The sequence below is a fragment of the Atractosteus spatula genome, chromosome 7 (assembly GCF_055471065.1).
Source record: "Atractosteus spatula isolate fAtrSpa1 chromosome 7, fAtrSpa1.hap1, whole genome shotgun sequence".
NCBI lineage: Eukaryota > Metazoa > Chordata > Actinopteri > Semionotiformes > Lepisosteidae > Atractosteus > Atractosteus spatula.
The window spans coordinates 35,500,118-35,644,296 of record NC_142712.1 but is presented as its reverse complement, the minus strand read 5'-3'; the positions used below and the strand labels follow the sequence as shown (position 1 = coordinate 35,644,296).

General features: G+C 37.8%; 6 protein-coding genes across 7 annotated transcripts; 3 read left to right on the top strand and 3 right to left on the bottom strand.

Moving 5' to 3' along the window:
* Window positions 1-42,885: 42,885 nt before the first annotated feature.
* On the top strand, window positions 42,886-44,577 carry LOC148830860 (potassium voltage-gated channel subfamily A member 10-like). Its single transcript, XM_088921376.1, has one exon. The coding sequence runs from the start codon at window positions 42,886-42,888 to the stop codon at window positions 44,575-44,577; it is 1,692 nt and encodes a 563-aa protein (XP_088777502.1).
* Window positions 44,578-72,554: 27,977 nt separating this feature from the next.
* LOC148830859 (uncharacterized) lies at window positions 72,555-81,810 on the top strand. The gene is made up of 7 exons (XM_088921078.1): window positions 72,555-73,092; window positions 74,029-74,080; window positions 74,499-75,178; window positions 75,599-75,706; window positions 77,319-77,383; window positions 78,861-79,127; window positions 80,227-81,810. Exons 1-7 carry the CDS (start codon window positions 73,050-73,052, stop codon window positions 80,263-80,265), a joined length of 1,254 nt encoding a protein of 417 aa, XP_088777204.1. The 5' UTR covers window positions 72,555-73,049; the 3' UTR covers window positions 80,266-81,810.
* Window positions 81,811-83,047: 1,237 nt separating this feature from the next.
* pnpla1 (patatin-like phospholipase domain containing 1) lies at window positions 83,048-96,340 on the bottom strand. The gene is made up of 9 exons (XM_088921077.1): window positions 96,124-96,340; window positions 94,719-94,951; window positions 92,805-92,870; window positions 91,681-91,890; window positions 89,174-89,234; window positions 86,400-86,645; window positions 85,118-85,232; window positions 84,671-84,793; window positions 83,048-83,833 (listed from the first exon to the last, which is right to left on the bottom strand). The coding sequence occupies exons 1-9, from the start codon at window positions 96,338-96,340 to the stop codon at window positions 83,431-83,433; spliced, it is 1,674 nt and encodes a 557-aa protein (XP_088777203.1). The 3' UTR covers window positions 83,048-83,430.
* A 4,391-nt stretch (window positions 96,341-100,731) lies between these two features.
* rplp2a (ribosomal protein, large P2a) lies at window positions 100,732-103,525 on the bottom strand. The gene is made up of 5 exons (XM_088921076.1): window positions 103,442-103,525; window positions 102,358-102,481; window positions 101,800-101,848; window positions 101,373-101,468; window positions 100,732-100,864 (listed from the first exon to the last, which is right to left on the bottom strand). Exons 2-5 carry the CDS (start codon window positions 102,478-102,480, stop codon window positions 100,788-100,790), a joined length of 345 nt encoding a protein of 114 aa, XP_088777202.1. The 5' UTR covers window position 102,481; window positions 103,442-103,525; the 3' UTR covers window positions 100,732-100,787.
* Window positions 103,526-109,060: 5,535 nt separating this feature from the next.
* On the bottom strand, window positions 109,061-125,605 carry etv7 (ETS variant transcription factor 7). The gene is made up of 9 exons (XM_088921074.1): window positions 125,343-125,605; window positions 123,837-123,957; window positions 122,210-122,374; window positions 120,782-120,913; window positions 116,599-116,766; window positions 113,965-114,078; window positions 113,362-113,504; window positions 112,900-113,000; window positions 109,061-110,505 (listed from the first exon to the last, which is right to left on the bottom strand). The coding sequence occupies exons 1-9, from the start codon at window positions 125,373-125,375 to the stop codon at window positions 110,343-110,345; spliced, it is 1,140 nt and encodes a 379-aa protein (XP_088777200.1). The 5' UTR covers window positions 125,376-125,605; the 3' UTR covers window positions 109,061-110,342.
* Window positions 125,606-129,005: 3,400 nt separating this feature from the next.
* On the top strand, window positions 129,006-133,085 carry LOC148830855 (uncharacterized). 2 transcript variants are annotated; one of them, XM_088921988.1, is made up of 4 exons: window positions 129,006-129,110; window positions 131,677-131,894; window positions 132,001-132,438; window positions 132,697-133,085. In XM_088921988.1, the coding sequence occupies exons 3-4, from the start codon at window positions 132,003-132,005 to the stop codon at window positions 132,891-132,893; spliced, it is 633 nt and encodes a 210-aa protein (XP_088778114.1). In that variant the 5' UTR covers window positions 129,006-129,110; window positions 131,677-131,894; window positions 132,001-132,002; the 3' UTR covers window positions 132,894-133,085. The 2 variants fall into 2 exon arrangements, with proteins under 2 accessions (XP_088778114.1, XP_088778115.1); XM_088921989.1 differs by lacking the exon at window positions 131,677-131,894 and having other exon boundaries at window positions 129,045-129,110.
* The last annotated feature ends 11,094 nt before the right edge of the window (window positions 133,086-144,179 follow it).

The window sequence follows — 144,179 nt, the reverse complement described above, 5'->3', positions numbered from 1 at the left end:
GCCTAGCACCAGGTCGCCCCACGTCCGCTACCTGAGGGCATAGGTTTCTATACGGCATTTCCTGAACAGCTGAGCCCGGGCTAATCCCCGTCTCGCCGCTACGCATAGGGTCTTTTCGCTCTCCTGTCATTCCACTGTTCGTCCTTTTCCGACATCCGTGACAGAATGTAAAGCATACAGTATACTGATAGACTACATTTCCATAAATGTTGTTCATGTCATTTTTGAGTTTTTTCTGTCTCTGTCACAGCTTGTTTTTATCTGTTTCTAAAGCTATTAGGAAACAAGATGTGCGCATTCATAACTAGCTTTAGGCAGATATTATTGAACTATTAAGAAATGATGAGAACTCAAAAGTAATAAGAATGACAATTGAATAACAACATTAAATTAAAATAAAACAGCAAAGATATTAGTGTGAGTTGTGTTGATCACTGTACAATGGATGAGTGCTGATGACATCCCATCACCTTCATCCAAACTCACCCACACACAAAGTGCAAGAAAATGGAGAATACTGTCTGTAGTCACTACATTAAAACTGACCTTTGGTGGACACCCCTCATTTGATGTTTAAATACATTGCTGACTAATGTGAATTTCATATTTCATTTACAGTACTTTTTACTGCCGTTAACCACCAATTTACACAAGTGTTCATTAAAACAGGCAATATGAATAAACATACTTGTTAATCTTTCCTTTATAGACTAACTAAAACATTTTTGTTGTTTGTTCACAGGTGCAAACAGGAGGCTAAAAGGCATAAGATAAGTGTTTTGTTGCTTAAACTACGGTAGTTCTGTTAACAGTTGTAACCCAGAGACTGTCTGTATACCTGTCTTTTAATGCTTTATGACTAATTCAATTACAATACATACTTGACTACAATAATCCCAAACTCTCTTGGCTCTGTGCCACATTTCTCAATTCATTTCAGGACTCCGTCTCTGTGTTGTTATTTATTGAATTAATTAGTAGGATGTTCCCCAAACAGTAAGTTTTATTTGGAGCTTTACATTGGAGCTCATGTTAACATGTGCATTGGGACAGAAAAGAATATTGGAAAAAGGCCATTCCATAAAAGCCAAGATGGAGCCTTGTAGGCAAAAGCACTACAGCTTGTAAAGCTGCCCAGAACTATTATTGTTGCTGAAAGGATCCCCAAAGACTTAAATAACCATTAAATTGAGTCAAGGCTTTTTTTTCTGGACTGATGGTTAATGGTGCTGGCTGACTCATGTTTTAGTGAAAGCTGGCAGCATGTAGAGATTAATATGATCTTAGAAAGGTAGTTTTCAACATCACTTACAGAGACAGGATGTTAGCATCTTAAAATATCCTGCATTTCTAAATATTTTATATCAATCAGCTCAGAGCAGGGATCTTTCTGTTGCTTTTTCTCTTTCCTTTTCTGCTTCTTCTTTGTTACCTCTCCTTTCTCCTCTCATCTCAGATCATGGGACTAATCTGGGATTCTATGAACCACATTCTTCAACCACTTTGAAAATGATAGAGTAAAATTGTGGAAATTGTATGGGGAAAACCCGATTACACATAAGCACCTGGGTCAAAAATAAAAGTTCAACTCTCTACATCACTGTACACCATGCTTTTGTAGGCACAAAGAAATGAAAACAATAAATCCCCATATTGGCCCTCAAGCAGGTGATTAGCAGCTCCTGCAACATCTGTGAAAACTGACAAAAATGTCAGTTCTAGTTGAAAATTACATGCAGTAGGTAAGGTGCTACAGGGACCCAAGGAGCACTTCATAATAAAAAGAAACTGTCAAATTCCACTTTCCCTAACTGTTAGAACACCAACAAACAGAAGGACAGAGAAGTTGTTCGTTTTGTCAATGGAGGCAAGATTCAGCAGTTTGTCATTATAATGCCTCCAAATATCATATCAAAAACAAGTTTGCTCTATTTAAAGACCTTGTAGTGCAGGGCAAGTCACTAGTCACAACATCCTTAATAAGTAATAATGCCACCAAAAATGTGAGAAAAGGGGAAAGTGGAGGTTATTTGATTCTTTGTTCTCAGGATCACCACAAGTGAAATAGACTTCAAGGACTGTGAGTCCACAGCAGCATGCTGTCTCCTAGGGCTGAGCTGACAGCCACTTTCCAGAGCAGTTCAGGTGGGGAGCTGCGTCAGCATGCGTAGGCTGCAAAGGAACAAGTAATAGGTTTATTCCATGCTGAAAAAAAGAAGAAAGAAAACACAACATTTCGGCCGTGGAGCCTTCTGTCACGCCCTCTGCAGCCAGAGGGCGCTCCATCTCTGTCCTGTCTCTCATTTCCGGTTCTTTGCTGTCCTTCCGGTGTTTCTCTCACTGGGGCTATATATTTCTGGGTCTTTCATTTGCCTTCGCTCAGCATTGACGTTCGGATGTCCTGAAACCCGCCTAGCACCAGGTCGCCCCATGTCCGCTACCTGATGGCATAGGTTTCTATACGGCATTTCCTGAACAGCTGAGCCCGAGCTAACCCCCGTCTCGCTGCTACGCATAGGGTCTTTTCGCTCTCCTGTCATTCCATGGTTCGTCCTTTCCGACATCCTTGACACCTTTTTCGGGTGTGAGAAAGACAAAGCAATAAGCAAAGGTAATGTATCTGGAGAACAAAGGCTGGGAGAGAGGAGGAGCGAGAGGCGGGAGCAGGGGACAGAAAGAGAGGCCAGTCAAGAGGTGTGGAGTCAGAATAGGTGTAGAGAGGTGTGAAATGAAACTTTCAATGAATGGAGAAAATTTAAAAGAAAAGTAGTCTGTCGTTAAGAGAAGGGGGGAGGTGTGATCCTAGCTGCAGGATAATTTTCGTTTCTGTAGTCTTTCTGATGTATGAGTTCGGAAAACCGTCTTTGAGAACACAGACAGAGCGATTAGAGTGGTCATGGCCGTCAGAGGTGAAATGAGAAACAATGGGCTTGGATACGATGGGGCGTCCAGGGGTGTCCAGTTTGTGGATTTTGGGGAGGAGGTAAAATTGAGATACCTGCAGATTTTCTCCTTGGGTGAGGATGGACCTGTGTTTACTGGGTATAGAGGGTACCTTGGGTGCTTGATTGGTGCATTGGTTAATGAAATAATCGACTGGTGGAAAACGGCCAGAGGGGGGAGTCCAACAGCTCTGTATGGGATTAATGTTGTTAATGACATCAATAACCGGGTTGTTATCAGCTGCCTGTGAAGAGGAGTCGTCAGCAAAATGTGCTCTGAGACAGATCCTGCGGTAAAAGCGGTTAAGGTCAACATTGGTCTGGGGGATGTCCAGCTTCCTGGGAACTGGTACAAAACCGTGGCCTTTTCTGAGGAGGGATCGCTCATCCTGTGAAAGGGAATGTCAGAAGGGATAGTGACAACAAGGTTAGGATTGGTGATCATTGGGGCCCTCTTTTCTGACCGCCCCATCATCTCATATTGCTGATCACCTAATCTGCGCAACCTTCTTGTTCACAGCTCCCTTGACCGCCCTCAGCAACCATCCACACCAGGCACTTTCCCTTGCAACAGAGCTCGCTGTATCACCTGCAAGTACACATCTAACACCACACTCATTCAAGGCCCCACAGGACAATTCCGGATCACCCAGATGGCTTGTACCTCCAGCAACCTTATTTACTGTATCTCTTGCAGAAAATGCCCAGCCATCTACATTGGAGAAACAGGAAGGAGACTCGGAGACCGCTTCAGAGAACATGTCAGGACTGTGAAGATTAAAGATCTCTCCAAGCCCATTGTTTCTCATTTCACCTCTGATGGCCATGACCACTCTAATCTCTCCGTCTGTGTTCTCAAAGACAGTTTTCCGATCTCATACATCAGAAAGACTACAGAAACGAAAATTATCCTGCAGCTAGGATCACACCTTCCCCCTTCTCTTAACAACAGACTACTTTTTTTCTAAATTTTCTCCATTCATTGGAAGTTTCATTTCACACGTCTCTACACCTATTCTGACTTCACACCTCTTGATTGGCCTCTCTTTCTGTCCCCTGCTCCCGCCTCTTGCTCCTCCTCTCTCCCAGCCTTTGTTCACCCACTACATTACCTTTGCTTACTGCCTTGTCTTTCTCACAACTGAAGAAGGCTCCACGGCCGAAACATTGTGTTTTCTTTCTTCTTTTTTTCAGGATGGAATAAACCTATTTCTTGTTACTTTCCAGAGTAGACAGGTTCCTGGCAAAAAGGACAGTTGAAGACCCAGTTGTACTTGTTCTTGTTCGGACACATGACAATTGTTTAAACAACTTACTTTCCATAAGAAACACATTAAAACACTCTTGTTAGACTAGATAAAAAACATTAAATGACTTGGTCTTGATGGGAATTTCTCAGTGATACCGAAGATAATAAGAAATTATTCAAAGACCCCAGCTAGGACATTGCATCTTACACTTAGAATCGGATCTGCACCCATAGATTAAGAACAGCACGTTTAACACAAGTTTATGAAAAGGAAGACAAAATTGAACCAGGAAATTACAGGCCAAATAGTCTTCTGTTAGAGGTAAAGTTTAAGACACAATAAATTAATCTACATTAGAAATTAGATTAAATTAGAAATTTGAAAACAACATTTTAAGAGTCAAACAACATGGATTTAGAAAAAGTTCCTGTCTAACTCACTGAAGTCTTAGAACAGGCATCGGCGATAAAATTAAAGCAAATAATGAATATATTGTACAGTGCTGGAAAGCTTTTGATAGAGCTCTCAAAAAAGTCTGATTCTTTAATCAATCTAAAGTAATTTATGCATGTGGATCTTACGACTTAAGAAATAATTCAAAGAAGTGAAATAAGACTGGTGGCTGATTTCAAGGGATTGTCATATCCAGACAGGTTAAGGGAATTTAATCTCTTTGGTCTAGGACAAAGGAGATTTAGAGGAGATTTGATCTAACCATATAAAACTATAAAGATTATAGATAGGGTTAACCCAGGGGGCTATTTCACACTCAATAATGAAACAGAGACAAAGGAGCACAATTGGAATCTAAAAGGAATTTCATTTAGAATGATTAAAGAAGATTAAGAAAATAGAGATTAAGGAAACTATTCCTTGTAGAAAGAATTGTGTGCATCTGCACCATGTTTCACAGCCAGGAGGCTGAGGCTCAAACTATGAGCACTTTTAAGAAACCGCTAAATGAAATTTCAGTTTAATTTTCAGTTTCACAAAGCTACTAAACTATCAAACATGCAAGGGGCTCTGGAAGCACCTTGTACCCTTGAGCAAGGCCACAAACTGGATTGTTCCAGTCAAATGACCTACTGTACAAAAGTGTGCAAATTATTTTAGTGTACCAAATAAATTAATAATGATCGCACAGGTTGTGCTTAAAACACTAGGGAGATCAGAAAATTAACTTATAGACATGCCTAATGATTCCTTTCGTACTCAATTTGTCAGAGCACCTGTAAGAGAGAATGAGTCTATTGAGCTAGTCTTTTCAAATTATCAACACAGAATAAATACAACAGGCCAGAGAACCATTAGGGAACTGTGATTATGATGTGGCATGCTTCAGAAAGCAGACTATGAAGGAATGAGACAGATTAAGATACATTATGTGAAATAGAACAGATATATCCCGCATAGAATAGATAGAATAGAATGGAATCAGCAGAGATACTTCCCTAGTGTAAGTAAATCAAAGGCTAGAACACCAGAGGCCCAAATAGGTTAGGGCCTTTGTTAGCAAGGTTATAAGGAGAAGGAAAGCACTGTATAAAATGACTAAAAAAGAAGAGCATCCAGTTAAAGAAATTAACTGCAGTAAATTGAAGGCATATTTTAAAATGCCAAGAGAGAAAGAATAGAATATGGCAGTGAAGACTGAAAAAAATAATAAAAGGTTTCTGTATTATACACAGCTAAAGAACAATAATGGATGAGGTGACTCAGAGGAAACAGTAGGAATGTTTTAGATGAAAGGAAAATAAAGGAAAATATCTAAAATATTAAATGAATATTTCACTTTGATATTTACCAATAAAGATGTTGAAAGCTTGTCAGAAACAGAAAGATAATTAATGTAGCATGCATCCATAACAAAGGACATAGAATTGTACTGTATTTACAGACTTTGACAGATCATTAGTTCAGAACAGTAACAATCTATTTGCTGACTTGCATTTCATAGCCTGCATCATAAGGTCTCATATATGCTGTATCATGACAACATCTATTTGTGAACCTGAAATTTTGCAGCATTTCAACTGAATTGACCTGCCATTGCCAGTCAGTGCCTGAAACCAACATTCTCTTTCTCTTAAATTTCACTGTTTCTGGTTTGTGTATAATGTAAGCATACTGTTCTGACAACTGATTGTATTTCACAACTTCGATGCCCACTCGTCCTGTGCAGCACTAACAAGGCTCTTCACCCCACTATAACTCTCAGATTCCATAGGAAAATACCATTTTTAACAGCTTTTTGTAAATGTCCAAACATGCTGGAGGAGAGGCTTAAAATAGAATAATATCTTCCAGGACAACTATAAAAATATCCATTCATCCATTTTCTTTTTTCCAATTCAAGGTTGTGGGGGAACTGCTGTCAGTGATATTCTCCATGTTGCATCTCTGCTGAAGTCTTGCTGTAATTTAAGTAGAATATAGCATAGATCTCTATGTTGAGTGAAGACCAATGAACCTTTTTCAAAAAAAGAATCTACCTGTGTACCAAAAAAATTAAAAATAAACACCTAAAGCTACATTTGGAAACCAGAAATCCTGTAAATCTCTCAATAAGTTTCATTGTGCCAAATATGGGAAGTGCTTGTTGTTCAAGGTTCAGACTGGATAGTCCTGCTCAGATCCCTTCAGTAAACTTACAGTTTTTCAACTTCATTGGTTTGTGCTCCTCATTTTCACTTTTCAGTTTTGGTGCATGTATGTGGTACCATCTTTTGTGCCTATTGGTCACCTTGCCTAAAGAGCTCTTCCACAATTGTTGTTGAGTGTTTAAATCCAATTCTTAAAGATTCTTACATCGTATTTGTTTGCTTTAAGATTAATCCATTGGCAAATTATATAAATCTGCTGGCCCAAATTTAATTGCGTTAATAGCCTGTAAATTCCAGGAAAACAAATGAACGTCTAATCATGTAAGCAAACATTGAGTGGAATGTGTTTGCTCGACACCCTTATCAAAAAGTATGTATTTTCTGAAGACTCCCGAGTGGCTCCAGTCTGTAGAGGTGTTAATGGATTAAGTACAGACATTGCCCATCTGAGATTGACCTGTTAGTCATAATCCTCGAACCTAGACTAAACACCTTGATTTATGATACAAAAAGGACCATTGCAACTTACTAGATGTCTGTGAGCTTGTACAGATATCAATGGGAGCCACTTCACTCCTCACAGCACAGCTAAAGACATGAAAACTGGAAAGTTGCTCAGAGGAGTTTGCACAGGTAGCATCTTTCCAGTGCTTGAGATTTGAGACAGTTAAACAAAAATGGTGTGGAAATATAAACAGGGAGTGACAAGTTGAACTAGATTTCTCTATCAAAAGATGGGAAGGATAGATTATAGCATTCTCAGCCACACTTTGTCCTAGAATATACAGCTGAGTATGGAGCACTAAAAACTTGTTTCAAATGTTACCAGAACATCTTTGGAAGAGGCTCATATTATTGCATTTCTTCAATCGGGATCAATTAAATCTCTGCTCCAGAAGTAAGCAACAGCAGCCTTATTGTACTTTCTAAATCAAATCAGTCTGAGCACTATAGCTTGCCCTTTCAGATATAATGACTGTGGTGGGATAATGCCTCCCATATGCTTTTAACACATTATGGCATGTCTATCCTCAGATAGGATTACCACCTCTGTCTAGCACTTAAAGGCATTTGAAGGGAGCAAGAGTTACAGGTGGAGACATGTAAACTGATTACCAGAATAATATTTAATAAGTTAGTATCTGAAGTGTTTTTTGTAACATAAGGCTCAGTCTACAGTCTTCCAAGTGCTTATTGTTATACTGTATATCAGCATGTGGGGGATGAGATAAAGTAGTCAGATCAAAAAAGAAATGCATAGTAATAGCCAGTGTGATGCAAAAAGTGGATTATTATAAGGTAGTGCAGAGAAATCAAATGGATTTCTATCTTTATCCAATACTTTATCCAATGCAGGGTCATAAGTGAGCCAGAACCTTTCCAGTAAGCAACAAAAAAGTACAAGGCATGATGCGCCCTGGATGGGCCTCCAGTCCATCGCAGGGCATAAACAAACACACACATTAGGGCCAGTTTTCCCAGAAGCCAATTAAGTATTAAATGTCTTGGGAATGAGGGTAGAAACTGGAGCACCTGGAGGAAACTCAGGAGAGAACATACAAACTCAACAGCCATGCAGATAACACCCCAGGAAGCCCAGGGCCCCAAAACTGCAAAGCAGCAGTGCAAACCGCTGAGCCACCATGCCACCTGAAAAAAGGTCTAATCAATCACCCTGTCTTTTTCTCTCTTTTCATCTCTGATGGTCCATCTCTTAACTCAGTGGATCTGCTTACTGTCCCTAGACAGCAGATAAACATTAATTACCACACCAAGAAGTCTTCAATTCCTGCTTTTATGTATAATACTTAGCTGAGCTTTTGTTTCCCTCCAACGACTTCAGTGAGAGCAGGTGACAGATCATCCCCATGGATTTAGGGAATACATGAGATTGTAAAGGAAGAGGTAAAGAAAAAGAAGGCTCCACAGCCGAAACATTGTGTCTCTTTTCTTTTCCTTTCAGCGTGGAATAAACCTTTATCTGTTCCTTTGTTGCCTACACATGCTGACACAGCTACTGTACTCACTTGAACAGGGGATTGTAGCTGAGGCAAGGACTTCCAACTTGCCTTGTCACTTTAACCTTCTACATATCCCCCATGTTGCTGAGAGAGACCATTTATTGTCTCCCTCAGCAATTAAACTCTCTCCAACAAGCTCCCCACTCCAGAATGAATGCATTAAAACAGAGGGGATTGGGCAGGAGCACCTCCATTCCCTCTGGGTAGTGAGCCCACCTTATCAGCTGGTCTATTCTCCATTAGTCTGGCTGTAGGATCATAAGCTTCTGACATCAAACTTTCTCAGGCAGCCTCAACAAGATAATCCATCCTTTCAGGTTTCAAGGACAGCAGCACGATCCCCATGTTTTACTGATGAAGATACTCTTTCTGTGTAGTTGGGGAGTAGCATCCCATTAGCTAGGTGTGGTAGCAACTCTGTGTTGACCTCAGGCCTTTCCTCCAGTTAAGGCCCAGTCAGCAGTGCCCTCTCATTCCTCCCCGCCTCTCATTGCAATTCTGCAATTCTCATTGCAATAGTGGTGATGACTCCATCTTCTCTCTTATGTGGGACTCTTTGTAAAACTTTATTTACATTTTCTACCCCAGAATCCCCTGTTGTCTTCTTTTACTGTTGTCTTCTTTTTCAAAGGGACCTCTGGAGGTTGTGCTTTGTTTGTGCTTGATCCTGCCAAGGTTTGTTTAATAGCTAGTGGCATACTGTACCTCCTTAAAAAACACATAATTACAACTGACTTGTGAAGAATGACTTAACTTTCAAGCAAGCATCATATAATTGACTTGAATAGCATACTGTATGTTGTATTTCATCTAATGGTCATTCACAAATCTCAACAGCTCTAAATAAATCTATGGGCATGTGTCACAGATTTTGCTAAGAAATCATATATAAACCATATATATTCATATATTTAAAAACATGAAATTGTGTATGAATTGGCTTCATCACTCTGTTCTCCTCCCCACTGATGATGTGTGGTGAGTGCACTGTCGCACTATGGCTGCCGTTGCATCATCCAGGTGGGTGCTGCACATCTTTGGTGGTGAAGGTGAGTCACCATTACCTGTTGTAATGGAGGCGTTATTTTCGGACCCTATGCAGACGACACAATCCAGCGTAGAGCGAGGAAAACACGGGGGGGGGAAGCATGCAGGAGTCGGGAATGAAAACAGGGGGCATGTCCAAGGTGCGCAGGTGTTCTGGGGGGTGAATCCAAGGCAAACTGTCCAAAAGAGAGTCCAAAGGGAAATCCAAGACGTAGCAAATGTCCAGAGCCGGGCGATCCATCAGAGACAAAGACAAACGGAATTAAAAACCCGAGCGGGATACGGTGGAGGGTCGGGGGGGAACGGAACCAGACGCTACAGGTCCCGGACTCGCCTGGTACAGGAACCAATGCAGAGCCCGGAACAGAGTGAGCATCTGGCTTTTAAGGTGGGCTGGATAGGAGGCTGGAACAGGGGGCAGGTACACAAAATCAAAACTGAAGTAAAAGAGCCGGAGCGCCCTTAAGGGGGAGGGACTACAATCGTTACACCTGTAAAGAGCTTTGAGTGGAGTGTTCAGAAAAGCACTATATAAGTATAAGAAATTAATAATTATTATTTAAAAAAACAGAAAACATAATGTTACATTCATATTTACAGGACATGTACAGTATTCAGTTCCAGAAGATATACACAATATCAACAAACTACTACAGTACATGAAGTTCATTTAAAAAGAAATGCACCATATTTCAGACTGAAATACAATCAATAGCATAAGCTTTAGTTGTGCTTCCTATTAACAATGATCAAAATAATTTGTTTTATTAACTATATTGACTGTGGTAAGGTAATTTGAATTTAAAGGTAATTTGTACTTTTAGTCATCACTGACTAACAAAGACAGACTCCTTAATTATTTGGATTTGCATGAGCTGATTCAGGTAGCTACAGCTTTTCAACTTTTCACCAAGCCTTCATTTCACAGGAGCCTCATAAATAAACAAGGAATAAAAGCATTTAGCTCAGATTCAAACTTTCAATCCGATTTATCCTAATTTATGAACTACATAACTTTTTACTGTTTCATTGTGGTTAATGTGTTGATAAATCATGCTGAAATAAAAAGAAGAATGTTCATCAAGCAATATACAGTTATTTCAATGACCAACTAGGAAGCAAGTGAGAAATGTAGGATGATTTTCATATACGTGCTTATTGTATGTGTTTCTTTTGACAAATGTCTAAATATGTTTTTTTTATTTGCTGTTATGCTGAGAAACCATTGGTGACAATGTAGATTGTGGGTACAGGGGTACAAGTAAAGGTTACTGTCATGAATCCTACTCCCGCGTGCACACCTGCGCCACTTTTAGCAAATTAGTCCATCACTCCCCGCTCTCTCATATATACCCCTTCACTCCGTTTACTCCTCGCTCACTCTTGAGATAGCCTTCACTTTCTCTTGTGCACGTTATTTTCGTCTCTGTTTACTGGATACCGACCCAGCTTGCCTTTGACCATGATTCCGTCTCTACTCGTGTTATTTGGATTTGGACACCTCGCTGCCTTGATCTCTGGATACCTGACCTTACTCTGCCTCCGACCCCGACAACGTCTCTGCCTCACATCTTCCGGATTTGGATACCCCGCTGCCTGACCTCTAGTTTACCGACCTCGCCTGGCTACCCCGACCTCGTACCTCGTACCTCGTACCACTACCTTTGGAAGTCTGACATTACTCCTATTAGCTCCGCATAGGGTTCGTTATTTTCCTCTGGTTCATACACTTGATTGTGACAGTTACTTTTACCCTGAAAGCAGAAAGCCTTCTTCAGGTGTGAGTCCAGAAGCCTTGACAGCTGAAATGCTGTGTTTCTTCTTTCTACTTTTCACTGTGACATTAAGATGTACTTGTTTCTCTACAGTCAATGCACACTGATGACACTCCCCACCCAAGCCACCAAAGTCTGTATTCCTTAGATGATAACTTAAGGCCTGATCTCTCTCTGCAGCAAACTCAAGGTCAAATCTTATATTTTTGCTTTGCCTTTCCAGCCCTTTTATTTCTAAATTATCTCTGGCACATGCTGTATTCTAACATTGTTCTTTATGCATGGCCTATTTTTGCTGCTCTATGGGGAAATGTGTTCTCTGTTCTCCGAGCTGCATAAGACCATATCTGGACAAACAGTTCTAAAATTTTCAAAAGCTTCTTTCCATTTGCTAATTTCAGGCTTCTATTAATTCATTTTTTATGCAAAGGGTAACAGACCATACCTGAAAATTAAGTAGCTCAGTTCTCCTTCTCTAGGTGAAACACACCTGATATTGCATGCAATGAGATATGACTTGCTAGTGCCAATTGTAGTTCAGAATAAATAAAAATGCATTTCTTTCAGAGTGCTGAAACTCTCCACCTACTGTATGTGCTTTCTACTTTTCCCCAATGGTTTATTTTTACTTCCTGCAAAGTGTCTTCCAATTTAATGGCTACTGTGGCTTGCAATAAACAGTTGCACACTAGAGCTTTACTATTCAGGAGCAGTCTTGTTCTCTTTTTCCTCAGATTGTAGCAACCCAAGTTCATTCATTTTGTGTTGTTAAAGTCATCTCTACTATATTCTTTGCATTAAGGGAAATTCCTTATTTTCCTTGTGAATAATATATGCCGCTCATTGCTTTTTGCACAGACCAGAGAAAACTTCTGTGCTTGATGTGCAGATGTAGTTGATGTGCTTTGGGGACAACAAATAGTGAAAGGCTGATTTCATAATTTCTGCAATAGAAGTAAATTTAGGTGCTGTGCACTGGTACACATGCCATGCAATAGAGCTGTAGTAGTAGACAAGCAATTGTTTAATATTGGAAGGATTTATTTAATCAATATGCTGCTTGTTCCGTGCCACACATGGTTAGTCCTATCATCCTTGACATATACAAACACCACATACAATTAGTCACCTGTTTTCAGCAGGGAAAGATTTTAGTTGAGGTTCATACATAATCCTGAATAATAATAATAATACAATTATGGATAATTATTATCTTTACACTTATATAGCAGTTTTCCACAAAACTATCACTATACAGGTAATGGGGACTCCCTACCACCACCAATGTGTAGCCCCACCTGGATGATGCAACAGCAGCCAAAATGCACCAGTACTCACCACATATCAGCTATCTGTATGTATCTGTTGTTGAGATGAGAACAAAGTAATGAAGCCAATTCATTTATGGGGATTATTAGGAGACCATGATTTGTCAAAGCCAGGGCAAAATATAGCCAGGATGTCAGTGTTATACCCCCACTCCTTTCAAGAAATGCCCAGGAATTTTTCATGACCACTGAGAGTCAGGACCATGGTTTTACGTCTCATCTGAAAGATGGCACCTTTTTTACAGTATAGTGTCCCTGTCACCATACTGGGAAATTAGGACTCACACAGACTGCAGGGTGACTCCTCCTCCAGCAGCAACCTTGGTTTTCCTAGGTCCCCCATCCAGGTATGCAGGCCAGGCTCACACCTGCTGAGCTTCAGTGGCTGCTGGCAGCTATCCTTAAGGTTGTGGTATTTCTGTCCAGGGTTTAAAGAAAGTGTTGCAGGGTCATGAAAAAAGTCACTTTAAAAAGTGCAGACATAATTTATGAATCAACAAAATGGACATTGCTTGAAAGAGAAGAATACTTAGGAGAAGGTAATTCTGTTACCTGAAGGTAATGCTTTGTGTTTAAATTCAATTTGTCAAGTGTCTGTTTATTTGTATCTGTATGTTTATTTACTTTGTTTAGAACACTATTTTTATTTCACATTCAACAGGTTTGCTATGCCATTTTTTATTCAGTTATTACAGTTATTCGGTTATTGCATTACTCACCAGGGCTCATCAACCAGGAGCAGTGGCTCTGTGGCTAAGGGTCTGTGCCTGTAGTGGAAAGGTTGCTGGTTTAAATCCCATGGTTGGCTGAGGATCCCTACTCAGGTGGACTCCTGAGCAGGGCCTTTAACCCCAACTGGTCCAGGGGTGCTGTATAATGGCTGACCCAGTGTTCTTACCCCAAGCTTCTCTCTGTCTGTGTGTGTATCATAGAGAGCAAAGAATTCCTAATGCAAGGAATTGTATATGGCTAATAAAGTTATCTTATCTTTACTCAGGAATTCTATTTTTCAGTTATTAATTAAGGAATTAATCTTCTTTTTAGAAGTCAATGAAAGACCTGCTTGTTGAAAAGAAAACTAAGATGTTGGACATCCTTTCCTACTGTACAACCTTGCTTATTCCTAAAATACCATAAATGTATAGGCACGTGTCTAGTTTAGTTCCTATTTTTTCATAGTTTACTATATATTTACTAAAAGTGAAATTTGTTAGTTATTGTTTAGTTTGTATCACCATTTTTATAGTTTTGTGTTATATTGCCATTTTTGTTATCTATTTGTTGTAATGAAGTGCCAACTGAAACATCCTAATTTAATACAAGCCCTCTTTTCATTGAGGACAATTGGGAAAATCAGGCCAAAATAATTTGTTGTTAAGTATTCCTATATCTTGGTTATTCCTACCTCCTTTTCAATTATTATGACATTGATCAGGATGGAGTAAAATCTTTTTTAGCCTGAGACATTAAGTTTCTTCTTTATTAAACACTCATGAAAACTCTTTTATTGGTCTGCCATTTCTTTGCATCCCTTACAAATTGCATTCACTCATAACTCCTTGACATAATACTATGTGTTACTTCTTTGTCATTGGCTAATGTAGCTGGTTTTAAAAACAGAAGATTAATAACAATGGATCATCTCAACTGGAGACGTTGTTACTAAAGTGCGTTCTGTAAAAATAATATTTAAAAGTGTTTTAAATAATAATAAAAGTGTTTATGAGTTGTGAAACCTTTTACCTCCAGTCTTTTGGGCAGCAATATGATTGATCTCTAGGGGGCGTAAGAAGGCTACAGCAATTTGCTACAGAAAAGACAAGCACTGGAACTTTGATGCACATTGAAAGTAAACAGCAGATCGTGATTTACAGGTCCTACTGAATTGCAGTACATAATCACATATGTGACAGGAAACTAATGAGGAAGCTGTTGTTTGCTTACACGATTAGATGTTCATTTGTTTTCCTGGAATTTACAGGCTATTAACACAATTAAATTTGGGCCAGCAGATTTATATAATTTGCCAATGGATTAATATTAAAGAAAACAAATATGATATAGTTATAGTTTCCCCCTTATAATTCAAATGGAATCAAAAGAAAAACAACAAATTTAGCATTGTAATTAAAATAACAGATAATAAAACACAACAGCCATATACTGTACAGTACAGTATGTGCAAAAAGTCATTCTGCATTCTGGTCATGTAATAGCTTTTGGTTTGGTTTCAGTTTTAAATCAGAATATATGAAAACTGTATATTATTCTCTTCATTGTGTTTTTAAATGTCTTGTGAAATTGCAGTATTTTTTATCTCAAAAATATTTTTTTGGTCCTTGTTTTCCTAGTTTTAAAAGCAAAACCATTTTCTTGTAACTGTTTTATTTCAAACTGTATAAAAGCAAAGTTGATAAGGCAAACAGGTGGCACAGTGGCTAGCGCTTGCTGCTTCTTAGTGTTGGTGCCCTAGGGTTTAGTTCTGGATCTGGGGTGCTATGTGCATGGAGTTTGTACAGTATGTTCTCCCCAGGTATGTGTGGGTTTCCTCCAGATGCTCTGGTTTTCTCCCACAGTCCCAAAACATACTGGTAGGTTAATTAGCTTCAGGGAAAAGTGGTCCTGGGTTTCTGTGTTTGTATGTCTGTGTACAGTATGTATTTATATGACTCCCTTGTGATGGATAGGCCCCCATCCAGGGCATATCCTGCCTTGTGCCCATTGATTACCAGGCTCTGGCTCCTCCGCAAATTGCGATAAGTGGTTAGAAAATGGATGGATGGTTATAGCAAATATTAGTTAAAGCAATATAAATTAAATAATGTATTTCTGGAATCTTGGGCTTGGTTAAAAAGGGTATTTTAGCAGTATGGGTCCATTGCAATGGGTGCTTTGCAAGATTACTTACTGTATCTTGCAATGGGCTTACTGAGTTTCCTGTGAAAATCCATAGGCTTGAGATTCAGGTTGCCTTATCTTTTCTGCAGCACAAATTCAGAACAACTAAAGGAGCATTCTTTAGAAATATTTTTTTGCTGGGGTTCTTGCTTGAGTCCTGAGAGAGGGAGATATTGTAACTAGTTGACCATAGAGTAGTTCACTAAGTGAAGAGTTTGCATCCCGCAGAAGGACAATACCTTGGAGATCTCTTAAAGGGAAGTAACAATAAGTGTTGTCTGTAAGGTATCCAGGGTGTAGAAATCCCTAAAAGAGAGGACAGGCTCCCTGCCAGGAGCCAGATGCCTTGGTCTACATTGAAACAAATGAAATACAGTAGGTAAGGGTAGGATTATTCCATTAGAATATTTACTGTAGCTTGCAAGTGCAGAAGCAGTTGTCCTCTCACACTTTCTAGCAGTTTGGTGGTAGAAAGTCTGGGGCAGAGAAGAAGGATTTAGGTTCAGGGGATATTTGCAGTCCTCCTGGACTAAATGGGCCTGTGCAAGCAGGACACTTGTTTTTGATGGGTAACTGCGGTAGTAGGAAAGTGTTTGCACAGAATGCTTGACAAATATTTCAACTAGGGAACAGAGAGGCAGTGGTTACAATAGGACAATTCAGCTGGGATCAGGAAAGCCCAGGGCAACACTAAGACCATTCTTAAACCAAATAATATACTGTACCCATACTTTAAAACTTATACAGTATATTGATGTGGGAAGCATAACTAGGAAACTTTGACATTATGTGAGTAACTGAAAAAAAACTAGGGGAAGATGACCATAAAATGGTGTCTGGTACAGGCTTTTCTGCCAGGTGTTCTGGGCTCAAACTCTGGACTCATTAAAGGAACTCAGCTGAACAAAAGTTTAAATTACAGTATTTGCTAAACTACCAAATGAGCAAGATTAGCAAAATGGACTTATCTTGTTTATAACGATTCTAGTGGTCATAATTTCGAAGCTTAAGAGAAATATGGACAATTTGTTGTATCTGATTTCTTAGTTAAATTAAAATTCTACATTTATTTGGGCCATTTAACACTTGTCAAAGATCGTCAGCTGCAAACTACTGTATTTAAAAGACTTAAGTTGTCTGCACCACAGATTTTGGATATGAATATTACATTTTCACAGATTTATTGTGCCTGTTGGTATAGAAAAATGATTCTGAACAATTTAGTAGTGTTCTGCAGAGATCTCATTTTATATAATTTGTGTGGGGGGAGGTTTCATGTAATTTTGTTTTATTTTTCACCGTTCTCATTAATCCTGGAAAGCATGATGCATATCAAAGCAAGTTAAAAAGCGCATTTGTAGATATAAACGCCATGGTGAAGTTAAGAAACGTATTTTTCTTCAGTGCTTTCAATCATTTTTAGTCAATCATTGATTAACAACTTGTTTGCATTACATTTATTCCTATTTCTGATAACCATGACCTGCAATACATTTAAATCACCTGCTGTATTGTGGCTCATCTCGTACAATACTGTTGATAAAAAAATACCTTAAATTAACAGATGTAAGAGTAAAATAGTGATTTACGCAGTATCTGATGGCACACATTGTTGTAAACTGCACGCAACACTATTGGCTGCCGGCGAAGCAATGGCGGTATTTAAGCCAAAAGAGGGAATTGGCTAAATTAAACGTAACAATATTGGTACTGTTATATCATAAACACGTGCCTGCTCCGTTGATTGAGCGGACAGTTGGTGGCCTCATTCTTTTGCGTTTGTACGCTTGGGGTTTACACCCCGGCGTCAACTTTTATTCTGCACAATTCAAAATGAAAGAAAGCTGAAGTACCGTTGATGGACATATTCGTGGGACTTAAAAAGGAAATGCTAAAGTTCAGCTCTTAAGGTACACTATTGTACTAATTTACTAATTTAATCCCTGGCTATGACCTTATCCCCTACGTGGTGAACCTTTGTGTTGTACTATGAATAATTTTGTCGAAAGACTCTCTCCTCTTCTCGTTTTCCTAACCTGCTGTTATACAGTAGTTGCTGGCTAGGATAATGAACAGCCCTCAGTGTTACCACGCGTACAATTGTATACACAATTGTAATACATTATAACTATAAATTGTAGTCTGATTCACTCTTATATACTCATTCTTTATTCTGAGAAGGTCCCGGAAATGATTTCAGCAACAAATGTATTGGACATTCTTGGTTACCACAATAAATCCTTGAGCGGTTTCTGTTTTGCACTAGGACTGCAGTAAGAGTACATATTTTTTTTTCTCAGTGGAATAAAATGTGAATTTCTTTTTTTAACACCGTTTAAAAATGTTAAGTGTTCGTGTGAGATTTACATGTATGTGTTTTGAAACCTCAATACATTCAGGAGAGTTGGTTTTATTTAGGTGATTGGAGCGCGACGTCCTAAATGCTTGGTGAAGTCCAAGAACGCATTTAGCCAAGATCTCCGTCTTAACTTTTGCAACACAAAGTAGAACTATTAGGTTCACGTATGCTGAATGGTACAGAAACACTCTTTTCCATTACACACTTAGTCCTAATTAAATTGATAATTAGCAGTCCAAACGGTCGGTAATAAGGCAATCGGTTTTATTTTAGAAGAAAAATGTTATCGCGAGTAATCTTTAGCAAATCAGTCTAAAGGTAGAGCTGGCCTACAGTAAGGTAGTGAAACCAAGCAGTCATAAATTGTGGGGGAAAAAATGAATACTCCTGTTTTCATGATTAAATGAAGCAATAGCAGTAGACATCATGTGTCAAATAACATTTATAAAACAATCTGAGAAATTTTAAATTTACACAGAAATATTCTGTTAAGTTTACAATATGAAAATAGAGGGAGTCCAATAAACAGGGAAATCAGGATTGACATAGTGGTGTTCGGACAGGAATCTGTAATGATGTGGCACTCACATTTTGTTTATTCATTAATTTAAAAAGCAATTGGGAGCCGGAAAGGACTCGATTTTCTATTGAAACATGGCTTCTGATTCTATTACTTTTACTCTTGCTGTTAATAAACATAAAAAGGGTTTGTTGTACTGATTTTTTAACTTCCATCAGATTTTGTGATATCACCATAGAAAGTAGTTTTTTCTTTTGTTATTACAGAACATCTTATTAAATAGAATTTGCAAAACCCGAAACGGACTGACCTTTAGTCTGATTTTGTTTCAAAGCAACACATCGATGCCTTACTCATTTGTTCGTAATTTTGTAAAGCATCAGTGACAGAGCTGGTAATCTCCTACCCACTGGGATGTTAAATGACATTTTGCAAATTGCTTTTTACATGGGGAATATTAAAAAAAAGAGCTTGATTTAAAAATATAAATAGGTTGTTGATTCTTTAAAATTAAAAATATTTTTGCTACAGTACATTACTTAAAGTTGTGACACTTTAGTTGTCAAGGTATGAGACTTGATTAATGATACTGCTAAATAGATGTCAAAGCATAATCTTTTATGTTGATGTAGATGTAAAACATTATTGGTTTGGCTTTTTTCTTTTTTGTACAGTAGATCTGCTTTGCAAATGTTGCCCTTTACATTAGTTTGGAGCTCAGGTTTTACTTTGATCACAATGTTCTTACTTGCTTCTTACATTATTTACCATAACATTGTGATGATGCACAATTCTGGAAGGCAAAACTGACTGCTAAGGTTTGCTGTTTTGTGAAACCCACATTCCACTGAGGCTTACTCATTCAATACAGTACTGTCAGGTATCATACCTCTGTATCTGGACATGCAGTGCTTTGTTTTTCACTGATTTTACCTAACTATTTTCCACAAAAATAGCATATCCTCTAAAAACGGATGTGGAGAATTGTGAAGATGAATGGTTGAAATTCATGATACATTCATGTTGTATGTATTACCTTACAGACTAGTTAAGGACTACATACTGTATGCCATCCATATAAATGCATTGTGATTTTTGAAATTATTAGCCTTTTACAAAATATAATTTATCAATGTATCTACAGTATAAACAGTATGTATATATTATTTATCATTATTATTATATATTTATATATTAATTTCATTCATTATTTATGTATAGTCGTCTTTTACTTTCACAGGTGCTAGCAAGAAATTGCTTATCAAGTAGCACAGTACAAAGCATGGTCTCAGTTTAAATGCCCTGCCTGAGTTTTAGATTATCCCAGTGAATGGACAGCAACTAGAATAATTGGTGGTCAGAGCAAACTCACTGTCACTGAAAATGAATGAAACAAAAGTGTTTAAAATATTCATTTGAATATTCTTATAATTCTACTTACCAATACGTATACTGTTTATAAATATTAGTTTGTATTAAATATTGGATATTGTGCATGTCGGAGCTTTGAAACAGATGGCCATTTTTTTTAAAACCGCATGATGTAAAAAAGCTTCTAAAAATGAAATGTAATATTCCTGTAAATGAGAATGAGTTTTAATCTGGTGTGAAGGGGGGTTTCTCTGTGCTGCCTGCTGTGCCCGGTGTGTTGTGCCCTTGTAGCAGCCTGGCAGTGAATCATGGTGCATTAGCAGGCTAGCGCAGCCCTACTCTGTCCCGCTACTGTACCTTGTGTTGTGCAGCCGCTGAGACATAGCATACGGGAGCGCGACTGGACGAGCGCTAAAAATAGCTCGGAGTGAAAACATTCGCAGCAGCTCTGACTAATGAAGTTGCTCGTCTCGCCGGCGCTTCACGGGAAACATTAATTAAGCAAAGGAAGAAAACACTCTGAAGGAAGCCACCTTCCTGCAGTGAAGGAGAGACTCCTCGCAGTCTGCGTGAGTCAGCTGGGCATTAGATTTCAGCTCCATCCCGGAGAGTTAAAGGATCGCCTGAGAACAAGAAGATAATAAGCTCTGGCACGTTTTTGTTATTAAGTACTGGAAATGGTCAACACGATTCCAATACTGTATGTCGAAAGAGCAGAGTTTTTTCATCTAAAAAGCATTGCTAATGTAAAGCAGGATCTTAAAGTGGTTTATGATAATTTAGTTGCTCACCACATTAGAGAAATTGACAATTGTGATGTGTTTTTTTCTGAAAATATTTTTTTCAAGACATGCAGTTTATAATTATTAGTATCTTCTTTCATCTTGCATTTCACAACATGCTGGGTAATTGCACAAAGTGGATTTGGCAGGGATGGCAGAAATTAGTAAAAAAAAAATAGTTAAAATATGTTTGCCCCTAGTAGAAATGGTTAAACTGTGATTTCTGGACCTGAATGATTCAGGGGACATAGGTGGTCAAAACAGATCCATTTAGGACCCCCTATCCTACCATTAAATATCCTTCTCCTCATCACTGATAAATATAGATGGGTGATTTATATTGTTTAAAAGATTATAAACACAGTTGTCAAACAACCTTCCAATTTCTAATGATTTAGGGTGGCACTGCTGCCTCACAGCACTGAGGCCCTGGGTTCAATCCCTGACCTGGGTGCTATTTCTGGGGAGTTTTTACTGTTTGTTCTCTTTGTGTTCATGTGGGTTTCCTCCCACAGTCCACAGACATACTGGTAGGCTAATCAGGGTCCAGGAAAATGGGCCCTGGTGTGAGTGGTTGTGTGATTGTGTTTGTGTGTGCCCTGTGATGGACTGGCATCCCATCCAGAGTTTATTCTGCCTTGTGCCTGTTGCTTCAGCTACCCCATGACCCCGTATTGGATGACGAGGCTAGAAAACGTATGGATAAGAAATGATTTGTTTTTACCTCCATTATCTCAAAATGTCTAAACTCAGATAATCATTTTTACATAGTCATAGTTTCAGTCCTTGTTTCCTTCCCCAGAAGTTGAATGTGTCACCATTGTTTGAGACACTGCAGATGCTTGAGTATAGAGTGTGGGATCAGGTGTATGTTCAGGTCAGATGAAGTTATGTGACTGTATGGCTAACTCTTTAACCCATCCCTTTGCTTTGGACCCACTGTTCCAGAGATTTTAATGCTCTGCTCAACTCTTTTGGAGTCACGCTGTATGACCTGCCTAATGCTGTGTCTTGTTCCACTGATTTTAGACATTTCCCAAATTTATAATGATTTCATTAGGACAAGTGGGGAAAGTCAATTATTTTGAAGGTTCCTTTGGCTATAGGAAGTCCACCTCTATTGCATGTTACCTTAGATTATTAGCAATCAACCCAAGCCACCAATCCAATCCAAGTCTTTGGGATACATTTACAGTCCTGTCCGGATATATTTGGAGGGCACTATAGTTCTAATTTACACCTTATGAGAATATGAAAGGTTCATATAGGGCTTCTGTTCAATTCTTAGCAAAGACAAAAGTCAAAAGATCTTGAAAGATCTCAAATATTTGGGCAGCACTGAAAACCATTTAACACTTGATGATGTAATGGTTTGATTTTAATTACTGTTTGTCTTTTTAATTCTATCTTCTCAAAATTAGGTCTTATATTTTAGAAAGAACTAGCTTGTGTTATTTTGTTTTGTAGCTTCAGCATGGTATTACCATCAAACCGTGGGTGTTGGGGAAATGATAGAAGCTCCTCTATAATGGTGAAGGAGCCTACAACCGCAGGTAACACAGACCAACAGACCAACAAACATCTCTTTCTAGCAAGCAGACTTGGAACTTCACAGTTGTCATTTTTTATGATGTGTATTTTTTGTGGCATTCAATCGTGAGTATCTGCTCCTGTTTGAATCGTAAACGTCAGCCTTGTGCCTAGACTAACTGGATCAGCTCCATCTTGAGCAGCTTGAAGAGAACTGGACTGGAAGAGTTACGAGCTTACTTTTCAAATGGTAAAAAAAAAATAAGACAACCTAGTCTTGACAACATGACAAATATGCAAGGTATTGTGTGAGGGCAAATTCTGTCCACTTGTAATGGACAAGTCAAAAACAAAAGTACATTTGTGTTGTATATACTGTAGCTCATACCCAGTTGGTGCTGCTCACTGTGTGAAGCACCCACCCAGATCTGATTAGGATCCCGTGTGCAGCTGCCTTCTCTCCTGTCTCCTTCCCTGCTCTGCTCTGCCAGGCTCTGTCCTTCACATGGCCTTGAGTGCCAGAAAGCACAGATGTCAGTTGCATGTGGCTCAGCAGGAGAAGGGCACGTTTGTCATCAGGCATCGAGAACCAGCTGAAAGGCGATGGCATTGATTTGCTGCCCAGGCACCGGGAACCTTTTCAATTCCCATGCTTGTGAATGACAGCACTTAAAAAAGGTTTTTAGAAATTATGAAGGCCCTGCTTAGCTGTGTCTACACTGAGTGGCACCCACAACTTTCCATCTCAATAGTGTAGACACAATCTCACCAAAATCTCAAGTAGGCAACAAACTGACAAATAATAATGAAAAACACAACCCCTCCCTCTCTTTGAGCTGTGCCCATTTAATTTTCAGGCAGGTTGTGAAATTCCAGCAGAATAAAGTGAGCAAAGTGAACATAACAGAGATCAACAGCAGAGTCACCTCCCTGCTCTGACAGTTCTCTCCATTAAGAAAGCTATTAGCCATCTAGCTACTTCTGCAATCCCCCTACAGCCAACTTCTGTTAGCACAAATTGTCCATTAGACACATTATGCAAGGTCCCACCTTGTTGCATCCATACATAATTAATAATTAAAAAAACTGACAGGAAACAGCCGTGGAGTAATTGTTAAGGGAGTTAGATGTTTATGTGGGAAAACAAACAATATGCCAGAAATCCTTATACAGTAGATGTTTTTAATATAGTTACAGTATGTGGTTGTAAGGTTTGGTCTACCAATCCTGCTCATTGTTTTATTTCAAGGAATCAGTTTAGTTAAGATCTTCAATGAGGAGAATTTCAGGTTTTATTGTAGCATTTTTGGAATAAGGATATATTAGGTGCTTTAGCAAATTGCAAGACATTTTTGTTATAAAATAGCAAATACTGTACATTTGGGATTTTATAAGATGTAAAAAATAAAACAAAATTTGAGAATACAATCTTTTGCTACAGGATGTAAGATTTTAAGTGATTTAAATACCTTGTAAATGAATTATTTTAATAGAATCACATCTTTTCCTTGCCTTAATTAAGCCACTTCCATGCATCTCAAACAATACTTAGAAGATCTTCCTTTACAGGTGAGCAGTTCATTTTACTGTCAATCTGAGTCATCTTGTTGGGTGTGAAATTTCAGCTCAGCAGTCTCAGGTGCAGAAAAGAGGCTGATAGAGGTCCCAGTGTAGGCTCCTTCCACATCAAGAATGACTTTCACTACTGTTGTCACGATAAAGTACTTTTCCATAATAAATACGTTTACCTTAAATTTCAGAATAACATTTCAAACTCTCACCTAACGTTATATTTCAGTTCCTGTTTGTGAAAAGCTGGGTTGCATGTTCAAAGCACTGAACTCCTCGTTGTTTTCTAAAGGGATTAAAACAAGTCATAAGTGTTTTAAATATAGACCCCATCATGTTCAATTAATATCTCAACTAGTCCCTGTAGACTGCTGAAAGTAAATACTTTTTGTATCAAATGTGAAATTTTTTGGTGCTATAAAGTCCATCAATCTTTTACCATATTTATTTACCATATTGTCCTATCATAGGAACATAAGACATTAACATTAACATTAACATAAGGCATTAACTTTCATCGTCTCCACTTGTTTCATTGTTGATTCCCACTGTTGTGTCCACTGGGTTGTCTTTTTTAGTGCCATGTGGATAAGGTGCTGACATAGTCTTTGTTCAAGACAGAGAGTTTGGTTCTTTTAGCTTGTGAGTGTAGGACATTCCTTTAAACCCAGTAATGAATCTGGTAGCTCTTCTCTGGACTTATTCTAGAGCAACTAATTTTGTAAAGTGGTGGTGAAGATGAAGATTTAATGGTGCTTTATACAATTTTAACATAATATCAATTGATTTAATTTCTACACTTTTAAGTATATTGTATATCAATGTAATTTTTTTTAGAAGTAGATTCTTTGTGCTCAGTTTCCTGTTTGTTTTTGCTACCAGCGTGTAATCTTCTGCACTTGTCAAGCCGTTTATAGAATAAAGGTAAATACAGATTGAGAGACTGAATAAATGATTTCCCATAGGCTGAAAACAAGGCATTTGCCCATGATAACAGTCGATTAGTCAATTCTATGTCAAATAGTTCTCATGGATTTTTTTCTTTTAATGGTGATCTGGGCATTTTTATACATGCTGTGCTTCAGCATAAATTGCAATCTAAATTAATATGCATTTATATCTTGGGGATGCTTACAGTATATTATTTTGAATGCCCTTAGTAACCCCCTAGCATAGTTTTATTTCTTTATGAATCCCAATCTTTGTGATTTAATTTTTTGTATAGCATAAAGCATCGTGTTGGAGATCTTGTTGAAGAGCTACATTGTACCTGAAGATGAGAATTGCATTAATGGCACAATCACCTAAATGTTCTTAATAAAACCATATACAATTAGTAGTTATACATTTATTTAAAAATGGATATTGACAAACACATGCTCATCTTTCCTACCAAGCTGTTTAATTTTAGCATTCAGCAGTCTTTCACTTCTAATCAGACTTGTATAGTCAGACTTCTTTATGGGACCACTCTTGACGGTTCTTGTTCAGATTTGAAGCTGGTCTTACTTGATGTGTTGGACTGGTCCCAGCTATATTAATTGCACCTGTGATCTATTGCTTATCACATTCAGCTGCTAGTAGTAATCCTCTGGGTTTATATCACTGAGCTGCTACCAGCAGATTAATCTTCCTAATAGGGTCATCCATGCCTGCCACACTAAAACACCTGCTCCTGAGCATCACGACTATTGGCTGCTTCCTGCGCAGGGTGACAGTGTCAAAAGTCAAGGGCATCCACGGCTAAAACCCTCCACTCAGACCCACGAGTCCCATCGGAGAGGCCTTGTGTACAAGTAAGCTGGGGAACCTCTGACAAGGGATTCCAAGAATGATACATTCTGGAGCCTTAGTGGCCACTTAAAAGCTGCAGGAATCCAAGGTAATTTGGTTTAAAAGCAGATAACAGAAGGAATATAATAATATATATAATATAAGGAGAATTACCTCTGGAACCAGGAAATTAGTGGGGTCCCACAGGGGTCAGTTCTAGACACTCTGCTCTTCTTCATACAGTATACATCCATGGTCTAAACCCTGGTATAGACATTAAATTGTCATTCACAGATATACAGATGGTACGAACATCGGTAGAGATGCACACAATTTAACAATTACAGTATACATACAAGGGGACCTGCGCCACATTTGACATAAGTAAATTCAAGATACTACATGCAAGATGCAAAACTGTGTGTTTTGAATATCACATGGATTAAATTAAACTAGAAGAGCCCACAGATGACTGAAGGAAATGAATCCTTTTAGTCTAGAACAGAGGAGATTATGTGGGGAGTTGATACAGGCATTCAAACCTGGAATTCTTCTAAAATGAGCAGAGCTATAAGCACCCAGGAATACAAGTGGAAATGAATTTTAGGGGCATTCAAGATCCCAAACAGGAAATATTGTTTCAGACAAAATTGTGGGAGTCATTGATTGAAGCTGACTTAGGGGAATCCTTTATAAAAGGGACAGATAGAACATTAAGCTACTAGCAGCCAAATGAGCTAGATGGGCTATATCAAACATTGAGTAGAAAATTCTGACACCTTCAGAAAGAGCAGGAAACAACTTCTAAATCCTCACACAGCATCAATGACACACCATGTATTTAGGAGGCACCATTCTGCAGATGAGACACTAAAAAGGTTCTGAAAGATCCCCCCATGTTACAGTTCATAAGAATAGGTACAGTAGGTTATCCTCTGTGTCTTGGCTAAATTCCAGTCTAAACTTTACCCCAGAATCCTCCATAATTCAGGTGGTCATTTAGTTTCTCCATTCAGATTGCAACCAACAAACATTTGAATGAATCTGGCCTTCAGGAGCCTACGTCTGAACACAGAACACACAGGACACTCACAGTGTCAGTAAGTCATTTACTATATACTGTATGTCCAGAATAACTGAAACCAGGAAACTTCAATAAGAAGTTTCTTTAATAAGAACAGATTCATAATATTCATAATACTGGATCAAGTCTAACGGTCTGTTAATATTAGCAACAACCAACCTGTAATTTTAAGTAGGTATACTTCCATCACATGCTTTTTGGGTTTTTTAGCTGGTTACATTGGACTTGCATCCTACTGGATATTTTCTAATCTGTTCTGGATTGACTATTAAAGATGACACAAGTGCTTATTAAGCAAGTAAATCCTGACATGGCTTAATTACCCCTCATTTTATGGATAATTGGTAAATCAGTATACAGGTAAATGTATAATTAAATATTCTTCATGGATATCTGAAGACAGTTTTAAAGTCAACATATTGAAGTTTATTTCTTCTGTTCATGTTTTTCCCCATTGTGTCAAGCTTGGCAGTAGGTACCTGATATTAGAAGGACTTTGTATCATTGTGAAAGATTTTGCATCAGTGTGAGGGTTTTGTAGTTTTAACACTTACAGCAACCACTGTATCTGATATGCTACAGAGTTGGTTTGATCAAGTAACGTGGCCCAATGTTGAAAAGAAAAATAATGTTTTCTAGAATATCAAATTTGAAATCAATAGTTAGTGAGAGGCATTGTTTATACTTAACTGTTTTTTCCATTTTTGCTCATTGCAGTGTAATGCCATTGCAATTAGTAATTGTGTGAACAAAAAATAAATCTAATCAACAAATTCAACTGCTTCTATTCCGATGTGGACCATGACAGTTTTTGTGGGCTCACAAACAGTTTGCATATTTGAGTGGTGTTTCTAGGACAGCAGATAGTGTGCCCTGGTTATGTTTCTTTACTGATCAGAGATAGTGTCTCGTAGTTTCTCCTCTTTGATTCCATGGCTGTGCACAGGGAAAGAAAATACCTCTGCATCTTGACATAGAACACAAGAGGTGCTTTTCCAGAGGCGAGTATTACTTACCGTCTTCTTTCATTGTGGTGTCATCTTCATCTTCATTCCTGTTAAGTGGGGACTGCCCTGATTCCTCTGTTTTGATGAGCTTTGTTTTTTTCTTCTCTAAAAATGTCAACATCAGGACGACTGACAGCTCATGTTTCATATTAATTTAGGATAGTCCCATCCTCCTCCTATCGTATATTTTTTTAAGGACCGTCCTGTGCTTATATTAATCACCTCCATGTTTAGTTATCTGGTTAATCTCCTGAAAAATTGAGCAACAAGTATCTTTTTTTCCAGCACAATACTAACTCTTTTACATCTGTGCTACTAAATCTTATAGCTTTTAACCTCAGGGTTTAAAGTCTGTAGTTTTGTGCCCTTTAATCTAGTGTGAAAGAGTGAAATGGTTAAACACATTATTTTTCAGATTTCATGTCATTTGTGTTACTGTTTTGTAAAGGGACCACTAAACCCTCATGAGGTTTCATGCTTCAGTTATTCTTGTGTCTTAGATACATACATAGATAAATCAGAATTTGTTTTAGAATAGATTGTGAAAAGGACTAATTAGTAGTTTTTTAATAGTAAATTAATATTTTGATTTTCAAAAATAGTGTAAATGCAACATACAATTGCAACATGGGTTCATTTATTTCATATAATGTGACCAGTTATAAAGAAAGAAGGTCTAGAACTGTTGGATAAGGAATACAGCCAATTTAATAAATTTATAAATAAATACAGTTAAATAAATGTTACAATATAGCATTTAAAAGCTTTATACTTGTTATACGTTTCATAATGTTAACAAATATATCAACAACTTGTATTATAGAAGGTAAAAGATAGAAGGATAGTGTGTTCTTATTAAGTATAACACATTGTGTGTTAATGACATTCTCACAATTCTTGTGAAATATTTTTAATAGTTTGAGCTTAAATATTGGAATATCTGTGGGGTCTTTTAAGAGCTTTATGTCTGACAGAATGTTCTAGTGTTCATCATTAAGGGAGCAAAGAATGGTCTGAGTGCTAATTATAAAGGTGGCAGTGTTCTACTTCCTATTAAGTAGCAGTATTAAAGATCTGAGTGGATTTTATTAGGGCTTAGAAAATAGAGAAAGGAATTTAGAATGGATGTTTTAGTATTCACAATTAAGACAACAGTGATTAGTAATTGGTAATGGAGACCCTTAATTTTTACTGCTCAGGCTGTTTAAGCAGTGCCAAATGACTGAGAAAGTAGTGTTTAAGTGGTTATCCATTCATAGGTGTTAGGTGAGATGACAGATCTTTAACAAATTGTATATAATACTGCCAATACTTCAAACATGAAATGAGAGAGTAGGGTGCATTTTGTGTTCATTATACAGTTGAGATGATAGTGCTTGAATTGTAAAGGCTGATTTTGTTTTATTGATGAATAATTGATGTATGTGAATGCCTGTACACAAGCGTTTGGATCTGGCTGAAATGTTTTTCATATTTCATACTTGATTTCAACTGAGAAAAAAAGGGACTCAGCTGGCCTCCTGTGGACATCCTAGGAAATACAGCATCAAAGTAGATTAGGACACTGCAGTGCTGCAGGTCTTAAAGACACAGTATTACACAGCACTGCCCTGTGTAATTTTCCATTTGTCACTCAAACAGGGGTTTCTGGATAGGGGCACCCCTTTCTAAAAGATGTTTTTTTTATTTAAAAAAGCCCCAAGTACAAATACAGCATCAAACTGTAATAGGTGAGGGTGGAACGGTGGTGCAGTGGTTGCCATTACTATCTCACAGAGTTGTGGCCCCGGGTTCAATTCTGCAGTTAGGGTGTTACCTGCATACAGTATGTTCTCCCTGTGTTTGCATGGGTTTTCTCCAGGTGCACCAGTTTCCTCCCAGAGTCCAAAGACATACTTGTAGGTTCTGAAAAAGTAGGCTCTGGTGTGTCATTGTCCATGTTCATGCCTGCGATTGGACTGGAGTCCCATCCAGGGTGTACCCTGCCTTGTACCTGTTGCTTGCCGGCATGAGCTCTGGCTCCCCTATCTCCCCTGAAATGGAAGAAGCTGTTAGTAAATGGATGCAAGGATGAAATATGTGATTAATCCTTCAATGTTAGTATTAAACTTAAAAATGCTGAAAGTAAAACTGCACATGAATATTCATCACAACTAAACAGAATATCCTAACCTAACAAATGCATTATATCTTTACGCTTAACAGCATATAATACATCAAAATACTGTACATCAAAGTATTTTATAAGCTTATTGTATCTGTACAATTTCTAGTTGAAGAAAGGATCAAGTCTAATTAAGCTTCAAGATCATTCTTATTTACCACTTCTAGCTCTATGAATTTTGTTTTCTATTTGAAAGATACATTATTGTTTCCTGCATGTATTGTTATGTATGTTACAGTATGTATGTACTGTTAATATGTATTGTTTCCTGCAGGACCTTGCACTTTTAATTTAAATTGCCAAGTGTTTGTCTAGTTCTGAAATTTGTATTTTTTGTATTTTGAAATTTGAAATTTGTATTTGTATTTCTGTTTGAAGACAAAGATCACAAGCTATTAGGTTTTTATAAATCAGCACAATAGCCTAACCAAATCTACTATCCTATTCAAAAAGCACAAGATTAAGAATTTTCTTATAAAAAGAGAACTATGCAGAAATCCAGTAAACTGAACTAACAACAAAGCAAATTATATATCACAATGTCTGGCTTGTCTGGCGCCTTCAGTTAGTAAACATGTCTGCTTAGTCAATACTGACTGGAAATTTATCTCTTTTAGTTGTCTTAGATTAAATTGAATAAAACAATGTACACATTTAGGATATGCAGGTACCTTCAGGTTGAATCTTTTAATGTTTATTTCAAAATATGTATTGGAAAATATTTGCTCTGCAGGCATACTGCCTAAATCATTAAAACTTTATTTTTAATGTTTTGGTATAATAACATTAAACAGGTATAATAATGCTAGTAAGTTAACATAACCAGTGCAACCATGTTAGACTGAGCAATCATGTTTTCACTTCTGTATTCTTTATCATGTACGTACTTTCCAGTCCAGAGACATTACTGAATATAGTTTATTGATTTGTGGGTGGAATCCTATCCTATCTAATCCAATTTTTTAGGCTTAGAGTTCAAGTCATTGGTGACATTTGGAAATCTAACACAGTGCGAATGCTTTGGTGAAAAAAAAAAACAGGTATAGAACTGAATGCTGGTCCTTCATTATTTATGGTGACTTACCCGTAGCCTCTTCAGCATAATATACAGTATTCCTTTTCAAATGAAAAAAAAAAACTCCTCCATAATTGTGAAGTAAAAATAAGCTGTATGATCTTTTTCCTAATCTTTCATGGACAGTGATACAACTGAACTCAGAATGATGGAAAAACAAGGGTGCATTTGAAAATAGAGAATAGAAACCACACATTATGCGAGCCAAATGAAATGCTGAAATCTGCCTCCTAAAATGAAGAACCCAAGTCTGACAGATTGTCTACAGAGGTAGAATGTCAAGACCAAAGGACAAATACATTTTTACTGAAATAGCAGAATGTCTTTCATTTTCTATTTGAATAAAGATTTCCCAAAGTTACACATTGCCATTTAGCCATTTGCAATGCTAACATGTCATAGCATATTGTGTAATATCTCTTGCACTGACTCTACTGTTAAGTCAAAGTATGGGTAATACTTTTTAAACATAATCAAAAACATTGTTTTCTTCAAATGATTCAAGACATGTTAAAAGAGCTGTATCTCATTAGAAATGCCCATCTTAAGATTTCCTTGTTTTTGACATTAAGCAATAAACCATAAAAACAGTCAAACATTTTCCAGTCAGTAAGGTTTCAACGACAATGTAGCTGATCTGCAAGGTGTAAGTGTAGTTAACTAGATAGTGTACATATTTTTGGTTTTACAGGGCAAAAAAAAAAACCTTTGAAAAGGTGCAGAAAGGTTTTGAAATGTGAAACATTCAAAAATAACGATGTTAGACGCAGTAGATCAGGCCTTTAAAGATAAGATGTATCATGACTAAGTTAAACTAAACACACTTTATGCTAACTTGATCTAAAAAAATAAACTAAAGTAGCAGCTTAAAACCATCAGAGAGGTGCTCATTTGCTCAATTTTGTGTGCCAAATATGAAAAAGTATTTACAAATACTGTGTTGCAATATGAATTTACTATTATAAACTATTATTTGCTTGTATAGTAAATGTATACGTTCAGGTGGGTAGCTGCGTCAGCAATTTAATAGTAAATTGTCAGGTAAAATAGTAAAAATCAGGCACACCTGAAGAAGGCTCCACGGCCGAAACGTTGTGCTCTCTTTCTTCTTTTTTTCAGCATGGAATAAACCTATTACTTGTTCCTTAGTAAATATATACTATTACAGTAAGCATAAAAGTTTAATAACTTGCATATAGTTAATGAACAATAAATGTATAGAGCAATAAGATTCATTTTTAAGGTGATGAACTCTAACATATGCTACTCTCTGTTCAGTCTGAAGAAGATGGATGAAGATAAGGTTCACCTGTTCAGTCCCTGTGCAAATTGAGGAGCCCACATACAATACATCTCCAATCAGCATAATCAGGGTCAACTCAGGCAACAGGCAAGCCAGCCTTCACTCCTATCTTGCTTTTAAACACTGCCACGGGTATGAGGTGTGTGTCTCCCTGCGTAAGAGTGTGGCTCTGGTTACGCTCCAGCATAGGGTTACCAAATCGAAGCTTTAATAGAGCCTTAGCCATTCTGATCTACTGATTATCGTCCTGAATCACAAGGGAGCAGTAAGGTCTGTGCTACAGTTGTCTCAGGATTGTTAGGATTGTTTGTCAAGGTGCTCATTTCAGGAGTTTTCCCAAAGACTCAGGTAAGGCCAGGAGAAGTGTAGACATAACAGACTTTGCATGGATGATCATTGGATTATTACAAGTGCTTTGTAGTAATTATTGGCTTCATCTTGTATGCAAAGTTTTCTACAACCAAAACTGCAGCATAGCTATCTTATGCTGTTTTATGCTGTCACTGTAAATGAGTTTTTGCCCTTCCCATTGATGTATTAGATAAATAGCAAAGCATTTGTTACCAATATATGGCTTTACAGATGTCAGCTATCTTTTTACACATGATATCCATTAAGCATGCAGAAGAAAGATACAGCATAACTTCAATATATGGTATGTTTTACAAATTATATGTTCCAAAGATAATGCAATGATTATGTCTTGTTTATTTATTAAAGATAGCTGTTTTTAATTTATATTCCAAATTAATTATTTAACTCTGCAGAAATCCTATCTTTGCTTATTGCAAACAACAACACAAACTTTGGTTGTTGATAGATGATGTCATGCTGTTCATTACAAATAACTGCTAAAATATGTATGCTTAAACATTACAAGCTTAATCGGCATTGCAGACATAATTAACTGCAAATTAAGGGAAATGCATTGTGTACTGATGATTCCAGATCATAGGTTAGAATGTGATACCTTTGAGTTCATAATAAAGAGAGAGTATACCAGTCTGTCACTTTCACTGATTAATTCTTCTCTTTGCAATAATTGCCTGTAATATGCCATACAAATTTGTCAAGTTGTTTTTCAAGATTATGTATAAAATGTAATTATTCACAACCATAAATCAAATACTGTACATGGTTATAGGGTATACAACCTACCAGTGTGAAATAATTTTTGCTTTACAATAAAATACCATTTAAATATTCAGAGATATGTGTAAAAGGCAAAACAAACAAAAATGTAAGTTATATAAAATGTATGACCGAAGTAAGCACACAGTGAAACTACAAATGTTGAACCTTTATAGTTATGATTATGACAGTCCATGGTATGTGGATAATGTTTAGAGCAGGTCCTAAACACATGCTTGAGAACATAAAATTATCTGAAATCTGGCCTTTTATTATTGCATGGTCAAACATATTTTTCTCAATACATCACTGAGATATTTTATATCAAAAATGTAAATTGAGGGCAGCATGGTGAAGCAGTGCTTAACATTGCTGCCTCACAGCCCTGGGGCCTTGGGTTCAATCACTATCTGTGGAGTTTGTATGTTCTTCCCCTGTTTGCTGGAGTTTCCACCCAGGTGCTCCGGTCTTTAGGTCTGAGTGTGTGTGTGCCCTGTGATGGACTGGCATTGTGCCTTGCGCCCATTGCTTGCCAATAGGCAGATACGAAGTGACTGGATGGATGAAATATAAATTGATCACTCACTTCACAAATATATTTCCAAAATTCACAAGCATGCATTTGAAAGGAAATGACATTTAAACAAATAAATAAATTTCATTTTTCAGGTCTTATTTTGATACTTGAAACATGATTTTTTTGTCATGATTTTAAATTTGTTTTTATTTCTGATCGTTTTTCTTAATATCTATGCATTATGCTAAGATTTTGCACACACAGTATATGATTAGTTGTAATGCCTCAGTGCCTACTGTATGTTCACGTGCATGTTTTCTGAGTGCTTTGATTTCATCCCAACTTCAAGAAACTAGTGTCTGTATATGTGTGTATGGGGGTGTGTATCTTTATATGTATGTTCGAGGTGTAGCTCTGCATAGCCTTGTCTGAAGACAGATCCAGGCTTCACTGTTACCTATCATGACTAAGCAGCTTTCTGATAACAGATGGTTGGTAAGATGGGTCTGTATATTCATGTTTCCAGAATGACATCAACATGAAAGTACAGTATGAGATTTGCCTTGAAGCAACAGGAAGGTGTCCTACAAAGTGAGCAAACTACCAAGATGAATGCAAATTAAGTATTATTGTAGGTGACACTGTTTTATATAGAAGTAGGAGGTCACAGTTTTCAATTATTGCAGTGTCTCTAGTTATGTTGAGTTAAATTTACCTCAGGCTTTCTGAACAGGACTGATTGGAGTGAGTGTATGACAGTGTGTTTCACCCACATGTACTGTATAGTATATGTCTTTTGTTTCCACTAAGTGGCCTTCCTATGTGTTAATGACATATGGAGAGAAATAAGTCACTCTGCACAACTCATATGGACAAAATCGCACAGTCACGAGCTGCACAATGAGCAGAGGCCTAGGGCCCTGGGTTTACACTGAGTTGGCTTGATAGCTCCTACAATCCAGGCCGAAAGCTTCTGCTGTCAAGTTAACACTTGTTTTTTTTTCCAAGAGTAAACATTAAAAAAAATGGGAAGTGGCAAGTCTTTCCTTTCCTATTTGTAAAGTCAGTAGTTTTCAGTTTCTGTTGAAATGAATGGGTGGAAGAAGTTGCAAGAATTCAGAATTCCTGTGAGGCCCATCAGTCTGTGTAAGTTTCAGTCCAGACTGAGCATAAGTTATATTCTCACTCGTCTTCCTCTGTCACATTACTTCCTCTCTTTCTCTGTGCTGGAAGTCCCACACCACTTGACTGCATCTGAATGATGGATGGTGTTTCTTTAATTAAACACCTGCACGCATCTCCTTACAGCTTTCATAGTGTGAGGTATGGTTACTGCCTTCAGCCAACCTTGAAATGTACCTTTTTTCTGCTCTATCACACATGTCACACATAAAATACAATGCTTATTATAACCCAAATTGCCTCAGAATGCAGAAGAGAAATTAAATAATCATTTTAAATATGAAAAGGGATACAAAAATAACAGCACATCCCCAAACTGTAAACTTGGCACAGTTCTGAAAGAACTGCAAAATAAAGACTATATGTAAAAAAAGAAAATAAGCTAATCAGCCATATACTGTACCAACAATGTATGGGAATCAATACAGCCGTTCTAAAGACAGCCCTCAAAATGCAATTCTAATCTTAAAGAGAAATAGAAGAAGCCTCTTGCATCATCTTATCAATACTGGGGTTTACATTAAAGTTGTAGCAGCAAAATTCTGTGCAAATTGTTATCAGGAATAATATGACCTAAAGTATAGGAACTAGAAAGAAATACTGTACATCACAACATGATTAATTCTGAATTTCACTAGGAGCCAGGACAACTTATAGACAGGTTACGTAAGGTGTAAGTTATGCAGTATGTTATATGTTGTTATATATCTTAATATAAGTTACAAGTAATAGGTTTATTCCATGCTGAAAAGAGAAGAAAGAAAACACAACGTTTCGGCTGTGGAGCCTTCATCGGGTGCGAGAAAGACTCCACAGCCGAAACGTTGTGTTTTCTTTCTTCTCTTTTCAGCATGGAATAAACCTATACTTGTTCCTATGCATGCTGACGCAGCTACCCACCTGAACTACTTAATATAAGTTATATGTTAAATTAGAGAATGTTCCTGTAGAATTCTAGAAGCTTATTTTTAACTTAACTATAAAATTAATATATTTTTATAGTAGTCTAGCTAAAATGTATTGCTATTTCAGAATTATGGTTAGAACAAGGATCAATAATACCTGAGTGACAATGCAAATAAAGGTAACAGATTTTTAGCTCTTGGGTACTTAGATTAATTGCAGACTGTGTTGCCTTCTGCTTGGATTTTTCATGTTCTCTCCCTGTCTGCATTTTTGTTCGTTAATGGTTTCCTATATGTGTACTCTTTGATGGACTGACATCCCAATACAGAGTGTAACTCAACCAGTAATAAGCAGATTGCTTATAATGGATGGATGGAGGACTAGAGATCACTTTCTCTATAACTCTAAATAGAATTGAGAAATTGGAAACTGGACTGAAATATTTATTAGAATGGAATCTCAGATAACATTTTATTAAATTTTATTAATAGCAACCTTAAGAGAGTTGGGCATTTTACATTGACATCTATGGACAACCACCGATAACTGTACTGTATACAAATGAAGTAATCTCTGTTGTAAATGGAATAGATGCTGAAATAGAGTCTCAAACAGGGGCACTCAAATTGAAGCACTTCTGATCCATTCCCCTTTAATACTTTGAAACAACCTGTTCCTTCGTTTTTAATTATCTAATAATCGAGGAGTTGATGCAACACTGTGTAAAGGGAGTAAATTAGAGAATTGAAGCAGATTAAGTTTGCCACATGATTTGATCATGATTCACATCACCATGTTTATTAAAATCCCCTTCTAGTACATTTTAAAATGAGCTCTGTTGTCTTGCCTTCTCCTTACCCTGTTGAATGTGCCTTCAGGTATAAGACAAAACGTGAAAGACAGGCCTCTAGCAGAGATATATTCTCATTCATTCAGCCCTGTTTCTACCAACATCCACTGATATCAACAGTAGATTGAATTCTAAAACAGTCGATGAAGAAAGCTTGGTTTGATGCAGATTATATATTAAAAATATAATCACAAAAAAAGATTGTTCCTGATTCAGGAAGTTCTCAATATAGAAGTGATTTTAATACATTTTCACACAGATTATAGCCCTATAGTATGTAATATAGACTTGCAGATTCATGTTTTATCTTCCTCAGATTTCCTCAGTATTCATTCTTTATATTTATGGAAGGCATGTACTGTATGCTAACTCTACAAATTCAGGTGAGAGGCTACTAATTTGAGTATTTTTTACTGCCTAATGATTTTGTGAATAAATCCACCCGTCAACAGATTATCTCACAGAGGACCAGCGGATCTTTTTTTTTCCCTTTGCATTAAAAACACTACATAAATCAATTATTTAAAGTTATATACTGCTTGTGCATAAAATCTCTAGGATTTGAATACACACAGCTGATTTTCAAACATTTCATGGGAAAGACCACCATTTCCTTTACACCATCCTCCACACTGCTGTGCCTTACTTTCTCAAACATGCAGTACATATTTTTCCTCTTAAAACGCTGTCATGTATAGTAGGTTGAAGGAGTTAGCAATAGTGTTTTTATCATACGTCTTCCTATTGGGCCATCACAAAAGTACAAACAAAGCATGTTCGTTCTTGACATCTAGAATGTGCGGGATTCTACATTTATACCTGCCACTATGCTTTTAAGCGTTCCATCATAAATCTCTTGGGAATTTTGTCGGCCACTTCCCAAAATTATGAGACACCAGGGTCTCTTTAATGCTTCACATTTATCATTTTAAACACATTTTAAACAAAATCCATAGGTATATTGCTCTCAGTTTCTGTTACTTTTTTCACATTCAATCTCTCTTGTGCTTTTGTTTATACAGTATGTGATTTGATGCTTACTTCATTGCTTACATTAAAACTGATTGAGTGATTGTTTTGTACGTTGGATTTTTTCATCTTTATTCCACTTTTGTTCTCTTAAACTACATACCACCTAATGTTTGCAGATAGAAAATGTCTTAAAGGTTATACACAAGAAGTCATTTGGCCCTACTTGCTAATTTGACTGCTGGTAGATATTCCAAAATCTTATCAAGATGCATATTTAATTTCCTTTACTGTTGTTACGGTTTTAATCACTCCTCATGTTTTTTTTCATCACCTGAAAATTTAGCATGTTTACTGTAAGTATTCAGGAATCTAGGTTATTATTATGAATGAGAAAGAGCAGTGGCACTAAAAGAAATCTCAAAGGGTCAGTTTCCACAGCTTGCCTGGTCCCTTTCTTTTAGATAGCCACTACACTTTGTTTAGACATGTGTCTCCTGTCTCAGCACCCATAATCTCCAGATCTAACTCCTCTCTGGATTTTGATGTTTGATTCTTTCTAATCCATCAGGTTGACTTTATCACTACCATTCAGGATTTTGAAAATTATAATAAAAAACTTCTCAAGCTCTTCACTACAAACAGATTCAGTTCCTTTAGCTTCCCTGAATCTGTGTAGGAATTTGCCCCACTGTTGTGTCAAACACAAAGTTACACTTTCCACTGCTGTCACCACTCTGCCACACCTCCACTCAGTATTACTGAGAGATCAGATAATCAGAAAGCTAACCCTTTCAAGAACCTGTCTGTGTAAACCAGTAACAAATACTGCGTGGTGGACTGTAGATAATTGGGAAGACTAAAACAAAGAATGGATTTTGGTAGGGTAGTGTTAAATATAGTATGACTTCAGCCTCTTATCCCCAGATAAAAGCTTCTCAGGAATTCTGGTTTTCTCTAGTCATGCCAGCTCAAGCAGATTCCATTTTTAAATAATGAAATAATTCTGATGCGCACAGCCAGGAGCCCAGACAGATTATTGCCGTGATGTACATGATAACAAAAAAGAGGAAAACAGCAGTGCTATTATTAGCACACAGGGAAACTCCCTGTGGAGCCACAAAATCGGATCTCATCTGGCTCTTAAAAGCACAAATAGAAAAAGGCAAGTTGCCAATTTCATTCTAGTCTCTGAAATTCCCTGTCAGTCACTATCAAACCAACTACGGCTGTCTAAATCCTTTGCCCTTTCTTGAAATTTGTGTGATGACATACATTTTGAGAAGGGATCATGTCTCTTTATGAGAAGGTGGAACCCATTAATGTAGACTTGTAGTAATTGTAGAATTTTCCTATCCATTATACCTTCTTAAAAAAACATTTTTAATGAAAATACATATCCTGGGATATATCTTAATATTAACTAAGTTCTCAGAAATCCTTTAAAAGATAAAGGAATGATCAATACATAACCCCCTTTCTGAGGACTTATAACATAAGAAATAAAAGGGCAAAATAGAAAGTGCATTGAGAAAGGGATATAGAATGTAAAAAACCTGAACTGGAAAAATCATAAAATAAAAACATGCTGCACAGATTTTAAGGCATTTCCTTTTCTGCATTAAATTGCCAAGAATGGCAATATTTCTCACTTTCAGTGAATGAAAGCTGGTTTCCTCTGCTGTTTTAAACAAACTACACAGCTCTTACCCATGTAAGATTGTGTGCTTGTAATGTATAACAGGTTGAGCTGACAGTAGCTCCAAGGCTCTGGGGACATCCCGGGTGATGTAGTAATTGACTGCAGTCTCACTCCCACAGATTAATGACAGGCTGTAGTGCTAAAATTGTACTCTGCTTTTCTGATGCAATGTGTTAGCAGCACCCAGTGTTGCTCTGAATGGTTATTTGCTGTCCTTTTATATCTAATATGAAGGTACTATTCTTGTCCCAAAGCTGTCAGCCAATATATATTTTCATATTTCTATACACTGTTTAACTCATGTAAGTCTAAATATATAACTGATACTATAAGACAAATACATATGTTTAATAGCATAACTGTGACGTTACGTAGATAATGCAGGTTCTTTGTATGTTATTTTTAACTGTTCGTGATTCTCTTTGGACAGATTCCTAAATAGCTTAAGGAAGTTTCATTTGATTTTATTAAACAGGTTTATTTTTATGTAAACTGGAATTCTCAAATTACAGTTTAGCAAAATATATATATATACCACAACAATTGTCACAACAATAACATTCAGGATATAACAAATCTAAAAAATTCCAACTTTGTATTTCTGTTTTCAACCAACTTAATGCATAATTAAATCATAAAAATTATTTTTACAATCGTTTTTTGTAAGAGAATGCCACTGTAAAAATCTCGTATATTCTTGGCTAATATTGAAATTGTAAACCCCTCAGCTCACCAGAAGATACTGTGATGGTAGCGTCATAAGAAGGCTGCACACTGGTGACCGACAGGTGATCTCTGAGTCATCCGGATAATGTACCACTTTCCATCATACATCCTTAAAGCTGCAAATTTAAGATACCCGTGGTTCCCAATGAGGCTTCAAGTCACTGATTCTGGTGATCTCATGTGTTGCCTGTCTCAATCAGAGTCCAGAAGGGTTGTTTTTTTTTGCATATAAAGAAATGCATTTAATGGTTGAGTATCAATAAATTACATCTAAGCTGCAAATCCCCAATTATGTTTTACCATAAATTAAGTGGAAGCTTTTCTATAATGTGGATTTCAAGTGATACCTTAATGAAAGAAGACAGTCCAACAGGACCTTACTGTCCTTTGGTCATTTTAGGAAAATCAATAAAATGAGAAAAACATAAACTGGTAAAATGATTGTATCTCATTCACCAACAATACTGAAATAGATCCTTAATGTTTTGTAACTCTCTTAACCCTCATATTTTCAACCGTTTATTGTTTTGGAGGACTAAAAGAAAGTGCATTTGAGACTATGAATAAGTAGAAGAAGGAAATTTGAGGAAAAAATCAACTTAAAGTGATGAGATAAGGTTGGCAGCAAAGGCCAAAGGATGATCAAACAGACAGTGTGAAACAAGCAGTGGCTGAGACGTTATTAATTATTCAGTTCCCAGTTCTGTACTAGTCACTGGGAGCTGGTCCTGACAATAAACTGGAGAAAGCAGGCAAAGGGTTAAGACTTGCCACAGGGCTATGGACCATTCTTGTAAAACATACAAGGAAATTAGATGACAGATCTTCACTGTGCCATTTCCCCTTCCTTTCTTCTAAGCCACTCTTTAATCTAAGCCACTCTTCACTGTCACAGTGGGCTCTTTCGATTTATGCTCAAGGACCCATGGAGACCAGCATGCTGCAGTTCCTACAGCATGAATTACCATCAGGGTTAAGTTTCTTTGTTTGGAAACTTGTCTTGATTACATAAACCCTCAATTAATTCTTTATTCATGTTTTAAATCCACAAAAACAAACCTCATGGGTCATCCTGATACTTCCTCTTCCTCTGTGTGAGAGTTTGTCCTAAGTGTTCAGAATGTGACTCAACTTACAGTAGTTTTGATATTTTGAGTGGGTCAAGTATCTAAACTGAGCATTCTACACAAAACCAGGCTCAACCTGGTAGATACTTGGATGGGTGACCTTAAAGGAAAACCAGTTTACTTCTGTAGGTGATGTTGATACAGTATGTGGCACTCTTCCCTTTGGAACACAATTTCCAAACCACTCTCCCACTATAAAAACAGTTTTGTAGGAGGTGGCATCCTGTAATGTTAAATCAAACTCTGTCTATAAGAGTAGAGGTATTAAACCTGTCTAAATTCCATTTTTTGCTTTCACAAGTGGTCTATGTAAAATTTCTTTTTACTTTATATGATAAAGGCACTTCTAACTTACTAAGATAAACCACTGATACTCTCCTATGAAATGATTTGGGTTCCTTTAAAATCACAAGCACTATATAAATGCATTAAGGAACTGTAGGTAATAGGGAGTATCTGTAATTCCACTCTCTATATTACTCTGGTTGCACTATTTATTTTGACTTTTGTTTCAGACAGACTAACAATCCTACTTACAAATTCTGTTCTGCTTTAAAACAAATTTCTACCACTACTTTGTGCTTCTCCATCTAAAAATAATTACTACTGGTTCAGGTTAAGTATAGTCTATATAAACTTGTCCGTTCTGCTTATGTCCATTGGTTTTAACTTCCCCTTTTTGACTTGTATGCAATGTGTTCTTCTGTGGCACTTTTATGTCTAAAATCTCAAATCGTTTGCACCTTTCTGCCACATTCATAAATTACATTCAAGCCCTGCTTTTTATAACCTGGCTTTTAATTGGTCTTATGTTTTACCCCTGCCAAAACCTTCTTCTTTTGTTCTCTTTCAGTTTAAGTGTGCTATACTGAGCCACAGCTCTCTGGTTTAAATTTATGAACAACAACCTTCTGCAATCCACACCTTACCTATTAACGTAAGGTATTTATTTTTAGGGCTGACATTCACAGTCTTACACAAGCTCACACAGAACACACATATATTGTCTCACCACTGCTGCCTCCTGATTATTTCTGAAGAGACCTTGGTATCTAAGGAACGAGTTATTGGGCACATAAGCATCTGTGTACGTCACATCTTCAAGCACACCAGTGCCTTTCTCTGCCAAACAGTCCAAAAACAAATCCTTACGTAGAGCTTACATATGTATCCTGAATCGTTTTCTTCTCTTTGTTTGCAGTTCTAAGGGAGAGACGATCAGAGCTCTGGATTTCTCCTCACTGGTGCTCAGTTTTATCATATTGCTTCTCTTCTGTGGAGCTTTGGATCACTCGCTTTTTTATATATTTTTTAGACACTTTTTTGCTGTTTTTTTACTGATTCTGCCACCCTGGGCTGGGTAGGGCAGCTGATATGTGCAGCTGGAGGGTGATGGAGGTTGCACTCGTAAACTTTGAGAACACCGATGATATCGAAATTGGGATGGGTGATTCTGGGGATCCAGAGTACTCTGGCTACATAAGTGAGAAGACGGCTCTAACCACTAGCATCCCGGATCAGAGCCATGGAAACAACCATCTACCTAACCAGCAACCTCAGTCATCACAAACCACCCAGTCAAGGAGGGGGCGACCCAGCAGCGCCAGCCTCATGTCCAACTGGAAACTTCTCTTAAATAGTGAAGGCACACAAAGTGAAACCATCTTTAGCAGGCTGGCCAAGGAGTGTGGTGAAGACTTCCTAGACAAGGGTGGGTTGGATGATGGAGATCAGAAAGTCATTATCAACATTGCTGGCTTGCGTTTTGAGACACAGCTCAAAACTCTAGACCAGTTCCCAGAGACCCTCCTTGGAGACCCCCAGAAAAGGATGGAGTACTTTGACCCCATGAGAAATGAATACTTCTTTGACCGCAACCGACCCAGTTTTGATGGAATTCTATACTATTATCAATCTGGGGGGAAAATTCGCAGACCTGCCAATGTCCCAATAGATGTTTTTGCAGATGAAATAATTTTCTATGAGTTAGGTAATGAAGCCATGGATCAATTCCGGGAAGATGAAGGTTTCATCAAAGATGTAGAGGTAGCTTTACCCACCAATGAGATTTATCGTCAGTTTTGGCTTCTGTTTGAGTACCCGGAGAGCTCGAATGCAGCCAGGGCTGTTGCTTTGGTGTCTGTTTTTGTCATCATTATTTCTATAGTGATCTTCTGCCTGGAGACCCTCCCTGAGTTCCGTGAAGATCTGGAGTTTATACCCAGAGTTGTGCAGTTGCTCAATCAGACCCAGGAGGAGTCTACCTCTGCTCCGTTCCCCAGTGCCACTCCTAAAACCTCAACCATCTCAAAGGCTTTGTCAGATCCCTTCTTTGTCATCGAAACAGCATGCATCGTCTGGTTTTTCTTTGAACTTTGTGTGCGCTTTCTGGTCTGCCCCAGCAGGCAGGAGTTCTTCCGCAACATCATGAACATCATTGATATTATTTCCATCATCCCGTACTTTGTCACCCTCATCACAGAACTTCTAACAGATCCAGATACCAGTGCAGGTCAAAACATGTCCCTTGCTATTCTTCGCATTATCAGACTGGTTAGAGTCTTCCGTATCTTCAAGCTGTCACGACACTCCAAGGGGCTTCAGATTTTAGGACAGACCCTAAAGGCCAGCATGAGGGAGCTGGGTTTGCTTATCTTCTTCCTCTTTATTGGAGTTATCCTTTTCTCCAGCGCTGCCTACTTTGCTGAAGTAGACGAGCCCCAGACTCAGTTTACCAGCATCCCTGAAGGCTTCTGGTGGGCTGTGGTAACTATGACCACAGTGGGTTATGGTGACATGTGCCCCATAACTTTGGGGGGTAAAATGGTGGGCACCCTGTGTGCCATTGCTGGTGTTTTGACCATTGCTCTGCCTGTTCCTGTCATTGTCTCCAACTTCAATTACTTCTACCATCGCGAGACAGAGAATGAGGACAAACCATCCCTTCCTTCTGAGCTAGAAGCCTCCCTGAAATCATCCGTGACCGCCAAGCAAGGGAGCACCACCTCCCTCAATAAACCCAACGGCACCTGGATGAATGATAAATCTAAAAATGGCAAACCATGACTAACACTCTGTGGATGTCTGATGACGGACACATAAAACCTATATAATCTAACCTCCATGTGGTTCTATTTGTATCTTTGAGTCCCCTCTAGAGACTATCTAGAGAAACAGGTAATTCATATTAAATTTTATATTTGTTGCTTGTTAAATCTCTGCTTGAGTGTTCTGATAATAGAAATGCTCAGCTCCTTCTAATAGGAGTACGGTTGTTGCCTTTGATTTGAGTTATGGAACTAATCAGAGGGTATATTCATTGCATTTCTGCACATTTATTTCCTGCTGGCTGAACATAAAATCAAAAGAAGTTATTTTAGTGAAAGGTCTATTTTAGATTAAATTCCTAATTATATTAATCCTTTTTAGTGAATTGATTATAACAAATGCTAGTTCCAGTTGTCAGAACTCTTCTCAGATTTCTCTCTGGGTTCATATGAAATGTTTGTGCATTTTTCCCACACAAAATGTATGTATTAAAAATATCTTTAAGAAAATAGATATGCTATAATGGACATCTATTAGTTTGTGAATCAAATTATTTAAGTCTTAAGTGATAATCTATAAAAAGTTGGTATAATATTCCAAAAAAGGGTCATTAAAACAGAGGTTTGTTCAAATGTTTTAAATATTGACACAACTGTTGAAACTAATGTTCTCCCTGTATACATATTTCAGATGTGGTTTGTTTGAAAAAATACAAATTACACTCTGTATGAAATCTACAAATTGTGTTCCATATGTTCTTTCTGGATGTGTATTTTTCGCCATAGTGACAAAGAGTCTTCAACTGAGTCATGTGTGTTTCAGGGAAAGTCAAATGTGAGTTCTTGACTTCTTTTGAATTTGAATTTTCACATTTCTTTTTAGTCTACAAATACTCATTATTTATGTTAATAATGCAAAACAAATCCAGCATATTCAGTGTTACTTTTTAATTGTATAAGTGCCTTTTTTTGCATAACACAACAGAAAAGGGCAGATGGCCAAAACTGGTCAAAGGGTTATATGACAAAATATAATATACTTTAAACTTTAAAAAAACACATATATACAGTATATACTGTATATATAAAAGATTGTAATACCAGACTCTTAAAGGAAATATATTTTTAATGAAATCCAAATTCTAAATAAAATACATTTTAATTAATTAAAAGCAATTCATAAAAAATAAATCCATTTTGAAATTGTTTTCGGCTTTTTTGTAAAACATAATGTCAGAATCAAATCTTATAATAACAGAACAAGACAACAAATATAAAGGAACAGTGTACTTAATACCTTGGTATTAACTTGCTTGGCTGAGGAAATAACAGTGTCGTCTGAAGCTCAGAGCTGTCACAACCCCCAAGAATGAACCAGGGAGCTGCTGCAAGGGTGCAGCAGTTCTGGTGGAGGGAGAGGACTAGACAAGATGTGCAAAGAGTTGTGTGCAACCAGAGAGTATTTATACATTTTTTTTATAGAGAACAGAAGTGCACATTAGAATTTTACCTCTTCCTGAATTGCTTTTTAAAAGCATTCTACAGTACATGAACAACTTATCCCAGCAATATACAGATTTGTCTAACAATATTCTTATATTTTTAAAATGTAGAACTGGGACATTCTGTGAGTTTATTTTGTCAGGTCTTTCAGAGCAGATCAGAATGTATAGTATAAAAAGCTTCAACCTTCCCATGAAATATGATTTCAGCCAACCGTATACTTAGGTAAGTTTTTTTTTTAAAAGCAACGTTTTCATACAGCCATTAATGAAAAAGGCTCCGACTAGCTCTGTTGGTAGAGCATGAGACTCATAATCTCAGGATAGTGGGTTTATGTCACATGTCGGGTGCCAGGTCCTCCATGTTGGAGGTTGGGCACAAGGCTAACAACCCTGTCCTGTAAAAAACAAATGTTAAGGAAATGGCAACAGGATGTTGCTGCCCCTACATGCCATCAGGCATAATGGGCAAACATCCATCCATTAATGAAAGAAAAAGATTTTGTCAATATTGTAATAATGGGGTATGTCATGTCCTATTATGCACCTGGTGTTATGGAAAGCTTTTTTACACTGCAACTGGAAACTAATTTTGAATGTATCTGCATTGTGGTACATTTAAATTTGAAGTACCAAAAGAAACTGAAGACGCTGCTTCTAATAAGTAAGTGGACTGGCCATGTTTTGAAGAATTATATTACTTAATTAAATTAATTCAGTTAAATTCTATACATTTCAGAAAATTCAATCTTTTGTACATAATCTATAATTTCACAGGTGTCTTGTCTAAATTCAAATACATTAAATTCAGGTTCAAACACACACTTTGTCTGTTAATTTCAGTTTACCCGTTTTAAAATATGTAATAAATCTGTAAAAAGACTTTTAATTTTCTGACAATGATTTCTGTTATTTCATTGCACATATACTATAGTACACATCTGACAGAGGCTGTTGATTGGATGACAAAAAAAACCCCAATACTATTTAATACAGGCAAATGGGAATTGAACAATTAAATATCATCTGTGCAGCTAATATATCTGGCTTGTTAAATACTAAAATACTTTAAACATCTCCACTTGCTGTTATTTGAATGTATACTGTGATGTTACTACTACTCTAATTACTACAAGTATTAATAGTAATAGAAAGTCACCTGTTATGTATTCATTAGTTGCTTTTTAGAATATAGTTTTTTGAGAGTGTTTCTTTCCATTTTTAAAACTAATCAATGAGATATTTCACAAATCTTGTCAGTAAGGAGGCACTGTAGCATTTGCTCTTTTATTGACACCAAAGTCTTAAATAGAAACTGTAAAGTTCTGAATGTGTGTTTAACTTGGCTGTCTATGAGATCAGACATAAAACTATACAATTAATTTAATAAATGCCAGGACTTTCTGACAACCAATGCACAAAAAATGCTTGAAAAGAGACAAAAATGTAATCGACATATATTTCTTTGAAATCTCAATATCAATTGAGTGTTAAGTGTTTCAAAAAAAATCTGTAACATAAAAAGAATGTGCAGTTTTTCTTATATTTTTGTTTCCTTTAAAATCACAAGTGGACACAAAACACAAAGCAATATTTTCAAGGCAGCTATCAAATGAAGAATTTGTAAGTAAAACATTTAAATAATTTTCTTGCGATTCTCGTATAAAACATGTTCATCCTATCTTTTAAATACTGAATGTAGAATTATTTTTGGTTTGTAATTATTGGCAAAAAAGGTTGCCCAGAAATTGCCTTGTGTTAGGTGTATTTAATTTGAATAGTGCTATTAATCATATGTATATATGTACAGTATGTATATGTATATGTTGTACTGTATATGTTGACCTCAGAAAGCATTATAGAATTGTATTGCTTCATTTACTTCAAAGGCCTAAACATTGACTATTCCTGTGCTGAAGAAGATAGACTCAAGAGTAACATAAACTTATTGTACTGCAGCAAACTGTATGTAAATTCCTCAATGAATGTTAATTTTCAGTGTTCAACCTACCTGTACTATTATGACGCTTCAGTTCTCAGTGATTTACTTTAATTATTCCAACATTCTACTATAATAAACCTTCCTGAGTCTATTTCAGTATTGCTTATTTCTTTACATTTTCATTAAAACAAACCTCAGACACCTCAAGTGAAATGAAAGTAAGGATACATTTGGAGGGATCAAATTTTATGACACTGCCAGCTAAATTAAAGAACAAAGGAATAGAGGCAAATTTTCTGAGACCTGGCTGCTACAGGACCTAAGACTGAACTGTGACTTATAAAAAAATTTAAAAACTATATGTATTTCCATTATGTATTGCGCCTTTGCATTTGTTTTCTGAATTGTCCCTGAGTCTTCGCTTTTCTGCTTCTCCACCTGTTTGCTGTAGACTTCAATTCACCAGACTTAAAATAATAGTTGATACATGCCTGCACAGAGAAAACCTTTAATCCTCCAACAGTAGTGACATCATATACTGTATATGCTTTGTTTACTTGTTTAAATATTGCTGCAGTGTACAGTACAAATTCAGATTTTTTTTCTTTCTGGTGAGTATAATTCTTCAGGTATTTTCTTGGTTATGTCACTCAATTAAATATGAATGTGAAAATATATTTTTTTTCAAAACTGATTATGCAGTGCACTGAATAGGTTTTCACCTTTTCACATTTTGATGAATTATGTGTAATGTAATACCTTTTTTTTCAAATTACCTTTTTTATTTAAAACTGTAATGATTAAGCTGAAGAGTATTATATTGGAAAGAGACTAAATATGAGCAAAACCTGCAAAAAATATGCTATCCAGTATTTATACTTATTATACTTATATAAAAAATATATACATATTTTTATATACAGTATATTATATTTGTAGGTTTACAGGCCTGTACTGTACATGGTGAACGCCACCCTGGCCACAATTACTATCTTTTAAAAAGCTCTAAACATACTGTAGATACCAGCTTTGCACAGTATAAAAGTGTATTTTTATTAATTGGGAAAATTGCACCAGTTTTCATAGGTTCATTAGGGATCTTCAGCTTTCACCATACATTTTCTATTGGATTCAAGTTGGGACTTCAATTGGGCCACTCAAGAACATTTGAGTGTTGAGTATTGAACAAGGCTCTTCATATATAATCAGTGAGGCTTTGGCCTTGGACTTCAAATTTTTGCCTAGCTGAAATTTGAAATTTTCTCCATCATGCTTGAGAGCTGTAATGGAGCTGACGGGATGATATTCTGTGTTGGATTTGTTAGACAAAAAATGTCATTTTTGTTTGATCGCACACCTTCTGCAATATCATGGAGATGCTTTTTTTTCAAGTTCTATAGAACAATCCACATGAGTTGCCATTTCAGGCAACTTTGTGTAGAGACTAGGATATTATCCTAGTACTGTATGATCATTGACTTCCATCTCAGACACAATACTTGTTAAGTCACTATTAGCAACCCTAGCTAGTTTCCTGCTTGCCCAGCTGCTCAATTTAAAAAAGGTGTCTTGATTTGGAAATGTTACGGTTGTGTGATATGCATGCTACTTCTTAATGAGTGACATTGTAATTTACTTTTAATCTGTGCTTCTCTTCCACTATATCTATACATTTTCCAAAAGCTCTTTGGTTTTCATGGTTGGGCTGTCATATCATTATCTGAGTTGAAGCTTGAAATTAACTAGCTATCCATGGGAACTTAGTGAGACAGATGCATTTAATTTGTAAACAAGCTTATTCACATTGATTCAACAAAGAGATCATTAATTTTGTGACTTTTCAAACTAATTATTTGCGCCTGAATTGATTTAGATTTACTGGACAATCTCCCCATGTTTGGAGCCACATAAGGAGGACATATATTGTATAAGAAGTTAACAGTTCACTATTATAATCAGGTGCGAAGCTATTACAACACTTACTAGCTCTAGCTACTGCATACCTGCAGATGATCGACATGGAGACACAGAGAAGACACATCTAAACCTCATGAGACTTTAATTTGACAGGTAATCAGCATTTTGGCACAGTAGAGTTCACCACTCCGAAGAGACTGCCATTGGCTCTATGGTGGGTGATTTTCAAATTGCAGTAGCAAAGATAAACCCTGCCCATTCCACAGTAGCATAAAAGAACAGTGATAAACTGTTCATGAATTTACAAATTTGAATTATAGCAGGAAAGAGGTACTGAGCTTTAATTCTGGTGTCTTGTATGAAACGTCATATTTTCATGCAAGATGCCAGAATTCTTTCATAGACTCATTTCCCAACAGCATGGCTCTTTGGACCTTTAACTTCTTGATTATCCAATGCACTCTTTTAAAAAAGAGAAGAATTTCTAAGCAAAGGAAGCTGGTGCCAGTGTGTTGCTTACTGTATTTCTGCTGATGCAATTAGAGTGAAATGAAGCGAAAAGAAGCATCAGTGATTTTCTAGTTAGCACTACAGTGACAGTGTTAATTAACAAATTCTCACCTTATGTTCTATTTCTGACTGTGAATGGAATAAAGTGAGAAAGTGCTGTGATTTCCAGAGCAAACACAGATATGATAGGATAGACACTCAGCTACTGTAGGAACGTTACTGAAATGACCGTGTTAATCATTCCAATCATTTAAGTTGTCCATTGTTGCACATCCTTCATGTATTCCCATTTTGATCTCCCACATGACCTTTTTCTATTTATTGAACTTTTCATATTTTTTTCTAGAGAGTTTCCTGGTTCTCTAGTCTAATCATTTGTTGCAAATCAAAAATCAATACATCGACTTTTCGAGACTTTTGTCAATTTCTGCTACAGTGAGGACGCCTTTATTCAGTTGTGCTGAAATCTCTGTGGAGAAGTTCTTCTTTAGTGATGATGGCACAGAGGCAAATTAAGTCATCTGTCTGGTCCAAACTTGTAACTGCTTGCTGCAATGTTAATTGTAATGTTAAAACTGATCTTTTGGTCACCTACAATGAAGCCATCTCGAAAGCTTTCCAATGGTTATCTCATCGCCATCTCCAGAATAACGTTAATTAGGATAGGAGACATTACACAATGTTGTGGTGTCCAGTTCACCCATTGGAACCGTTCTGTCAAGGCTTCTGTGACTTTGACGTGGTCTTCTGCTACCAAATGCAGTGGAAATCCATACTCAAACACATGGAAACCCCAGTTTCTCATGATGTGCACTGTTGGAATTTTTCAGGAAGTGTGCAAAGGTTAAGTATGGTGAGTTCCTGCTTTTTTAAAAATTATTAAACACTACTGGGACACAACCCACTCTGAAATTATCCATGATGTCCATCTCTGTATTGGACCGCATCCTGTTTAGGATTTCACTTCAAGGGACCTGTTATTTAAGATGTTTGCTTATATCTATTTTCCACCATCTATTTTGCCAATACTAGAAGTTGTTGGTGGCCATGTTTGCCACTCTAATGGATTTTTACCACAGGAAACGTGATATAGTATAGTAGATTTTGTCTTATCTTATTGGTTGAATCTGTTTTACAATACCGACACAATTCCATTATGCTTTATAACATTTTACTCTATTTTTATCCTGGGATACCTTAGTAAAAATCTACAGTGGTATCTAAAACCATTATCTGTATTTCTTGCACCTAGGAGGGTGCAATCTTAGATTTACGCCTGCAAGATATTTTGGAGAGAGCAAATCCAAGCCTTTCTTTGTGAGACAGCAATCCCAGACTTACAATTGGTAGAGTGAAATCTCACTGCTTCATCAGGAAGAGCACAATCTTATACCTTATTTTTCTCTCTCAGCTTCAGAGGCTTAATCATACTATTCACTCTAATGATTAATATGAATTTCCTCATTGAATGTGTTTGCAGATGGATATCTGATAGTGTGAACTTGGAAACATTTGAAATTCTTTTCCACCATCAGACTTTCACCTTTCTATATCTACTGTATGATGAGACTTAATTCGCTTTCATAATTTTGTTTTAGTGGATGTACGTGTTCTTACTTTGCATGTGGACATTGTAAGTGATAACTGTGATTTCTTATCCATTGAATCTTTTTAAAACCCTGTAAAGCACGTTAAGCGTTTAGGTATTCCACGTTCCAGATACTATCCTCTGCTATGTAATGCTATCATATGTCTTTATAACAGGAGAAGGCTTAAATTATATGACACAGATACCCTTGGGGAATCTGAGCCAGGGCTAAAGCTATTTTTCTGCTATTTTGTTTCTCATTCAAACTGATCGAATTGCCTCAATTGCTTAACCACTTTTAGTGTTCTAGTCTTTCCTTGTCTGGACTTCAATCAGTTTCTGTTTGAAATTTATTAGGGTTTTGAAACTTATCTCCTGCCTCATTGCACTTAACAGTGTACAAATGTGACCTTGGAAGACATGAAGCACAATGTTATTGAATTCTAAGAATTTACTCGTTTGTCAGTTTTTGGTCTTTGAACTGCAGAACTAAAGACCACAAAATACCCAAGACCCCTATTCAAGAAAAACATCGATTCAAGAAAGAGTAAGGAAGGCAACATCACATCAAAAAAACATCACATTATTCAAAATAAATACCTTTGAGCAATAAATGCAGTGTAGTGTGAGAGGAAAAATAAGCTATTCACAGTCATGTGAAGTATGGCCTTATGAAGATTATTTAAGAAAAGCACGTGTGTTTTTGAACTATATATAAATGTGCTCTCTTTATAACCTGTACACTTTAACTCAGTGGTTAGGGACCTCAACTGGCAATGAGAAACTTTTAAGGTCTACTGGAAACCTCCATTTCAAATGAATCTTGGAAAGATAAAAACTTTATTTAGATACTGCTTATATTTGGAATGGTGAAAAGCCTTTGCTAGCATTAGAAAACAATATGTTTCCTTTTTATTTGGCCTTTAAAGGGGGTTCCATTTTCCCCAAGCTACCCAGCACTATAAATGGGCTCCGATATCTAGAGAAGAACCATACATTCTGCTTGTGTCGTTCTGATCAAGAGAATCCCTGAGGGTTTCTGAACATTTGAGTCATTTGAGTGATACACAGGCAGCTAGGCAATCTGTGTCTTAGAATTTTTCCAATCAACGTTCATCTTATCTTTGTGTCTAAACCTGTATCATTTAACTTCATTTTCTTTGTATCTTATGTTTGAAATTGTGTAAAACCTAAAATAAAGTCAGCTGCTTTGCATGTGTAAAATTGTAGATTGGAATCAAGGTAAAAGTGGAGAATCCCATCTTGGAATTAATAGGTATCTGATTGGTCCCTCCCTCTATTTTAAATTCCTTTCTGCCATCAGACTTTCACCTATCTACATCTACTGTATATTACGGCTTCATATATGATATTTACATTCAAAATACTAGATGTGGAATAAATATGTAAAGCCCTCACTGTCTTCATATTCTAGTGACATAAGTACAGTACTTCCCATGCAAATATACTGTAGCATTCCTGATTTATTTATTTTCAATATGGTCGTTCTCAGTTTTGAACAGTGCATACTGTGTTCGTGCTGCAATAAATGTTTAAGAGGTATTTATATATCTGCTGTTCCAGCGACTCACAGCCTTTTGGAGAGAATACATTGCAGGGCAATCTATCTCACTTTAGGAAGTGCCTTTATATCAGCACGTTGTATTACTGTGTGTGCAAAGCAAAGTGACCTTCAGGATGAAAATAAGATGTCAGTTCTGCAACTGAGTCATAGCTGGAAATTTCCCAGGAAAATCAACCAAAGATTTTTTTTTCTCTGCACTGCTGCAAAGCATCTGATCCAAGGTTATAAGCAGAAGGAAGCTATCAGGCACTGGCAGGAAATTTGAAAGGCACAGATATCTACAGTATTTGAAAGCTATTAGAGGAAAATACTGAATTGAGAACTTGAATTAAATGTAGAAAAAAGCTTAACTAAACTAAACAATGATTGAACACTTGAGCACCCAGATAGGGTGACATTTCTATTAACTGATAAAAGTATTTCTCATTTAGGATGTTCAGATACATTAGAAAATTATTTAAAACCCTGTAGAATTCAAAACAAAGAATTCCTGAGCAATCCACAAAGAGCTTTAGTTTAGAGCTTCACAAAACATACCCTCTGTTAGGATGATTTGTTTGGCAATTTGTTTGTAATCCAAACAGCGATTGATTGATTTCGATTTAATTGTTTAATTTGGTTTAATTGCTGGTATATTTTAAATCAATAATATACTGTACATTATCAGCTATTTTAAATCAATAATATACTGTACATTATCAGCTATTATGCACCTCAAATTTGGTCAGTGATTTAGTACCTGATCTGCTGCTATTTTAGACTAGCAGAGGATGAAAAGTGGAAATGACTTTCAAAGTGATCCAGCTATAAATAAATTAGATCTGGCTAATAATGTAGGTCAGTCTTAATGTTGCACTCTCACAGATGCTGGAGAGGGTTTCTTCCATTCTTCCACTTTCACAGTGCTTTATTACTTCGAGAGTCACTGTGTGTCAGAGCCTAACCTAGAAGGTAGAGGGCACAAAGTGGGACCTGTATGGAATGAGGTCAACGTTGCTGTGTGTAAAATATTAATGTGTGATTTTTACTCCCCAAATGTTAGTTTCAGCATTTGTGGGTTTGTAGTCAGTATAACATCTTGTCTTGGGGAGCGGAATGAGTCATTAAGATGGAGGCTTCTACTTTCAATCTGACTGCATTATTGGCCAGCTGCAGCCAGGAGCTGTTGAGAAGCTGTACTGATTGGAGAATCCTAGGTTTACGGCAAATAAGCTCCTTTAGTTGCTTGTGGAAAAGCAGTGCTTTTTTTCTGTCTTCCCTTTAGTACCTTACATCTAACCATCATTGGATTACAGTGTGGCAAACAAAATGATACATTGCCACAACTCTCAGAATGAACTTGTCCTCTTCCCCTAGGCAGATCAAAAGTTGCATTTAGATGTGGGATATATCAGATGTTTAATTTAGCTTAAAAGTCTAGGACACCGGATATTTTGTGTTGACAATAGCCTCAATTTAAAAAAAAATAAAGTATCTTGACATCAAGACCCTTTTCTAAGCTCCACATGGTCTAATTATAACTTTTCAATCTTGTAATTTCTAGTAAGGTTGTTTAAAATGTGATGTATATTCTCATATTATTAGCCACATCTCTTTGTCACAGCATCATACATCATCTGTAATCTTTCAGAACAAGACAGTGGTTTAGCTTTGTTGCCACAGCTCCTCTTTTCCTGTACAGTGCAGGAAATATTCATGGACAGCAGCATAGTGTTTCACAACCTGAAAATCACATGTAGTAAACTGAATTATTGAAGGGACTTCATGTGAGAAGTAACACATTTCACGAGGAATGACAGCAGCCGAAAGCTTGGGAGAAATTAGAATCGTTTATTGTGATGTGGAGATTTGGCGTAACCCGCTTGGCTGAGGGCCAACCTCCCGGCCGTCGGACGGGGAGGATAGGACCCCCATGCGACCTATGGGGTAGCTGCAAAGGTGGAGAGGGGGTGGAGGAGGGATGCAGAAAACGAACGAGGAAGAGGAGAGAGTGACATTTGATATTTATGGAGACCGGTTGCTTACGTCAGGATTAGTGAGAATTGCGGCAGCTGTGTCGAATGAGCGCGGCTGCCTTCATTCCTCCCGAACTTTCATTAAAAACTCCATTTCACGAGGAATGACAGCAGCCGAAAGCTTGGGAGAAATTAGAATCATTTATTGTGATGTGGAGATTTGGCGTAACCCGCTTGGCTGAGGGCCAACCTCCCGGCCGTCGGACGGGGAGGATAGGACCCCCCAAAAGAATCAAGCGGGACCCCCAGTCACCAGTGCAGAAAAACAAAAACAAAAGATTATTGGGCCCAATTCAGCTGAGGAGAGAAAGTGCCTGCTTGAGGATACCGGGGTTAGTTTTAATGTGTGCATGGTAAGCCTCAGAGGATCGACGACCGAGTTGCTTGATGAGATACTCGGGTATGCCTTAGCGAGCGGCGGAGGATGCGGCCCCTGATCCGGAGAATTGTTTAGGAGGGTATCATGATACGGCCCGTCTCGTTTGCGAACAGAGGGACAGTAGGCGAAGCTCCGGCGGAGGTGCGAAGATGTGCGTAATGGGATAGAGGCTCGAAAGGGCTTATGTAGGAACAGAGTTTGAAATAATAGATGAGAGTGGCGGATCCGAGTTGGTTGGTTTTGCTTTTCTTGAGATAGAAGGTCAGCGTCTCGGAAGATAAGATGGAGATGTTGGATAAGCAGGATTGAGAAGAAGGATCGAAGGATGTGGAATTAGCGGTGATTTCGGAGCACCTTAGGAAGATAAAGAAGGCTAACGAGAATAAAGATTCAAGAGGGCGGTCGACCCAGGGCGAGTGGTAACCTGACCTGACAACGTAGATGCAGGATTCAAGGATGTCTGAGGTAAGTGGTGCGCGTAGGTTCGGAAGTGGTTTTTCAAGCCACTGAAAACCCTTAAAGGAGAGTAATTTGAGGGTGGATAAGGGATGGACAGATCGTGCCGAAAAGGAGTGGATGCCGCACAGGTATACTTTGGCGGTGGATGCTCGTACCTTGAGTGAGTTTCTACGATAGCGAACGAAGGACGATACGGTGAGAATGTCGAAAGAACGGAATCTTGCTCGCGGAGAGGTGGAAGGATTGAAAGCCCTTCCAGGCAGTGCAGTAAGAATTGAGAGTTCGAGGGGCGATCCCTAAGAGGATAGTTTGCTGGGCCAGCTGGAGATAGCAATGGAAAGGATGATTCAGAGGAACGCGAGTTCCGAATAGGGAGGTACTGTGCACGAGTTCAGTCTTGCATCTGGTGCCAAGTTCCTGAATTGAAAGCGAGAGAGAGAGAGTCAGCTATCTCGTTAAGGTGGCCTGGAATGTGAGCAGCTACGCGGATGAATTGATGTGTGAGAGAAATCCATTTAAGGCGGCAGAGGAATTTCATGATGGATTGGGATGAAGACCTTCCTTTGTTGATTATATGAACTACTGCATGGGTGGCCGAATGGATGAGGACGGTTTTTGTTTCCAATTGTGGCCCCAAAGAGAAGCAGCAACGACAATTGGAAATATTTCTAACAAGGCCGATGACTGGTTGGTGAGAGGGATTGGAGAGAAATCAGGAGGCCAAGGGGCCGCAAACCATTGGCCTTTGTAATAGCCTCCGAAACCGACTGAGGGGGCTGCGTCTGTGAAAAGCTGGATATCCTCAGTGTCAGAGAGGAGGTCATCGTAGGAAAGAGATGCCATTCAAGTTGGCCAAGAGAAGCTGCCAAAGCCTGAGCTCGGATTTGCAGTTGGCTGAAGGGCTTACGTGGTGGTAAAGAGAGGGCACGGGAGAGGCGAGGTCGAGAAGGTAGACTGTCCTTGAGGAATGATACGCATGGCGTAATTGAGGTGGCCGAGCGGAGAGAGAAGTTCCCTCTTTGTGCGAAATTTGGCGGAAGAATAGATAGAGATATACATCTGCATCTTGTCGATTTTGTCGCGAGGCAGGAAAGCGGAGAAATTGATGGAATTGAGGGTGATCCCGAGGAATTGGATTATGAGAGGGGCCAGTTGTTTTGTCCATGGCAAGGGGTACCCCTAGTTTCCTAAAAACGGAAAGAAGTGTGGTGGAGGCTCTTGCAGGTGGGGTGTGAGGAAAGACTATGGTAAGGAAATTGTTGAGAAGGTGGACGAGAAAAGGAAGCTCATAGTTATTCGAGGGGATCCAGCCGAGAGCTTCGGCTAAGGTACCGAAAATGTTTTGGGCTACTCCTACGTCCGAAGGTAAGGCGGACTGAGAAGAATGAACCGCCGATGAACTCCGAAGAGGTGCCAGAGGTCTGGGTCAGGAGGCATAACTTTAACGGCACTGGAGATGTTGGCCTTGGCGAGCCAGGCGCCCAGACGGACCGCTATACCAATGGGATTGATGTGGTATGCAGGGAATGGGGAAGAGTCAAGTGGGCCAATCGTGAGACCATTCTCGACTTTGGATGCTAGCAAGGAATCAATGGAGTGGGGATCGGCGGTGGCAGATTGCAAATTTTTTGCAAAGACGAAGGATGAAGGAAGTGTGCACGGGCCTGGTGAGAATCCGAAGGAAAGGCCTTCGAGTAAGATGTGGGTGGAAGAGGGGTCGGGGTGACGGAGCAGGCCGAAAGCAAGAGCGGGGATGTCGATTGGGGCAGACGGAAAAGCCAGTAGTCATTTGGGAACGCTGAAGGTGGAGCGAGCATGGAAGGGCCGGCGGGGGCAGGCAGAGCGAGCATTAGCTTCGCCGCAGAAGCTGGAAATGTGAAGGAAGCGACGAAGGGGGGAGGTACGTGTAGAGGAATTGAAGATGTTGGAAATTTGTTGGCCTCTGATCATCACGATGGGGCGACCGCGAACATCTTTGGACCGGGAAGGTTTGAAGAACCTGGCGGGAGAATAGATGCTGTGGGGGAGAAGGGGCGGAGTCAGGGTTGGGCTTGCGGACAGTATCTGGGCAAAGATTTGATGAATGTGTCCAAGAGGAACAGAAGTCGCAGGAAAGAGCTTGGACACCGGTGAAAGTGCGGCAGTAAAGCTCAATGTCGAGGGCTCCCCGGTAGGTGTGCTGGTTCCATTGGAATAGGCGGGCAGCGGCCTCGGCCAAGAACTGCTTATGGTAATCGTAGAACAGGGAGCCCTCGAAGAGGACAGATAGATCGGGGATGCTGTGCATGTAATCGTCGAGTTCCTGACGACGTTGGGGAAAGGCGGAGCACGTGATGTCGTGGAAAATGCTGAAAGCCAAGCAGAAGTCGAAAATTCGAAGGACTGAAGCAGAGTGAGGGTCAGAAGATTTGAGAGTAACGGAAATCGAGCCGCGGTCGGCTGTTCTAGGATCGGAGTTGCAAGTGGAGGAAGAGAGAAGGTGAGCTAGATTGGCGTCCGCCTCAGAATTTGCTGCCGGAGTGAAAAGGGGATAGGAGGAGGACTAAACTTTAGTGCGTTAGGAGGAGCTGGGAGAGGAACGGCTGTTCGGAGAGGAAAGTCCTTAGTAAAGGGGAGATTGGAATCCAGGGCCGAAGGCATGGGATGACGGATGCCGTGTTGGACGCCGGGGAAGGGAGAAGATGAAGAGGGAAGAAGAGCGGAAAGCAGATTGTGGTAGGAGGGGTTTGACGGATCTGGGGCCTGAAGCTCGGTGGCTTGGGATATGGAAGCTGAAGACTGTTGAGGAAATGAAGCAGGGGCAAAGGCTGCGTTAAGGACTGAGGAGGCTGCTGAGTCGTCTTGGACGCCAGGGGGTGGGGGAGGGTAAGGGCCGCCTGCTGGCTGAGCTGGGGGTCGTTTACTAGCTGGCCTTCGGGACGTGGAGACAGCAGCGGGGGCCGAAAGAAAAGAAACCGGGGCCGAAGGCACCAAGCTGGCGGAGCTTGAGCCGTGTTGGACGCCGGAGGTAGAGACAGAGGAGAGTGCAGAAATTAGATTAAGCGGAGAAGGGGGGGGGGGGGGGCGTGAGCCTGGGGCCTTAGACTCGGCAGCAAGGAGATTAGGGCAGGAGGCTGGGTGCAGTTGTTCAGCAGAGGGATGGATTGCTTGGGGGAAGAGACAGACACGGACATATCAGGACAAGACAAGACAAGACAAGACAGAAGATGCGACAGGCAGAGGCGCGGGCAGCCTCGGGGTCCTCATGTTGGGATGAGTGGCGGCAGCGCGGGTGATGTCATCAGAGGGCGCCGGGGGAAGCTGGGGAGTTGATGTTTCCTTGTGTAGACTGCGGTTAAGTACAGGGAAAACAAGCTTTTTTTTTTTTGGAAGCGTTTCTTTTAAAATGGACGCCGTGTTTTCGAGGTATCCTCTGGAGGCTTGCTACGGTCCGGTTGGAAGTCGCGAGGGATGATCCAGGAGAAGGGGGAACCGATGTGCGTGAAGCGCGGCGGCAGGGACATCCTCGAGAGAAGCGGGGGTTATTTGGAGATTTTGCCGTGGAGGAACGGGGAGGCTGGGTTTGTAATGAGAGAGGGACTACGACGGCGGAACGCGGACTACGACGGCGGAACACAGTCTTCGGCGAGGAGTTGGATCTTGTGAGGACTGGCTGGAAGATGAGCGGCGCTGATGTGGCACGGCGGCTGAAGGAGGCGATGAGACGGAGGTGAGGGGAGCTGTGGGGGGTGGACTGGACGAGAAGGGTAGGAGAGTCTCCTGCGCTGCAAAAAGGTCTTCATCGGAGCGGCGGATTTGTAGATCCATGAGAAGGGAGCACGGATTCGAGCTAGGCGAAGACAAACCATGCAGAAAACGAACGAGGAAGAGGAGAGAGTGACATTCGATATTTATGGAGACCGGTTGCTTACGTCAGGATTAGTGAGAATTGTGGCAGCTGTGTCGAATGAGCGCGGCTGCCTTCATTCCTCCCGAACTTTCATTAAAAACTCCATTCATTGCTGGAAATTATACCTGCCCCAGTGTGTCTCATTTGAATGTTGCTACCAGCAAGCAAAGGGTGCAAGGCAAGATACGACCAATTTTCCCACAAGTCAATTAACCTACCAGTATGTCTTTGGACTGTGGGAAGAAACTGGAGCACCTGGAGGAGATCCACATAAACACAGGGAGAACACTACACAAACACTACACAGATAGCACCCCAGGTCCACAACTGAACCCAGTGCCCCAGTGCTGCAAGGCAGCAGAGCTAACCACTGCATGGGTAGTGTTTTACTTTTGTACTATGATTATTACATTAGGCCATCTTGGGTTGACATTTTTCCTCAGTGTTGAGACTGTAGGATGAACATTTCCTTGAATCATTAGTCTCACTGGGTTTGCTTGGTCATACTCTGTGGGTGTTGCATGGTAGCTCAGTAATCCAATGTAAGGATAAGGTTACATCAAAATCTTCTGGTTTGGAGCCTTAAGCCTTTGCCGTTAGATAGTGGACAGTACGTACTAGAGTTTTTATTATTAAAGTCATAATCAGTGGTAAACGTCCAATTCCAGGCCACTTGTTTCAGGTTTCTTGCTCTCCAAATCTTGCTGGTAAAACAAGATTTGGCCCTACATAATGTCACCAAGCATCATGACAAGCAGTCAGCAGCGGTACTAAGGACATTTATCCCCTTCCATTGACACAGATCAACAGCTGCCAGCTGTCATGGCTGCTGGGCGCCTTGTGGAGATGAGTGGTCCTTTGTGCTGACTTGGCTGGTTTTCATTGCAGTGCTGCAATGACAAGAAAGTCTGTATTGCTCTATGCATTTGTTTCAACAGTTTGTTACATCCTTCCTAACATACAAACTCCATACAGATAGCAACACAGGATTGGAGCCAGGGTTAAAGTCATGAGAGGCATCATGCTAACCACTGCACCACCATGTCACCCCTAAAGGCAAACAACTGCATTTAATTTGTGAGTAAAACATGGATGAGAAAATTGTATGCTGAAGAAGGTTTCAAACCGCTCAAAGGAAAAGGTCAAATGTGCAAACATGATGGTCTATATCTGAACGAGATGGACATCAGTCTTCAAGGGGTAAGGATGCACAGAGAACTTCAAAGAAGTTTATACTAGAATGGAAGTTATTTTTCTGTCCTTGGCAATGGGAATATTCTGCGGCTCAAGTGATACTATAAGGTTGAATGTTGTCTTTCAGTGGTATGCTGACAGGTTCTCAGCTTTGATGTGAGGAAATCCATCAGTTCACACCAATAGCTAATGCCAAACAAGTTTTCCACATCTGGCTTTACAGTATCTCCGTGAACTCTGAAACAGCAATACTGTACTGTATTTTAATTTGCTCTTAGATTTGAGTGCTTGTAATAAAGTGCCATCTAGTGGTCACATACAGTATGTCTTCCTGCAGTATATTCTCCACAGTACTTAAAAACGTGCAGTGAGATATATGAAAATTCTCATTAAAAGTTCTGTTTTTTTTCTTAATCTAGGTGTAGTAATACATTCTCTAATGTCATGAGTGCCACGTATATGTGGTTCTGCTCTGTAATATGTCCAACAAGGCATTGGGAGTGGATACTCTGGGACTACAGACATAAGGTCCTCTTTTCAGCATGGAATAAACCTATTACTTGTTTCTTTGCAGCCTACGCATGCTGACACAGCTACCCACCTGAACTACAGTAAGATACAGATGAATACTGTTCTATGTACATAAGCACATACTGTACAGCTCCTGAATCTTCAAAATATGGTAATAGAAAATATTACACTTTATACTAAATAGTACTGGCATAATGTGTTAGATAGCTTTTCTTTATTTCATCAGTGTAAAAGTAAGTATATAATCCTGAGTAGCAATTAATATAAAAATCTTCAATAATCTCAATAAACTTGCTTTTTAATAAAGAATAATTTGTCTGAGTGTCTTAAAGAATAGAACCTCTTGTGTATGTGTAGAAATACTGAACACTGAAAGTGTTAGTTTCACCATCCCTGACCTGTGAGAGCCAGTTTCCCTCACCTATGGCTTTTCAAAAGCTGATCTTTGTTACAGACAACTCCTTAATTATTTAATTGATCTTTAGCTGGCTCAATTAAATTATTAAGGGGGTGACTAGATGGCCAGCCTTAAAGAGGCTGGCATGAAAGGGTCTCATATTAAAGTATCTTGCTCTCAAATAATGACCTTTAATGACCTAAAAACCCACCTTAAAATGGTATTAAAGCTAAACCTATTTGAAAAGGTGCATGAATTCAAATCTGGAGTGTCCGTGATCTGCTTAAGCGCTGTGAGCAAAGGAGTGTCCTGTAAAACTACATATTATATCAAAAGCTCTGAAATTCCAAGAAAAATTAAAATTTTATTAAAAAAGGATGGAATTAGGAATTGCTTTTCTTTTTATGCACACTCACAAACACAAGACATACAAATACACAAATAACATTGGAATCAGTTGTATTATCTTTGAGGTCTGGCAAAAAAAATATTTCCCAGGTCATTCTGTTGGTTACTTGAGGTTGCATGGTGTGAGATTTCAGCTGGGCAGCGACTGGAAAGAGGAGATCCATTTCTCAAGACTAGAAGGGGCAGTGAAAACATAATGAGTGCTACTTTGACTGTAAAGCACAGGGGAATTAAAATGTGTTATTGTTATTTATAATGATAATAGTTATAATGCTGTCTGTCTGAAAGGTGCACCAGGTTTACAGCCAACGAATATGAGAAGAAATGTGAATGAACTGTTGATCTTGCTATTTGTGTCATTCTTTAAGCCCATAAAAGATGCCCATGTAACAGTTCAAAAGCCTCCCAGAACTAATACACAAATATATGTCCATATGTGCTTTGGGCCTTAAACCTACAGTTAGACATTGAGGTAACAGGAAAAAATATATAAGCATAGACTGTTTATTTCTTCCCTTCTTGGCTGTAATTTGCAATGTTATTGCTTTCATCTGGTAGCAGTCATCAGAGCACTGCAGTGTTTGTGTCAGGGTCAGTCAGTTTTTTAAACCTGCCTGTGGAACATTTCTAGGAGAGTAGCTAACTCTAAGAAGTCCAATTTGGGTAATTTTTAGAATTAAATTGGTGATTTTTACTTCAGTATTTGTCTCTAGTATACTCAAAAATGACCATTTTCTTAACACAGACTATTTGCTTTTTGATGTCTTGCAAAATGTTGTAGTACACGAGAAATGCACCTTATTGCACCAGTACTAAGTGGAATATGTTCTCTCGGCTGTTATTTAATATTCTTATTAATTATGCTAAAATTAATTCATTCATTATTATGAATCTATGGAGGAATTGAACAGAAATGAAATCCTATGTGGTATAGCATGTGTGACTGTACAGTATGTGAGCTTTTCTCTGGATACACAAAGGGCTCTCTGCTTTAGTTGCTTCTTTCTTTGTTTGGTCTGCCCTCTTGTGGTCTTGTGGAATGGTACTGATATTTCATTATTACAGCTGAGAAAAAATATAAAGTTATTTAATTATCAAGATGCACATTCCAATGTTTTTGTGCATTTTAGTAAGTGAAATATGTTGAAGGATATATCATATTTTATTGTTGTGATTATTGTTGTTTTGTGGTCAGGGAGGGCATCTACCTCAGATAGTGTTTGTTTGTTGCCAATTTCTACAAAAATGACAAATAATGAAAGAGGGGGGAGAGGGATAATATGTCTGCTTGAAACTACAGAAACAGCCACAGCTAATTTGTCTAGATTGGCAAATTTTCTGTCCCAGACATAATGTATGCTCAAATGTTTCTTAGCATAGCTAGAACTGGACAGAGTCATGTAAGGTCCCAGTATTACCTAAGTGATAAGTCACTTTTTCACTGGTGAATACATTACATATTAAAACTTGCCCCTTGATACTGCAGTAAAAGACTCAGAAAAAGGACACTGCCAGCTTGTGCCTGGCTGCATGAAGGCTAAATTGTGACAGTATGGTCTCTGCAGGAGAGTGAGAAAGCCAGCACACAGGGGCGTTGACCTGTTCCTCATTCAGACAAGCTGTTCAGAGATTAACTCTGAAATCCCCAAACAGATTATATGGCACGGAATACAGTTCCTTTTATCTAACTATGGAGACGGCTCTGTTTAAATACATATATTAGAAGTAATACCAGCAGTAGATGCAATACAAACCCCCACCATATTAAAACAATCAATTTTGATTTACAATATGGTCAATAGGGAGTGTCACTGGTGCAGTGGTTAGCACTGCTGCCTCATAGTGCTGGGGCTCTGGGTGCAATTCCCAGGGTGCTATCTGCGTGCAGTTTATCTATTCTCCCTGTGTTTGCATGGCTTTCTTCCAGTTTCCTCCCACAGTCCAAAGACTGCTACAATAGGTTAATTGGCTTCAGGGAAAACTGGCCCTGATGAGAATGCGTGCATGTCTGTGTCTGTGTGTGCCCTGCAATGTACTAGCGTCTCATCCAGGGCGTATCCTGCCGTATGCCATTTGCTTGTTGGGAAAGGCTCTATCTCCCCCAGGACCCTGTATTGGATAAAGAGATTAAAAAATAAATGTATTTACTCAATGCTTTATTAGAAAAAAAGAAGCACACACTGTATACTGTAGTTAGACTAGCATCATATGTAACCATTGTACATTCTGAAAGGACTGATGTAGAGACATAGGCAGATAACTGATATTTATACAGCTAGTGAAGCCTGCTGTGAGAGATTGACAATTCCACTGTGTTTGAGGTTACTCATTTTACTCGGGCATTACTCCACCATATATCAACTGCTAAAGCATTACCATCTAATAATTAATAATTGCTTACACTTGTAAAGCGCTTTGAGTGGAGTGTCCAGAAAAGTGCTATATATATATAATATAATATATATATAATGGGGACTCCCCTCTATCCCACCACCAATGTGCAGCATCCACCTGGATGATGCGACGGCAGCCATAGTGCGCCAGAACACTCACCACACTGCTACAGTGTGGGGTGGAGCGGTAGCTCTGTGGCTAAAGATCTGCGCCTGTGCCTGGAAGGTTGCTGGTTCAAATCCCGCAGCTGGCAAAGGAATCCTACTCCATTAGGCCCCTGAGCAAGGCCCTTAACCCCAACTGCTCCAGGGGCGCAGTACAATGGCTGACTCTGTGCTCTGACCCCAAGCTTCTCTCCTTGTCTGTGTCTCATGTAGAAAAGCTGGGGTATGTGAAAAGATGAATTCCTAATGCAAGAAATTGTATAGGGCTAATAAAGCAACATTATCATTATTACATCAGCTATCAGTGGGGAGGAGAGCAGAATAATTAAGCCAATTCATAGATGGGGATTAATAGGAGGCGATGATTGGTAAGGACCAATGGGAAATTTGGCCAGGACGCCAGGGTTACACCCCTACTCATTTCGAGAAACGCCTTGGGATTTTTAATGACCACAGAGAGTCAGGACCTTGGTTTTACGTCTCATCCGAAGGACAGGGCCTTTTTACAGTATAGTGTCCCGTCACTATACTGGGGCATTAGGACCCACATAGACCACAGGGTGAGCACCCCCTGCTGGCCCCCCTAAAACCTCTACCTGCAGCAACCTTAGTTTTTCACGGGAGGTCTCCCATCCAGACCTCTAGGATAATAAGGACCAATTAAGTTATCAGATATTAAATTGCTTTGAATATATAATGTTTTCTTTAATCACAGCCTCTTGATTTCCTCTGTTACACCTATTTTCAATTTTTTTTCCTCAAATGTAGTAGAAAAATCATTTACAATGATTGTTATGAAAACAGTTTGTAACGAACAGTTCTTTCCAGACCCTATGCGGACAACACAATCCAGAATCGTGAGGTAACACTAAAGTTAAAAAAGTCATGCAGGAATACGGGGATGAAAACAGAGGGGCGTGTCCAAAGTGCGCTGGTGCACGGGGGAGGTGTGGCCGAGGCAAACAATCCAAAAGTAATCCAAAGAAAGTCCATAGCCAGGTGATCCATCCAACAAGGAATTAAAACCTTAACGGGACCAGGCGCTTCCAAGTCCCGGACTCGCACGGTGCAGAAACCAGATGCAGAGCCACGATGAACGTCAGCGCCTGGCTTTTAAGGTGGGCTGGGAACAGGGGTCAGGTGCACAGAATTAAATCCAAAGTGAAAGAGCCGGAGCGCCCTTAAGAAGGAGGGACTACAATCGTGACATAGTTTTAATATTAGGAAATTTATAGATTAAAAATTAGTTTATATTTTGAAAACACAAAGTTTAGAAGTTTAGAATGATTTTTCATTTTTAATTAATTGTGTAATATTTAGCTAAAAAACACAGAAAATATTTCTCATTTATACAATTGTGTTTCTTAAATTGCAAAGTGTCCTGGTCAAAATGTCAAATTGCACTCTGTTAACTTAGTGATCCAGGCTTAAAGAGGCAAGCACCAAACTGCTGTGACTTCTTGTATCCTCACAGTTCAAATTACTGCTTTTGGTTTTACTTTAGTTAATTTAATTGATTCCAAAGGCTAATGTCCACCTCTGATAACTACTGAAGATTGCATTTTTAGAGCCCTTTAACATTTTGACAAATCAGCTTGCATGTGTCTCATAAATAGCTCTTTTATAACCTCAATCATTTTTATTGTGCTTATAATTATGGATTGGATATCATTCCAAAACATGGCCACAACAGATTGTACGTATCCACTGCAACTTACTCTATGCATTAAGAGAGTGCACATAATTGAAACATTACTTGACTATGATCACAGAATAGATCTGTATGTTTTTTATATTACTTTAAAGGTAGCATATGTCTGACAACAATTATCATTAGACTGATTGCATTATTTGTGAAAATATCACACGACACACAACCCTAATTTTCATAGCTCCCAGCATGACCTAAACTGGAACAATGTTTTGTTTCTCAATGCAACCAGCTGCTTAATGTGGGCTTTATCACAAAGAACTCTTAGTAAAATTCACAGACGGGTTCCTTACAGTACCAAGCATATAAAAACACCAGCATGTGAAATTGAAAGTTTTTTTAGAAACATGAGTGCATCTGACAGGACTAGGAACTACGACTGAGCATTACTCAGCTTCACAGTGCTTTAGTCAGGCCCACAACCAGAAACGGATTAGCTGATGAGACAATTGAGGTAGATATTCCTTCAAGTCCTGTCTACAGACACAGGAACAAGCTGAGGTTAATGTTGTGCTAAAAGGTATAAAAATGAAGAATAACACAGTGTTTTCTCTGTGTATTCTTTAGTTGACATGCTGACACAACTCCTCATTCAAATAGAAAATGTTGTCAAAGAAAGACCAAGACCTGCTCAGGGAAGAAGTACTGGGAGATATGATGACAGTCACTGTGTCCTGTTCAGCACAGGGATGTCATGGCAACTGTGTGTCCCAGCAGACACAATGCAACAGCTCATGAGCTGGGTCTTCAAAATATGAGGCTGAAGAGACATACAGTAATTCCTGGAATCAGCTTCACAGGTAGTCGTTCATTTTTCTCCCATTAAATGCAACTGATAAAAGTAAAGCTTGAAAATGGAGGCACCCTGCTAAAACATGTAATGAAACATTTGTCCAGGAGCACAGGAGAGCAGGTTAGTAGTGTAAGCTTGCAGAGAGGAGTGTCAAGAAACATTATGACTGCTTATTATGGTAACACCCAGAACCCTTGCGGTGCAATGTCAATCAATTCCTTTTGTGTTTGTAGTTAGTTGTTGCTATGGCCAGTCTCTGGTTCTCCTAACTTGGATAACAACACTGTTTATGTGCAGAATAATCAGAAACAACATACTGTACCATTAATGCTGCGTTAGACAGGTGTCCCATTCAGGGTTGAAGTTTTCCCTTGGTATTTTATATGCTTAAGAACGCCCAATAGGGGACACTGCTGACAATACATATACTATAGAGAGGAGAGGAAGGAAGTGTAAGGGAGAAGAAAGCAACCGCCATGTTTTCAGTAAAGGTTATGTTCTCCTTCTTATGTTAGTCCTTCTTCATTATTTCTACATTGCTAACTACACAATAAGGGTTGGGCCTACCTTGTGCCCCTTGCTTGGTAGGAAAGTCCCAGGCTTACATGACCCTGTAATGGAAGAAGAGGATAGAAATTGGATGGAAGGGTGTCATATACCATTAACGCTTATAGTTATTAAACCAGTATGTTAAGCAAACAGTAATAAATATCTAACAATGTATATTTATACTTTTATTTACACCTGCTGCTGCTGCTGCTGTTGTACCCTTGAGCAAGGTTCTTCACTTAGATGACTTCAGTAAAATGCCCAGCTGGATAAATGGGTACAAATCTATCACTTTAAATAAATGTGTCAGCCAAATAAAATATTCAGTTAAAAACACACACACAGCAAATCCAACTGCCAGCAATCAGTGATGAGGAGATGTTACAGCAAGAGAGATTCAAATACATTTCCCCTTTCCAAGTTTGCTTAAGCTGCAAGAAGAAAACTTTAGGGTGCCTGTGCCTCTCTCTCCAGCTGCAAAGTACTCACTGATGCAAGTGCTTTCAATATTCTGAACTAGTGACAATGTGTTTGAAAACTGGTAGAAGTAATTGTTTTCTATTATTTATTTTCTATTCAATAAGACAGATGCAAAATCAAATCCAACATACATCATCATTGATTGTTAAAGTACCTTTGCTGCACTGGCCAGGGCATTCACCAGAAGTAAACCTTATTGGTCTCTGATGGGACAAGATGAGCAACGCACAAATCTACAGTATGATGGGCAAAAGGTCATGTGACCTGGAGCAGCTCCAGAGCTGAGGGGATCATCATAACTTTGTTTCCTATAAATCATTTGCATCTGCATTTAGAAGTTTTTCTGTCTTCACCAACTGTAAATATGCTGATAGGAATCATGGAAGAGTCCCTGTTTGGCAGGTCATTTTGCAAAGGCTAAAACAACAACTTGTTCATAAGAAATGCAGAGATTCCTGAATACAACTGGGGGAAGCAGTTTCAGATTGAAGTACTCATTCTAGCACACAGTACTCTAAAAGATCTTACTTACCCACTAACAGCTGCAGTTGGTTTGCCTTAATAACTTATTATGGTATTTCCCATTATTAGTCAGCACACACAATAAGACATGACAGAAATAACGGAAAACTGCTCACTAATGCAATTAAATCAGGAGTTGGACCTCTTATCTAAATTCATTTTTTGCACAATAAAAGATCGTGGTAAAGATAGCCAACCAAATTAATTATAGTCAATCGCAATCTGTGACATATTATCTGTGACTGTTTATAATTAGTAATTGTGGCTAAATATTGGTTTTTCACTAATGTGTAGGTGTACTATTACAGAAGTAAATCTATTATTTATATTGCTTTGCTTAAAAGTAAATTATTCAATGATGTTGATTCAATTCAAAATGATCCTCTTTCTGAAATATATAAAACAAGAAGTAGCTGAAATGAGAAACCAGGTAATGAGAAGTGACATTTATATAAACCGGTTTTATTATCCTACTCTGCTAATTGCTTGCTATAATCTTTACATTTAGAAACCCAAAGCAGAAAACAAGTAGGATAGCTGAAATATCCAGTCTTTTTTGGTCTTGTCCCCTGTATAACACAATAAATAAATGTATTTAAATTAATTATTGAAAAATATCCCCTGTGCCAGGGTTTGAGAATATGGGCTCACAGCAACAGTCAGCACATCGAATGGCTGTCCTGGTTTCACTCTGTCACTCACACAGTGTTCTTAAGCTGTCAACACACTCCTCTGCTGGTCATTATATAACCAAAACCTCACTGCAGCGGAAGGACAACAGGAATGATAGCTGGAAAGCAGGGAGTAATAAGGTTTTAGGAGACAAAATTGATATAAATATTAAAGACCTATAGGAGTATGTGTCTGAACCTTAATATTAAAGACCCATGTCTGAAATAGCACAATTGTCTCTCTTGTTTCAGTTAAAATTCTAAGACAGACACAAAAAGGAATTTTGTTATAAAATGCACGGCACTAAAAGCACCTGCTGAAATGTGATTATTATTCAAGTGAGCAGTTTTCTAAATATTCATTTGAAAAACAAATTAGGCAGCTACACTGGAAGCTGATGCAATATACAGTATTCTAGTAATTCTAATAGTATTGCTATTCCTTTGGTCTTACTAATATCCTAGTAATCCCTCAGGTAAATAGAGAAATGCCCACATTTACATGGTCTGTGGTTTTAGTCAAAGTCTGGAAAGTGGTGCTTTTTTTACTCATGTTTATCCGGAAATCCTTCTGAAGACACTGCTCCCTGAATGAAGGAAGAAAGTCCAAGTTCAAATAGGACTTGCACATTGGAAACTTCTATACTGCTTCCACTGTCACTACTTGTTATGAATAATAATTTCCATGCATGAGTCTTGTGTAACATACTGTGAGTCAAACACCTCTGTGAGTCTAAAGATTACTGAATTCCAGTAAAATTGAAAATATTGTAACTTGACTTTCCAGTAAACCAAGACAGCTATTTAATGACTGCAGAACTTGCTTAAAAGCCTGTATAACAGCTGTTTTTTTTCTTCTTCTTCTTCTCCTTTTGTTCTTCTTAGCTTCCAATCTCACTCAAGTTCCTGCTCTCTTCCTCATTCCTCCACAGACCTGAAACTCTAAGAAGGCTGCACTGCTAAAATATAGGTTTTCTTCTTTCTTATCAGCATGAAATTACTATAAATTATAGATGATCTCTGATTTTGCCAATCCTGTTGACTGGAGTACTATTGAAAAATCTGGAATTGTGGGTTGGGTTTTTTTTTACTTTTTATTTTCTATATTTAAGAGTACAATAAAACCATTTATATTTCTTAGGTTTTTAGAAAGTGCAATCCTGCTATATAATTATAGTGCTGGTCACCACCGCATGAAGCTACATGGAGCAGTGTTGCATTTTGTCAGTGGTTTGTACCAGTGGTCTGAAGGAGTTTGCGAATGTAATTTAAAAATGGAACACCACTGACTACATTAATCTTTGTGGCCAAAAATGGGACATCAATTTCCATGTTACAAATAAAGAAACTTAATGTAATTTGAGAAAAATAAGTATTCACAGTTTTTACACGTGTAAGTTTGTCACATATAATGTGGGAGCAAGGAAATCATCTGCACATCATAATGTTAATGCTCTGCAGAGGATTTACATTAATATTTTTTTTATTCACATTGAGTTGTATTAAAAGTAGCTAGGGTCTTATCATTATTTTGTACGTAATTATTCAATTTAAGAAATTAATTTAATTTATTTTTATTGCCTATATGTCTACAGAAATTACAAATTTGCATATCCAGGTCATACTTATTTAGGGAAGTTCAAACTCTTATTTCCTTATTGGAAAATACATCGGTTTAAGTGAACTGACAAACACCGCAAAAGTCCCCGTGACGCTTTTTACCTTAAATGTATACCTGCGTACGTGCGCAACACCTGGTGACGTCGTAGTTTCTATGGTCCTCCTTGTGATTGGCCTGCCTTTGTGCGTCCTGCCTCCTCTTGTTGTTTTTCCTACAGGTATGTCTTTCTAAAGCGCATAAACAACATGTTGATCATTACTTGAGCTGGGATAGTCTAGATTGAGAGAAGATCCAAAACCGACACCATAGGCAAAAACAACGAAAATCCAAGGGTTTTCACTAATAAAAGCACAGGTAAGCTTGGTGTTTGTACAGTACATATGACTTAATAAGGGAATTTGGTGTCTCTTCCAGCGTTTTAATTATTTTGTCTCAGGTTTGGTACTTTTAGATGGTAATAAGGATTTTGTCTTTTCTTCTATAATGTGTCCGGAATCCTATTTAAGCTTTTTGATGTGTTAGTAATTCGCTTTATATTTACTTAAAATAACTCACAAACAGGTAGTAATTACATAATATATTACCACTACTTGTATTTGTTGTGGGGGAAGTGTTATACTTCTATATATGAAAATATATTGCGATTAGTTACATACAAATGCAAATATTTTTTTCTTTCTTATATACAGTTGATCGGTGAATTTAGTCAAAGACCGTTTGGCTGGTCTGTGTTTGCTGATGTTATTTTTTGTATATTTGTGTGAATATTGAAATAATAGCTTGCTAGTATTTGAAGTGTAGCTGTGCAGTGCTGTGCTGCACTAATATCATCCATGCAATTTATGTGGGTCTAGTGAGTCTGATAATTAACAAGTTCCACTAATTTTTAACTTTTAACCAAATGTATGTAGTTTATATTATCTGTATTAAGAAGTTATGTTAGAGCAAATATTTCCAAGTTTCATATACAGTACAGTATAATGCTTTCAAACTCAGTCAACGCTTCTTGGCCGTTAAGACATAAGTAAGCTTTCGGTCTCAGAATTAAAAGGAACTAAGCGGTAAAAGGGTGGAACATCCTGTTGCTTATGTCGGAAGACGTTCTTATACATACTGTATGTTAATACGGAAGAGTTTGTGTGCTTGCAAGTTTCTCATTTTTAATTACCTTCTGTAGTCCATGACTCCCTTAAGAATACATTTTTCCAAGAAAAACTCGAAAGGATTCGAAGGCTCTCAGGGCGTATTTTCTAAATAACAGTACCACATAATGTCAAGTTTTTACCTGAAAGTTGGAAGCGATCCCGAAATCTGTAAGTAGCAACAGAGCTGCCGTTTCTTGTTTTACCTGCAGGTATGCGAATACATATTTGTGACAATGACTTATAATTTGTCAAGACCTGCAAAATTATTTGACTTGCTTCTTCTAAAAAATGAAATACAGACGTTGAGCTCTGATTGCAATTTAAAACGTTCCCCTGTGTTTGGGGTTAATGACTTTAAAATTAAGCTGAAGTTCTCCTTAAAATTGTGTTCTCCATTCTGTTTCTATCCAGTCGCGGTTAGTGTACTTTACTTTGCAGCTGTTTGTTTCGACGTGGACAGATGAATTTTTTTTTACCCTAGATACACTGTTAGATCCTCAAGAGTTAACCTATAATTACTTGCAACATGGTGTTTTCATTGGAGATTTAAGATAAAGAACCTGCTAGAGACAGTTGTAAAAAACAGGCAAAACAAAATGTCGCCGTTGCTAAAGGTATTTTAGTCAAGATTTCTTCATTTGTTTTATGACTATTAATTATATTCTGGTGGGGTTTTTTTTGTTCCTCAGTCCATTGTATTCATGAACCTCTTGTAATGTGCTGGGTTATTTTGCACTAATAGTCTGGAAATACAATGTTTAAAAGAGACATGAATCGCTTAATTTAAATAAAACATGCCAATAGACAACAAACACACCTAATCACCATCACCACCAAACTACAGTAGTTACTGTACATGAACTGAACTCTCTGCATAAAAAAAGTCTCTGCATTCATCTCAAGTATCCCTCTTCCACCCCATCTTTATCTTGCAGCTACCCCTTAAATGGGGTTTGAGTCTCCTTGTCCTGTGGCCAGGAGGCTACCCATTAACCAAGCAGGTTAAACCTACCTTTTCTCTCCAAGTATTCCAAGCATTAAAAAAAATCCATGGATGCTACTGTCCCTAGTCAATTGTTAATAGTGTTGATTCTACCATTAAAGGTGATACAAAGAAACTAAGAAGGCATCTCGAAACCTGTCTTTCAGGAGCCTGGTAAGTTGGTGACGGTGTATAAAACTGATTGTTATAACCAACACAAATATGAGCAGGAATGGAACCTTTACGTATTCCAACCTAGCTTTGCAACCAGGACTCTGGAGCTCTGAGAAAACTAATGATCATGCCACCTTTTTCTCATTGTGTGCAACATGGTTCTTTTGCACACAAAGATGATTTTGCTTAACTCTAGAAAGTCAAAGAAAGAAATTATCTTTGGAGGCAAAGGGTGGAGGTGTATACATAATAGAAATATTGATTTTAATATAATAGCAATGTTAGTTGAAGAACATACAATTTGTCTTCAATTTCTTTACTTATATAATCTTTTAATGGGAAAAAACTGCACCCATATTTGGTGCCATCTGTTTCCTATTGTTGTGGGTTCATACTGTATCTCATGCTTTTCTTGTAGGGGCACCAGAATGCAGCACACTGTGACCAGAGCAACGATGAACGGCCATTCTGTGGACCCCCAGGTGCTCTCACTGGGTCAAAAAGATGCACAGAGAGTTCTGGAGGTGTATGTGAGGCGTAGCTTGAGTCTGAATGAGGGAACTCTGGACAAGCTCAAGAACAGAGTTCGCCGGTGGGAAACGACAACGGGGGGAAATGGCAGAGTACGAAGAGCATCTAGTGATACTTCAGTGGATTTGGGACCTCCGGATAAGCAGGACCCAAAGATGGCATCTGAGCCAGCACAGTCTGAGAGTCCTGCAGCCCCGCAAGAGAGCTCAACAGAGCCGATAAAGAAGCACAAGAAGGCCGCCAAGAAGGGGAAGAAAACCTCCTTCCTAAAGAGTGTTATTAGTTTATTCTCAAGGAAGGGAAATGAAGAGAAAGAGGAAAAGGAACCAAATTCAGAGGAAAGGTTGGATGCCAGCATGCCACCGGAGAGCCCATTTTCTCCAGTTACTTGTCTGCCCATTTCCCGATCCCGCAGCGGCCAGACCTCTGCTTCGCAACGCAGCAAGAGAAAGAGCACCCTGAAGAAGACATTTTCCTTCCGGAGTCGTATAGCTGATGAAGGGATTCCCAAAACCCCTAAGAAACCATCTTTCCTCGCTCTCCGTACAACAGTGCACAAACCAGAAGGTCTGTAATGTATGTACATAACATTATATTATCTCTTTCTGTGATCTTGGTCATTCTAATGAATTCACTTCTAAGGGGGTAAAAAGAACTTGAACTAGTCTTAGAGCATACATTTTTCACTTTGTATATCTAACAAAAGTTTCCCAAAGCGTTGTTTCTTTTGTCACTGAAACTTCAGTGTGCTTTATTTTTAATGTGGTACAGCTAATATCTGCAAAAAGTAAGTTTCTTTTATCTTGTTAAAAAATAAGAGAAATTCTGAATGATTCAAAAGTTATTCCAGTTTTTTCTCTCTTTTTATTCTGAATGGGTTGTATCATCTTTTTTTTACACAAATATCTAATTTGGAGTGCTTGCATATAAAGTCATAAGATGAACTCTTAATTATTGTCCTGATTGTATGTTTTTTTATTTCTACAGTAGCTGTTTCATATGCAGAACCCAGACAGTTGTACTATGAAAAGCTGTCTGAAGAAATGGCTCGGATAGTGCAGGAGGTGAAGGACATCCCTGATGAACCAATAACTAGCACTACCAAGAAAAGCAGTAAGGTAGCAGCTAAAGGCAAGTACATTACTGTTTTCCTCTGTTTTATATTGTATAATCCTTGTCTTAGATTTGAAAATCAATCACTTGTTATAAGTGGAATGAATTTGTAATACTTTTTGTTGAACATCTTCGCTTACAGTAGGAACCCTAGTCCATTAAGACAACAGTCATCTTCCAACTAAAGCTTTCTATTTTATACTGTGTATATATATGATATAGTCATTTTTTGTATAATAATAATAATTAATAATTGCTTACACTTATATAGCTTATATAGCTTTCTGGACACCCCACTCAAAGTGCTTTACAGGAAATGGGGACTCCCCTCCACCACCACCAATGTGCAGCATCCACCTGGATGATGCGACGGCAGCCATAGTGCACCAGAACGCTCACCACACATCAGCTATCAGTGGGGAGGAGAGCAGAGTAATGAAGCCAATTCATAGATGGGGATTATTAGGAGGCCATGATTGGTAAGGGCCAATGGGAAATTTGGCCAGGACGCCAGGGTTACACCCCTACTCTTTTCGGGAAACGCCCTGGGATTATTAATGACCATAGAGAGTCAGGACCTTGGTTTTACATCTCTTCCGAAGGACAGCGCCTGTCTTACAGTATAGTGTCCCCATCACTATACTGGGGCATTAGGACCCACATGGACCGCAGGGTGAGAGCCCCCCGCTGGCCCCACTAACACCTCTTCCAGCAGCAACCTTAGTTTTTCCCAGGAGGTCTCCCATCCAGGTACTGACCAGGCTCACACCTGCTGAGCTTCAGTGGGTTGCCAGTTGTGAGTTGCAGGGTGATATGGCTGCTGGCCGTATGTATGTACTGACAATCTTTTTAATCTCCTAATAACAAACAATTCCTTTATTTGATTTTGGTCCAACAGATATTAAGTTTTAGACTTCTCCAGTTCACTAAGCCTTGTGTTACTGTGTACAAAAGTCAGTAAAGTAGAAACAAATGTGGGCATATAACTATTCAAATCAGTATCATTGTGTTTGCATATAAGCCAAGCTTTGTGTTGATTAAGACCTACAGACTTAATCTGACATCCTTTCCAGGAAGAGGTTAGAAATTGGAGGAATGGATAAAAAGATTGGAATTGAAAGGCAAATCTTTCACAAGTAATTTCTATACGAACTGCAAGCAAATTTCATAAATTTAAGGAGAGTATGTTTTATAGTGTCTTCAAGACCTTTAAAAATACACAATGTTTCGGCTGTGGAGCCTTCTTCGGGTGTGAGAAGAAGGTTCCTCACACCCAAAGAAGGCTCTACAGCTGAAATGTTGTTTTCTTTCTTTTCTTTTCAGCATGGAATAAACCTCTTACTTGTTCCTTTGCAGCCTATGCATGCTGACACAGCTTCCTAAGTGAACTAATTTTAAAATACACTTCTAGTCTATTTTATTCCAGGAGAAAGACTGTGTTTTCTGAGGGGAGATCAAAAGTAAATATGTCAATAATAAAACAAGACTATAAAAAAAATCTAGTAAAAGAGTCATATTTTGTAAATCCAACAAGACCACTGCTGCTAGGAAAAGTAGTTCTTCGCATTCATTTTATTTTCATTTGTACTTCCAGATGAAGAACTCATTAAAAAGATTGTCAGTATTCTTCAGTCGGAAGGAGATCATATCGATGAGAAGGTGCGTTGTTTTCATTGATTTCAAAAGAGCAAGAGCTAAAAAGTAAAAAAAAAAAAAGAAATGTGACAGAGGTAATGGGGTTTACACGTCTCCAGCTGATTTTGATAGACCTGCCAAAGCTGTTCTGCAAGTTTTACAATGTGGTATTTGCAAATGTACAAGAGCTCTTATCTGTAGTGCAGAAACAAAGAAAAATATTGAACATTGTAGTAACTATTTAGATGAGGTATTTGCTATGCAAGTTTTCATCATGAGTTTGTACCAAAATGACTAGAATACTAAAAGCTCTGGTTAAAAGAACAGGTATCTCTGACCAACAATTTGAAAACATTTACAGTTGAGAGCAGAATGGTTGAAAGAGAGCAAAGAACACAAACAAATTACCTTCACTCCCACAGTATTTAATACTTTTAATATGAGGATAGCACATAACAAAAATGGAATGCACAGTTCAAGAAGCAGATAAATAACATTTCCAGGGAGAGTCCAAAATCCACACCTTTTTGAGGTTTTGTTAAAAAATAAAAAACAGAAATCAGTTTGGACAGGTAAAAAAATATCTAAACATGGAAATCCGACAACGCACTATAATTCACAATCTTGAAAGTGAAGAAAACGTTTTTGATAAGTATTTTAAAAACAATGAAAATGTAGTCCTTAGTGCTTTTCCAACTCTCCTGAAATAATTGAGAGTGTAAGGATATACAAAACAGCAGGATTTAAGGGTCTTTCATTTTAATGTGGCCAGTAGCAAACAAAAATATAAGTATTGTTATTGAAATTTATATAATTCAATATACAGCATATACTGTAAATACTACACTAAATACCTCTCCTTCAACCCTGTTCTCTTAATGTAAATTATTATTTGAAATAATTTTCCTTCGGCAGAGATTAAAAAAGACATTTTTGCTCCGGAAGAAACCCTTCCTATATTACTCCAGAACCAAGCATTTAAAGAAACAATTCCCCAGTTCTTTTAAATGGTCAGTATTAGAACAACAGAAAACCAAAGACCCTAAAGATTTCTGAATTGTAACATTTGTGTTGAGGTGAACAGGAACCAGTGATCAACTGGTAACACTTAAGAACCACTTGAATAAATGAAATGGGCTTCTAACACCTGATGTTGAAGACATTGATGCATAAATAGACCTAAACACTACGTAGCAAAACAATTTGGGTGTAAAGATGTAACTGCATTTAAACTTCATGCTGTAAAATTTAAATTAAATCATATACACACAAATAAAAACTTAAAAGTATAAAGTTAGGTATGCTTTTTTGCTGATGCTAGTTGTAAAACCCCTCCAAACTGTATGTTGAGATATGATTGCTACCTTTTTAAGATTTGAGAACTTTTGCTTGTGTATTGTAACAGCTCTGCTTTGTGCACTAATACAAAAATGTCCCCATTTATATCATCAGAAAACAAATTACTTTTTGTGGGAATGCCGGTAACTGTTGTTTTTTGTAGCTCAAGGAGAATGTGACGATGAGCAACTTCTTCCAGAGAATGAACTACAGCTCCTTCCGGGAGCTTGCTGACCGGTATGTGGAGACGGAGACTCCCAGCCGGCGGCCCCAGGGCAATCCCCCGCTGGAGCTGGTGAAATTTGCTTTCGCTCTGGACTTTACTGCAAAGGTAGCTGGGATCTGCAACCACACAGTGAGCTGCGTCATGGGCTTTGGCAACCAGTACCTACAGGACCGCTTCACCCAGTACCAAAACAGTGGGACTGTGGTAAGGAGGGCAGAAGCCAAATTTCTGTACATCTGATTTTCTTTTGTACTTGTTAATCATGCACCTTGTGTCCTGTGTGTCTTGTTTTGGTTTCCTGCTGCTTAATGCTATGTTAACTTTCAAAATAGGCTCACATGCGACAGCTTCCAGAATCTTTTTTTCTGAAAAGCCATTTCTCCTCATAAAGCTACTGAAGTTTAAGAATTTAGTTTAATTGTGTTCTCAGAATAGTTTATAGTTACACCCCAGGATATTAGAATTAGCTTTTGTTCCAGATTAAAAAGGTTTAAAAATCTCAGTGTGTGTCTAGGAGCATGATAAAGTTTGATGGCCGTGTCCCTTCATAAACTTTTATGAAAGGCTTTTGGGGAAGTATATTAGTTCTGCAGAATCTCTAAATATTCTTATCATCCTTAGCTTTTGGGGAAGTATATTAGTTATGCAGAATCTCAAAATATTCTTATCATCCCTAGCTTGTTTTTGTTTCCATCTTTTTGCACTTTAGTGAACGATGGTTTAAACAGAAAGACAAACAAAACGTCACAGAAAATAGGAGAGGATAAAAATAATAAAGAAATAACTAGATTGAGACAAAGTAGAAACAGTAAAAACTGGGTACGGTATATGATAGGTTTTAGTGTTTCTTGTACAGTTTCCTTTAGCCTGTTTCATGTTTTTCTCTGCAGCTTTTAAAAAAGTGTATGCATCTGTTTTAGTTTAGCAAAATAGAGAATCGCTGTAAGTGAGATACTTTTACAAAGAACTTTATACAAATTAAATTGTTTCTGAAATATGTACCTGACTAGGACCTATAAAACAGACATCAAAATCTTTATTGTCACCTATATGCTAACAGACAGTTATTTTCAAATTGAGTTTAATAATTTCAAGGGTCTTTGGGCTTCTTTATTTTAATCCCTTTTTTAGAGAAACAATGTAATGGACAGTGGTTTCCAAATAAAATCTTTTTTGTCATTTGTAAAAAGAGTTATTAATATTAGAACTCTTGTTTGGTAAGCATGTATGCATACCTTTTATTTTTCATTCATATTTTGTGGGAAGCTCTTTGTATTTATTGTTCTTTTTTTTTGCTCTTCAGGACACTGTCATAGCAGAAAATCTTGCCAGTCCAGACTGAGAGAGAGAACATTCAGTTGTGGACTGAAGTTCAGTTGCATGGAATATATTCTCAACACTCTGATGTGACTGTTTAATCAACTACATCTGCACTAGATTTCAACCAAAGAAACCTCATGATCATTCACAATGGCTGGCAAGAAAAAAAATAGACCTTCATGTTAATGAACAACGATTTAAAAAGTCATCAGTGATCTGTGCTATGTTTACATAGATAGTATGTAAATTAACATTACATTGTTTTTAAAGAGATCACCTGCAACTTTTTTGCTGAATTTTAAAAAGCACACAAGTAACTTGTAACAGTATTGGATTACTTTTAAAAAGTAATGTTGTCTAGCCCTGTGAAGGATGCTCTGGTTTGTCGTATGTGTCATCACATCCATTACTACTGTATGTACACTTGCCAAACTGTGGAATGACACTTTTCACTTAATTATTTCCCAGAAAATGATGAAAGCTCTTGTAATGTTGATTATATTGGTGCATGGAGTATACATAAGATATTGAAGTTGTTCACTGAAAAAAATGGACACCCTTGGTATTTAACCTCAATTGTTTTAACCTTTTAGTACTCCCATGTATCACAGACCTCCAGAGGCAATTTTCGCCTAGAGTGAGAGAGAGAGAGAGATCACTTTATTAGCCATATACTGTACAATTTCTTGCATTAGGAATTTGTCTTTTCCCAGCTTGCTCTCCATGAGACACACAGACAGGGAGAGAAGCTTGGGGTCAGAGCGCAGGGTCAGCCATTAATACGGCACCCCTGGAGCAGTTGGGGTTAAGGGCCTTGCTCAGGGGCCCAACGGAGAGTTGTGCATAGAACAGTAACGGGCAGGTCTGACTTCTACCACTGCTTTGACATGTGCCTGTTGCTAAAGGCCAAACCTTGTTTATTTATATTATGACCATATATCCCATGTACTCACTATGCTGGAAATCCAAAACCAAAAACCAAGTCACAACATATAAATCAAACACTTATGTAAAATATCTAGTTTTCTGTACATTTTTTCTAAAAGTACCAAATACCAGGAAATGGTCACAGTTATCTTACTGTTTTGTCAAATGATCAACAAAAAAGTTGTTGTCCTTGAGAACATGCAATAGAATCACAGGATCTTTCATCCTTTGACTTGTGTTAATGTAATTTCATAGGCTTTAAGTAATGACTTCCAAACTGTGCCAGAAGGAAAGAAATGTGAAAATTAAATGTATTTTTGTAGGAACTGTTTTTAAAGTTTACCCTGTACTATGTGAACTGAACATCTTTAAAATGTTATTTTTTGTACAGGTCTAACTTGTTGGTGGAATCGATATCTAAACATTAGCTTTAATGGTTTTATTTTTTTTAATCTGTTTTTATTTTTCACTTAAAAAAAATAAACAGATCATGAATACATTCTGATTTCTAGTTCTTGGACATACAGGTACATGCTTTTTGGATTAAAGTATGTTCAGACATTATGTATAATATTCTATCATACCAATGACTACCTCCATTGTGTAAAATAAACAATATGATTAAGTGATTTTAATTGAACTAGTGTGTTTGTATATCATTTGCTTGGTATAATATAAATGCCAGATACTTCTTGTTAAAAAGGAAATAAAAATTGGGAAACTGAGCCAATATATCTAAACAAATAACTTTTACGCTGTAACTGGCATGTAGCACATGCACCAATATTAGTGCTGCATGACTCATAAGGTTCAATAAATTTGTTAAGGCATCAAATGCACAATAAGATTTCAGTTATTCTTTAAAACAAATTATTGGGGGTTTGAAGAATAAAGTTGCATCAGTATACTCTACCAAAAGTATGATTTCCATATCATTTACAACACTCTTTTCTTTTAACAATCTACCACTTCCTCAGTCTATCAATCAGACTTGATTGATGTGTGTATTTTTTCACTATCATTTTAAAGTCAGTAATTAAATACAGAGACATTCCAGGAAATACTCAGCGAGTGATGCTTTACAGATATTCAGATACAGTTGGAAAGATTCTATTTTGCATGACCTCTGCTGCGATGCTTCTCTGAGGTTGAGACTTCGGGTACATCCCCAAAGCTCGCGTGATCAGTGGTGAGACGTGTAAAAGAAGTTGTTTGACCTCTGCAATGTCCTCCCAGGGGTCATGTGACTCTGCTGTGGCCCCAAGGGTCATGTGGCCTGTGCTGCGAGCTAGATTTAACCGATGGGTGTACTCTAAATTTTAACTATGATTCTAAAGTCAATAATAAAATACAAGAAATACTTAAGTGAATCACACTATACACAGATTCAGATATAGTTGAAAAGTTTTGATTTTGCATGACCTCTACTGCGACGCATACTAGAGGTCGTGTGACCTCTGCTGCAACGTGGACTGAAAGTCACAGATCTGATTTTAATTTTGAGAATTAGGAACAGTGTTTTAATTAGATTATCTTCAGTTTCTGCTGGGCAGATATAGACTGAGTATGTTCTGTGGTCTTCCTGGAGCTCGAGAAGCTGGTGCCCATGGCATCCCAGGGCTCCCAAAGGTTTAAGATGAGCAGGTCGAGTGTAGAGGAGGCAGCAATCCATTAACCTCACCTCTAGGCTCTTCGGATGGATTCACTTTGTCTTTCTCACAGTGGATGCTTGGGAAACTTGGCACTTCTTCAAAACTGGCTTCAAACTCCAAGGGTAGGTTGACTGATGTGCGCATCCTAACTTTCACTATCAAGTCAGTAATTAAATACAGAGACATTCCAGGAAATATTTATTTCAGTGAATGACGCTTTATAGAGATTCAGATACAGTTGGAAAGATTTGATTTTGCATGACCTCTGCTGCGATGCTTCTCTGAGGTTGTGAGACCTCGACAACATCCCCAAAGCTCCCATGACCTCTGCTGAGACATGTAAAAGAAGTTGTTTGACCTCTGCAACATCCTCCAAGGGGCCACGTGACTCTGCTCTGTCCCCAAGGGTCATGTGGCCTGTGCTGTGCACAAGACTTACCTGATGAGCGTACCCTAATTTTCACTTATCTAATTTTACTGAGAATTGGGTACAGTGTTTTAATTAATTATGTTCATTTTCTGCTGGGCAGATGTAGACGAAATATATCCCATGGTCTTCCTGGAGCTTGAGAAGCTGGTGCCCCTGGCATCCCAGGGCTCCCAGAGGTTTAAGATGAGCAGGTTGAGTGTAGAGGAGGCAGCAATCCATTAGCCTCAACCCCAGGCTCTTGGGATGGATTCACTTGGTCTTTCTCACAGCAGATGCTTGGGGAATTTGGCACTTCTTCTAGACTGGCATCAAACTCCAAGGGTAGGTTGTCTTTGCTTTCCTTTAAAGCTCCCTCGCTGGGCTGCCCCTCCAATGCTAACTGCAGATTGAGCAGGAAGGTAAACTCAAGTGAATCGTGGTAGGCATCAGACTGCTCATCAGTGTTGTCCATGAAGGAGCTACTAGAAGTGGAGAGCCGAAGATGCAGTGCTGATTGTTGATGGAGGTCAGGGGGAATGCGGTTTCTTTCTGGCTTTGTCAGGAGATCCACCGCAGAAGAAAAGACAGGTCCAGCTGCAAATCTGCAAACAACACAATACAGACAAGTATGAATACTATTGGACTGGTATATTGGTAAATGACCATTATTCGGCAAGCTGCAAGACTAAAAGCCAGAGGCATCTAGTGTAATGGGTTTAGATGTAATCTGTATAAAGTATAGACAATAATAAGTAGTGAAAGAGGGACACAAGACTAAACATTCTTCCTCGTTCACATTAATAATCCTGCCATTGACTGTAATGACTTGAAACAGGCAGCAAACATCATAAACCTGCATATAACATGCTATACAAAAAGTGTAAATGAAATTTAATGTTCGTAATTACAGTGTATTACATGAAAGTTAAGAGAAATGTGCATTACAAATATCACATAGGTAACTTGATGAAGCAACCTATGTAAATCATTTCTCATTGTCCTCATCTAGTAAATCTGGATGAGCTCTAAACATGCCCAAGAGATGCTTGAATAAATATTTAGTGATTAAAGCAAGGAAGGTAGATTTGAGCACAATCACTGCAATATTTTAGTTTTGGAAACTAATTTTCATTTTCAGTTTATTTTTCTAAACAATATTGTTTTGTTTCATCTGTCATTTGCTGTGTTTTTGCTCAATTTAAAATTAAAAACAGTTTCTAAAAAAAACAGCATAATTTAATGCAGTCGGCTGTGCAAGGTTGTCAAAGGGAGGCACGTTGTACTTATGGAATAACATTTTTTGAAAGCATCATAATATCCATCCTACCAAGTGCTTTAGTTTTGTATTGGTAGACTTTAAAAATAACTCAAGGTCCAAAGGCCACTTATTTATAATGATCCTTTCTCTTTAGAGCTCTAGTTGGTGTTCTAGGTCTTACCTGTCTGCCAAGTTCTTCTGAAGGCTTCGGACTAAAATATTTTTGAGGAAATACGCTATCTGCTTCATATCCTCCCACAGCCAAAATGCTTCCTCTGGAAGATCTTTCAACTTGATTAGCAATCTAGTTAGAGAAAACACAAGGAACATATAGGAATCTACAATGACTCAAAGATTCTAACAAGGCCTTCGGCAGTACTACTTAAACACGTACAGGAAGACAGATACACTCCATATTGCAGTTAACTTGTCTAATTATCCTGATTCATCTGCTCTCTGCTTGCAAACTGTCCTTTTCCAGGTGTGTTTGTCACTCAAGTCAGAGTACATACTGATTTGCACACAAAGTAGACAAAAGGTGGTTTTCCCATTTATGATTTTTTAGGTGCTGCTGTCCATTTGGATGATTCGTATTGTACAAGGATGTAAAAATAACTAGATTCCTTACCTGTGACTAAAGAAGAAGAACATGACAGCAGGAAGTGTGTAGGGAAGAAGAAGATAGGAGATCAAGCGCGCAGACACAGAGCTGTTCTGAAAGCCCCTCAGGTTGCACAACAATGCTAGAACAGACACATTCAGAACCAGTGTTACCATGTAAAGCCCCTGTTACTGATCGTTAATCAAACACACTGACAAAAATAAGAAAATTAAAAAGCAGTGGATGACTATAATTAAAAATAGAATTTCCGATCCAAAATGGAGCAGCCATGATCTCAGTACCTCCTTGGGCCTTCTGTTTCCAGTTCGGGCTTCTTGTCTTACAAGGAGGGGTGTCTTTCTGATAATGGATGGATAAATCTGTTTACACAGTTAGTCAAAATGATGGGGTATTTGGATAACTTCACTAATCTCACCAAATAACACAACACATCTCAGAAGCGAACATTAAACAAAAGTTATCTGTGTGAAAATCATCTCTATCTTCAACTCCTCAACATGTTAAACTAGCTTTTTAGTGCAAATACAGTATATAACAATACCCAAATAATCCAGAAGTGCTTTACACATTGGACAGGATCCTACCACTGAAGAGCAGCACCCACTCGGGTAATAGGCTGCAGGATTTACTTGTATGTGCCAGCAGCCCTAACGCATGACAGAAACTCCTATGTCAGATAATTACAGGGGAATATCAGGAAGACCACGTTCTGCAAGCCCAAAACAAAATTTAACCAAGACGCCATCCATGGTCAATTTGGATGGACATCTTGTCAGGATGCAGGTGGCACAGTGGTGCAGTGGTAAGCAATGCTGTCTTGCAGTGCTGGGGCCCCGTGTTCAATTCTGGACCTGGGTGCCATCTGTGTGGAGTTTGTATATTCTCCCCGAATCGACTCTAAACCGCATTGGTTAACACTGCTGCCTAACAGCACTGGGGCCCTGGGTATTGGGGTGCTATCTGTGTGGGATTTGTATTTTCTCCTCGTGATCATGTAGGTATATGCATTGCTTGCTGGGTTAGGTTCTGGATCCCACCTCCTGCAACCCTTTACTAGATAAAGTAATTGCAGAATGGATGGATGTTTCACGGTGAAGAGCAGGAATAGCACCACCTACCAGACCAGAAACACCACGTGCAGAGACAAATTGATTTTCTCCCATCCCAGTACCTACCTGACCCAACTTTGCTTAGCTTCCAAGATCTCATAAAATCAGGCTACAAGATAGGAATATTAAAACAGGTCTCAATAAATACATATTAATTAGATCTAAAAAATAAAGCACACCTCCTTGCAGCCATGCAGGCAGGCTGCAATACACCGCTTGTTCCATTGAGCTCAGATTCCAGCTCCAGTCCTCCAGGGAATCCCGGTATTCTTGTGTATCAGAGCTTCCTTCCAGGCATGGCGGCGTACCCGCTTCTTCCTGCTCTGTCTCCTCCAGACCTCCCAGGTGATCCCTCACACTACCAGGGCACAGGCCATCCAGAGACAGGGAGCCACTCGCCTGAGGGAGCCGATTTCCCATCAGATCTATGAATATGTACAAAATGAGGTGGCATTTTTTTTCTGGCATAAGTATGGAAGTGAAGGCTTTAAAGTCTCAAGGTACATAAAAACGAAGAAATTTGATTAAAAAATGTAATGTTTTGTATGTATTAAACCTTACATTTGTCATTTAGTCCTTATATGTGGTACTTTGGGGGTAATGATAGTAGTAACAGTCATACAGTACAATAACATGTGACAGTCAACATTGCACATATAAAAGGTTTAGCCCTTTTTTCTTTTTAAGAATGAAAACTTTTCACAGAGTAAAATTTACTTCTGATGTTGCCAACAGAAAACAAGATTTTTGAAAAGTGCAAAAGATAAATCTGGAAAACAAGTATGAACATTTATGCTGCAGATGTTTTTCTGTAAATCCGTAATTTTTGTAAATTCTGTAAATTTAAGCCAAGAAAATGATGCATTAAAGTTTTCCTAGGAATGTACGGTGATAAAGTCTTGCGAAAGGGTGATAGTGAAGCAAGAAAGCAAGAAAGAAATTGGCAACAGCATTTACAGTATGCATCCAAAACAAATCAATGCAGATTTCTCTTCTTGTCAAATACAATTAATTATTTCAGAGTAAACGAATGAAGTCTATAGTAACTTGCCTGCATCTCTGAAGTGTCCTTGTAACTGGAATAAGCTCAAAGAAAGGAGTAGGTAACCTTGTGTCGACCTCCAGTTTAAGGTCACCTGACTCTAAAGGGGCGTGCTCATGCATATTTTGGAATATGCCAGCAGTGACTTTGTTTTTAGAAGAGGTGTGAATGCATGTGACAGTCAGAATCATGGGCCATGTTCCCAGGTTCAGTCATTTTTAATTGGAAAGGTTCCCATCTCTGGTCAACTGTCACTTTAGGTAGTGCAGATTCTATCACTTTTTTAATTCTAAGTAATACTAGCAAATAGAATGTTTTTTCTGTATTATTCTTACAAAACAGCTATACTGTAGGAGCTACTGGTGTATCATAGTTAAAGATTAATATTCTAGTTTTATTGTTCACTCAGTGTAAGATACACCAAATATAATCTTTGTATATAATTAATTTTTTCTGTTGTTCAAAAAGGATTTTTTCTTACTTCTAAACATTTGTACACATTGCAGAACACCAGTACACAAAGGAAATGTATTTTAAAATTAAAACAGCTCAAAATGTCTGTTTTCACCAAACACAGTACTGACAACTCTGATCTGTAAAGTCCTTAGTGACTATCAATCATTTAAACTTGCTTATCATTAAATATAGGACAAACCCTCGTCACAAATACTACATTCAAACAAATTCTACATTGATGGCAACAATAAGGAATTTTAAATGTATCATGTTTATACTGTATATCTGAATATGTTCATCTGTGTTGGTTTGTGATAAATGTATTGAAAATATGAAAAGATTTTCAATTATTGGTGAATACACAATTGAAACAGTAATACAGAATAAGCACAATTATGATCCTACAATTAGATTATGATCCCTGTGTTTGTAAAAAAAAAAATTGAATATTTTCAAATTATATTAACTTCAGATAATAATATTTGAATAGTTTCTGATATTGCTGAAATATGTAATGTACAAAAAAAAAGATCAAACGTAACTCAATTTGTCCTAGGTCTACTAGTTATAATGATTTTAATACTATCGATTTTGCAGTATATAGCAAACTGGCAGACACCAGTGCCATGTCATGTCATGTCATTTGCCAAACTGCTTTATACCATACGGTGTTGAAGCCGGAGCCTACCCGGCAAGCAACGAGGGCAAGGCAGGGCAGACCCTGGACAGAGCACCAGTCCACTGCAGGGCAAGTTCCAGCCAATCATACATGGGGACAATTTGTAGGCCAAGGGGAGAAATTTGGCCCAGACACCGGGATAACTTCCTACTCTTATCAAGAAATGCTCGGGGATCTTTAATGACCACTAAGAGTCAGGACCTCGGTTTAACGTTTCATCCAAAAGACGGCACCCTCTACAGTACACAGTACAGCCACTATACTTGGGTTTTAGGACCCACAAAGACCGCAGGGTGGATGCCCCCCACTGGTCCCACTAACACCACTTCCAGCAGCAACCATAGCTTCCCAGGAGGTCTCACATCCAGGTTCTGACCAGGCTCAACCCTGCTTAGCTTCAGTGGGTAACCAGTTGAGAGCTGCAGGGTGATATAGCTGCTGGCACAGATACTAGTGTTCTCAGATATTTCTGCCTGTGCCCTGCTTGTGTGAACTTTTACCAATACATTCTAGAACAATAAGTTCTCTAAGGGTTCTAGAACAAATGGATCTTTCTTCTCTCTCCTTTCCTTCACACAACTGTCAAAGACTGCTAAAAAGGGTTCTAATGATTTAAAAAATGAATTACTGTACAGCGGATGTATGAATTGAGGCATATACAGTAATTGCCCTTTTCTCAATTTTCATATGGTAGTTATAGAAGTGCTGGTCTAAAGAAGACCTGCAATGAAACCTTAGGATAAGGACAGATCATTTGGATCTAACATGTTGTTTACCATTTGCTTGCAGAAATAATACAGCATCCTGGTATCCATGGTAATATGCCCTTTTTAGTGCCTAAAAATGAGAAGAAAAAAATATATACCAGTACATATAGTACAGTATATACATATGGGTACACACATTGAAAAAAGGGTATGGCATTGAAAACCAGATTCACTGATTTATTATGTGCAAGTAATAAGTCATGTTTTTGTTAATGAAACAGATTGTTTATTTAAGTTCATTCTTCCCAGTTATGCACAGTTTGGCTTCAATAGTCATTTATTTGCAACAGTGTGGACAACACATCACAGATACTGTATCTTTTTTATGTTATAGAGTTAAAATGCATAAATGTCATTCATACTATTTCATAGATATACTGTATACCGAAAACCTATATGGGCTTATTTGTAGCCTATTGTTACATTTTAATGCTTATCTATCTCTGTAAGGTCCATTATTCACAAAGCAATTCAGACTACTTATATTCTGAGGAGCCGAGCAGCATATACAGTAAATCAGTCTCACTTCACAGTAGCAAGAAGCACACAAATCCATTCTAATCTGATAGATACATGTAACCTCTCCTTCATGTAAAACATCATTGTTGGGCTTTGCTCTCTAGCTTAGGTAACAGAACTCACTAAAAGCTATACCTTACCACTTATGCATTATTAACCGTGCACTTCAGCACAATGTTACTAAATGCCTCCACTTACGTAAAGCAATTTCTGACAATGCAGTAAAGGCAGTTAAATCAAATGCATTTCTTCATGTGAGATTAGGACCACAAATAGACATAAATGTTCATTAATGTGGGAAGGGTCAGTGTTTTGTTGTTGCTAGCAAGGGTCTGAAGCCCTGTTTTATACATTGAGGCTATAAGAAATAAAGGGCTGGTCCTCCGCAGTGAACCAACTGTATGTTTTCCATCCTGAGTACAGATTAATTGCGAGGCAGTTTGCTAAAATGGCTAGAGTGAATATGCTTAAAATATTAACCCCAATATTTAACCCAGCAAAAAACATCTGTTTGGGATTATAAAACTCACCACCGTCTAACATTTCTGTAGTAAAAGACATCTGTAGCAAAAGGTAAAAGGCTGGTCATCTGTCACTAAGTCTGATTGCGCATATTACTGTTAGCTAATATTAAATGGCTGCTTATAGAATGAACAGCTTAGGCAAATTTCTATCGCTTTACTTAAAAGCAACTCTGAGATTAAAACAGGTTAAATAACTGTAATGTTAATATCTACTATATGTACACAATTAATGAATTTGCATAATTATCTGTCTAAATAAACATGTTTCATATTTAAAAGAGACAACATATGGGGAAGCAGTGTAACAGTGCAGAAAGATTTATGGAGATGTAGAGTAGGTTTGTCACTGAGAAAACTGAAACATACTTTTATATGTTTTGCTTTTCCAGTATTTCCTGTATCTTATAAATGTACTTTTACAGTTAAGTGTAAATTACAAATCAGAGGAAATCATTTTGCAAACTTGCATGTTTTGGCTGCTGTTAGCTTAATGAAACAAGAATCCCATCAACTCATTTCCTGAAGGAACCCAAAGTGTCAGCTTCAATAGCATGGGAAAGGGATTCGTTTCAGACTTCCTCGACTCTCTGTATAACAGATAGTCTATATTTTCTGTTCTGAATAATTTCAAATGTCCCTTTGTTCCTGGGTCCTCGATCTGTTCTCAATCAGCCAGTTTCTTTTAAGATGGTGCATACCAGAATCTAGTCCACATGTAAATTTTTAGTACCTGGCCAAAAAGATTAAGTTCCCTCAATTTGTGTCAAATAGCTTCAGGCTTATTTTACAAGGCATTAATTTGCAACCGTGAATGAATGGACAATCTAGCCAATTGCATCTGAAGCAGTGACCTTATAACCTATCAACAAAGTCTCTTAAACAATGTTAAAATGGATCTAATTAAACTTCTGACCAAAGGAACAATGGTTTCAATGTAAAAAGCTTTCCACATCTGTTTGAAAATGGGCTCAGGGTGGCTACCTTTTTATCACTTTCATCTGCTCACAAAACACCCAAAACACTCCTCATTTTTGTACTTCCAAGCAAATTCTGAAGCATGATTGAGGTGATATCATGACCTGTATCACTCACGGCAGTCCCTGATGGCTTGGCAAAGCATCTCAGATGATCACACAGAGTTTGGTGAGCTCAGAGAGGTATAGACATCCTTAACAATTATGCAACCAAATACCAATACTGAAATGCACTTAAAGGAAATGTGGCCCAGTATTCATGGTCTCTTCAAATCACTCAGTTGATAACAAAGTATGTTTTGCTTTAATATGAACAAATACTGTATATGCATGTAAAAATCCAAAAGTAAAATATATTTTGTATTGTACTTTCATTCAGATTAGTGAAATGATTCAAATCTCATGATCATGTAAAACAAAAACAACAGTTTTGACTTTGCTGTTTCCTACATTTGGAGGCTACAGACATGCATTATCGGTTTTCATGAGAGGATCTTACCACGCTGGTAGGGGGGAAGAGCGCGTCCATCATTCGGAAGAAGTTTTGCAGTGTGAGCTGGAAGTTAAAACTGTTCACGTGCACATGGTAGAAGCTGGGGGGCTGGTCGCAGGGGCAGATGTCCACCTCACCAGCAAACGGAGACACTGTTAGGGTGAGTCTGGAGTCCTGGATGGGCTGGATGTTAGTGAAGCCTCCATCAATGTAATGCTATGCCCAAAATCACAAATAAGAAAGTTTGAATGTCAGCTTCACATAAAAAAAATCTGATATTCTAGAGAATACTATTGAAAATATTTATAGACTAGTAGAACAACAGTAGTTTAGTCCATTAATTCTTTAGTTTAACAGTACAGTATGTCTAAATGTAAACAGGCTAATGTTACACTGTTTATGATAGACATAATGGATATTTCACAATGGTTTGTAATAAATGTTCACTGTATTCTATTATCAATTTATTCTACTAAAATTAAAGCCAAATACTGTTATTATTACAATACCCACAATAAGAAAAAATATCTGGGATTTGGGAAATCATACATCCCCTAATGTTGTCAGCCTTGAGCCTTGACTATGTGTGGACTGTTTGAGATGGCCTGTAGTAAATAACATTTCAGAGGTGCAGTCCTATGGACTTGAGCCTGAATCCAGGTTAGGCTCTCTCAGAACTGCCACTGCAATAGGAGGTTTACAACTGAAATTTTCCTTCTCAGGTCATAATGTTAAATCTAATTTTGAAATACATTTTAATAACGGCAAAGATTTTGTTTTAGATTTTACTGTCACCACCCCAAGCCTGTATACTGTATTTAGCTATATAAATTATTCACCAAGCAGTCTGAACAAGTGAAATCACAAAATCACTTTACTACTTCAATGCAAATTTTAGCTGCACCTATAGTAGATCAATTGGAATTTCAGGAATCCTGTCAGTAAAGGTGAATAGCTATTTAATTCATGCAACACATGGGTAAGAACGTGATGTGCATAAGAAGGTCAACAGAAACCTTTCAATGATCAAGGCCATCTGCACAGACCTGATGGATTACATCTACAGTAAACTGGAGTGGAAGAGTCGAGGATTGACAAAGCACAGCAAGACGAGGAATTCTGAATCTCACCTCTCCGCGGAAACTCGGGGGCTTCAGCCCGCAGTAGAAAGGAACAAAGCAGCTGCATAACAGTGCCTGCAAGTGGAGACAATACACTTAAGGGAGAAATATTTTCTTACAGTGCTTACTAGTCGGGAGTACTTTCTAGTAGGAGAAAAATATTATTAGAATATTATTAAATATTAAGTCCTCTCTCAAACCTATTATTTTGTACTATAATTTCACTCTGCGATATCCATCAGAATAAAATGCATGAAGGACATAAGGCAGCTACTAGCAATGTCATTTGTGTAATTATAGTTACTGATTTGATGCTGATTAGCAAGTCAATGAAACCTTCAAAATCCTTGTCAGAGATGGCAAAGACATGGCTCTGATATGAATTATAAGCCTTTGCTTCGATCATGGGTCTTTGCTGGTACCTGAATGTTGACGCAAAGGTGCGATGTTCACAATTTCCATATAGTATGGAAGCATTCGAGTTGGAAATTTTGCAATGTGAAGGTGTTTTCAGGCACAGAAACCTAGATGAGTGAAGGGTTTTAAAATCTATATGGGTCAAGTATAACAAACCTTCAAAGAGTTAGGGGTAAGCTACAGTCCACATCATTCTAATACCAACTCCAGAATTGAGGAGATTTTAACTAATGTCATGGAATAATAACAGCTGAAACTGAGTGGTAGACAAGGCAGAGAACTTGCTAGAAGGAATGTCTGCATTAGTGTTTTAATACAATCAAGACCAAGTGAGAATAACAGGGGTGACAGCACCATTAGTGAACAGTTATTATTAAAAAACACCATATGGTATATCCATGCTTTATTGTAACTATTTCCTGACATACCTTCGGGATTAAAAAAAGAGAAATGTAATTGGACATTTAACTTCTAACCATTTTGTTTTGAGCGTTCCAATAATGATATACTCTCTATTTGAAAAATTGCATGAAATGCAATTTAATAGCATTAAGCATTAACTCTTATTACTCAAAAAACAGTCCTTCTTCTCTTTTGATTGGAAAAACAGTCCTTCTACTGTATGTTTGATTGGAAATCATACAGCTCCTCTCACTGAGCTGTTCTTTTGAACTCACACAGCAATGTGGTCCACCTGTGACTGTTAACTGGGATTTTCATGTGTGCTATTTCTCTCACTGAAGTCAATCATAATAGCAAGGAAGAGCTTAGCTCTACTGAAGGAGTTGGAGGTTTTATGTGGATTTAGGAGGGGCTTTCAAATCAGATGACGATAAGAGAGAAAGGCAAAAACATGTTCAAATTCTGTCTGGATCCCAGAAACAAACAAATGGAAATCTCATAAAATGATCAAAAGCCTGAGAAGGATTCCTAAAGTGTAGTAAAATAGAGAAACAATGTAAAAGTATTAAGATAAATACACTAGAAGCTGGTCAGCATGACAAAGTGATTCCAGGTGCCAGGCATGTCCTGTACTGGTGTCTTACTCATTTCCTAATGACCTAAACCATGTCATTATAACTGCAATCAAACTCATTTAACTGCTTCTTCCAGCTCTTTAGGCTCTGATTGTAAAGAGCACACGTCGTACCAGCCCTCCAAGACCAGGACTGGACTGCCCTGTTTAAAGCACTGTGGTTTGTACAAACACATCATACAGACATTCACTGGTGAAAGGAGGGTGCCATTTGCACTTGGCATAAAACTGTTAAATGTGCCACAGATGTCTGAGATGTTGACTTCCCTAATGCTGTTACTCCTACAGGTAAACAAATGTCTCTTTGAAACATTTCAGCATTTATTTAAAGAAAGGGAAGAAAATGAGGCTCAATTAACAAAGCAGACATCAATCTATATTGATCCTAGGCATCCCTCTTAAAAGGCTGTATATTAAATAATGAACTGTCCTCTTTTCTAATACCACTGAAACCAGTGGACAGTGTTCACCTGAACAAGCTCTTCTTTTGACATGAAGTCTGACATCAGGATGTTCTCTCCATCCACCAGGCGGGTCATGGAGATGTAGAGGCGCCCAGTGGCCAGTTCGTGGGCATTGTCTGGCAGGCTCCGGTGCAGGCAGCACTCCAGCAGCTTGAAGACATTGAAGGAAGGGTGCAGGGGACCCAGCAGGTGCTTCCTGCTCGCCCGGGCTGTAGCAAGCATTTCATCACGCATGCACTCTGTACCAGAGAAGACATGTGGTCACAGACTGAAAGCAGAAACACTGGAGCACAGAGTGGAGTGCAGATATTATGGAGAATATTAACTTCTCTCAGTACTAAATCACACAATAAATTGCTTTTATGTCAGCTTCATCAAAAAAATATAATTAACAAATACAATACTGATAATTTGCAGAAACGTTTTTAAAATAAATTGTTATTGTAATATAATATTTAACTTCAATTAGAACTGAAACAGAGAAAACCCTATGATGGTATTTTTTGCATTTACATAAATTAAAATGACTTCCAAAAGCACTGGGACAGTGAAATGCAAAGTGGAATTTGCACTATTAACTGACAGACAGAATAGAATTCCTAGACATTTTATTTTAATGTCTAAAATAAAGTCAATTCAATTCCACCTAATTAAACTGCGTGTTGATCTTTATTTTGAAGGAGCAAATGCTTTAAGACAGCTGAATGACAGGTGTCTCTTGTTGGTCAGGTGTCTGTTGTTAAGTAATTGTGTACTTATGAAATCCTATCAACCTGTCTTGCTTTGCCTTCAGTTTTTGAAGTTTATAGTTGAAAGTCAAAATGAAAACCAAAGCTATTTCTGTTAAAAAAAAGGCAGGCAATTTTGAAACTAAGAGAACATAACAACTCATTGAGGACCACAACACAGAAACTGAGCACATGGAAATAATCGGTATTGGAATATATTGAAGTAAAAAGAAACGACAGGTATAATTACTAATCAAACAGGAAAATCCTCCTCAGCTGACGACAGAAAAATGATCAAGATTGTCAAAGTAAACATTAAAACAAACAAATTTCCCCCAATGGAATAATAAAGCTTGAATTGAATTTAAAACAACAGTCGGTGAAATCGTCAATAACCTCACAACCCAGGAGTGAAGGTATCAAAACCGCAGTTCATAGAAGACTAAAATTCTACAATTACAAATTCTACACCACAGCATAGGAACCTCTCACAAGCAACAAGAAAGAAAAAAACAGACTGGAATTTACTGATAAAAATACAAACATGAGCCAAGAAACAAGGTTTATGGCTGGTTGAGACCAAGATAAACCTTTACCAAAGTAATGGAAAGGCAGAAATGTGGGGAAATAAAGGAATTGCAGATGCTCCAAAGAAGAGATGAAACCTGTCTGTTTTTACTTACCCATATTTGCTCCGCAGACAACGGCTGCTGCAGCGAGCGATCCCGCGGACGCGCCGAACACCTTGGGCGCTGCGTGTATAACCCCAGGGGCCAGGTCAAACAGACACTGGGCAGCACCAAGCTGGTAAACCGCCAGGAACCCAGAGCCAGAGAAAGAGATGGAGAAGGGCGGAATCCTAGATTGTACACTGCCATTCCCAGACATCGGTGGTGACATTTTCAAACTCTCTTGACTGCTCAGGATTAAAAAAACGTCCTCCTGTTTACGGTTGGTTAATTACTGGAAGTTTTATTCTTTTCTACACCATTAGGCCGCCATTAAAAAGAATACCTAACCTGGCCGTTTATTAACTCTCCGTTTAAAGAAAAAAAGTCTTCAGTAATGAGATTGTCAGCATGTTTGTTTTGCATTATTTTCTTTTATAAATGAAAGGACAATTAGTTGAATGACTGGTGTTGCGTTTAACACATTTCCTATAATACAGCAATAGAAATATATTTTAAAAAATCACTATGGTGCTGCATATAAAAAGAAATATCCCCCAGCTTCTATCTGAAACATTAAAAGGCTGTTCTTTCATGTGCATGCTACGAAGTCACCAGAATAACTATCTGATATGCCGGTCAAGATCTCCTTTTAAACTGGCTGCCTTTACGGTCATTAACATTGTGATTAAGGGGAAAAAATGACAGCAGTCTTCCTGTGATATTGTATAATGCTATACACACGCTAAACCCAATTAGCCACACTGCCGATCTAGTGGCAGCTTGTACTATTTTATGTTGTTGTTTTTACCTACACTAGTAACAAACTGCAATAACTCAAGAGAAAAACCTGGCAAAGCTACTAATATTCCCTAGTACAGATACTTATTATACAAATGGCGTAATGGGTTTTAATGTTCTAATGTTTTTTAATATTTCACGAAAAAGAACAATAATTCAATCTTTTTTTTCTCCCTCATTATTCCTCCTACGCATTTTGATCGACTGTGATTCGTCAGGCTGTATTCGAAAACTCGAATTTGGAAGAAAAAGGAGAATTTGGAATTGGCTTCTCCCATTTGAACTGAAATGACACCTCCTGTATTGAAATCAATGTTACTTTTAGTCTCTTTAACTTAGCTCGGAGTCTCTCCTGACACAATAAGAGCTCAGACCAGCATGCTAGGGCTAAGGTACTGTATACGTTTGTAAAAAATATATTAATAGTATTATGAAACCATATTTTTAAAAGCCTATAGCATGTATTCCATCAGAAGTCTAAATTTTAATGTATTGTCTTTCAACTCCTATAAGATGCCTTCATTTGAGTAAAAACAGACATATCCATAAAATAATAACTCCCTTTGTACAAATTTTAAAGTTAACAGAACACCCTTAAAGAGGTTTGTGATGTACAGTATATTTCATCAGCCCCGTTGAGTTTTCCAGAATAAGTTTTTTTTTTGTGTGCTAAATCTAAGAAAGTCTGTAAAAATCAATTTGGTAGGAGGAGATACACTTTGTAGCAGGACCAATCAATTCAATTTTATTTCCTTTAATTCATAACTGATGAACAAACAGCATCTGTCTTCAAAGTCTCCTCCAGAGTAACGGATTGGATAGGGAAAGTAGGGTAAACCTTTAAACCTTTTTTGTGGGGGAGGAAAAACAACATTAATGTGTCACATGTCTGCATCTGGAACTGTGGAATAATTTCCGAAGAACTGCATTTAAAATTAAGCAGTCGTAATACAATTTCTCAAGAAGTATTGCACTTCATGACAAAAAAACTTTTTTTCTTATTTTGTTGCTGTTTTGTATCTACTGTATTCTGTAGCAATCCAAAACAATACAGTTTTAAAGCTTTAGAACTGCATTACTTGCAATGTTGTTTGGGACTGGGCATTAAAACAAGATCACTACTAGCAAACTAACCAATAACCAAATAAAACACACCAAAATCACAGCTTTATAAATCTTGACAATGGCAAAGCTTGGCAAGGCCATTTCTTAAATGTAACAATCATTTGAAATGACCCATTTCATTGGTATGTTTTAAAGCTTAAAGTTTGACTCACAGAAAAATCTTAACATTTGATAGGGCTCTAATATACCAATTTTCATTCAAACACTAGTACAGGTATTCATCAGTTAGCAATGTTTCAACCAACACAAATTTTATTAAACTTGATTTTTGAATTTCGGCTCCCACATCATCCCAAATTGGAAGAAGCAGTCAGAAAATGGATGGATGATTTTTGGAAAAACTCCTAATCCCAGTATACATGCTCAGTTGAACAATTTTTTAACAATCACATTATGCTCTGGAAAGGGCAACCTGTAACACCGTAAGAAGTGGTAAGGGCCAGAAAATGAAACTTACTGGTATTGGTGATCATAACAACATGATCAATTATTCAGCAGTGTTTTTTAAATCCTATTCCTGGATTGCTGGTCTCTTCTGCTTTTTGCCCCATCCAGGTTTTTAATCACAGTATAAGTTATTTCAGTTTTCTACTGCAAGCTTATTTTGCAGTTTGCTTTCAGCTCTCAAAATCTTGAATGCAATGCGGAAGTGGTTTGAATCCTGCGCTAGCGAGTTTTGGGACTGCTATCATTGAAGTGTGCTGGGTGAAATATAGCTAATTGGATTTAGGCACAGACTCACTGTGGGGGCTGCCTGTATTAGTATCATTCCCACTTGTGTCCTTTCATAGAACTATGTTTAGCTGTTTAGTCAGAAATAGAGGACCAGGTAGAGGAAATAAATATATATGTGCTGAAAATGTTCTTTAAGGAAGTTCTAAAACCAAGGACTAAGAACAGAAAAAAAAGTCTCAACTAGCTAGCAGATACTGGCATTAATTAGCACCGGTGATTAACGGCCCAGTTGGAACAAAAACCTGCAGACACAGGGGTCCCCAGAGCCAGAATAAATACTGATTTAGAGCACAATATAATAGTGAGCAAGCCCTTTTAGAACAATGACCAAACAATACTGTCAATGCTACCATCTTATATTAAGCAGAATCATTGGTAAGACAACTGATACCATGTGCCCCCTCTCTCAGCTCACATGCCCAAACTTTAACTTATTTTTGTCATTATTTTTCTCCATAAATGACATTAAAACAAAGTATACATAAACAAAACATGAAAACATGAAGTAAAATGGAGTCATAATAATAGCAGTAAAATTTAAGATTCTTTTGAGTTGGGGCTAGAATACATGCTCCCTATTTTACATTGCTTTTTATGGGAAATGTCTAACGACTTCACTCAACAGGAGACTTTTCTAGAATGCACCGATCGTGTTAGTCAAGAAATCCCTGTAGTAAGAAAATAGAGATGCACACATTAAGATTTAAGTTTAAGGCTATTTTTGAAAATGGGCAAATGTTTATTACACTAGAACAAAACCACACACCAATCAATTCAGGAATTCTGGTTAGGCTGATTAACCAGACAATTTCTCCTACGGCAATTTGGTGTAATTAATTGCAGAAAAGGGTAATTAGACAAATACATTATAATCTCTTATCAGTAAGAATCTCCTCACTTTAATATCCTATTCAGCATAATCTAACCACAAGAAATAGTTGAATCTGGAAATTTACAGCTGTCCAATTTAGATTTTTACTCTTGTTCCATTTTAGATTGTTATAACCTGCGGTAACTCATTTTGACAATTAACCATACAAAATGCAGCCAAAAGTATCCCACAAAAAATCATAGTGCAAAAAACTACATTGCACTGCAACACACATTAAGTCAAGCTGTTCAATACACTTAATGGTGGATCAGATACTTTTAATCTTGCCTTGTACACTTTTCATATTTTGGCTTTTCCAAGACCCTTAGATTATGTCACTTGCACCTATTCCATGTTTTTATTTTTTAAGGCTGGTTTAAAATCACTGCATCCCACATTATTTTAAGGAGAAGAGTTAAGAGTAGGTCTATTGTTGCTAAGTGAAAATCAAATGCTTCCAACAGCAGTTTTTCCTTTAATACACACATACATGTGGTCACACCTATTTCACCATAATTGCTTAAAAGAACAAGAGTTTGATGCAAGTGTTATTGATTAAACTCAGAAATGAACAGTAATAGAATACTATAAACAGCTATAGCCAGTCTACAGAAAAAAATGCAAAGAACAGGCACAAGGCATCAAATTAAAACTGAATGGGGATTTCATATAATTTAGCCTTCACTGATTCAGTAACACCTCTCCACTAGTTACAGCTTTTTTCAAACAACCCATATCTTTAGTAGCTGACAAACTAAAAGGATGCACTTGGACTTTGAGTCTATTAGTTTTAGTTTGTAAACTGCCACAAATACTAGCTGTCATGTTTTTCTTTCAAAGCTAGGTTTAATAGGGTCTCTCAATGTACCAACACATTAAATTCTTGCCTTCATTAAGCTAAGAGGATGTGAAAACACTGGAGCGAAAACATTCCGAGAAGAACGTCTTACCAAACAGAAGCTTTTTATAACTTAAAAAGACATGTCCAAAAACTACTGGAAACCCACAAACAGCTAGGTATGCCTGGTTTAAATGAGAAAAGAGTAAATAAGATGTTTAAATGTATGAAAAAAACTGATAAGAAAAGAACATTTCTTGATTTTTACTGTTTTTATTGCTTTTTCAATCCTCCAAAATACAAAGATGTCTAATCAAAGAGGCCAAATCCCATGTCTTCATCAGATTCCTCTGATTCCTCTTTCTTCTCTTCCTTTTTCTCCTCAGCTGCAGGATAGAACAATATTTTGTTAGGATTTCTCAAACAGTAAGGAAATGTAATACATTAACTCCCCCCACCTCCCCCACTTTCAGGATAGATTTGTAACATTTTTTTGTAAAATTGTTAAAACACAGTAATTAAGATGCTCTATTTCAAATTCTCTTTTCCTATAAGAGATGTGCTTCAAAATTCTGAAAAAAAACCTTCAAACACTTTAACAAGCAGGGTCCCACTCTGAGGTGAGCAAAAAGTATACAAGGAAGGAAAAACCACAAAAGTAGAATCTGTTCCTGACTGAACCCAATAAGCTTATAGAAGAATATAATCCACAGAACAGAAATGTTATGTACTAGCCTTCTTTCGAATGGCCAAAACTTAACCTGCTACTGCACATTGTAATATGAGACATCTTATTTCTGTACAATATAGACCACTTCATCAAGACAATAAGAGAAATGTTTTCCTGCCCTCTTTTTATGCCATCACATCAATGGCTGAAAATTTTTTTCTTACCAACAGGAGCAGCTCCAGGTGCTCCACCTGCAGCGGCAGCAGCAGGAGCAGCAGCAACAGCACCACCTGCTGGCACGGAGGCTAACTTCGACAGGCCTGCGCAAAGAGCAATGCCAATCAAAACCAGAAATTCCAACTGGCTGTGACAAGACAACTGAGACAAATCATACAAACACCCAAGATCATTTCTGCTAAATTTTCATACTGGTTAACTTTTTTAAAGTTTGAAATTGAAGGTGTGCATCCAAAGTATTAGATTATGAATTCACCTGACTTTTACCTATAATCTGTTTTACTCATACAAACGCAGTAATATTATTTTACAAATCTCAGAGGAAAAGAACATCTGCCTCCAACCAAATCAAACTAGAGCACAAAGCTGCACAGCGAATTGTGAAGATCTGATAACAGAAAATCCCACAATCACCTGCATTCATGACTTCATTGACATCTTTTCCATTAAGTTCACTGATGACCTGGAATGAAAAATAAAATGGGATATAATTATTCAGTGCAACCCAAGTCACAGGAAATCTCCACTTTCCACACTTCCAAGAGAGGCTCATCCTCCCTTCACTTTTAAGAATATGCTGAACAATACTTTAATAAACATTTTAGATAATTTGATTCTCATTATTATGTCTTTTTTAATCATAGGTTCCACCATATGTTGCTCATCAACCTTGACTGCTTTTTAGCTTTCTTTAAAGTACCCTGAAATATCTTATTGCAAGTCACAAAATATTTTTTTGCTTTGCTCGAGTGTAAATGTACCATCTCCCCTTTAATGTTTAAATCCCATATATCCAATTTTGGCCAAAAAGTCATTTCTGTTGCTTTTTTTAACTTCACGAAAACCACCTGTTTTAAATCTAGCTCCACTTAGAGGCCAGTCTCCATTGGCACTGTAACAAGTTAACATACTGGCCCCATATGATTAACTGCAAAGTGCTCCAGAAGTCATGGAAAAAAAAGATTTACGCACCTTACTGAGACGCTCATCATCAGCCTCAATCCCTACGCTCTGAAGGATGTTCTTAATATCTTTAGAGGTGGGGTTGTTGTTGCCACCGAGGACAGCCAGGAGATAAGCGGCCACGTAACGCATTCTAGACCCAGAAAAACAGCATTAATGTCCAATGTTATGAAACCTAGATTCATTACACAGTCTTTGGAAAACGCAGCAACACTAATTTCAAAGTTACTAAAAGACATACTGATGCTCTATATTGCATTTTACTCCAAATGACTTCAGTTAAAAGCACCGCCAATTAAATTTTGTTTACATTGGATAGCTGAGATGGGGTCAGCAAAAGAAAACTTCATCTCAAATGGCAAATGTCCGACTCGTATTTATCGTGTGTAAAGCAATAGTTTTCTGACAGCAAACACAAAACGTTATGGGTTATTAGCAAAAGTGGTGAATATGCACAGGATATCAGGACAGGATTTTTTAAAACAATCCCGTCGAATTCAAGCACAGCTATAATTGATTTTGATGTTTTAAAATGTATTATTGTGTATTTTATAATAGCACGAGGGGGACTGCTAATGTGGAAGTGAGGCCCATTTTCACATCACCACTCCATCACAAAAATATTACTGGATACAAAAAAAGTAGTTTCAGTAAAAAAAACATACCAAAACGTTACATTTAAGCTGGATAACAAGGCTTTTATTTATCAGATCGGGTCTTGCGAGATTCAATCTGGTCGTAAATACTAAAATTTACTTTTATTAAATACTCTCTAAATGTCTTAAAACTATTAACGATAATTAATTATCACTGTTTACCCGCATTGGTATTCTTTAAATTACTTCTGCAATTTAAAGTTGTGTTTTGGCTAATTTAAAGCGGATCTCATGCAAACTGTAACGCGGAGCACATGTCAATATGTCGGCAGGCTTCTACAGTCAAAAACTGGCGCAGGAGTGAACTTGACACCCTAAGGCACCACAAAATAATTAAGACTTGTTCCAAACTTTACACAACTCTACATTCAAAACTCTAATCCTCAAGTACATTTAATACTAAAATAAACGTCTTAAAACAATAATATAATACCCACTTTAAGTCTGTAAAAGACACGAAACGTAGGCTTCGCTTCAGGTTCAGGGAGAGAGGGCGGATCAAGGGCCGGATGTCATTTCTACGTATTTCCGAGTCAAAGGTCACACAAAATATTTTCCGAATATCATTTATTCATACTTAGTAATAAATATGATAATGTATGTATCATTTTGAATGTAAATACCTTTAGTATTGTTTACGAGAAACAAAAATAGAAACATGTGGAATCACAAAGCCGTGATAAAGGCATCATCTTTATGTCATACGTCATAACATGCCTTTTAAAGAAAAGTGCATTACGCAAAAAAAGTCCAAATTATTCTACTAGATGCTGTCTGAGACTGCTGTTGTGTTTCTACATATCTTGTACAGAAGGGGGCTCCATCGTTCTTATTATTGAGGACTTAATTTCGTCAAATAGGTTTAGAATAAAACAGGATAATTATACTGAACAAATATGTAAGATGGAAACCACACATAAATACTAAGCAAACCGAGGAATATGGCACTATAAGGATTCAATCTGGAGTTTAGATAATGTGCTTTGAGTGAAATACATTTCATATTAAAATGCGAAAGGACTGAAAATATACATATTGCAAACTTTTGTTTTTAAGCAAGACAAATAGTTTTGAGTGTTTTTGATTTAGACTAAATTTGAATCTGCAACAACGATTCTCAATGTGTTTGGATGAAAAACAATATTAAATTAGTCTGTCTTCCTTAAATGTAAGAATAATACAATAATGCAACACGGGAAGAATGATTATTTCAATAATCTTTATTAAACTTGTCAAATATACAGTGCCGTAAAATAGGTAGAGTATTTGTTTCTGAATCATTTTCAAGCCTCACAATGGTAGAAAGGGAATGCAAACGTGGAAATGAAATAGTCCTGAACAGACTATCTGTCTTGCCAATGCTGTGTGCTGTTGTTCAAAGTAGTAGCTTTCTGGATGAACATCATCTTTGGACCTGCTGAAACAAACTTCCAGGTACATTACTTCAAGTACTACTTCTGTATTTGTATTTCTAATCTGAAGCACATGTAAGGAAGAACAAAAAATAAATTCAGTGTTTATAAATATACATTTTATTTTTATTTATTTTCCATGATAGCAGTGTACAAGTCTGATGACAGGTGATGAGGGAACAGATATGAGCAATTATGCCTTTCACACTTTTATATGTTTCTTTGAAAGATTCTGAGCTCTTGATAAAACTGTGAGAATGAGATCTAGCCTGCTGCACTGCCGACTCGAAACACTGCTAAAACACCATCATGATCCTGATGTGTGATCAGGTAACAGAAAACCCTTTGAAACTGAATCAGATGGATAGAGATGTACAGTAATTTTACACAATTATCTTGTCCAAAATTCAGCCAATTATTTATTCATTCAGACATTTTCTTAAACATGCACAAACTGTTAGCATACAATATTAGCACATAATCTTCGGTAAATCCCTTCATGACAAAGTTAACATTTTAATGTGTACAGTATATCAAAATATAGGTTTTAAGACATTAATATTCAAGGACAGACAAATAGAGAATTACAAACAATTTAAAATGACTGGCAAAATCACAGAACCACTGAATTTTGCTAGCTCTTACAACAATGAAAAATGCCATTCTTAACTTCTATATTTACAGCTGCTTTGTTTAATATTGAGTATAGTTGTTTTTCCTTCATTACATACACCACACTTAAATAAACAAAAATGAAAACATAAATCCTGTTAATTCACTTTTCCATAACGTTTCCAATTGTATTTTGTCAGACATCACGATAGCTTTGTTTTCAACACTGAAATCTCACAACCGTTCCTAAGAGTGTGGATTGGGGGTGTGGGATTGAAATCTTTTTCCTGGGTCTCACAGTTCTAGCAGCTCTTCCTCTTCCTCCTGGGTGAAGAAGAACGTGACCACTGACACCACGGCTTTGTAAAGCTCCTTCCAGTTTGTCACGTACCACATCTTATAAGCTGCTTCACCAAGAAGCACCACCAGGAAGATAGCAAGAAAGACCAGGAAGCCATGATCCACATAGTAGAGAAACTTCTCTTTGACCGTTCGCTGTTCCCAAGGCAACGCAGCCCGTGCTTCACTGTAGTGGGCAAACAGCATCATAGCAGCTTCATCCTCATTGTAGCCTTCTTCGGCCTCTCTCTCTCCTTCAGTTCCACCTTCGGGCATTTCTTTCCTCTCTCTGTCTCTCTGCACACAGACAGACACAGTTTGCTTTTCAACACTTTTTCAACGTTCCTTTGCTGATATTTGGGATCACAAATTCAAATGCTGTATCACCGTGAGGCAAGCTAACTGCCAATTAGGTTGTAAAGGAGACAGAATGTAGTCAAATCTGTCGGTCTTGCCCAGTGTCCTCTTTATTCCTGATCCAGAAGCTGGAAGCTTTCAAAGCTTTGAAGGTGACTTGCTGTCCAAAGAGTAAGCTTTGCTTTATCCTTCCCTTTTTACTGAAGAAGCTTCTGTCATTGTTTTTTGTTGGGTTGTAAGTTAAATTAATTGAGAGCTCTGTATTTGAGTCTGTTTTTCATCTGTTCCATACCCTCTCCTGTTTCCATATGATAATTTATCCTTAATCGGTGAATTCCATTTTTTCAGCTGTTAAAATCAAGAGTTACTATGATACTACAATTTAGAAAAAAAGTGCTCTACTTTGTATTTTAGTTATGCTCTCCAGTATCTCTTTTTTGTCCTCTCTTACAGTCTCCTTCTTTAGGTATGTGGTGATAAAGGGAGTGAGAGAGATCTGGGAGGACAGATTAGACTCTGTTCTTTAAGGAGATCAGAAGCTGAAGAAATGGACTCAGCAAATTTAAATCAGATCCTTAGAGTGGGAGAGAAGTGAGAGAGGGAGAAGGACAGATGGAAGGTAAGACTATTGTAGAGCAAGAGAAGGGGGAGGGTGAATTATTTTTAATTGTAAGAAAAGCAGATATTAAATGGGTTCTTTAAATGGACCCTACAATTAAATTGATAGAAAACAATCATTTACAATTTGTAAGAATCTTGCATCTTTCTTTCAATGGACAGCAGGCAGCAGTGGGACACAAGGGCTCTGTGAGTTAGGGTTTACATCCCAGGTAAGCTGCTTTTTATTGTCCCCATGAGCAAGGCACTTAACCCAAATTGTTCCAATGCAATACCCAATTTAAAAACATGCACATGTAAGCTTTGGATAAGTGTCAGACATATAAATGAATAATTAGGTTCTAGACCTAGAGTAAAAGTACAAATTAAAACACGACAGCCACAATACACAAATACAAATAAACAAAAAAAATACAGTTTGCCAAGTTAATATTAATCAACAAATAATTAATATTATGCCTAAAATATGTTCACAAGCAAATTTGCTCTGATTTTAAGTTTTGTATTCCATCTAAGCTCATTTTTTAAAAAAAGTGTTTCTATGTGTCTTTTGTTAAAAAAAACATGCAATATGCCATTTTAAATTTGAAGTCACAAGTCACATTGAAAAATGCAAATGTTATCATATTAGAAGTCTAAATTATAAGTTAGCAGACTCCTGTCATTGTTCCTGCTCATTTTCTAACTATTGGCTACCTGCTTAGACCTGCCTTTTCCTGTTTATACGTGTACAATTGTTGAAACCTTTGTTTTATTGCCTTTGAATCTTTGAATTGGTGGTATGTCACCTGTGGCCTGAGGCCCTGTGACACACAAAGAAGCTACTATTTTGATCATGAATACCACAAACGTTTCTTTTGCTGAAACTATTCAAATAATACAGCTGCAATGGATTCCTTAAAGCACTTATCCATTTTATTAGTGCAAAGCGATCTGTACAGGATGTAGAAACATACTGTACTATGTACTACATGTATTTGAAACATCCAGAAGCTGTGTATAAAAAGGATCTCAGTGTTTATGTTGATTATTCTATGTCCTTTGAAAATTGAAAATGGAAAAGCAAAAATACTGCTTAAATATAGAGCAAAAAGAATGAGATTTAAATCAATTAAAATATTACTCAAGTTTTGCTTCTCATTAGTTAGATCTCTCCTAGAATATTCTGTTCAGTTTTGGTCAGCATATTACAAAAATATTATAGCACTAGAAAAATTTCAAGAAGAGTAATAAGAATAATTTATAATTTTGAAATTGGCATATACAAACAAGTAACTAAATCTCTTTAGTTTAAAACAAAGAAGATTGAAAGGAGATTCGATCTTAGAGTATGAAATTGTAAGGAGTTTAGTGTCAATGAGGGAGTATTTCACAACTGGAAACTAATTAGCTCTTCTTTACACAGAGGGTCGTGGATGTGTGGAACAGGTTTCTCAGCCAGGTGGTTAAGGCCTAAACTCGGGGCTCCTTCAAGAAGGGGTGGGAAAAAGATTCGGTTAGCTACTGAACAACCAGCCAAACAAGATCTACAAAATGGTCTCATTTCATTTGCAACCTTATGTTCTTAAGTAAATAATTTAAGTTCTATTTGTGGTATACAGTATTTACAATATCCTGTTAACAGTGTTTCTTTACACAGGCCTAAAATCTATTATAGTAGGGGAACAAGTAAATGTTTATTCCATGTTGAAAGAAGAAGAAAAGAAACAAGAGAAGAAAAGAAACACAACGTTTCGGCTGTGGAGCCTTCTTCAGGTGTCAGCACAGTCTTCACACCTTCTTTTCTTCAGTCTTCTTTTCTTCTCTTTTCAGCATGGAATAAACCTTTTCTTGTTCTCTTGCAGCCTATGCATGCTGACGCAGCTACTTACTTGATCTATTATCTTAGCTCTGTTCACATGGGGGGGCGGTGGTGGATTCCTGTACTCAAGAAATGTAGAGTATAAAAGGTGGGGTGAGTTATCCAGAGTGTAATCAGACATTGCTTGTCTTCCAAATCCTGTCTGATATTGTTATATACAGAACAATGTGGTTCACTTCTAAGATGCCCCTCCAACTCTCAATCAACTTCTCTACAGTGGTGTCCTGTCAAAAAGCGCACCTCTTGAGTACCAAGGGATATTTTGTACTTATTGTGCCTAATTTCTTATCCTGTTTCTAAAAGTGTTATCACTCTTTTCTTTTAGTACAATAAGATAAATGAAACAGATTGCAGCAGCAATGCTCCATAATAACAATAATTGACAAAGATCAATGCGGGATTACAGTGCTCTTTGTTAACAAGGCCACACCTACAGCCAGTCTTTGGCACAGGTTACAGAGCCAAACAATTTGACAAAGTGTGTGTAAACTGCTGAAGGAGGCATTTGCCAAGCAGGAATTCCCCCCAGCCAGTCAGATGACACAGGGAGGTATTATATTTCAAGATGAAGGAAATAGCTGACCACAATAAGGAACTGTGTGTTTATGCTATCACAGCATGTCATTGTTTCCTGGATTTTATATCAGTCTCCAAGATGACTAATAATATAAAATAATTGAAAGTTTGTTTCTTTGTCTTGTGTGCATTTGTGAGTAAAAACATCACAGCTGACACTCAATTTAAAACTTTAGTTCCAAATCCCACAGTTGATAACATCACTCTATAGTTTATTCCTAACTACAGACATGCTTGAAATACAGTAAGTGAAAACAAACAAATCTTTGACAATGTACTTCTTGTTTTTACAAAATGTTTATTCAGAATGTGACAAGACGAAGGCTCAGTTTAGAAATCATGTAAAATATTTACACTCTGACAAAAAAAACATTACATTCACATAGGAAATGGGACAGTGCATTTTTTATTGATTCTTAAACATTAATTTAGTTTTAGTTTCTTATGTACAGTATGCGTCAAAACTGTAAATAGTATTTGTTAAGGAGTAGTGAAAAATGCTGTTATTTTTTAACACTTATCAGTCTTTAATGGGGCTAACTTCAATGCTTTATACCATTTTCTTTCAAATAATTACTTTAATAATAATTTCACTTTCTCTGTAAGTCAAAAACTACAAATTCAACACACACTCAGCTGAAATCAACATGTGCTTAATATGTGTTTGTCGTATTTGAATATTTGAAACGTATTTCCACAACTCAAAATTAGACCATAAGAGCTGACAGTTTTAATTAAAAATATTTAACTCTCTCAAAATAATCTCAATAGCAGAATCTTCTTTAATAAAAGAAAATGTGACCAGTGCAAAATTTTAAAGGTTTAAAATGGCAGTCAAACCAAAATATGACTGCTTAACCACTAATGGAATGAAAGGTTATGTTACAAATACCTGAGCATAAGATCTAAGTAGCACAATCTTAAAAAAAACAGACTTAAGAATTCTCCCTTTTTATGTACAGAGTCCCTTTAAGCTATGTTGTTGAGATAACAAGAGTATTTAACTGGTTGATGTAATCTTACAGCATAAGATGCCTTTATTGGTTTTTTTTTAAATAGGCTACCATTAATTGACATTTAATTATTTATTTAAAACCTTTTAGTGTTTTTTTTTATTTTTCACATGCTGACCTGCATCATTTATTTGACACAATAAACCATAGAGCCACGTATATCAACATTGGTACCTTCAAAGCTTTCTGTTCCACATTGATATTGTCATCATTTTTATTTTCTGATTGCAAACAAAAGTCCAGCTAATTTTACAAAAGAAATAGATTTTTTTCCATCTAATTAGTTAAGTTTGCATTTTTCTTTTCAGGTAATTTGTTAACTGAAATGAAAATGCGGACATAAATATGCACTTTATAGCTATGTCTTGTTAGAGTTTTACCTTTAAGCATTTTTTTGGAAATGTAGAAATTCTTCTGGATAACAGGAATCACTGTCAATTCCTTTGCAGTTAATCTGTTTTTGCAGCTTTTCTTCTGAGGAACAGTTATATTTATTAGATTACTATGTCCGTGCTTTGGAGCTGTTGAGCAAGAACAGTTTTGAGTTGGGTCAGTGATGAGAGGGGGTCACAGGGGAAGTTGGGGAGATCAGAGGGTCCGGGGAGACCTCCAGGCCCTCTTCTCTGTAATCAGGGGAGTGTTGCTCTGGGGAATCAGGCTGCTCCAGGCGATCAGCTCTATTCTGCATTATCTCCTCTGGAGTCTTGAGAAACCTTTTCAGAAAACAACAAAACAAATGGAGAATTTTAACCTTTAACCTTAGGCTGAAGACATAACTTTAATAATACTATATTACACCATGTGTCTAGAATAAGTTGGGTGAAAATAAAACTTGAGAGGAACTCACAAAGACCATCCATTTTCTAACTGCTTTATCCAATTCAGGGTCACAAGGCAACCAGAGTCTATCCCAGCAAGCAATGGGAACAAGGCAAGATACATCCTGGATAGAACATCATCCATCACAAGGCACACACAGACAGAAACATGCACACTCTCACACCAGGCCTACTTTTCTCAGAAGCCAAGTAATCTGCCAGTTTGTCTTTGGACTGTGGGAGGACACCAGAGCAAACAGGAAAAAGCCCTCACAACCATGGGGAAAAAATACAAACTCCATGCATAGTGAACCTCGGGTCTGGAATTGAACCCGGGAACCCAGTGCTGCAAGGCAACAATGTGTGCCACTGTGCCGCCTCCAACACAGCAATACAACAAAAACAAACATCACCAACAAATAATTATTGTACATTATTGTATTGTACAGTACTATGTTTCTTTCTGTATTTTCAGATTATTATGCAATTTGCTCTGCAAATAAGATTGCAATTTCCAATATAAACAGAGTAACTTAGCTATATTGCTCTTGGTGAAGAAAGGGTATCGACCTTTACTGAGCAACCAATCCTTTCCTTAACCAATGATTTATAACTTTATTTCTATGGAAAAATAAAAAATATCCAGTATGCCATTTTCACTGACCAATTAGCTTTTCCTCTTCTAAATCCAAGAATTGCTTGTACAACCTTAGAAAATAAAATGTATGGCAGTAACTCAGCTGTAATTTAACTATAACTGGTGAGTATGTTAAACTTATAGAAAGTAATATTACTTCTAGAAAGTAATACTAGTAATATTACATTAATGTGGCTCACATGTTGTACAGTATATGCCGCAACTAAATATATCTTTCACTTGAAACCTGGTCAAGGAAAGTTTTCAAAGTTTTCATGACATGTCACCATTTCCCTGAATTTTACTAGAAATTATTTAAATACATGCTGTACCTGTGCAGTATTTAAGATGACACATTGAGCAAACCTTAACACATAATAAAAAAGTATCCAGGTATGAGCGTAATCATGCCATAGTTATGTGTCAAAGAAAGAGCGTATTCAAGGTGTCAATGTGTTACAGCAAAGGAACAAGACAGATGGATCAAGGTCACATACTTCCATAATCACTTTCAGACAACAGCTGCAGAAGCCTTAATACTAAATAGTCACCCGAGAATCAATTTACAGTCATCAACAGATTATATGAACATGGCATATGCCCCAGTGACCATGAATAATCCAGTATTTCAGTAACATCACCTTGTAGCATGTCTCTGGTAGTGCAGACAGCACTTATTTAATCCTCATCATTAATGAGGGAACATATTTTTTTCTGACAAATACAGATTTCACTGACAGCACAGTGATGGATGAATACTATGCACAGGGTTATGTGGTAGAGACAGGATTGGTGGTGCTTCTGTAATAATCTAGTATGGTATAACATTCACTGAAATATCAGGGCTACCAATCATTGATTATAACCCCAAAACAGAAGAATACACTGCCAGAATTCGCAACCCAGTCTTCGTTCCCTTCCTGCAAGTTCACAGACTTGGTCTTGTACCACAGTCGCACAATACTCGCCTTTACACTGCACACATCGTCTGACCATTCTTGTAACAGAAACATACTTCAATCATGCTGCTAATTGGCCAGGTGGGTCTACGCTCAAACAAGACTGGCGTCGTCACTACCTCATGACCCCCCTACACAGACATTTCCAGTTCTGTGTGTGTTAATATTTGGCCTAACATTCCTAGAGTATTCCACACCAATATCAAAGCTTCAATGAGGTGCCAATGCCTTGTAGGCATCAACACTAATGGTGGCCATAGAAGATACTGATTTTATGACTTTCATTAGACTACCACGTGCAATGTTCTAGGGCCAATACAGTAGGTAATATCCATAACTTTTTTTCATTTGTTGTACATCCTAACCTTAATTTACCTCTTTGTCATTCTATGCATTTTTTATGTAGAGGGGCATGTAGAATACACCATCTTTTAATCCATTATCTCTTAAAAGTATTAAAAATTAACACCAGTTACCATTTTTATTTAAGTCATCTCAATTAATTGCCGGCTCTGCTTTACTGAGTTCCTGTGATATAGATTTTCTATTTCGGCTGAACCCCAGTTTTGGGAATCAAAGACTTTGAAATTTGTTACCTATTGCAGCTCCAACCCCTTAACATCGCTCCCATTTAAAGGATAGTGAAAATACTGTACGTTTGTAAATATAATTGTGGGCCTGCTGAGCATTTACCGAAAAAGCAGTTTCTGTCCTGGCTCCTTCTTGATAATGTTGAGTTTGTAGTAATGCCGAAGTGCCCGGGACATTTTTTCATATGTCATGTTAGCTCTGTTCTGTAAAAAAAAAGAGGAAATATTTAGCAATTTAGCTCTTCCTCTGCTATAAAGAGGAACAAGGAAATGACAAGACCATCAAATTATTCCAAAACTTAATTAGAGCAAAGAAGTTGTCTATCAATATCCAGAGTAAGAAAGGTGATTATTTCATTGTTGTCTATTTTGCCCAAATAAATTGTTAAAATAGCATTACAAGTATAGTGAAAGCCTATATTGCATACACTGTGAAAGTAAATAGTGAGATTAATGAGGGAACCATTAATTAAAAATGTTATTTCCAACCATGCCATTGCCCAGCCTGACCACAACATGCAGCTCTCTTCCACACCGGAGCTCACATGGTCGTTGTCAGTCTCACCTTGTGATTACCCCAGAGACGAGCCAGGCCATTTGGATCTACTATGCGGAACACCATGGTCTCCCGGTCCTCCCAGCGGATGTAGGGTTCATAGCGGCTGTCTGAGAGCAACTGGTACACGTAGTCCCACAGGAGACGACAGTCTGATAGGAGGAAAAAGCATTCTTACCTTCATTTCACTTGCCTTGGTCTATCTACTGCCAGCCAGGTTATTTTCAATGCAACTTGACGTCTTTGCAATGAAATTATTGAGCTGTCACACAGCATGCATACTTAAAAAGGTACACCATGATGAATTCCATCTAAGTAACTCTATTTGAAAGAAACAAGTAAAGGTTTATTCCATGCTGAAAAGAGAAGAAAGGAAACAGAACGTTTCGGCTGTGGAGCCTTCTTTGCGTGTCACACTTCTTTGGGTATCTCCACAGCTGAAATGTTGTGTTTCCTTTCTTCTCTTTTCAGCATGGAATAAACCTTTATTTGTTCCTTTGCAGCTTACGGATGTTGGCACAGCTACCTACTTGATCTATCTGAAAGATACACCATTGAAAAGCATGCCCTGCTCTAATAATCAATTAATATTTGTGGTAATGCAAATCTTACCTGCAATCTTGCCATTGGCTTCAGTGAGTGGAGAAGAGGAGTATGAGCAGGGGTTTTCCACTCTATTGGAGAGGTTGAGAGGTTCCTCTTTGCAGCGCAACACTGTTGGAGGGGCTGGTGGATTTGATTGACAGATGTCATTAGGAGGGGTAAAAAAGCGACTGAGGAGATGAGTAACCGAATCTCTGACACAGGCTGAGAAAAACTTCTAGGAAGGCCTGAAACAGCCAATGTGGGCAGTTTTATAAGCAGACAATTGGATTCAAAGTCTGTTTTTTTTCTAGTAACAGGAAGTGCGCCCTGTTTTATAATATACTAAATAAAAAAGAAACTTTACTTAATGTAGTGTCTTTAAAATCAATTATCTCAAAACTCTTTATAATCCATAAAAGGCACCTAACACAAAATGAAATGAAAAATAACCACAAAGCCAAGAAAGCAACCACAAAAAAGTTGGCTGAAAAAGTACGCTTTTAGGCCAGACGTAAATGCACCTGAGGTCTTCCGGAATAGTGATTCAGAATCGTTGGAGTATTTTGAATCAGTGGGAACACATCATGAACCTGAATGATCTGAGGAAAGGCCATGTGCAGGACATCGAACTGATAACATATTTGCCAGATAATGTGTTAAAAAGCCAAATCAAGAAGAACCTTAGATGTCAGGAGTGTTTAAGAATCAACTTGAAATCAGCCAAGAACCAATGCAAGGACTTTGAAAGAGAAGTCCTTTCCTGTTTTCTTAGGCATCCCTGTTAGTACGTAGGAAGGCCGTTCCATTTTGAGGGGACAAGAAAGGGTCATTTGGACTGTATAAGGCCTGGGTTACGGGGCTTGCCGTCTCCCTAAATGATAGTTCATGTGATAAGTGTCGTAAACAAATGTTTGTGCCTTCGCTTTGCTCTGCCACCTCACTATGTTTGAGAATCATAGAAAGCAGGCAGAGCAACACAGAAATCACGTCATCCATTTGGCCGGTTTTCATGCCTGCTGACGGGAGCGTTTTATGTTTTTATTACAATTGATGGCTCTTTACAATTAACCCCCCACGCTCTATTACAATAGACAGTGCACCCACATCAGCTGCCACAAGATTATTAAAAACTTTAAAAAGAGCAGTTTTGGTGTTTTGTAAGTGTCTAAAGCTAAACTTAAGGCTCAATGTGCTACTTTACACTGCATATAGAATGTAAATACAGTACAGATCACTGCTGTAGATCACTTTTGAAATTATTTTCTCCCAACATCTTGTTCATATTAAAAATGGACAGGTATCTTGTAATTGCCATGGATTATTTGTTCTTTCTAAAACTAACTTTCCCCAACACTGACTGCAATGAACATTGCAAAAACATTGTCCTGTTTACCTTAGCTGTGTCAGATGAACACATGTGCAGAAATAATAGGGCACAACAAAGAAAGGCTATGTTCTTCAATAGTATGTTCTTTTCTTGTTTGGTGCTTTGGAAATTGCCCTCAAAGGTTACTTTATTTTAGAATTCCAGATATTCCTGTTAGAATAACATTCATTAGTTCATGTGACATCTCAGAACTTTACTATTATTAGTATTATTTCTAACACATTATCTGAAGAACATGTGAATGATGTAGCACAGCTGTCATTTAATTCAAATTGCTCTCTATATGTCAATATATGTTCTTTCCTCTCTGCACCTCCAAAACAGTCCACTCTCCCACTGCACAGGCTGCGATATCAGCTTCATACTGAAGACTGCAATCTTGACATGTGCTATATCATGGTATGCTATAATCTTTGATATACCTCCTCAACACACACCCTAAAAATTCTAGCACCCTCTCAAATCATCAAGAGGACAAACGCTTATTTAAGACTGTTGAATAATGATAAAGTTATGTGCTTCTATCAAAATCTATTTGCAACAGCTCCAATGACATAATGTATTAATATTCCTCTACATTTAATATATTAAATTTAAATTACTTATCCTGAAAATGTACACTGAAAACAATAAACAATAAATGAAAGTTATCACATTAAATTATTAATTTCCCCACCTCCAGCTGGACCAATAATAAGTGGGAATTGTTTTAAACCAATTGACTGGTAAGGACAAATGTTTTCTTATCTTGATTCATACACTTCAAAGAAATTTGAAATTTGAGCCCAGTGATTCCGAAACCTTACAACATTAACATGAAAAGCAAATAAATGTAAGAGTCCTTAATCTGATAAATTGTCTTATCCTACAGCCAGCAAACCACACTTCACATTTGTACCAGCTGTGGCGATCTGTCTTAGATGCAGTAGCATTTATGAAACTCAGAATCATGAAAACAAAAAAGGTACTTTTTTCTTAATGTTAGATAGAATGGAATAGGAGGTGCTTCTGATGTGTTCAAACAAACATTAATACACTGTGCAAACAATCTCCATGGATTAATACCTGGATATAGCCGGGTCTACCCTTTTTAACTAATTAACTCTAAGAAATTCTGCCAAACTACAGAATCCAGGATCAGTCAAAACAGGCCCTGCCTTTGATGGTTTTGGAAGGGGAGGTGGGACTTCTTTTCCCAAGTACAATTCCAAAGCTCACTTGCACGTGCATCAGGGCATCCTCAGTGGAGCTCAATCACAGAAGCGTAGTCATACCTGGGTGAATGTGCTGTCCAGGGAAGGTAAAGACAGGCAAGGGGTGATCTCTGTCCTGGTACTGGTCAGCACTGCTGCTGGACACACGAACCATCGTCACTGGGGAGTTGTTTGGAAGAGAGTTGGTTGGGCACATGGGTACAGTCCTGTATGAAGGGCTACAGGGAACTGTAGCCACAGAGCACAGAAAACAAGACACAGAGATGGGTGTTGAGATGCCCACCTTTAAGGAAAGAATAAATTAGATAATGTCTCATGAATATGCTCATCTGTTCATTGATAGACTGTTTTTCTGAAGGTTCACATAACCACTTCTCCATAACACAAAGCATACTGTATCACTACATGTAAGATAGAATGCTGTTTCTGCTAGATTTTTTTAACTCCGAAGCTCACTTTAAAACCACTTATATATGTGTGTATCCTCATCTCCATTCAAGAGTACTTCTCCTCTCTTTGCCTTACAGCTCTAAATCTGATCTGATTTACAAATCCAGCATATTTTTGGTTGACACTCCCCACACCATGTAACAGGAACACAAATAATTTCTTGTGAGAGGAATCCTGAACAAAAGACACTGCATTAATAAAGAAGTTGAAAAAAAAAAGTCTCATCAGCTAGTGTAACTAAGAACATCTATAAAACTATAATTAGCATAAGTCTGTTTTTCACAAAAACAACAAAGTTCAAACTTCAGCATTTTTTAACTACCAACTCTTTGAAATGCTCGGTCTGCACAGTTATGAAACAAGCAATCTGTTAAACCGAACTACTCCTTCTTTGCTATGCTTTTCTGTATTGCATTTCTAGCATGGATTCCTAATTATACTGTATATATTTTTACCTGCAAAGGAAGTAGGCTTACTTGCATTTCCTTATACAGGAGCAGATAAACCTGCTCTTGTTCAGACACACCTGTTGGCACAGTCTCCAAACTCAATTTGAACCTTGCCAAACGTCCCATGTTTGAAACTGATCTGGAAATCACCTTCTCTTCAAAAGGGGCTGGGTGTGTCTGTGTTTGCATGTACGTGTCAGAGGAGGCTGAATGGGTGTTTTTGTTGAGAACATGGCAATCTCTTGTCCATATGTAAAATTTGTAAAAACATTGCCAAAGATAAGAAAGTAGGATAATAGCCATCACAAACCACAGTACAGTAGAACTGAAGTGTACTAGAAGAAACACATAAAAATTGTTGGTTTATTTTTTTCTTACCGAGGGAATTTTACCATTCTGTGAAAGTGGTTAGTGCATATTTTGTTTTCCAGACAAGAGAAGGTACTAGTTCCAGAGTAATGTTCTAAACTTCTCCACAGGATGCCATATGTCTTTGCAAGCATACTTTAGTAATTATTTTAACCTTTTGTTAACTGAACTCTGCCTATACACGATACCTTTACTCCAAATTACTGATTTACTTTCTTCTGATAATCAAGGCAATTCACACAAATATGTTGAATTCAAACTCCCTTGTTTAGATCTTAGTTATCTAACTAAAAACAGTGGATCAAAATACATTCATCTTTGTTTTCTTGAATTTTAAATGTTTTGCATATCCTGTGTTCTGTGATATTTTCAACTATTTTCAAAAGTCATGCGTCAGGGGTAATGTATGAAAAAATGTGTGTGATGTTAACCAAGTGAAGAACTAAAGATGATTTCCAGATCTTATAGGTAACCATTAAAGCTGTTTGGAGTACCCTAAACTGTTATCAAAGAAGTGAAACAAGAAAAGACAATAGAAGGACTGGAAAATTGAAGTAAACTACTAATTCTCAAAAGCAATCTAAAGGTTATATATTTTAGAGGTAGTTGGAATGAAGTGCTTAGAATCCATAGGTGCATTAAGTTATTTAGAGTCTAAATTTGAGATAAGAGATTATTTTGGGCAGTAATAAAAAAAATATATATATATCCAAAGAAGACAGGCAAGGTCTGAAAAAGCTTCAAGGTACAACCTTCCAATGTTATTGAAAAAATAATAATAATAACAACTGAAGAAAATTATGAAGGGATTCTCCATCAATGCATCCAGATCTAGATCAAATAATTAGGGATAATGTTGACAAACAATCACAAGTCTAGAAAAAGGGAGAAGCTTTGGAATCTGCCATATGACATTTGAAACAGATTTGTAATGCCAGCCGTTAAAATAGATACAAGAACTGTACGAGTCAAATCAGTAAAACAAGGTACAGTAAAAATGACTATAAATGGAAAATGTGTTGTCATTTTATATCTGCCTTTTTGTTAGTTATTTCAATAATTGTAATATCTTGGTAGAGCTACCAATGTTTGTGAATTTCCATACCTTGTGTCAGTATTATATACCAATATCACAAAGATATTGACTTGAAAGTCAACATCCATTCTAGATGTTCATTAAAAAAAAAGTATTTTATTCATGTTGGATATGTTAGTGTTTTATTTGTGGGTAAAACATTAATTGGTATTTCCTTATTTTAAGAGAAAACGTCATTTGCTTTGAAATGAAAATTGATCTAATTTGAATGTTGTGATTTTTCACTATCAAGTGTGAAGTGCAGGGAAACTTCAACAGGGAGACTAGTTGTATTCCTCTGACAAGCTGCCACAGGTTTTTTGTTGCGTTTGAGTTATTCCCCTGATTCCAGGACTGCTGCCGAGTGCCACACCAGGAAGTTCTCTATGTAAAAATGACACTTTTTTCTGGCATTGTAGGGGAATACCATAACTTGCTTTAACAAACACAGAAAAGTAGCAGTTTCACAGGCATTCAGAATATCAGAAAGAACACAAGCTAATTAGGCCAATGAAGCTCATCTGGTTTTATTTTTTAATGCTGAATTAATGCTGAACTGATGTCCCAGGTAATTATTCTTAGAGATACAAATATATTAGTTTTGTCAGTCACTGTGCTTCATTTGTCACATCATCAAGTTTCAAGTACTGCTGAAAATTGAAAACACACAGGTGGCGATTCTAGATTAGATGGGCAACTAAAGGGAGTTAAGGTATAGTGAGGGGGACACTATGCTGTAAACAGGTGCCGTCCTTTGGATGAGACGTAAACCCGAGATCCTAACTCTTTATGGTCATTAAAAATCCCAGGGCGTTTCCCGAAAAGAGTAGGGGTGTAACCCCGGCATCCTGGCCAAATTTCCCATTGGCCTTTACCACTCATGGCCTCCTAATAATCCCCATCTATGAATTGGCTTAGTTACTCTGCTCTCCTCCCCACTGATAGCTGATGTGTGGTGAGTGTTCTGGCGCACTATGGCTGTCGTCGCATCATCCAGGTGGATGCTGCACATTGGTGGTGTTGGAGGGGAGACCCCATTTCCTGTAAAGCGCTTTGAGTAGAGTGTCCAGAAAAGCGCTATATACAGTAAGTGTAAGCAATTATTAATTATTATTATTAATCATAGCAGAGCCACAGGACATTTGCCATTAGGCAGAGCTCATCATACATGCAGCTCCATGCGAACTAGAAAGCACATGACTCCAGCCTGGATGGGACTATGCTCAATCACAAGGATTAACTCCCAGCAATGCACCTCCATTGATTCAGCTGGACTGGAGCAACTGGGATAAAGCACATACAACAGCTGTGTCTTCTGCAGGGACTGTAACCCACAACCTATTGGTTTTAAGTCCAAGTAATTAACCACTATGCTACTCTTACAAGGTGGGGATATAACAAAAATGTTAAAACATTTGGAATCACCAATAATTTGATGGGGTATATTCACCTATCAGAGAGAGACAGTCATCTTTTGACATATTGTTTGCTCCATGTGAGTTGTGTGACTTATTTATTAAACTGTTTGACATTGGAAGAGTGATATTGGATTTTATACCTTTTGAGCTTTCGACAATCTGCTGTGTTAAGGTTTTGCTATAATTATTTAGCAATATATTATTCTAAATATGAACAAGTAATAGGTTTATTCCATTCTAAAAACGTTGTGTTTTCTTTCTTCTCTTTTCAGCATGGAATAAACTTATTACTTTTTTCTTTGCAGCCTACGCATGCTGATGCAGCTACCCACCTGAACTACTTCAATATAATTCTAAATACCCTATAGCATTTTCACTGCCATTTTCTGGACACATCAAACCACTGATCAGCCCTTTAATAAAGAGCAAAGTCACAGGTGTACAGGACTTTAGAGAGTCTCGAGATATGACCAGGTACTCACCCCCCCTGACTGTGAACTCTCTGTGTTGAGGTGTGTGGGCAGTCTGGCCTCCTAGAGGTTTGGGGAGGGAGTTACAAACCATGGCTCGCCTCTGCTGTTTTACATGCTGGAGAAGCTCGTATAACACATCTCCTGCAACATGGGACAGGACAAAAAAAAAGCTTTGCTAACCAGCGAGAATGAAATATCAAATAATATTATTGCAAATATACACAAACAAATATTGTATATCCTTGTTGGTTTACAGTTTATTATACCATAAATCAAATAGTTACAGTTAAGGTTAATCATCTCATAAAAATAATATAAAATACACACTTTCTAGAAACACAGCCTGTCTATATGAAGTCTCTATCACTTTTCAACAACTGCTTAGTCCAAATAAGGGTTGCTGTGTCAGTCAAATGTATTCCATTGAATATGCATATTCATTAATATTTTGTTTTGTTTTTATCACACATTCCAGGTGTTCATAATCATAACATAAGAAATGTGAACATCACAAGTGATAGCACGCCTTTTAGCCCATCTTGTTAATTAGGTCGCTATTAGCATAACTATCAAAGAATTGCATCTAATATATCTCTGTCTGGAAGGATCCCAAGGAGTCAGTTTCAACTACACGAGAAGGGAGTGAGTTCTGCAATGCAACAATCCGTTGTGCTTTTAGTCTAATATTTACAGTTTTTTCTAGTAATCAATAAGATCCTTAAAAACAGAATAATGAATTATATTGTCCCTTTGATCTGAGAAAGCTTTACTTTTGGTTCAGCTTTTAATAACAATCAAATCAGAGTTCCCAGACGTGGTGTCAGTTTCATCAGTTTCTGTGGTTAAATTTATTTTTTGTGTTACCATTGACATGAAACAGCAACCAGTTAATTGGAACACATAGAAATGTTTATGACTGCCCGATAAAATCACTTATAGTGATGGTGTACTAAGCACTTAAGTGGATTTAAAGTAGGAACTTTCAGGAACACAGGTCACTAATGTGATTCTTAAACTCTTTAAGACTAAGATGTGATATGAACGAAAACGTAAGTTTCCCCAAAAAGGAGGTTTGCTGGAGGTTGTTAAATTAGAACCAGCAGTGTAGCACATTGGTAAGGGTTCTGGTTATATAACTAGGAGGTTGTGTGTTCAAATACCAAGTATGACACTGCTGTTACACCTTTGATCAAGGTTATTCACTAAAAATTCTCCAACTGAATACCCAGTTGAATAAACGGATGCTTTGGATAAAAGTGTCAATCAAATAAACTAGTAGGTAAACAGTTATTTAGTGCTTTGTCATCATAGATCTTATGTGGTAAATGTGTCTTATGTAATGTGCGTTAAAAGACCTACAGTACCAATGGGTCCCATACTTAGAGTTTGTGTCCCTGCTACTAGGAAATCCTTCTGGTCCACTCCCATTTGTCTTACCTGAGCTTGGACATCGCAGACGGAAGTCCTCCTTGGTGAGGAGGCAGAGTGCCTTGCCGTTCATCTCAAACTTAGACTGATCTGTCCTGCGTAGAGAGTATTCCTTCTGAGCCCAGCGCAACCAATGACTCACATCATCCTTGCCCCATAAAGAAGGGTTAATCCCTGAGGTACAGAAAACAAGACCTAAGAAGCAAGTCTGAAATACCCACATTCTTTTTTTACAGCTTCCCAAATCTTCTTGGGAGGACTTCTTGTCCACTGTAAGCCATTGAATGGCAAAGAAAAAAGGAAAAAATGGTTTCAAAGCTATTTTGTACATATTTTATCTCCTACAAAAACAAGTTGTTTTATACTACCAAGTGCATTACATTTAATACACTCCAAAGTTAAACATGCATGCTGTTATACACAAATATAGATTTCACTAATCATCATCTTCTTGTTTTAGTATTATTGTTGTTTGCTATGAAGTATACCCGTTACACCAATATAGATTGTGACTTAGCCATTTAACATTCTGTACTATTTAACCAATACATACTGTACCAGGTGTAAACACAAATGACTCAAGCATACCACTGGCTGAGAGACTCCTCTGTGGCTGGTGAACTATGCAGACTAGGGGTTGCAAAGAACACTCTAAACACATGTACACTAATGGGCAGAACTGAAACAAGGAATATTCTAAGAGGTCAGTTATAGTGGGCTAGGAACATAAAAATAGAGCATACAATTCCAAACCACATACACTGAACCTCTTTCCTTGGAGTGGGAATCAGAATTAGGTCAAGACCTCTGTAATGATGCCCAAACAAAGTAAGAAAATAGCAAGATAAGAATGAGTAGTGAGTTGATGAAGGGCAGTGTGGCATAGAGGAGTAGGGTCTGCCAGACTCCGCCTCATCCTCCAGAGCTGGAGAAGCAAGACAGTCCCATCTTCCTACAGATGAAACATCAGCAACTGGGGTGGCAGAAGTATTCAGAATTATTTTTTCTTTTAGGTTTGTACCTCCTCATTGCATCTCCCTCTCATCAGCTGCATGATACACTGGGTGTGCTTTCATTACTGATTACTGTATCTCCATGATACAATACAATATTCTGGGGAGGTTTCGTGAGAAAGAAGTTCATCTCAAACCACTTTCCATCTCTCAGAGCTGGATTACCAACATGATCTATGTAGAAACTGTCACATTAGCACACCTCAGTGCACTTGCACAATTCAGGTCAAACTACTTGTCATGATCCCTCTATCCCACCCTACCCACCAGGAGTTTATAAATAAGACAAACCCCAAAGCACTTTGTCTTGCACTTAGAGTGCATTACTATTCCACCGAAAAGGTCTTGGTACCACTTGTGTCTTAAGTGATAACTTTAAGACATTAAGGTAAGAAAAAACTTAGACCCTGAGGTCCTATGACAACTTAAACATTCAATATTTATGAACCACAGTGTGACTCAATTTTTAGGGGAGGTATATTTATCAGATATTGTATATTCATTGACTTCATAATACTTGCGGTAGAACATCAGTTCTCGAGCTAACTGATTAATTGATTTAAACCTTTTGATTCTCAAGATGATTCACTGCAGCAAAGTGAAGTCATACGGAAGGTACTCACGGAGTCTCCCTGGCAGCTTGCAGAGTTCGTCCTGGGCCCCTGGGTAGACTGGGGTGAGGGGACTATGGGGGACCACTAGCGCCGGAGGACAAGCTGGAGGGCTGCCACTTACACAACATTCCTGCGGCCATCAACAACGAAGAAGGGACAGAGAATGGTGGGAAAAAAGGCACTTTGCTTTAGTAAAACTTTATCAAAATTAATATGAACTTTTTCTGACTTCTCCAGTGCATGCATGTTTAAATGCATACCATTTTGGAACAAATTATACATAGATTATAGGATAATTATTCAGGGTAAGCCTATTCTTTCCATTTCTTTTAATGCGTTTCAAATGAGCCCATGAAATGTCAAAAAAATAGTATCCAGGAAAACTTAAAATAGCATATAGAAAAAAAGCAACTGCATTTTAATTAAAATCACCGCATTTGGCATTACAGTATGGAACTGCAGTCTGGTTTATGAAAACAACTCTGCAAAAGCCTTGGAAATAATAGGCAAAATCATATGTTACAATATATGCATATTATGAGCATCAGAAATGTACTTAAATGTGCTCTGGTGTTTTCTACATTTATTACAAAAATGATTATACTTCAACAAATTAATAACAAAACAAGTTAAACTGCAAACGACCAACTTGTGTAAAACTGTTGTAGTAGCCAATCTATCGCATTTACCAATCAGGTTTAATGGACTCTGTGCCCGGTGCTCCTTGTCATTCATTAATACATGTTCCTCTCTACTCATCTTTAAATCTAAAAGGGTACTTTAACTAGAAAACACGTTTGCCTTAAAACTAATGGCTAAAATTTCAACAGAAGATAAACGGAGAACTGTTTTCATAAAGAAGGAATAATACTAAGTGAAAAGAGTAGGAATATGCAAAATGTTTAAAATATTTGCACAGCAGTGTAGTCTGTTTTTTCGCTCATTTTGCATTTCAGATGGTCTGTTTCCATCATAATGTACCTTATTAGAAAAAATGATGTACTATTTCATTATTATAAATAGCCGCGTCCAATAGTAGTCTATATTACTAAAAGGTTCATTTGTAGTGTATATCACACCTAGTATTCTAGCAGAATTTTCAGCGCAATACGCCATCAGAAAAAAATTGAAATCATGTTTTAAATGTAAAAGCGAAAGCAAAGTAGACCACTTTTAAGACAAAGAGGATGCGAATAATAGCCTTCGAGACACATTTTTTATTTCAGAAATGTGTAGTTTAAACTTCAGTATTAGCGATATATTTGAGATCAAAATGAAGACGTACTTTGCCACGTTTCAAGTCTCTGCTCAATGTAAACGTACAGTGTGAATTAGAAAAAGAGAACTGCGATAGTCATCGCTTCCTTCTGTGCTGTTTCTGTTTTAAAATTCTACTTGAAAAGTTTATTTTAATTTCAATTTCAGTATGTTTAGGCATATTAAAATTATAGTCTGAGTTTTAAGGGAATAACTCTGAAGTCCAGGTGTTATCTTTTTTTTATTATCTGTACTTACCTTCAAAGGTGGTGGTGAGGAGCCGTCACACATGTTTTGTACCTGGAAGAGACTGGGAGAAAATCAAAACAAGTTTTCCAAAATCTTGGAAAGGAAATTAAACTCTGGCCAGACTCCGTGGAAAGCTTCTTGTGTAAACACTGACTAAAATAACTATATGTAAGCCGAAAAGAAAACGTCCATGTTATTAACTTTTAGATAGCATGTTATCTTTTTTGAAGTATTCTTCCGGGAAACGAAAACGAAAGGGACCGGATCTGCTTATTGAATGTGTGGGGGTGTGTATTATGTATGTGTGTGAAGCTGAGAGTAACACTGACGGACTACGGGAGAGCGACAGCTGATGCAAACTCAACACCTGTACAAGGTACAATCACGGTTGTGTGTGGTCTTACTCTTCACCTGTCCTGCTAAATAGTATAGTTTATTTCTGTGGTTGATTATAGAGGAGTATTATAAGAAAAAGCAACGATTTTTTATTTCTCCTTTTTATTATTTAACACCATTCCCTGATCTTGCCTATGTTTAAATGAACCTGAGAAGCCACTGTAGGCCCTATTATTAACACGGGTTAACCTGCTATATGCAGTGAACTGACTTGTTTTTCATCACTGGAACACACTCTCATTTTTAAATACCGATAGGGAAAAGGCAGTCTTTTCCCCTTTTATTCTCTGTTTAGTTTCATGAGACAATGTAATAATCTACAAAGTACTGGGAACGTTTCCAAAGATCAAACTACAAAAAAGGCAAAAAATCAGTTGCATAAAAAATGCCAAAATCATGTTTTGCCTCGTGGCTTGGAAAAAATCTACGTTTATGCTTATACTGTAAATCCTGAATATGACATGCCTATAACGAACTATGCGCTAATTGCAAAATACTCAAATAAAACATGATATAATGTAAGGTAATATTAAAAAACACAACAGTTGATGGCTGAAACTGAAAGCAAGGGTCAGCGTTGGTTAATATACCAACACTCATCTTAACATCTTTACCCCGTGATAAATGATGAGCCTTCAGACAGAATTAGTCTACTACCACAAGATAAAAAAATGGACTGACAGTTAATCTTTATAATACTCCCAATTCACAAATGTTAGAAATAAGATGTTTGGATATGGTCAGGTTTCGTGCATTTAAAATCTGTATTTTTTTTTGTCTCGGGGGTCACCTGGTAATACCAGTCAATCGGCAATTGATTACGCTAATTCATCAGTAATATCGATTCATGGTAACGTTTAATGCCAACATTCATTGATGTAGATTTTGCTATAAGGTCAGTTATGTGTCAACTATTATTTCTCATTTTGTTTCCTTTAATCTAATTAATATCGAGATAACATTTTCATTATTTGTTTCTGCTCTTAATATATTGGTCATTTAGCGCATCCTTTGCTAAAATCGGGTCCAAAAGCGCCTCCTTTCGACTCATGAGAGAATAGCAATAATCAGAAAGATGTTCGCAACAATTAAACTTCCATACGAAGGCTCATACTTCCTGGACGTTATTATCTTTTAAAATAAAAGCAACTTCTGCGAAGTAGGCTTTTTATGATTAAGTAGTTCAGGTGGGTAGCTGCTTCAGCATGTGTAGTCTGCAAAGCAACAAGTATTAGGTTTATTCCATTTTGATAAGAGAGAAAACACAATGTTTCGGCTTCCTCACACCTGGAGAAGGCATCACAGCCGAAACGTTGTTTTCTCTCTTCTCTTTTCAGCATGGAATAAACCTTTACTTGTTCCTTTTTATGATTAGGGTTTATTATAGTTTAAATATTAAATTATTTTAATTGCGTATTATGCTTTGCGTACAGAAGTAGATTAAGTGGTCCTTTTAGCTCCTAGTAATTACCTCTCCACAAGGGTCAGTATTGAGCAAGCTAGCTAGGAATTAGTTGATCTTCAGTATGTGCAACACAAATTAAATAGAGAGATAGACAACATGGTATAATACATTTGCATATTTTATTTTTAGTTAACTGTTAGTAATTCTTTGCAATAATTTAACACTTTTTTCCCAAATGTAATATCAATTGACTTTTTATCATGCCTGACTGTGAAAATTGAGATTCAGGAGATGGTGCCCCAGGAGTGCCATCAGTGTGCAACAAGCAGGCACATGCTGTCACAGACCATTTTCCTGTCTAGTGCTCACATGTGGTGAACAGACGATAATGGCTTGTCTTTCTTTGCCCAGTTGATTTGGTGTTACAGCATACCTAAAGCTGTATGCTTCACACACAGCTACAACACCCTTCACCCATAATGTCTGCAGTAGTTCATCTGTCAGTATCCAACATGTGGAAAGGAATGGTAAAAGCAAGTCAAAACACTGGTCCATTGCAGTAGGCAGAGGTTTAACATGGCACCAGTAAGAATGAACACATATGTCCTTGGATTGAATGTGCATCATTTTTCCTTGTATTTTAAATAAAAGATTTTCACCACTGTATAAGTAGAAGAAGAATCATGTTGGTAACTTTCATGTAATACATACAGTATAAGCAACCTGGAGCAAAGCATCTGTCTCAGATGTACAGCATGTATTACTTGTACCAGTACTAATATAAGGCCAATTCCAGTGACAGCAACATTCACCCTGACTAAGGAAGACTGAGGAAGCACTCAAAAGTGACTTTGTGGTAAAGCACTTTGTTGTGTAAAGGTTAGAAACCATTTTTCTTTACCATTATGAAAAAATAAAACGTTAGGACTTATTTAAACATCAATGTTTGCAGTGTTCATAAGAGTTGCTCATTTGAAACTTGAATTACATTAAATAATCCTTCTATCCCGTGCATTAATGTACATAAACCCACTTTTAAAATATATTGTAATGACCACGGGTTTCGGTACGGAATGGAGCAGGCGTAGGACTCGAGGAATGAGGTTGAACAACACATTTATTAACTCGAACCAGGGAAAGGTACAAACACAGGGACAGGGGTTACAGCGATTCGATTTCGATTATTAAGAACTTTATTTTCTTTTCACAAATAAATACAGAAAATCACAAAATATAAAGCTTTACATTAATATATATATATACCTAAAACAGTATATATGAACACATCTCATTATGTTTAGACAAGGTAACAGTTACATAGCAACAATTTATCTTGTGCAGGTGCATTTTTCCAAGTCATTTTTCATCACTTCAAAACAGGACAAATCCCATTCTTTACTTTTACATGATAATGTTTATCACAGATTCTTGAGGTACCGTCCTATGCCCTCTATTTTCCACAGATTTTCTGCTTCCTCCTTCCCTTCTCTCCACAGTTCTCTGAGGTGATAGTTCTCTCGGGTAATGGACAGGGCCAGGCTACCTGCTGCCTTGACTGGAACCTCGATGCCTTTGAACACCCCCATGTTCCTCACTCTCCACAGGGCGTCTTTTCCACACTAACACACACAGGAAGGGATGAGGCGGTCTCCCAGCCTCAGTCCCACTATATACAGTCCCGTATTCCCGCCCACAGGCTCTGTTCTCAGCCCGCCTTGTGTGCGCATGGCTAAAGCGCCCTGCATGGCGCTACAATAAAATCTAAAAAAAAATATTTGGTAATTTTTTGCCAACGCCTTTTGGGACTTTTATTTTGAACTCAAAAGTCGTCCTGGAGCCAATGAGCGGCTTTATAAAAGGCACCGACAGTCTGATAATCAAGTATAAAGTTACCAATTATTCAAGTAGCATGTACTAGAATATAAGATAATTACAAAAAGTGGTGTTTCCAACTTCAATTGCTGAACAAAGATAAGGTAGGTAAAACTGTTTTGTGTTTTTAAGGGATGTTTTGTCTTTGAATCATTTAGTTTTTTAGTAGTTTGGGAATGCAGTACGTTAACATAATAGTGTTTCGACGGCTAAAATAGCCCAGAAAGAAATTAACAGTGTTAATAAAATACAGACAAAAGCTAGAAGAGCACAGGTGGTGCAGTGGTAAATGATGACCGGTCGAGGGTCTTGTTGTCTTGATTAATGGTGGTGCAGTACAGCCTGGGTACGAGAAACTTTGGTCCTTACTGTTATAAAACTTAAACGATTTTATAACTAATTTTCAAATAGTTTTTACCTTTTCAGGTATGCAGTTTAAAAATATATTGTGAAAGCCTCACACAAATTTCTCGGTATTACGTTTCAATACTCGAACAAAAACGGAGAAGTAAAACACAAAATGCAATATGAAAGTATCAGCTTTACAAAAGATGAAAACAAAAAAAAAAACATCTTGGGATCATCTTCGTATTTGCTACATAATCAAAACTCAGGTAAAGACGTGGATTTACACAAATAATTACTTGATATGAGTTATCTGTTGTCATTTTAATTGGCAAATATTAGGAGCTAGTTCTCCCTGGCAAGTTTAAACAAGTTTAACAAGGTTCAGTTGTTTTTTTCAGAGTCCTTTTAGAAAAATTGGGGGAGGGGAAAAAGGTTTATTCCATATGGCTTAACGGCATAAAATTAGTCAAACAATTACAATATTACTGATGTATTGCAGAGTTGGAGTCACTTCCAAATTTAATTAAAATTCATGAGTAAGATCAAATTTGAGTAAAAACTGGTAATGAATTGGAATTGTCAAAAACTTCAGAATCTTAGAAGTCACAATCTTTGTGAATAGAACCCCACTGATTCCTCTTCTGAGTGAATTGAAACTGCTCAATGTCCATAATACCAATTCAGTCATTTTGATCATCAATAAAGTGCATCACAGTAAGCTGTATTTAAATGCGTTTTTCCTCACATAATTATTTTTTACATTGACCTATGAAAAAGAATGTTAACTTTATAACAGCTTGCTATGAATATTTAAAACTGGCTACTTCTGACGGCTTACCTGTTTAGTGTTCACCTGTTGTACATTTGGCTTTCTTCAAAGGAGATGCAAAATCAAGGGAAAAAAAGCAGCTTTGCTGTTAAATACTTGGCGAAGTCTTTCTTATCCAACACATACACTACAGAACAGTTCCAGGAGCAAAGATGAATTATTGTTTTACAGAAAAGAGAAACTGAAATGAAACAATGAATAGTCTTCTTTAAACTATAGACTCAGTGATTTCTTGTCTGCGATGTTCTTAAGGGGAGAAAGATGACTGCAAGGTAGTCAGAGAGGACTGGAGACCAGAATTATACTGAAGCCACCTCAAGTTCAAGTATTTGGTAGTTATTGTATGGGCTTGGATGCTATCCTCCATATTGTACATTTTGCAACTCTAATGATTGTGAGAACAAACAGATGCATTAAATTTTACAAATTAACTAATCATTGATTTTAGGGAAAATGGAGCACATGGTCAAAGGTCAGGTTGCTGGGAAGGTTTAGAAATCTATTGAAATGACTAGATCATTCTTGAGAGGTTAGTAATAAAGTGAGTAAATAATTCTCTATACCTTCCATCAGAAAAAAAAAAGTAAGGAGAGCTCGATTTGTATCCTTCAGCCAACTAAGAAACTGCACAGTGAGTAGACTCCCTCCATTCCAAGCGAGACAACACAACATTTCCCAGGCAATCTGAGCACTGAAAAATGATTTTCACATTTAGGAAAGGGACTGTTGTCTTATGTTTTGTGAATATTTATTTCCTTTTTGTGGTCCCCGTCAGACAAATGTCCCTAAAAGTTTGATGCACTATTTGGTACATGAAGAAAGATTCGATTAGCATCCGTCTAGGGAACTGTTTCAACTTGATTACACATGATTTCAGATGATAAGTTTTTTTTTCCTTATTTGCCGTAAAACAATTTTCCATGGGAATAAATGTCATGTGCAAGGCTTTCTGGTTCTGTAAAATGCTGGGTCCAAGTACCCACAATTATTGTAAATCATAGTAGCAAAGATTGTGTGTTTCTGTTAATAATTGTAAATATTTGATTGTATCTGTAGCTGTGGCTTTTGTTTATTACTTCACTGTCTTGCTGTGCTGGGAACAGTAATTAGGCGCAAACAGGTATTATAACTGGCTAGCAAGGCAAGCTGGTGTCTCGATCTGTTTTTCTCTCTGAAAACTAGCATTTATTTCATTTTTCTACATTCCCTGCTCATAAAAATAAAAAGTGCCCACACCACTCTTTATTTGCTGCATCTTATTGTATTCAAATATACAGTATGCCTTTCAGAGAATATAGTATTAACTAAATCTGCACCAGACTTTTAAAACATGTATTCCACATTGACACAGGAGAAGGTTTAAAATCATGAAAGTTAATTTCAAAAGTAAGATTGACAAATATCAAAGTCTAGGTAATTTTTATAGACTGGAATACTTAAGAACTGGTATTTCTATGACACTCATATTTAATAAGTTTAAAAATGTGTTACAGGAGAGTGTAAAACAACATAGCATCAGAACAAATGAAGTGTCATGAACAGTTGGCAGATGATATAGAAGACTAAAAGGAGCTACATAGCCTTTGTCATCCAGTACTGGACTGAACAACATCAGAAGAGGAAATGATTGGCACCAACAAGCAGTGAACCCATGGAGACTTATGATGATGAGATGATTTAAAATATTTACAGAAATTGTTTCATTGACAATGTAAATGAGTTCCATTCTTACATTTAACATTATCCTTAAGTGAAACTATTTTAAATCCATTACACATTTGGTAATTTACATCTACATTTCCTTTGTTTCTTTACAGGAATGCTGACTAGAAAGCTCAACCAACAGTTTGGAAAACCTGTTAAATCCTTAACTGGGTGGTTATTGACCAAGTTCTTCTTATGGCACAACCGTGTCCTGGAAGAAAATGCAGTAAAGCTTGCCGAGATTCAGCCAGATGACACGGTGCTGGAGTTGGGTTTTGGGCTCGGGCTGGGGCTCCAGGCAGCTGCTCCTTTCCTCACAGGCTCTAGGGGAAAGCTGTTTGGCGTTGATCATTCTGAGTACATGTTCGCAAAGGCCAGTGAAAGGATGAGGGCTGAGATTGAATCTGGAAAGGTTACCCTCTTCAATGGCAACGTCATGGCCATGCCCCTTCCTGACAGCAGTGTGGACAAGGTCTACCACTGCAACTGCTACTACTACTGGCCTGATCTGAAGGTTGGAACCTCAGAAATCCACAGGGTGATGAAACCAGGTGGGCTGAAGTGTCAGACAAGGCAGCTGTTTCATAGTGCTGGAATAAAGCTGATTCCAGGGCTTAAAGAGAAGAGTTATGAACCTAGTTTTGATGGAGACTAAACACCTTAAAACCTAAAATAAAATGAGAAGAAACTAAGAGACAAAGGGATCCTTTGTTTGTTTCACCACCCACTGTGGTGAATGTTACATTTGATGATTGTAAATCCTACATTCAATTCTGTAATGTGCTGTCTGCGATGCTGTGTTTTGGCAGGTGGTCTCATGGTGACAACTCTCAGACTCTCTTCAACCATGAAGGCAGCTTCAATGAACATTCTCCTAAATGATAACTGGAAACCCGAGGTCTACATGGAGGCCCTACGAGCCACTGGTTTCTCTGATGTTCGAATGGAGGATAAGCAAGACAAGAAAATAGCTTTCCAAGCCATTTTTGCCACGGCTTCTAAATGATGCTTCTAATAAATTGTTTCTCTGAACAATGCTTTCATAGGACAACAGCACCTAGTAGTTTATACTGCTAATGTATATTACATTTATGCACACTTGCTCAGATCACATTTGACTAATTGAGACTGGTTTGAAGTTGGGAATTGAGTTGATTATCACAATGGTATAGCATCTTCAATAAAAGACTGAAATGAAGCCTTTCAAGTGTTTTTGTATTTGATTTTTACACATTCTACATATATTAATTGGAAGTAGCTTTATTGGTTGCATTGTAAATGATTATTATGATTCCCATAATCGCTTTTATTTAATGTTTTCCAGGTGTGGGTGTTTATAATGTACATCTGATAATCTCGCCATTCTTTTAGCTAATTTAAGAAATTGTTTTCTTGTTTCTTTAAACTGTTTAGATATGCATACAGCCTCCAGAACAGTAACGTTAATTTAATAATTCTAAACACTACTCAAATGCAGCATGCTATTAAACAATGACAACTGCACAGAAATGCATACGAATCTGTAACTCTTTCAGATTTTTTTTTCTAAAAGGGTACATTTTTATTTCACATGCTATTTTACCAGACATTTGTGGGGAATTACCTCAAAAGACTGTTGTCAGATGACTGGAAACAGAAGGCAGGTCCTCCATTATGCAAACTGCACCAGATGAAAGGAGACAGACTAATCAAAGACTGTTTTGGAGATGGTAAGCAATTTAGCTGCCCAACTACTAACAGAGAATGACAACATCTAGCTAGCAACTTAAAAGAGGAGCTAAGACTTTTGTGGAATTTGTTGACTTTGGCTCACACTCTAAATAAAAGTTCACTATTATCCTTACCTGTCACGACCACTAATCTGCCCAGACCAGCCCCCAAGAGGACTAATCAGTTCCAGCAGCAGGGTGATAATTACAAACGCCGCCGCATGTGTTAATTTCACATCAGACACCTTACCATGCGGCGGGCTGCATTATTTAAGCTTCCCTTACCCGCATATCACTGCTCGGTATTGAGTTCACTTCTCGTAAGCGTTTTTGCCCCTTTTTTTTTTTTTTTTTGCCTTCCTGGAAATCTGTCTACACCTTTTGCCTTCGGACTTCGGAACTCGTCTCCCCCCTTGGATCGTTTGCTATCTGTGTCTATTTCGGATTTGACCCTGCCGCTCTCTTTTCGACCACGATTCTGTCTCACGTTTTGGATTGTTCGCCACCAGTGTCTTTACCGGGTCTTGACCTACCTTACACCTTCGGACTACGATTCAGCTCCTGATTTCATGACTCCTAACTCTAGGGTGAATCACAAACAGAAATGGACATAGCATTCTGAAGGAGGCAGAATTTCAATTTTTGAATTTTTCATTTATGTATTTCTGTTTTAGTAGGAACAATAGTGCTGCAGCTTGATCCAGTTTTAAAAAGAAGCAAAACTTCTACAGTGGTGTGAAGATTGCAGATGCCAAAGATTATGGCCAAATAAAAGATGAAATTTTAAATAGTCATGATCTACATGCTGAAACCTAAAGGCAGCAGTTCTTCTGCATTAAAGATGCAAAGGGACACAAATCCCACCACTCACACTGTGAACCTAATCCACACAAACTACTGTACGACGCCCGATCTCACAGAAAATAATGTAATCTTCCTACCTGCTAGGAAGGAATAGGTCCTGCAGATTATTAGTGATCCTACTAAACACATTATACAGAACAGAAACAGACAAAAACAAATCTTAAAAGAGGATTTTACCTCACTGTTTTACCCAAACACACCACACAACACTGCTTTATTCACACCACACAACACAGTTTAATAGGTCCTTTCATAGAACTCGTTTACAAATCGCTGTCTCAGAACTGCTGTAGTGCTAACGACAACAATCACTGGTTTCTCACTTTTCTCCACTCTTCCCTGGTAAGCATTATAGGAGCATAAAGGCACGAACCTCCAGATTCAGAGACAGTTTCATCCCTCAAACTGTAAGATTATTGAACTCTGCTGCTACCATTGACTAAATTCATCTACATTATTGCACCTGATGTGTTTTTTTCTCTTTGCACAGTTCTTGTGCTGACCTGACCTACTTTCTTAAAGTTTAATGTTATTTAACGCAGATGTGCTGTGTTTATGTTTTGGTGATTCCTTAATGTCTTTGTATTATAGCATACCTACATGAAAAACTTTTCAATGTATTTGTGCATATGACAAATAAACTGAACTGAGGAAGAGCATACCTCTTTCCAAAAACGCACATTCATAAGCACCACTTTTAAACTTCATGTACAATACAATGGAGCCTGGAGCTGAGACATGAACAACTACATAAACAGTTTTGTACTGTATGTACTGTGGCGTCGGGACTATTCAATTTTAAATACGAAGGAGGGCTGTGCTTCCATTGCTTTATTTGGGAAGCAGATTATAGAATATCTACATTTAAACTTTACATTAATTGTAAAAAATGTGCTTCTTTTGGTGAACTTTTTTTGGTGGGGTGGGGGGGAACGGACAGAAGGTGGAATGCATTTTTTTTCTGGATTTGTGATGGATTAATTCACTTTTCGAGTGCGAGAGTGAGTGGTTAAGTAATGTTTGCTATTTGGTGTTAAAGCTTCTTGTAACATTCATAAATGCTTACTACTTTCACTAATTTCCACTGTTACTCGTGAATGATTCTTCGAATAAATTTACCCCGTTACCTTTGAGCTGTAAGCACACCTGGGCATTCGACGCCAGGGCTGGTCGTTACACCGCAACTAGGAAACGCGCGTAACTGAGAAGGGGGCGGAATTACAGTAGCAGCTCATGCCTCTGTCCATACACCGCCGACCCTGCAAGAGAAAAGAAGGGAGAAGCGCTACTTTTCTGTAAACAGCAAAGTATCCAGTCGCCCCCACAGACGCACATTAGCTACTGCACTTGACATGTTCTACTAATCTCTTGCATTTCTCAATCGGGTTTAATCGACTCTGTCCTGTGCTCCAAGTCATCGATATGTACGTACTGTACTGTACCTCTGCGCATCCTTAAAGCTAAAAGGCTATTGTCCCTGGTGTGTGTTTTCTGATATATCTTTTCTTGAAATAATGGTTAATATTTCAATATAAGATAAACACAGTTCTGAGCTTTTCTTTCAGTGTTATTACTTCTTTATGAAACAGTAGGACTATGCAAAATACGTAGACCCTTTTTCAGTGCAGTTTTGCGCTTGTTTTGCATTTCAGGTGGACTGTTAGCTAGTCATGGTTTTTAGAGAAACCAATTCCATTTTTTCATAATCGACTGTCGCGTTCAGGAGCAGCCCTTATTACTAAAATGTTTATTTGTATATTACCATTGGAGTTCTGACAAGATATTCAGCACAAACGCACCGCTTGGAAAAATGGGAAAACATCGAGTTTTAATTGTAAAAGAGAAAGCCGACTAGCCACTTTTAAGAGAAACAAAGAGGGTAAAAATAGCCGCGATACACTTTCTATTTAATATATCCTGTAATTTCAAATTGGGTTATCGCGATATATGCGAGAGCACAATGAAGACGTACTTTGCGACGTTTTAATCATGCAGTCTGTGTTCAATGTAAACGTATGAAATGCAAAACAATAACTGAATTAATTACCGTTTCCTTGTGCGCTGTTTCAGCTTTACAAATAATTAAAATATAACTGATTTATTGCAGGGTTGGTGTCCATTCCAAATTGAATTGAAAATTATTATAAATTCACATATTGTACATTTAATAAATTCTTCCAAATTCAATTGCAATTGGTAGCAACTTGGAATTGAGAATTTTTCAAAGCTTGGTCATATTTTTAGTGAATGGAACACCACTAACTCCTGCTCTGAATTAATTGAATTTTTGCATTGAAATATGAAAAAAAAACCGTTAGATGTATAATACCTTTCTAGGACTATTTAGAACTGTGGCTACTTCAGACTGCTTATCTGTTGCATGTTTGTTTTTTTCCTGAGGAAATAGAAAATCAGGGAAAACAGCTTTTTACAGCTTATCCACTACTGATCACCAAAAACAAGTTGTAGTAGCTGAAAACAGAATTAAAAAACTAAATATAAACAGTAAACAGTCCTCCTTCAGCTACAGTCTGAGAGACACATTGTCTTATCCTAAGAAGAGATGATAGATTGCAAGGTAGGTGGAGAGGAAAGGGAATCATACTTACACAGAAGCTATCGATTCCAAGTACTTGTTAGTAATTTCAATGATTTGGATGCTGCACACCCTACTGTACATTTTACATACTAATAATTGGAAGAGCAAGCACAGATGTCTTATAAGAAGTACATTTATTTGCAAAAAAAAATTAATTTTTTCCTGAAAATCAACTGTAACTAATGGTGAGAGTGTAGCGAATGTCAGTGACTGCAGGGTCATTCCATGTCAGATCACAAACCATCTCAGATTGCTCTGAAATTATTAGTTAGGTGAGACATACAGTACAATAAGCATCCCTGTAATATTTGGTAAAAATATAGTTTAGTCTGTGAAAAATGAAGGTGATTGAAAGCTCCCAAAACGGACACTTTTGGATTAATAAAATATTCTGTAAAAATGGTTTCTAACATTTAATTTGTACCAGACACCTCCCTGAAAATGATTAGGACATAAGGAATACGAATCAGTGGTCAAACTTCATTACTAAGGTGCTCTATTCTGTCTAAAGAAAAAAAAATCTTTCCTATTAAAGAGCCTTTTACAACTTTTCTTTGGAAATGGACCGTCAGTAAGACTGACCCTTTATTTCTCTTGGGAGAGATATAGACTTGGGTGAACTATCGATGCGGGCCAAAAACTTGTTACAGTAGCATTATAAATTGCCATGCTGATTTCCACAATCCCTGCTTCTTCAACAAAAAGCAATTTGATGTTTGTTAGATGTAGAAACATAAACAACTTAACATTTCCTTTATAATGTACTGCTGATAGCCTCACTATTGTTTTAGCTAATCATTTTATGTTCAATTTGTTTAGTTATTTTCCAGGAAAAACAAAGAATATTATATGGTACCATACACAGGAATGAACAAATGTGAACAATCGTCATGGCATGACAGACTTTGTGTACACAAACAAAACGTATGAATCCAACAATAACATAAAAACATGAAAGGAGAAAAAATGAAATCGGAGATGTAAAAGAGATAAACTAAGGGAAAAGATAAAAAAATGTATTGTTTTCGCTAATTTAAGGAATTATTTTAGTATATTCTATGTTCTCTTTGTTTCTTTAAACTGTTTATACAGTATACAGGTACCGTACATCCTAGAACATTAATGTTAATTTAGTAAGTCGAAACACTACTAAAATGTGGCATATGATTAAACAATCACAACTGCACAGAAATGCATGCGAACCTATAACAATTTCAGAAGCTTATTTCTAAAAGAGTTATTTTTTATGTCACATACCATCTTCCTAGAACTTTTTGGGGAATGGCTACTGTCCTCAAAGACTATTGCTCAGGTAAGTGTTTGAAAACCATCTGCTATGTGGAGACAAAGGACAAGTTGTCTGTTATGTAGCAGAGAGAAGGAGACAGAAACTCAAAGTGGTTAGGATTTTGTTGAAATTTCTGATTGCACCTCACACTATAAATAAAGATCATCATTGTCCTTACCTTATGGTTGTTTTATGTGTTTTAACTAGACCTGCCTATCAAGCTTACTGTTTATGACACCCCATCCAAGGCTGCATCACAAGCAAGAATGGTCAAAGTCTTCTGAAAGAGGCAGAATGTCATTAAGCTCCAGTTTGGAATTACATCAGGCCGGTAAAACTGAAGCAAGTCATATAGTTAAAAAAGAAGAACACTGAGACTGCAGCTTACTCCAGATTTAACAGAAAAGAAACAAAAGATTTACAGTTTTTTTTTTAAATGGAGTTTGCAGATGCCAAAGATGATGTTAAAGTAAGAGATGATGCTGATGCCTTCCTCAGTTGCTTCCTGCAGAATCCCTAGTGTCAGCATCTTCTCCTGAGTCTAATGCTGTCATCTGCCCAGCAAACCTTCCTTCTTCCAGTTCTATAATAATAATAATAATAATTAATAATTGCTTACACTTATATAGCGCTTTTCTGGACACTCCACTCAAAGCGCTTTACAGGTGATGGGGACTCCCCTCCACCACCACCAAGGTGCAGCATTCACCTGGATGATGCTACGGCAGCCATAGTGCGCCAGAACGCTCACCACACATCAGCTATCAGTGGGGAGGAGAGCAGAGTAATGAAGCCAATTCATAGTTCTGTCAACACTAAGCCTTTTTAAGCCTTCTTAACAAAGGCTCTTGAATGTTTTCCCAGCTATTTCACCTGCACCGTGGCTAGTATTCCCCAGAGTAAGGAAAACAATAATAAAACCGCCATTCAGTCCGTAAAGTCGTCAGGAGCACTTGTTACAGTATATTGTATGTGTGTGAAGCTTAGATTGAAGACTGACGGACCACAAGGGAGTGACAGCTCTCTCAAAATTAACATTTGTGGAATGGTGGGGAATACAGGGTAAAATGACACAGATGTGGGCGGCAAAAGAACAAGAAATGTGTTTATTCCATGCTGAAAAAAAGAAGAAAGAAAACACAACGTTTCTGTCACGGACGTCCAAAGGGACTAACCGTGGGGAGCAGGAGAGCGGAAAAAGACCCATATGCATAGCGGCGAGACGAGAAAAAGGCCCGGGCTCATTAGTGCAAAGAGTTCAGGAATGCCGTATAGAAACCTATGCCCTCAGGGAGCAGACGTGGGGTGCCCTGGTGCTAGGCGGGTCTCAGGACATCTGAACGTCAATGCTGAGCCAGGACAGAGTGCAAGACCCGGAAATATATAGCCCAAGGGAAAGAGAGGGACCGGAAGGACAGCAGACCAGGAACTAGGGACAGGACAGAGAAGGAGCGCCCTCTGGCTGCAGAGGGCGTGACAGTTTCAGCCGTGGAGCCTTCTTCAGGTGTGAGAAAGACAAGGCAGTAATCAAAGGTAATGTATCGGGAGAACAAAGGCTGGGAGGGAGGAGGAGCGGGAGGCAGGAGCAGGGGACAGAAAGAGAGGCCAATCAAGAGGTGTGAAGTCAGAATAGGTGTAGGGAGGTGTGAAATGAAACTTCCAATGAATGGAGAAAATTTAGAAGAGTGATGTGGGCGGTCTTACTTTTAGTCTGACCTGGTACATTGCATGGTGTGTTGATGTGGCTGTTTATAGAAGAGCATTATAACATCAAAATCCACAGAAATATTCAACTTTACACGTTTTTATATTTAATAACATTCTCTTATCTAACCTATGTTTATCTGAATTAACCTGAGTAGCCACTTTAGACCCTATCATTATCATGAGTTAACCTGCTATATAGATTGAACTGACTTGTTTTTCATTGCTGGGACACACTCTAATTTTTAAATATTGATGAGGGCAAAACACTCTTTCCACCATTAAAATGCAGGTTTTTTTTTTCTTTTTCATTTCACTCATAAGGCAGAAGCTTTACCCAGGATTAAATCTTTAAGAGGTTAAATCTTAAATCTTTACCTCCCTAAATGCGACTTGATCCCACAAGTTTAACATGATCAGTTACTTATGGCCCTAGTTACTTCATTGCACTGGCAGTGCATTATTTAGGTTTAAATTATAATGCTTTATTACTATATCAAGTTGACATATGATGAACAGATCAAATTCTAGACACTCTTTTAGAGTATTAATGCTTATGTGCCATATACTGTAGTATATATGCAACCAGGGGCAGAACACTGTGTTTCAGATGTACAGCATGTTTTACTTGTACCAGTGGCCACACACACTACAGGCCTGTGACTTTCACAGGAATGATGCTTTTCAAAAATGCAGGTTATTAACTAGATGTGTCAGTCATCAAAAGAAACCAACCAGGAAAATGAAACCTGATGATACCTGAACTGTTAAAATCACAAGAGATAAAGATGAGGAAAGTAATATAAAAAAATACACAAAAAGAAAAGTGGTTAGTACCTAAAAAATGGTGCTAAAGAATGGATAAGAATGCACTTGTTTAATTAAATATGCATTTGCAAGTCAACAGATAAAAGAAAAGATCCAAATAAGTCTACAATATGTCATTGAATGAATGGTATCATTCAGAGAGTTGGTATTCCTCTTTACAGAAGAGATGATTCAGATGCATATATTTAATGCCAACAGAGCAAGGGGTTATTTTAAATGGCAAAAGCAAAGAAAAAAAAGACTTTAAGACTTTAAAAAGACTGAATATGAAGAAACCGGCTACTACTGATAAAATGCCATTATTTATCACCAATGTACAAACACAAAAATACAGATATTATGTGTGGACAAAATGTAATAACTACACATACTGTGCTTAGGAACATTTTCCCTCGGGAGGGGGATCAGAATACCTCCTGGGTATTCCTGCCTGTCGTAAGAGGCGAATAAAAGGGTTGTGTCAGGAAGGGCATCCGACGTAAAACCATCTTGCCAAAACCATGGTTGCAAAGAACACAAAGCACATACCGGATCGGTCGGGGCCCGGGTTAACAACGGCCGCCATTAGTGCTGTGTCCCAACAGGGTACTAATGGAAATTATGCTACTGTGGGGAAAACTGTAGAGTGGGGGCTACAGAAAAGAAACAAGGTAAAGGGGCCTGGAAGGAATGTTAAGTCAATGAGAGTGGGGAGTTGGAATGTTGGTACCATGACAGGGAGAGGGAGAGAATTGGTTGAAACTATGGCAAGGAGAAAAAGGGAGATCTTGTGTGTGCAAGAAACTAAGTGGAAAGGAAACAGCTCAAGACACCTAGGAGAGGGATACAAGATTCTATACGCTGGAAAGAGTACAAAAATGAATGGAGTGGGTGTGATAGTGTGCAAAGACCTAGCAGACAAGATAGTGAGGGTGGTTAGACACTCAGACAGGAGTATCAATGTACAGGTGGCTTTTGAGAGCGGGTTGTGGAATATCATCTCTGTCTATGCACCACAGGTTGGAAGACCAAAGGAGGAAAAGGATAGCTTCTAGGAAGATCTCGAAGAAGTGGTTAGCAGAATCCCAGGAAATGAAATGGTGGTAATTGGAGGAGACTTCAATGCACATTTAGGAGAGAAATGCCCAGATTATCCAGATGAACATGGTCAGAGAGGGCTAGGAGAGAGAAATGAAGAAGGAGGAAGGCTACTAGAAACACTCCAAGCTCTTGAATTGTTTGCAGTGAACATAGGGTTCACGAAGAATTATGAGCAAAAGGTGACATACAGGAGTGGAGGCCATGATACCCAAATAGACTACATATTAGTGAGAAGAATTGATAGAGCGAAAGTCCAAGATGCTAAAGTCCTGCCCTATGAGGCTGTAACCAGACAACACAGGCTACTGGTGATGGACATCACAATATTGAAGGAGCAAAGAATAAAGCAGAGAAAACACCCAGCACAAACAAAAGTGTGGAAACTGAGAGAAAACAAAGTAGATTTCAACAGGCTGGTGAGAGAAATGAAAAACAACACAGAGGAAACAGAGGAGCCTTCAGTTGAAGAAGAGTGGACTGAGATGAGTCACATCCTAGAAGAGGCTGCTACCAGGGTTTGTGGAAAAACAAGAGGAGGCAGACCGAGGGAAAATGAAGAGTGGTGGTGGGATATGGAAGTTCAGGAAACACTGAAGGAAAAGAAAAAAGCATACAAGGCACTGAAAGATGGTACTGGAGAATTATAAGAATATAAGAGACTAAAGGAGGTAGCAAAAAGAAGTGTAGCAAGAGCAAAGGAAAGAGCCTGGAAAGAATGGTATGAGAAACTTGAAACAAAGGAAGGAGAGGACCAAATCTACAAGATTGCTAAACATAGAGCGAGACAGAAAAAAGATATTATCCGGGTGGCAGTACTCAAGGATGGAGAAGGCAGAGTCTTGATTAAAGAAGAACAGATCAAGCAAAGATGGCTGGAGTGCTTCAAAAATCTGTTAAATGTAGAAAATGAGAGGGAGAACCTAGTGGAGGCAGACATAGTGTGTGGACCAATCCAAGAAATTTCAGTAAAGGAAGTGACAGAAGCTATCAAAGAGATGAAAGTGGGCAAAGCAACTGGACCATCAGGAATAGCAGCAGAACACTTTAAGAACCTCGATGAAGAGGGGATTCAGTGGCTGACGAGATTGCTAAACAATATTGCAAAGGAAGAGAGAATTCCAGAAGAATGGACAAAAAGCAGTATGGTTGCTATCTACAAGGAGAAAGGAGACCCAGTGGAGTGTAAAAACTACAGAGGAATAAAACTTCTGGAACATGGATTGAAAATCCTGGAAAAAATTATGGACAAGAGATTCAGGAAGATAGTCAGGATCCACAACTCACAATTTGGATTCTCAGCGGGGAAAAGCACAACAGATGCCATTTTTGTGATGAGACAGTTACAGGAGAAGACACTAGAGAAAGGGAAAAAGCTGTATGTGGCCTTTCTGGACTTGGAGAAGGCATATGACCGTGTTTCCCAGAGAGGTGGTGTATTGGTGCTTGAGGAAGAAAGGAGTACCAGAAAGCATGGTGAAGTTAGTTCAAGCAACCTATAGAGATGCAACTACGAAGGTGGTCACACAACGGGGAGAGGCAAAAGAGTTTGAAATCACAGTTGGAGTACACCAAGGATCAGCACTAAGTCCTTTCCTTTTTATAAACATTATTGACACACTGACAGAGGAGGTAAGAACAGAAGTGCCTTGGGAACTCATCTTTGCTGATGATGTGGCACTGATGGCAGATTCAGAAGTAGAACTACAGGAGAAAGTGTTCAAATGGCAGAGGAGTCTGGAAAAGGGTGGACTGAAAATGAATGCAGAAAAATCTGAAATAATGGTAATGGAGAGAAGAGGAGATACCATGACCAATGTTGAGGAGACAAATGGAGGAAAACTGAAACAGGTTGATGGCTTTAAATACCTTGGATCAAAACTGGTAAAGGGAGGAGAAACACTGGAGGCAGTAAAACAAAGAGTGAAAGCTGGATGGAACAAGTTGAGAGAAATAACTGGAATAATCTGTGACAGGAAAATTCCTAGAAAGTTAAAGTGCAAGATGTACAAAACTGTGATTAGACCTGTACTACTATATGGAGCTGAATGCTTGGCAGTTGGAAAGAGGGAAGAGAACTTGATGAGAAGAACTGAAATGAGGATGTTGAGATGGATTCTGCAGATTTCAATGAAGGATAAGATCAGAAATGAAGAAATCTGTAGACGATGTAGGGTGGTGGATGTGGTTGAGAAGATGAGAGAGGCAAGGTTACGGTGGTAT

Excerpts from the sequence above, each read along its gene's own strand:
- LOC148830860 (XM_088921376.1), top strand. The coding sequence starts at position 42,886 with ATGTGCAGCTGGAGGGTGATGGAGGTTGCACTCGTAAACTTTGAGAAC.
- LOC148830859 (XM_088921078.1), top strand. The coding sequence starts at position 73,050 with ATGTCAAGTTTTTACCTGAAAGTTGGAAGCGATCCCGAAATCT. Across the intron at positions 75,179-75,598 it reads AACAGTGCACAAACCAGAAG|TAGCTGTTTCATATGCAGAA; the intron begins GTCTGTAATGTA and ends TTATTTCTACAG. Across the intron at positions 79,128-80,226 it reads ACCAAAACAGTGGGACTGTG|GACACTGTCATAGCAGAAAA; the intron begins GTAAGGAGGGCA and ends TTTGCTCTTCAG.
- pnpla1 (XM_088921077.1), bottom strand. The coding sequence starts at position 96,340 with ATGTCACCACCGATGTCTGGGAATGGCAGTGTACAATCTAGGATTCCG. Across the intron at positions 85,233-86,399 it reads GCCTGCATGGCTGCAAGGAG|CATTGTTGTGCAACCTGAGG; the intron begins GTGTGCTTTATT and ends TGTCTGTTCTAG. Across the intron at positions 83,834-84,670 it reads CAGAAGAACTTGGCAGACAG|ATTTGCAGCTGGACCTGTCT; the intron begins GTAAGACCTAGA and ends TGTTGTTTGCAG.
- rplp2a (XM_088921076.1), bottom strand. The coding sequence starts at position 102,480 with ATGCGTTACGTGGCCGCTTATCTCCTGGCTGTCCTCGGTGGCAACAAC. Across the intron at positions 101,469-101,799 it reads CAATGAAGTCATGAATGCAG|GCCTGTCGAAGTTAGCCTCC; the intron begins GTGATTGTGGGA and ends CTCTTTGCGCAG. Across the intron at positions 100,865-101,372 it reads ACCTGGAGCTGCTCCTGTTG|CTGAGGAGAAAAAGGAAGAG; the intron begins GTAAGAAAAAAA and ends TCTATCCTGCAG.
- etv7 (XM_088921074.1), bottom strand. The coding sequence starts at position 125,375 with ATGTGTGACGGCTCCTCACCACCACCTTTGAAG. Across the intron at positions 123,958-125,342 it reads CCTCACCACCACCTTTGAAG|GAATGTTGTGTAAGTGGCAG; the intron begins GTAAGTACAGAT and ends TGATGGCCGCAG. Across the intron at positions 120,914-122,209 it reads TCTGCGATGTCCAAGCTCAG|GAGATGTGTTATACGAGCTT; the intron begins GTAAGACAAATG and ends CCCATGTTGCAG.
- LOC148830855 (XM_088921988.1), top strand. The coding sequence starts at position 132,003 with ATGCTGACTAGAAAGCTCAACCAACAGTTTGGAAAACCTGTTAAATCC. Across the intron at positions 132,439-132,696 it reads CCACAGGGTGATGAAACCAG|GTGGTCTCATGGTGACAACT; the intron begins GTGGGCTGAAGT and ends GTGTTTTGGCAG.